The following is a 122,500-nucleotide window of genomic DNA, read 5'->3' on the forward strand; positions in this document are numbered from 1 at the left end:
TCCCACTTGGCTGTTGAATTAATACCAGGTGGGGTTGACTGCCTGTCATCCTTCTGAGGTTGGCAAAGAAAATGAGTGCCAGCATGCTGGTATACTGTGTTGGAGTGGTGACCCATCCAGGATTGTGTCCAATAGCCAAGGAGACTGCTGAGGCAGCACCAACTACTCTGCACAGAGGATGGTCCTGATGGATGGAACCTAAGGTGACACCATGATGTCACCATCACGGCAGAGAGCAACATGCTCGCACCACTGTGGTATCAGAAGAGCATAGAAAAAGTGGTGTCACCGGCATCATCAGGGTTGTCTGACGGTCACTGATACATCCTGTAGTTGTGTGAAGGGGAACGTGTCTGCACTCCCACATTCCAGACGAGACTTCACGAAGGTGGTCCATTTATTCTGGAGCACCCGGAGTCCACCGATATCATCCTGCGCACAAGTGATGCTGTTGTATAACAGTGTGCAAAGGCTACACTGCAGAATGACCGCACGCTTTTCAAACATGGATGTCCAATTGGCAGGCACAGTTTGGGAAAAGAAAAAGTTGGATGGCACACGGGAGGCGATTCGATCAATATTTAATTACTTGCTTACAACTTGAACATCTCATGCCCGTCTGGTTACACTCAACCGGAAGGAAAACCAGAACATACTTTGCAGACCCTGGGCACTCTGGGAACAATGGGCTTGCTGATGGAGGAAAACTCAGATGCCATTTCCGAGAAGAAGAGGATGACCTCACCACTTTCATGTTTGCTCGCATTTCCTCGAATCACCTCCACACCGGCAAAATACAGGGTCTGGAACCAAAATGAACAAATAATAAGGTGTCAAATAAAACAAATATATGATGCTTTATTGCGTCACAATGGCCATCAGTCAATATTAATTGTAAAAGTTTGTCAAAAGAAATACACAAATTCCTTAAATAATTAAAAAGAAGACACAAACCAGTCCACAAGAGTCCCATGAATTCCAAAAATCACTTTGAAAGAGTTCCAAAAAAATAAACAAATCACTTGACAAGAGTTAAAATATTGTGGTCGCAGTTCATGTGATCTCATAAAGCCTGGCGTTGGTTTTGTGGCTTGGGATCTTAAGGTCCTGAGTAGTTCTAGTCCCGTTGGCTGCTGAATTAACACCAGGTGGGGTTGATTCAACCTCTCATCCTTCTGAGGTTGGCAAAATGAGTACCAGTGTCCTGGTCGAGGGACGCAGCATCAGCAGCACAGGAGGAATTTTTAGACACCTGATGAAAGAAAGGTCAAACTGAACATCAGATTTTGAAGAAGAAGAAGAATCAGACAGAGAGGGGAAGTTGAAGTATTGAAGTACTGTTTTTTTTTTTGCAGATTAGTGAAGAGTGAAGGAAAAGCTTGAAGAAAAGGTCGTGAAGGTGTGCGATTGGTGAATACCTTCACGACCAGAGTGGGATTGGCAGGGAAGAGGGAAGAGAAGGAAGAAGAAGAGTCGGTACAGGAAGTCACGTGGGTATGAGATGAGGATTTGCTTTTTTTTGTATTTTTTTATATTTTAAGACATGAAACAGAGGGTGGAGTTGGTCGGGATAGGAGGGTGGAGGGAAAAGAGAAGGAAATAAAAACTGACGGTAATAAGAAGAAAATACAATCGACACGATGGTGCACACAGACGGGAGGACGGGTAGGCCTCAGGGAAACCTGATATGACGAGACCGAGGAATACTCACCAAATTAGCATAAGTTCTGAAACAAAACCGAACTAGGAACACACAGTAATCATGGAGGCAACAAAACAACAGTCAAAACGCGACAAACAACGACTGGAAACTTATCTTTGAGAAGGTCGGCAGAGACCCCGCTTAAAAAGCGGAACGGGAGATTGTCGAATTGAGACAAAATTTTCACCATCGGAGCGACTTCTCATGTAGAATGGTTTAATGATAATTATGATGTCATAGGTCACGTGGTGTGGCAGCCATATTGGATTTACCCTAAAACATACAAAAAAAAACTCCTTCTCCAGAACGGCTGGACAGATCGAGGGGAAACTTCACACAAATTTTCCCCGAAGCTTTGGCGACACCAGGGTGTTCTCAAATAATTGATAGGTCACATTGTCTGGCATCCATATTGGATTGAGCGACAATCTTTAAAAAAAGAACCGCTTCATTTCTGTTGAACCGCTTCATCGATCGACGTGAAACTTCAAAATTATGATCCAATAATGATGGGGAAAATATGTTTTAAATTTTAACCTGATCGGGCGCATGGTCTGGCAGGCAGAATTATTTAATTTTTTGATCTGGGTTCTTTCTTCTTTTGTTTTTTTGAATAAGGCTCAGTGGGCTGCACCTGGAATGGTTCGAGGGTCGAGGAGTAGCAGGTGAAACCAGAATCCTGGTTTCACCTGCATCACATCGTTTTGAGTACTGTCGGAAGAGGATGAACCCTACAAGTTATTTCACGTGGGATGAGCATCCGCCTCACCGTGGAGCCAACGTTTACTTTCCACGGTACGGATGGACAAGCGCTTTGATGATGTCCGCTCAATCACTGCGTTCATGCCAAAGAAGTCCTCGGTGGTTCCTGCATACAGCTCACCATCTGCAAGACACAGAGGTGAAACCAATGTGTGCAAAAGAAAAAGAAGAAAAGGCAATATGGCCGAACTATGTTTTATTCGTGCTGCGAGGACAAAAGGGGACATCACAAAGCATTTTCAACAAATCATATCAAACTACCCTCGTTGGAAGGTAAATGAAAATAACTTCATGGACTCTGTGCACTGCTAGAAAAGTCAGTACCTGGTGGAAGAACCTTTCACAGCAATGACTGCCATGGGTCTTTGTGGGCAGGTCTCTCCAAGCTTTACACAGTGAGATGGTGAAATCTTTGCCCATTGTTCACGTGAAAATTGCTCCAGTTTTGCCAAGTTTGATGGGGATCATCGATGGACTGCAATCCTCAAGTCTCACCACAAATGTTAAGTTGGGTTCAAGTTAGAACTTTGACCGGGCCACTCAAGAACATTTATTTTCTCCTTATTCAGCCACTCCGGTGTGGCTATATCTTTGTGAATCGGATCATTGTCCTGCTGAAATGTGGATCTCTTGAAACCCAGTTTCAGATTCATGGATGACTCGAGCAGGTTTTCATCAAGGATCCTCCTGTATTTTGCACCGTCCATTGTCCCTTCTATCACGACAGGCTTGTCCGTCCCTGCTGATGAAAAGTATCCCGATAATATGCTGCTGTCACCACCATGCTTGGCAGTAGGGATGGCGTGTTACGTTTGGCTTGTGCCAGATGTAATGCTTTGCATTTTGAACAAAAAGTTCAATTTTTGTCTCGTCTGATCACAACTTTTCTCCACATTCCTCGAGTATCATTAAGATGCTTTTTCGCAAACTCCATACAAGCTTTTCAATGCGTCTTTTTCAGTAATGGCTTCTTTCTTGCCACCTATCTGGAGGCCAGCTTTGTGAAGAGAACGGGATATTGTTGATTGATGAACACTGACCCCCATCTCAGACATCGAGCCTTGCAGTTCTTTCAAAGTCATTGTTGGACTCACGGTGACATCCCGAACCAGTTTCCTGCTTGCTCGGCTGCTGACTTTGGATGGGTGACCTGATGTGAGTGGAGTCTGGATGGTATGATACGTCTTCCACTTCTTAATGATGGATTTAATCGTACTCAAAGGGATAATGAGTGACTTGGAAATCTTCTTATAACCCTCTCCTGAACGGTGCTTCTCCACCACTTTATGTCTGACTCCTTTGGAAAGGAGCTCAGCTCTGCCATTCAGCCTGGCCCTGCGAATCTGGTCAATGGTATACAGTGTCCCATAAGAAACAAAATTCTTCTTCGCCCTCCGGTGAGTTCCAAAACATCTACTGGCAACATCAAGGACAATGGTCTTGAAGGCACTCCACAACTCTTCAGGATTCTCCAAAGCACCCAGACCCCGCCAAATCCCCACTCAGTCTGTTTGAATACTCCTCAGCTACCCTGTCATCATTGAGCTTTCCAACATCCATCCTAGGCTGGGATGGTACCATTCTCCCGGATTTAAGCTGCAACTTCACAGTTGCGACAACAAGCATGTGGTCATTATTGAGGAACTGAGCACTCTGGTAGACACTGCAGTTCTGGATCATCCTCCAGCGACCATCAACGAGGACGAATCTCCTTTGCCACACCACCTGCGTTGGAATACCGTTGGCGTGGCATCGAAGACATCGTCCTTTTTCTCAAGACTGTGTGGAGTGAGGTCCTTTTTCTCAAATCTGTGGAGTCACATGCTTTTTCTCAAGACTGTGTGGAGTCAGGTCCTTTTTCTCAAATCTGTGGAGTCACATGCTTTTTCTCAAGACTGTGTGGAGTCAGGTCCTTTTTCTCAAATCTGTGGAGTCAGGTCCTTTTTCTCAAGACTGTGTGGAGTCTGGTCCTTTTTCTCAAATCTGTGGAGTCACATGCTTTTTCTCAAGACTGTGTGGAGTGAGGTCCTTTTTCTCAAATCTGTGGAGTCACATGCTTTTTCTCAAGACTGCACGGAGTCAGGTCCTTTTTATCAAGACTGTGGAGTGAGGTCCTTTTTCTCAAGTCTGTGTGGAGTCAGGTCCTTTTTTCAAGACTGTGGAGTTGGGTCCTTTTTCTCAAGACTGTGCGGAGTCACATGCTTTTTCTCAAGACTATGTGGAGTGAGGTCCTTTTTCTCAAGTATGTGTGGAGTCAGGTCCTTTTTCTCAAGTAAGTGTGGAGTCAGGTCATTTTTCTCAAGACTGTGGAGTCAGGTCATTTTTCTCAGGACTGTGCAGAGTAGGGTCCTTTTTCTCAAATCTGTGAAGTTAGGTCCTTTTTCTCAAGACTGTGCGGAGTCAGGTCCTTTTTCTCAAAATTCTGTGGAGTCAGGTCCTTCTTCTCAAATCTGTGGAGTCAGGTCCTTTTTCTCAAGCCTGTGTGGAGTCAGGTCCTTTTTCTCAAAATTCTGTGGAGTCAGGTCCTTATTCTCAAATCTGTGGAGTCAGGTCCTTTTTCTCAAGCCTGTGTGGAGTCAGGTCCTTTTTCTCAAATCTGTGGAGTCAGGTCCTTTGTCTCAAGACTGTGTGGAGTCATGTCCTTTTTCTCAAGACTGTGTGGAGTCAAGTCCTTTTTCTCAAGACTGTACGAAGTCAGGTCCTTTTTATCAAGACTGTGGAGTGAGGTCCCTTTTCTCAAGACTGTGTGGAGTCAGGTCCTTTTTCTCAAAATTCTGTGGAGTCAGGTCCTTCTTCTCAAATCTGTGGAGTCAGGTCCTTTTTCTCAAGCCTGTGTGGAGTCAGGTCCTTTTTCTCAAAATTCTGTGGAGTCAGGTCCTTATTCTCAAATCTGTGGAGTCAGGTCCTTTTTCTCAAGCCTGTGTGGAGTCAGGTCCTTTTTCTCAAATCTGTGGAGTCAGGTCCTTTGTCTCAAGACTGTGTGGAGTCATGTCCTTTTTCTCAAGACTGTGTGGAGTCAAGTCCTTTTTCTCAAGACTGTACGAAGTCAGGTCCTTTTTATCAAGACTGTGGAGTGAGGTCCCTTTTCTCAAGACTGTGTGGAGTCAGGTCATTTTTCTCAAGATTGTGTGGTCAGGTCCTTTTTCTCAAGACTGTGGAGTGAGGTCCCTTTTCTCAAGACTGTGTGGAGTCAGGTCCTTTTTCTCAAATCTGTGGAGTCAGGTCATTTTTCTCAAGATTGTGTGGTCAGGTCCTTTTTCTAAAATCTGTGGAGTCAGGTCCTTTTTCTCAAGACTGTGCGGAGTCAGGTCCTTTTTCTCAAGTCTGTGCGGGGTCAGGTGTTCTCTGAACTCTCCAGTCTTTATTTGAAATGATTTGTAGAATATTGCAAAAATGGCCAAATAGAACTCTTTGAACTTCCTCGAGGAAAATAAAGAACCAAATGACTTTATTTTCTGTGTTTTAACATCCTTTACACAGGTGGCAGAAACCTGACTTGTGAACAGACTGAAATCTTTCAAACTAAGTGAAATTATGCGACACTTTTCCTCGGCTATTCGTTTTATTTTATTTTAATTTCAACATTTTAGTAAATATTTTTTTTTTGAGTTTTGTGATATATGTTATCCTGTGGTTATTGGAAGGATAATTAACCTGTAAAATCACTGGCATTTGCTGAAAGCTGACATTTTTGTTGTTGTGTAGGAGCAGTGCCACAACTACGTCCTCTGACTGCATATTAACGGCTCTCAACTCCACGCTTGTGGCACCTACGCCTTTGATCCAAAGTGTGCACACTTTGTAAGTGAAATGATTTCCTTATCTTACATTCACTTACATCTCACATTCACTTCTTACATCTTACAACTTCAGTGCCAACTCATCCCCCTCACCCCTCACTCTCACTCTCATAGCAACCATCCCACTCTTCTCCCTCCAAGCCTCCCTCTCACCTCTCTCAAAAATTCCCCCCTCAACTTTCTCCCACCTTTCATCCCCCTCACTCTTCCTTCTCAAAGTTGCCCCCCCCTCTCATCCACCAACCTGCCTCCCTCCACTGGCCTCTCACCTCCATCTCTTCGCTCCACCTCCTCAAATCCTCAACTGCCTTCTTCCTTGTCTCTTGTCCCCCCCCTCCCCCAGCGCGACAGAGCCTTTTCTCCTCCTCATTCGGCCCCCTCCCCTCGCTATTCTGCAATACCCCACACTCCTTCAGCAACCCTCCTTACCTGCCCCCTCGTCCCTTGTCCTACCCTCCCCTCCCCTCCACCTCCTGCACCCAAGGCCTCCTCCCCTTCCTCTTCATTAAAAGTGTGGACCTCAAATATCCGGGGCCTTCGCTCAAACCTTTCAGATCTTTCCATACAGGTTGCCACTGACAAACCAGACATTATCTGCCTAACAGAAACTTTCCTCTCCCAAGACGTGTCTGACTCCCAAGTATCTCTCCCTGGTTACTCCTTCTTACGGTATGACAGACCTGAGCCTCGTCCTGGTGGAGGTGTTGCTCTCTTCATCAAAGACTCTATTCCTCACTCTCCATGCACTGCTCTCACTCCCCCACACCCCCAGGAATACCTCTGGCTTCGGCTTCCCCTCCACTCCCACCTCATGTTTATATGTGTACTGTACCGTCCACCGAACAGTGATGACTCCATCTACACCTGACTATCCGAAAACATGGACCATCTTCTATCTTCTCATCCAAACTCTCTCTTCCTCTTATGTGGTGACTTCAATTGTCATCACGCCAGTTGGCTAGGTGTGGGTACCTCTCTCACCTGCCATGGCACCTCAGCAAAAGCTTTCTGCGACTCTTTGGGACTGACTCAATCGGTCAACTTCCCGACCCGGATCTCAACCAATGGTACTCCATCTCTTCTGGATCTGATTTTGACAAATTTCCCTGACAATATCTGCTGCTCTTCCTTCGCTCCAATTGGTTCTTCTGACCACGTCCTTGTTAAAGTGGACATCTCTCTGGCTGTTATCAGAGAACCACCTCACCGCCGTCGAGTCTGGCATTTCACTCAAGCCGACTGGCAGGGTCTCCGAGCAGCCATCAAACTTACAGACTGGTCTCCTATCACTACTTTCTCAAACATCAACTCATCCTGGGAATTCTTTCAATGAAACTTGCTCTCCCTCATGCACAGATTTATCCCCTCTCGTGTTCAGTTGTCTTACCCTTCCTCCCGCCCTTGGTTTACTGAAGCTTGTGGCGAGGCAGTTGTCCTGAAACAACTTGCCTTTGCCTCATGGAAAGCAAACCCAACTGAGGGCAATCTCAGTTCTTTCCACAAAGCTCGGAACAAGTGTGTATCTACCCTCAGGAGAGCCAGAAAACAACATCTTTCTCATCTCAAGTCTGAACTCTCAAACCTCTCTCCCTCCTCAAAATCCTGGTGGCGTTTAATCAAATCTGTTTCTGGTGTATGTTCCCCCTCCATCCCCTCCCTTACCTCAAATGGCCGCACTGCTGATTCCACACGTGATAAAGCTGAATGTCTAAACTCGGTATTTGCAGCTAAATCTTGTGTCCTAAACCCATCACTATCTCTACCCACTTTACCCAGTCGCACCCAACTGTCCCTGGACTCTGTATCCTTTTCTCCTGACAAGGTGGAGAGCTTGCTTTCAAACCTCGAGTCAGATTCTGCAACCGGTCCAGACGGCATCAGCCCACGTGTCCTCAAAGCCTGCTCTTCTGCTCTTGCTCACCCTCTCTCTGTTATATTCACCCTCTCATTTGCCCAAGGTCATCTGCCATCTGCTTGGAAATCTGCTAACATCACTGCCCTGCATAAAAAGGTGCAAAAACAGATCCCTGTAACTACAGACCAATCAGCCTTCTCCCAATCATCAGCAAGGTGATGGAATCCATCATCGCTTCAGATATGAAATCCTTCCTCTTCTCCAATGGCTTGATTTCCAATCATCAATTTGGTTTCAGACCAGGTCACTCTACCCTGGATATGCTGCTTCTGCTCTCCCATCAATGGATGGAGGTCCTCAATGCCAGACAGGAAATCCGAGCCGTATCCCTGGACATATCACGTGCTTTTGACACAGTCTGGCACCCTGCCCTACTCACCAAACTCTCTTCCCATGGTATTCAAGGCCATCTCCACTCATGGCTCGCAGACTTCCTCTCCTGTCGCAGTCAACGTGTGGCCCTAAATGGAGTTCTTTCATCCCCTCTTCCTGTGCAGGCTGGAGTTCCTCAAGGTAGCGTTCTGGGCCCTGTTCTTTTTCTGGTTTTCATCAATGATCTCTCGGACTCTCTGGAAAATCCTCTATTTCTCTTTGCCGACGACTCCACCCTCTGCCGTACCATCTGTCATCCCTCAGACCGGCAAGCAGCAGCTTCTTCGCTCACTGCAGATCTGGATAAAATCACAAACTGGTCCAACACGTGGAACATGTCTTTCAATCCAGACAAATCTCACACTCTCACTATGTCTCTTCGAAAGGACCGTTTGCAAAACCCCCCCATCCACTTTCTCAACAATCCTCTGGAAGAAGTCTTTTCCTTCAAGCTTCTAGGTCTCACTATCTGCCATGACCTTTCCTGGGAAAGTCACATTTCCAACCTCGCCTCAAAAGCCAGTCGCCGACTGGGAATCCTCCGTCGTGCTAAGTCCTTCCTCGGCCCTCTTGAGCTCCTGACCACTTACAAAGCTTTTGTCCGTAGCCTGATGGAGTACTGCTCTCCCCTCTGGGCTGGTGCTCCTGCCTCCCAGCTTTCTCGGCTTCACGCTGTCGAAACCAGGGCATTTAAGATCATCGGCATCTCCCGCAATGAAGCTGAGTCTTTGGGTCTCTCACTCAATCACCGCAGGTTGGTCGGTGGTCTTTCTGTCTTCTACCGACTCCTCTCCAGCCTTGCCCCCCTGCTCTCTCTGCGATTTGTCCCCACCACATTTCCACAGGGCGCTCAAGGTCCACCAACAACCCCCTTCTGGTAAAACTACCAAAACCACGAATCACTGCTCATCTTCACTCTTTCATTCCTCTTTTTTCCCGCCTTTGGAATAAACTTCCTCACTCTATTCTTTCCCATTCTTCCCTCCAGGCTTTCAAAACAGCTGTTCACCACCACCTCTTATCTTCCCCCATCCAAATCCTCGATCTTTTCTACCCCCGATAATCCACCCAAGCCCACTTCCTTCATTTCTCCTGCTTTCCTTCCTGAAAGTCCCTGAAATGTCCATCTTCTCCGCCATGTTCCCCGTCCCATCCCCATCCCTCTCCCTTCCACAGTTCACCTAATGTGTCTGTTCCCCACTGTTTTGTCCCTTCCACTCCCGCCCCTCTTGTCTCATGCCTCCTTGCTGTGAGTTGTGTGTTCGCTCTCATACGAGCCTCGACCAAGGTATACAAAAAAAAAAAAATTCACTGAGCATAGTGCATTTAATTTGGCATGAACAATGATGTTGAGATGACGCTAGTTTGTAAATCTGAGATGGCATATCGATGATGTAATTGGGTTGAGATAGAAGTGGTGAGAGATTATTTAAGCTGACCGTGCAGTTTATGTCGAGATGACGGTGGTGTGGAGATGATCTTGAAACCAGGACTTAGTGTTGAGTTGATAATATTTGAGGTTATGTTGATGTTGCTACTCAGTAGATATTATGATGAGAGGGAAATTGAGAAATTATGTTAATGTCAGAAGGTAGTCCAGATATGTTGTTCCAAAAATGACATGATGGATATAATGTCGAGGTGACTGCTTTGCTTTGGCACCATGTGCTTTCAGGACCTTGAAGGATTGAAGATGAATTCCATTGAATCTGGTCGTGCAAAGTGTCCCTGTGACCCTGAACAGAGACTTACTTCAGTCTTGGCAGGTACACCTTTTGATAAAGGACCTGACCCCCCATTCCCTGAAGGGACACGTCAGGCTGTTGTAATTGGTCTGTGTATTAAAGAGTGTGTGGATCTGGATGCAGATGTACTATAGTATAGATCGTGCATTAGCCTCACCGATTCCTGAATGGATGGATAGGTGTGTGTGTGTGTGTGTGTGTGTGTGTGTGTGTGTGTGTGTGTGTGTGTGTGTGTGTGTGTGTGTGTGTGTGTATGGCTGGTATCTACTTATGCAGGTTTCAGAAGATGGAATGTAGCCCTCCCAGAGGTGTAATCAGTGGTTTAACTTAAAAATTAAGCTCCCGCACTTATCAAAGGAGTTTCAAGATCAAACTCACTTGGTCAACCAACAAGGCAAACATGTAGACCAAAGAGGGTTAATTTCTCCTAAAATTACACTCAGGTTAATTTTCCCCAAAATTACACTCAGGTTAATTTTCCCCCAAATTACACTCAGGTTAATTTCTCCCAAAATTACACACAGGTTAATTTCTCCCAAAATTACACTCAGGTTAATTTCTCCGAAAATTACGCTCAGGTTAATTTTCCCCAAAATTACACTCAGGTTAATTTTCCCCCAAATTACACTAAGGTTAATTTCTCCCAAAATTACACTCAGGTTAATTTCTCCCAAAATTACACTCAGATTAATTTCTCCCAAAATTACACTCAGGTTAATTTTCCCCAAAATTACACTCAGATTAATTTCCCCCAAAATTACACTCAGGTTAATTTTCCCCAAAATTACACTCAGATTAATTTCTCCCAAAATTACACTCAGGTTAATTTTCCCCAAAATTACACTCAGGTTAATTTTTCCCAAAATTACACTCAGGTTAATTTCCCCCAAATTACACTCAGGTTAATTTCTCCCAAAATTACACTCAGGTTAATTTTTCCCAAAATTACACTCAGGTTAATTTCTCCGAAAATTACGCTCAGGTTAATTTTCCCCAAAATTACACTCAGATTAATTTCTCCCAAAATTACACTCAGGTTAATTTTCCCCAAAATTACACTCAGGTTAATTTTTCCCAAAATTACACTCAGGTTAATTTTTCCCAAAATTACACTCAGGTTAATTTCCCCCAAATTACACTCAGGTTAATTTCTCCCAAAATTACACACAGGTTAATTTCTCCCAAAATTACACTCAGGTTAATTTTCCCCAAAATTACACTCAGGTTAATTTTCCCCAAAATTACACTCAGGTTAATTTTTCCCAAAATTACACTCAGGTTAATTTCCCCCAAATTACACTCAGGTTAATTTCTCCCAAAATTACACACAGGTTAATTTCTCCCAAAATTACACTCAGATTAATTTCTCCCAAAATTACACTCAGGTTAATTTTCCCCAAAATTACACTCAGGTTAATTTTCCCCAAAATTACACTCAGGTTAATTTTTCCCAAAATTACACTCAGGTTAATTTTCCCCAAAATTACACTCAGGTTAATTTTTCCCAAAATTACACTCAGGTTAATTTCCCCCAAATTACACTCAGGTTAATTTCTCCCAAAATTACACACAGGTTAATTTCTCCCAAAATTACACTCAGGTTAATTTCTCCGAAAATTACGCTCAGGTTAATTTTCCCCAAAATTACACTCAGATTAATTTTCCCCAAAATTACACTCAGGTTAATTTCTCCTAAAATTACACTCAGGTTAATTTCTCCCAAAATTACACTCAGATTAATTTTCCCCAAAATTACACTCAGGTTAATTTCTCCCAAAATTACACTCAGGTTAATTTCTCCTAACATTACACTCAGGTTAATTTTCCCCAAAATTACTCAGGTTAATTTTCCCCCAAATTACACGCAGGTTAATTTCCCCCAAATTACACTCAGGTTAATTTTCCCCAAAATTACACTCAGGCTAATTTTCCCCCAAATTAAACGCAGGTTAATTTTCCCCAAATTACACTCAGATTAATTCCCCCCCCACCCCCCCAAATTACACTCAGGTTAATTTCTCCCAAAATTACACTCAGGTTAATTTCTTCCAAAATTACACTCAGGTTAATTTCTCCCAAAATTACACTCAGGTTAATTTCTCCCAAAATTACACTCAGGTTAATTTTCCCCAAAATTACACTCAGGTTAATTTTTCCCAAAATTACACTCAGGTTAATTTCCCCCAAATTACACTCAGGTTAATTTCTCCCAAAATTACACTCAGGTTAATTTTCCACAAAATTATACTCAGGTTAATTTTCCCCAAAATTGCACTCAGGTTAATATTCCCCAAAATTACACTCAGGTTAATTTCCCCCAAATTACACTCAGGTTAATTTCTCCCAAAATTACACTCAGGTTAATTTTCCACAAAATTACACTCAGGTTAATTTCCCCAAAATTGCACTCAGGTTAATTTCTCCCAAAATTACACTCAGGTTAATTTCCCCCAAATTACACTCAGGTTAATTTCTCCCAAAATTACACTCAGGTTAATTTTCCACAAAATTACACTCAGGTTAATTTCCCCCAAATTACACTCAGGTTAATTTCTCCCAAAATTACACTCAGGTTAATTTTCCACAAAATTACACTCAGGTTAATTTTCCCCAAAATTGCACTCAGGTTAATTTTCCCCAAAATTACACTCAGGTTAATTTCTCCCAAAATTACACTCAGGTTAATTTCCACAAAATTACACTCAGGTTAATTTCCACCAAAATTTACACTCAGGTTAATTTCCCCCCAAATTACACTCAGTTTAATTGCTCTCAAATTACAGTGGATGACCAAGTAAGTTGGGGTTAATTCTCCCAAAATTATCTTGCCCTCACCTCATGCTGCCTTCCCTCAAGAGAAGCCAGTGTGAGGGGAGGGCAAGGTGAGGCATTGTGAGGGGAGGGTCCATCCAGACAAAACCATCATTCAGATATGTTCGGAAACAAAGACAGACAGGGTGGGGGGGGGGAGAGGGGGTGCATGCAGGGAGAGGGAGAGTGGAGAGGGATGAGAAAGGAGGGGAGGACAGTGGAGGTGAGGAAAGGGGAGTAGAGGGGGCGATGCCGGCAGATGTGACCTCCAGATGTGACGACATCCGGCACACACAAACAATGATGAATCACGCTGCCTTCAGATATATTTGGTGCCCACATTTGAAGCTCGACCCTTCACTTGGAATTGTCAACAGTTTAAAACTGAACACTTTATAACATCGCTTGCAATACGGAGGTGACGATGACGTGCTCCACAAAGAGGTTGTGTTGCTGTTGAAAAGGATTCTCCGAGTCGACGAGAAGGATAAAAACAAACAATTTATACCAAAACCTGAGAACACGTCGTGTTCTACTGGATCAGGTATTGCGTGGCAGAGACAGGTGCGCTCTCCCGAGTGTCCTCCTCGTTTCTTCCGGACCAATCCACGGGGCTACCCACAGTCCCCAAGGCCTTGACCTGTCCGGGACAATCTCCACGCGCCCGGAGGGACAAAAAGACCTGGTTCATCAAAGCAGGCCCGCTCTCGTCCAAGGACGATGCCTGAGTCTGACCCGTGTCAAGTTGCTCGTTCCGCGGCGTTTCATCTACAATTATCATCTCTCTCGGCTTCAGGGACGTTTTGAGACCTTTCGACCGCTTTGTGGACGCTCCATTTACAGCCGGTTGAGATATGGGGGGGGGGAATATGGGGGGTGGGGGACAAATCACAAACAGAGCAGGGGGAGCGAGACTGGAGAGGAGACGGTAGAAGACAGAAAGACCACCGACCAGCCTGCGGTGAGCGATCACGCGCCGCCGAGTATTCGTTGTGCAGCTCGAGGTAAATCACCCAACATGATTGGTCCAGCGCGATCACGTGCCGCCGAGTATAAGTGCACCTCGAGGTAAATCACCCAACATGATTGGTCCAGCGCGATCACGCGCCGCCGAGTATTCGTTGTGCAGCTCGAGGTAAATCACCCAACATGATTGGTCCAGCGCGATCACGTGCTGCCGAGTAGAAGATGTGCACCTCGAGGTAAATCACCCAACATGATTGGTCCAGCGCGATCACGTGCCGCCGAGTAGAAGACGTGCACCTCGAGGTAAATAACCCAACATGATTGGTCCAGCGCGATCACGTGCCGCCGAATATGAGTTGTGCACCTCGAGGTAAATCACCCAACATGATTGGTCCAGCGCGATCACGTGCCGCCGAATATGAGTTGTGCACCTCGAGGTAAATCACCCAACATGATTGGTCCAGCGCGATCACGTGCCGCCGAGTATAAGTGCACCTCGAGGTAAATCACCCAACATGATTGGTCCAGCGCGATCACGTGCCGCCGAGTCGAAGACGTGCAGCTCGAGGTAAATCACCCAACATGATTGGTCCAGCGCGATCACGCGCCGCCGAGTATTCGTTGTGCAGCTCGAGGTAAATCACCCAACATGATTGGTCCAGCGCGATCACGTGCCGCCGAGTAGAAGATGTGCACCTCGAGGTAAATCACCCAACATGATTGGTCCAGCGCGATCACGTGCCGCCGAGTAGAAGACGTGCACCTCGAGGTAAATCACCCAACATGATTGGTCCAGCGCGATCACGTGCCGCCGAGTAGAAGATGTGCACCTCGAGGTAAATCACCCAACATGATTGGTCCAGCGCGATCACGTGCCGCCGAGTAGAAGATGTGCACCTCGAGGTAAATCACCCAACATGATTGGTCCAGCGCGATCACGTGCCGCCGAGTATAAGTGCACCTCGAGGTAAATCACCCAACATGATTGGTCCAGCGCGATCACGTGCCGCCGAATATGAGTTGTGCACCTCGAGGTAAATCACCCAACATGATTGGTCCAGCGCGATCACGTGCCGCCGAGTAGAAGACGTGCACCTCGAGGTAAATCACCCAACATGATTGGTCCAGCGCGATCACGTGCCGCCGAATATGAGTTGTGCACCTCGAGGTAAATCACCCAACATGATTGGTCCAGCGCGATCACGTGCCGCCGAATATGAGTTGTGCACCTCGAGGTAAATCACCCAACATGATTGGTCCAGCGCGATCACGTGCCGCCGAATATGAGTTGTGCACCTCGAGGTAAATCACCCAACATGATTGGTCCAGCGCGATCACGTGCCGCCGAGTAGAAGATGTGCACCTCGAGGTAAATCACCCAACATGATTGGTCCAGCGCGATCACGTGCCGCCGAGTAGAAGACGTGCACCTCGAGGTAAATCACCCAACATGATTGGTCCAGCGCGATCACGTGCCGCCGAGTAGAAGATGTGCACCTCGAGGTAAATCACCCAACATGATTGGTCCAGCGCGATCACGTGCCGCCGAATATGAGTTGTGCACCTCGAGGTAAATCACCCAACATGATTGGTCCAGCGCGATCACGTGCCGCCGAGTAGAAGATGTGCACCTCGAGGTAAATCACCCAACATGATTGGTCCAGCGCGATCACGTGCCGCCGAATATGAGTTGTGCACCTCGAGGTAAATCACCCAACATGATTGGTCCAGCGCGATCACGTGCCGCCGAGTAGAAGATGTGCACCTCGAGGTAAATCACCCAACATGATTGGTCCAGCGCGATCACGTGCCGCCGAGTAGAAGACGTGCACCTCGAGGTAAATCACCCAACATGATTGGTCCAGCGCGATCACGTGCCGCCGAGTATAAGTGCACCTCGAGGTAAATCACCCAACATGATTGGTCCAGCGCGATCACGTGCCGCCGAATATGAGTTGTGCACCTCGAGGTAAATCACCCAACATGATTGGTCCAGCGCGATCACGTGCCGCCGAGTAGAAGATGTGCACCTCGAGGTAAATCACCCAACATGATTGGTCCAGCGCGATCACGTGCCGCTGAGTAGAAGACGTGCACCTCGAGGTAAATCACCCAACATGATTGGTCCAGCGCGATCACGTGCCGCCGAATATGAGTTGTGCACCTCGAGGTAAATCACCCAACATGATTGGTCCAGCAAGATCACGTGCCGCCGAGTAGAAGACGTGCACCTCGAGGTAAATCACCCAACATGATTGGTCCAGCGCGATCACGTGCCGCCGAGTAGAAGATGTGCACCTCGAGGTAAATCACCCAACATGATTGGTCCAGCGCGATCACGTGCCGCCGAGTATAAGTGCACCTCGAGGTAAATCACCCAACATGATTGGTCCAGCGCGATCACGTGCCGCCGAATATGAGTTGTGCACCTCGAGGTAAATCACCCAACATGATTGGTCCAGCGCGATCACGTGCCGCCGTATATGAGTTGTGCACCTCGAGGTAAATCACCCAACATGATTGGTCCAGCGCGATCACGTGCCGCCGAATATGAGTTGTGCACCTCGAGGTAAATCACCCAACATGATTGGTCCAGCGCGATCACGTGCCGCCGAGTAGAAGATGTGCACCTCGAGGTAAATCACCCAACATGATTGGTCCAGCGCGATCACGTGCCGCCGAGTATAAGTGCACCTCGAGGTAAATCACCCAACATGATTGGTCCAGCGCGATCACGTGCCGCCGAGTAGAAGATGTGCACCTCGAGGTAAATCACCCAACATGATTGGTCCAGCGCGATCACGTGCCGCCGAGTAGAAGATGTGCACCTCGAGGTAAATCACCCAACATGATTGGTCCAGCGCGATCACGTGCCGCCGAGTATAAGTGCACCTCGAGGTAAATCACCCAACATGATTGGTCCAGCGCGATCACGTGCCGCCGAATATGAGTTGTGCACCTCGAGGTAAATCACCCAACATGATTGGTCCAGCGCGATCACGTACCGCCGAGTAGAAGATGTGCACCTCGAGGTAAATCACCCAACATGATTGGTCCAGCGCGATCACGTGCCGCTGAGTAGAAGATGTGCACCTCGAGGTAAATCACCCAACATGATTGGTCCAGCGCGATCACGTGCCGCCGAGTCGAAGATGTGCACCTCGAGGTAAATCACCCAACATGATTGGTCCAGCGCGATCACGTGCCGCCGAGTCGATGTGCACCTCGAGGTAAATCACCCAACATGATTGGTCCAGCGCGATCACGTGCCGCCGAGTAGAAGATGTGCACCTCGAGGTAAATCACCCAACATGATTGGTCCAGCGCGATCACGTGCCGCTGAGTAGAAGACGTGCACCTCGAGGTAAATCACCCAACATGATTGGTCCAGCGCGATCACGTGCCGCTGAGTAGAAGACGTGCACCTCGAGGTAAATCACCCAACATGATTGGTCCAGCGCGATCACGTGCCGCCGAATATGAGTTGTGCACCTCGAGGTAAATCACCCAACATGATTGGTCCAGCAAGATCACGTGCCGCTGAGTAGAAGACGTGCACCTCGAGGTAAATCACCCAACATGATTGGTCCAGCGAGATCACGTGCCGCCGGGTAGAAGATGTGCACCTCGAGGTAAATCACCCAACATGATTGGTCCAGCGCGATCACGTGCCGCCGAGTAGAAGACGTGCACCTCGAGGTAAATCACCCAACATGATTGGTCCAGCCCGATTACGTACCGCCGTCTATGAGTTGTGCACCTCGAGGTAAATCACCCAATATGATTGGTCCAGCGCGATCACGTGCCGCCGTATATGAGATGTGCACCTCGAGGTAAATCACCCAATATGATTGGTCCAGCGCGATCACGTGCCGCCGAGTAGAAGATGTGCACCTCGAGGGAAATCACCCAACATGATTGGTCCAGCGCGATCACGTGCCGCCGAATATGAGTTGTGCACCTCGAGGTAAATCACCCAACATGATTGGTCCAGCAAGATCACGTGCCGCTGAGTAGAAGACGTGCACCTCGAGGTAAATCACCCAACATGATTGGTCCAGCGAGATCACGTGCCGCCGAATATGAGTTGTGCACCTCGAGGTAAATCACGCAACATGATTGGTCCAGCGAGATCACGTGCCGCCGAGTAGATGTGCACCTCGAGGTAAATCACCCAACATGATTGGTCCAGCGCGATCACGTGCCGCCGAGTAGAAGACGTGCACCTCGAGGTAAATCACCCAACATGATTGGTCCAGCGCGATCACGTGCCGCCGAATATGAGTTGTGCACCTCGAGGTAAATCACCCAACATGATTGGTCCAGCGCGATCACGTGCCGCCGAATATGAGTTCTGCACCTCGAGGTAAATCACTCAACATGATTGGTCCAGCGCGATCACGTGCCGCCGAGTATAAGTGCACCTCGAGGTAAATCACCCAACATGATTGGTCCAGCGCGATCACGTGCCGCCGAGTAGAAGACGTGCACCTCGAGGTAAATCACCCAACATGATTGGTCCAGCGCGATCACGTGCCGCCGAATATGAGTTGTGCACCTCGAGGTAAATCACCCAACATGATTGGTCCAGCGCGATCACGTGCCGCCGAGTAGAAGACGTGCACCTCGAGGTAAATCGCCCAACATGATTGGTCCAGCGCGATCACGTGCCGCCGAATGTGAGTTGTGCACCTCGAGGTAAATCACCCAACATGATTGGTCCAGCGCGATCACTTGCCGCCGAGTAGATGTGCACCTCGAGGTAAATCGCCCAACATGATTGGTCCAGCGCGATCACGTGCCGCCGAATATGAGTTGTGCACCTCGAGGTAAATCACCCAACATGATTGGTCCAGCGAGATCACGTGCCGCCGAGTAGAAGATGTGCACCTCGAGGTAAATCGCACAAGATGATTGGTCCAGCGCGATCACGTGCCTCTGAATATGTGCACCTCGAGGTAAATCACCCAACATGATTGGTCCAGCAAGATCACGTGCCGCCGAATGTGAGTTGTGCACCTCGAGGTAAATCACCCAACATGATTGGTCCAGCGCGATCACGTGCCACCGAGTGGATGTGCACCTCGAGGTAAATCGCCCAACATGATTGGTCCAGCGAGATCACGTACCGCCGAGTAGAAGATGTGCACCTCGAGGTAAATCGCACAAGATGATTGGTCCAGCGCGATCACGTGCCTCTGAATATGTGCACCTCGAGGTCAATCACCCAACATGATTGGTCCAGCAAGATCACGTGTCGCCGAGTAGAAGACGTGCACCTCGAGGTAAATCACCCAACATGATTGGTCCAGCGCGATCACGTGCCGCCGTATATGAGTTGTGCACCTCGAGGTAAATCACCCAACATGATTGGTCCACCGCGATCACGTGCCGCCGAGTAGAAGACGTGCACCTCGAGGTAAATCACCCAACATGATTGGTCCAGCGCGATCACGTGCCGCCGAATATGAGTTGTGCACCTCGAAGTAAATCACCCAACATGATTGGTCCAGCGCGATCACGTGCCGCCGAGTAGAAGATGTGCACCTCGAGGTAAATCGCCCAACATGATTGGTCCAGCGCGATCACGTGCCGCCGAATATATATGAGTTGTGCACCTCGAGGTAAATCGCCCAACATGATTGGTCCAGCGCGATCACGTGCCGCCGAATATATATGAGTTGTGCACGTCGAGGTAAATCACCCAACATGATTGGTCCAGCGCGATCACGTGCCGCCGAGTAGAAGACGTGCACCTCGAGGTAAATCACCCAACATGATTGGTCCAGCCCAATCACGTGCCGCCGTATATGAGTTGTGCACCTCGAGGTAAATCACCCAACATGATTGGTCCAGCGCGATCACGTGCCGCCGTATATGAGTTGTGCACCTCGAGGTAAATCACCCAACATGATTGGTCCAGCGCGATCACGTGCCGCCGAGGAGAAGATGTGCACCTCGAGGTAAATCGCCCAACATGATTGGTCCAGCGCGATCACGTGCCTCTGAATATGTGCACCTCGAGGTAAATCACCCAACATGATTGGTCCAGCAAGATCACGTGCCGCCGAGTGGAAGACGTGCACCTCGAGGTAAATCACCCAACATGATTGCTCCAGCGCGATCACGTGCCGCCGAGTAGAAGATGTGCACCTCGAGGTAAATCACCCAACATGATTGGTCCAGCGCGATCACGTGCCTCTGAATATGTGCACCTCGAGGTAAATCACCCAACATGATTGGTCCAGCGCGATCACGTGCCGCCGAATATGAGTTGTGCACCTCGAGGTAAATCACCCAACATGATTGGTCCAGCGCGATCACGTGCCGCCGAATATGAGTTGTGCACCTCGAGGTAAATCACCCAACATGATTGGTTCAGCGCGATCACGTGCCGCCGAATATGAGTTGTGCACCTCGAGGTAAATCACCCAACATGATTGGTCCAGCGCGATCACGTGCCGCCGAGTAGAAGATGTGCACCTCGAGGTAAATCACCCAACATGATTGGTCCAGCGCGATCACGTGCCGCCGAATATGAGTTGTGCACCTCGAGGTAAATCACCCAACATGATTGGTCCAGCGCGATCACGTGCCGCTGAGTATTGGCGACGCAGCGTCGTGCGAACGTGAACAACAACAACACATTGAGAGGAGACTTCCTCAAGCTGAACACCATAGCCAGCAAAACCAATGGCGACATGATCAAGTCTGAGTTGTCGTTGAACAAAGAAACCAAGAGGTTGAAAACCCCGTAAATGGAGCAGAAACGCCAACAAATCAAACAGAGCGACCGGCGTGTACTTTTTACATTTGTTACTAGTTTACTCGTAAATTCGTTTTAGTAATTAAAAAAAACCTGGTGTTCCCTCAACGTTTCAGTCGTTGAAACAAACGGGTGTAAATTAATAAAACGTTAAATATTATTTTTCACTTCCTGTGTTACTCCATGACGTCACCAAATATCAAGCCGCGAAACCGTGATTTCACATGAGGAAGAAGAAGAACCGTGAATTTGAAGGAAAGGGGCTTGTGTTTGTGTTCGTGAAGATTTCCTTTGATCCACACTCAAATATGGTGAGTTCGGACCTCGGTTAAATTAATTTGACTTGTTTGAGGTCATCGACGACCCGCCAAGACCGACGTGTTCCTCCATTCCCAAGGCACGTCGGCCTTTGGTCTCGGATAGTCGTTGTTTTACCAATCCCTCGGTTCGTTATAAGGTCTGTGATTTATTTTAAACATTTTTTTCTCTCGAAGTGTTTACTTCTCACATCGAGCAAATTTTAAACGATTATACCAAGCATTATTTATTATCTTCATGCTGACCAATCATGTGCTCGAGATTAACGAACACACGTGATGTTTGTTAACCAATGAGCATTGAGATTTTCGTTGTTTTTGGCGGGAAACCAGACCTGGACTTAAAAAAAAAAATTTTTTTGGTGTTTCAGGATTCAGACCTTTTCGCGACATTTATTTATTTAGAAGTGAACTTTTTCTCAAACGGTCACCCGTTAATAACCACCTGTTGTATGCGAATGAGAACACCTGGGACAGGTTGATCTCGCACTTTTGGACTTTTCACGAAGTTTAAATGAGAATCACGAACTCGACACGAGCGACGGATACGAGTTCACGAGGTCTTTCGTCAATGACGTCATGATGGAGGTTGAATCAGTCCAGGCTACGTCGTCCTCTACGGGTTCAGGAGGCGAGCAGACTGAACCTGCAGACACGTGATGTAAGTGTAAGTTTCCCCCCCAACGTCGAGTTCTCACTCCAACCTGAAAACGCCCGAGAGGTTCGTGACTTGCTCGTCAAATCATCCAGGACCAATCGATAACAAGGCGTTGAAGGCAGAACTGACACGCCGAACCTGAACCGACGCCGGTCCTCTCCGACACGTTCAATGTGCGACGAGGACGAGCCGATTGGATTTCGGTGAAAATCCGAATCCGGATCGGACGACGAGAAATTTTTTCAGTGATTCTTCACCGTCGAGAGATGGGGTTGAAAAAGGATATTTCAAAAATGTATTCGGCCAGATATGTTCTCGTGGATCGGGCATGAACGGGGCGGAGGTATGCCCTCCACCGAGTGCCCTCATTTATAACACTAATGATCACGGGGAGGTAATACAATTATAATGCAATTAAAAAAAACACTTCCTCATTACCGAACATGTGTGCTCATGAAACCAAGGAATGATCGGATGATTCCTTAATTATCTCACTTAAAGGCCTTCAATCATCACAGGAAAGACAGACCAGGGAGGCGGACAAGACAATAAATACCCGAGCCGTGTCGGCGTGACAGCTGGAACCGATGCAGGGTGGCAGCCCAGGTGTGTACCTTCAGCAGCTCCTCTGGAGAAGGAGGAAGAGGAGGAGGAGAGAGGTGCGGCTGGTTGTGTTTGGGTGTTTGTGTGTGGGCGCTGGTGCTTAGAAACTGATATGTGGGTGGTGGTGGTGGAAGTTGTATCTAGATAGATAATTTTCTTGTGGTTTGCGAACATTGGTTAAACCACTAGGATCACCGTGGTGTCCGTGTGTCCCACAGCGCGAGTGCTTCTCCATCCACATCGGCCAGGCGGGTGTACAGATCGGCAATTCGTGTTGGGAGCTCTATTGTCTGGAGCATGGGATCCATCCTGATGGACAAATGCCAAGTGACAAGACCATCGGGGGTGGCGACGACTCTTTTGACACCTTCGTTTACGAGACCGGTGCTGGGAAGCACGTTCCTCGGGCCATCTTCGTCGATCTGGAACCCACCGTGATCGGTGAGCAAGCTGTCCATAAGTTTCTCCTTCCTTCTCCTCTTCTTTCCCATTTCTCTCCTCTTTCTGAACTTCCAGATTGTGAGGTCATTTACCTTCATCCTGACGTTGAGGTTGTGCCGTTCTCCGGATGAAGTGCGTGCCGGTACTTATCGACAACTTTTACACCCCGAGCAACTTATTTCGGGCAAGGAGGACACAGCCAACAACTACGCACGGGGCCACTGCACCGTCGGACCAAAGATCATGGACCTGCTTCAAGACTACATCCATAAGCAGGTGTACCCTCAAAATAAGGGCAAGTCCAACAGGAGGTTCCCCTGAGATGGTAGAATTTCATATTCATGCCGCAGCTCGAATTTCAATGAGATTTTGATGTCTCCATGTGAAATTTTATTCATCTTTGAAAGAAAAATGGCAAAGTCATAGGTTTAAGGTGTGACATCACTAAACTAATTAACATTTATGCAAATTAGGTGTTATGTATGGGACACTCTGAAATGGTGCCATAGTGAATTAAACCAAACTTTGGAACGATTTTTTTATATGGACGTGACTACTCTACTGCCGTGCGCTTTTAATTAACACAAGGAAAAAAATAATTGTTCACTTCATTAATTATGCAAATGAGACCTGTTCTAAATAAGCGATGTCCCATACAAGACAATTCCACATGGATTTTTTAAAGGTCACACTGAAAGCTCTGAAATTTTTTAAAAACCATTTTCTCGAAGTTCTAATCCATCATGTGTTGGTCATACATCCTGTATTTCAAGGTTAAAATATGTGGATGATTAGTTCACAAGTAATTTTTTAATGTTACGTATGGGACAATACCGTTACGTATGGGACATCGCTTACAAAGTCTGTGGGAAAGACCATTTCAACGTCGCCAAGATGTGACCACCACTTTGGCCGGTAGACATTTTGGGCATTCATGTTTTCCCATGAGACCTCTCCACCACATGTGACCCAGTTTAAGGCAGACAAAACAACAAGGAATCGTTCCATTTGTAAGGAGGGGGTTTTAACCTCCTTTTGAAGAAGATATGAGTTTTTGTTTTCCTCCACCACCGAAGGTGGAAGGACGTTATGTTTTCACCCCTTTCTGTCTGTCTGCCTGCCTGTCTGTTTGTCGCCTCCAGGTCACAATTTCAAAGTGATCTTCACGAACGTTCACCACATGGTAGAGTTTGTCATAAGGAAGAAGCCTATTGTGTTTGAGTTTAAAGGTCAACAACTTAGGTGAGATTTCCAAAATCCTAAATTTTCATCCGATTGAAATGAAATTTGAAGAGGAGTTGTATATTTGGTCATTGGATTCAACCACCAATTATTTTTAAGGTCAAATTTGTTTTATGGATCTTGCAAGTCTCGTGCTCCGCATGACGTCTTCTTGTTTATTTGTTTGTTTGTTTGTGTGCAGGATATCTCATAAAGTTGTCTATGGATTCGGTTGAAATTATGTGGACACGTTCGGTGTGTGACAAGGACGAACAAACTGATTAGATTTTGTAGTGAAGATTCGAAGATGGATCCGGCCACAATAATTTGTTAAGTGATTCTTCACCATTGAGAGAACGGGTCAAAAACTATATATAGCACGATAGCTATACGGTTTTTTGTTCTGAACTCAGTTAGACTTACACTTTCAGGAAAATATTGTGAGAAGGCAATGGAACAAACCTCATTTTTTGACATTTTTGAAACCGTTTCAACCACTTGCATGTGCTTTTGGAACCCCTGACATGCGCTTCACCATTGCGAGATTGGGCTGAACAGATATATCGCACGATATCTCAAAAAGTTGGGGACGGATTCAGATGAAACTTGGTGGACACGTTTGGTGTGTGACCTGGAAGAGTTGATTCGATTTTGGTGAAGATTCGAATTCGGATCCGGATCTGATAATTTTTTAAAGTGAATCTTCACCATTGAGAGATTTGGCTAAACCGATATATCGCACGATATCTCAAAATGTTTGGGACGGATTCAGATGAAACTTGGTGGACACGTTGGGTTTGTGACAAGGAAGAATTGATTCGATTTTGGTGAAGATACGAATCCGGATCTGATCATTTTTTAGGTGAATCTTCACCATTGAGATATCGGGTCAAAAACGATATATCGCACCATATCTCATAAAGTTGTGGACCGATTCAGATGAAACTTGGTGGACACGTTTGGTGTGTGACGAGGAAGAGTTGATTCCATTTTGGTGAAGATTCAAATTTGGATCCGGATCCGATAATTTTTTTTAGGTGAATCTTCATTGAGAGATTGGGCGAAACCGATATATCGCACGATATCTCAAAAAGTTGTTGACGGATTCAGACGAAACTTGGTGCACACGTTGGGCATGTGACAAGGAAGAATTGATTCGATTTTGGTGAAGATTCTAATTCGGATCCGGATCTGATAATTTTTTTAGGTGAATCTTCACCATTGAGATGTCAGGTCAAAAACGATATATAGCACGATATCTCAAAAAGTTTTGGACGGATTCAGATGAAACTTGGTGGACACGTTTGGTGTGTGATGAAGAAGAGTTGATTCGATTCTGGTGAAGATTCGAATTCGGATCCGGATCTGATAATTTTTTTTGAGGTGAATCTTCACTATTGAGAGATTGGGCGAAACCGATATATCGCACCATATCTCAAAAAGTTGTGGACGGATTCAGATGAAACGTGGTGCACACGTTGGGCATGTGATAAGGAAGAATTGATTCGATTTTGGTGAAGATTCGAATTCGGATCCGGATCTGATAATTTTTTTCGGTTAATCTTCACCATTGAGAGATTGGGCGAAAGTGAGACATAGCACGATATCTCTAAAAGTTGGCGACGGATTCAGACGAAACTTGGTGGACACGTTGGGTGTGTGACAAGGAGGAATTCATTCGATTTTGGTGAAGATTCGAATCCGGATCCGGATCTGATAATTTTTTTAGGTGAATCTTCACCATTGAGGGGAAGTGCATGTTAGTGGGTACCACCCCTATTTTAGGGCATACCCTGACTTGAGTGGCATTTTTGAAAGTCACAAAGACGACTACTGGTCTTGAAATTTGGTTCATTGCAAAGACAGCATTCCATAGGACCTTAAAATATATAGGTTCATGGGTCTGTGATGTATATCACTGGATCTACAGGATTTTTATTGAATATGCATGCCCAGTATTGGCCTTTTTTCTTGTTTCACCTAAAAATATGACATATATTAGACCATGCAAAAATACAACATATAAAACATTCTACATGAAATTTGTCATCTCATCAAAAGGTTGTCACCCACCGTCTGAGAAAATCAGCATTTGTGTCGGTCAGTGGTGGATTTGCATGATATATGCACATTCTGGCGTATTTTTTCATGTTTTATTGACCTTTTCGAGCCTGGGACTATGAAATACCCTCACAAAATGATTAGTTTATCAATAACTCATATTTACATGTCTTAAATTATTCAACTTATTTCCAATAATCAATGTAAAAAATTGAGATGATCCGAGTGGATACTTAATTACAGCGGCTTGACAGAACTTTCCAACCTCAAATGTCCGACTGCATGTCACGTTTTTTTAAATGCTTTTATTCTTCTGTGCATCAGATTATTTTCACTAAAATTTATTTCCAAATTGGGCACAGTGATACAGATATAATAGTATTTAAAAAATATTGAAAACATGCATGGCTTTGGTTTAGAGTAATTTTGCATTTTTGTCCGACTGCACGTCAAACTTTTTTGAATTTGATGAAAAAAATCAATTTTGTTTTTAAAAAATTTGAATATTTTCTAGGTATTTAAAAAATATTTAATTAATGTAGAGGGCAGATAAAACAGTTTTGCAGAATTTAGAGGGCTTTTTGTTACTCCCAGAATTGATTGAATTGAAAACTTACGTCCAAGAATTTGTTTGATAAATCTCTCTTTTCGTACTTTTCAGCATCTGACAGTCAATGAATAGAGCAGTAATAAAAAATAGGTATGTATTATTTATTAATAATCCCAGAATTTGGTATTTTGATTATTACATTAGTTGCGAGAATAAGTTACATACTATGACCTTCATTTATTTTTCCAAAAAAGAAAAATTAGGTAATTTCATTGAAAACTCGCAAAACCATCAGAATAGGGTCCCCTTCTTCAAAGTATCATATTTCGGTATGTATATATATATATATATATATATATATATATATATATATATATATATATATATATATATATATATTTATATATATATATGTCATGAAGCTATACGGTTTTTTGTTCTGAACTCAGTTAGACTTACACTTTCAGGAAAATATTGTGAGAAGGCAATGGAACAAACCTCATTTTTTGACATTTTTGAAACCGTTTCAACCACTTGCATGCGCTTTTGGAACCACTGACATACGCTTCACCATTGAGAGGTTGGGCTGAACAGATACATAACACGATATCTCAAAAAGTTGGGGACGGATTCAGACGAAACTTGGTGGACACGTTGGGTGTGTGACAAGGAAGAATTGATTCGATTTTGGCGAAGATTCGAATTCGCATCCGGATCTGATAATCTTTTTTAGGTGAATCTTCACCATTGAGAGATTGCACCAAACCGATATATAGCACGACATCTCAAAAAGTTGTGGACGGATTCAGATGAAACTTGGTGGACACGGGGTTGTGAGAAGGAAGAATTGATTCGATTTTGGTGAAGATACGAATCCGGATCTGATAATTTTTTTCGGTGAATCTTCACCATTGAGATATCGGGTCAAAAACGATATATAGCACGATATCTCAAAAAGTTGGAGACTGATTCAGACGAAACTTGGTGGACACGTTGGGTGTGTGAGAAGAAAGAATTGATTCGATTTTGGTGAAGATTCGAATTCGGATCCGGATCTGATTAAAAAAAAATTTCGGTGAATCTTCATCATTGAGAGATTGGGCAAAACCGATATATAGCACGACATCTCAAAAACTTGTGGACGGATTCAGATGAAACTTGGTGGACACGTTTGGTGTGTGACAAGGAAGAATTGATTCGATTTTGGTGAAGATTCGAATTCGGATCCGAATCTGATAATTTTTTTAGGTGAATCTTCACCATTGAGAGATTGTGCGAAACCGATATATCGCACAATATCTCAAAAAGTTCCGGACGGATTCAGACAAAACTTGGTGGACACGTTTGGTGTGTGACCTGGAAGAGTTGATTCGATTTTGGTGAAGATTCGAATTCGGATCCGGATCTGATAATTTTTTTCGGTGAATCTTCATTGAGAGATTGGGCGAAACCGATTTCTCACACGATATCTCAAAAAGTTGTTGACGGATTCAGACGAAACTTGGTGGACACGTTGGGTGTTTGACAAGGAAGAATTGATTCGATTTTGGTGAAGATTCGAATCCGGATCCGGATCTGATAATTTTTTAGGTGAATCTTCACCATTGAGGCTCAGCGCATTTAAGTGCTTCCCACACCTATTTTAGGGCATGTCCTGACTTGAGTGGCATTTTTGAAAGTCACAAAGACTATGACTGGTCATGAAATTTGGTTCATTGCGCAGACAGTGTTCCATAGGACCTTAAAATATATAGGTTCATGGGTCTATGATGTATATTACTGAATCTACAGGATTTTTATTGAATATACATGCCCAGTATTGGCCTTTTTCTTGTTTCACCTTAAAATATGACATATATTAGACCATGCAAAAATACAACATGTAAAACATTCTAAATGAAATTTCTCATCTCATCAAAAGGTTGTCACCCAACGTCTGAGAAAATCGGCATTTGTGTCGGTCAGTGGTGGATTCGCATGATATTGCACATTCTGGCATATTTTTATTTTTTCCTGTTTTATTGTCTTTTTCGAGCTTGGGACTATGAAATCCCCTAACAAAATGAGAAGTTTATCGATAACTCATATTTACATGTCTTAAATTATTCAAGTTATTCCCAATAATTATTGATTATAAGATTATAATCAGTGTAAAAAAAATTGAGATGATCCGAGTGGATACTTAATTACAGCGGCTTGACAGAACTTTCCAACCTCAATGTCCGACCACATGTCACGTTTTTTTTTTTTAAATGCTTTTATTCTTCTGTGCATCAGATTATTTTCACTAAAATTTAATTACAAATGGGACACAGTGATATAGATATGATAGTATAAAAAAATATTGAAAACATGCATGGCTTTCGTTTGGAATAATTTTGCATTTTTGTCCGACTGCACGTCAAACTTTTTTGAATTTGATTAAAAAATTAATTTTCTTTAAAAAAAATTTAAATATTTTTCCAGGTATTTACAAAATATTTTATTAATTTGGAATGCATTGAAAACAGTTTTGGAGAATTTAGAGAGATTTTTGTTGCTCCCAGAATTGATTGAATTGAAAATTTACGTCCAAGAATTTGTTCGATAAATCTCTCTTTTCGTGCTTTTAAGTATCTGACAGTCAATGAATAGAGCAGTAATAAAAAATAGGTATGTAGTATTTCTTTATAATTCCAGAATTTGGTATTTTGATTATTAGATTAGTTGCTAGAATAAGTTACATACTATGACCTTCATTTATTTTGCCAAAAAAGAAAAATTAGGTAATTTCATTGAAAACTCGCAAAACCATCAGAATCGGTAACCCTTCTTCAAAGTATCATATTTCGGTATATATATATATATATATATATATATATATATATGTCATTAAGCGATATGGTTTTTTGTTCTGAACTCAGTTCGACTTACACTTTCAGGACAATATCGTGAGAAGGCAATGGAACAAACCTCATTTTTTGACATTTTTGAAACCGTTTCAACCACTTACATGCGCTTTTGGAACCACTGACATGCTCTGAGCCTTGAGAGATTGGGCGAAACCGATATATCGCACGATATCTCAAAAAGTTGTTGATGGATTCAGATGAAACTTGGTGGACACGTTGGGTGTGTGACAAGGAAGAATTGATTCGATTTTGGTGAAGATTGAATTCGGATCCGGATCTGATAATTTTTTAAATGAATCTTCCCCATTGAGGCTCAGCGCATTTAAGTGATTCCCACCCCTCTTGTAGGGCACACCCTGACTTGAGTGGCATTTTTGAAAGTCACAAAGACTACTACTGGTCATGAAATTTTGTTCATTGCACAGACATTGTTCCATAGGACCTCAAAATATATAGGTTCATGGGTCGATGAAAAAAATTACTGAATCTACAGGATTTTTATTGAATATACATGCCCAGTATTGGCCTTTTTTCTTGTTTCACTTCATATATGACATATATTAGACCATGCAAAAAAAATACAACATAGAAAACATTCCATATGAAATTTCTCATCTCATCAAAAGGTTGTTACCCACCGTCTGAGAAAATCAGCATTTGTGTCGGTCAGTGGTGGATTCGCATGATATTGCACATTCTGGCATATTTTTATTTTTTTCTTGTTTTATTGCCTTTTTAGAGCCTGGGACTATGAAATCCCCTCACAAAATGACTCGTTTATCAATAACTCATATTTACATGTATTAACTTATTCAAGTTTTTCCAATAATCAATGTAAAAAAAATTGAGATTATCCGGGTGGATACTTAATTACAGCGGCTTGACCGAACTTTCCAACCCAAATGTCCGACTGCACGTCACGTTTAAAAAAAAAATGCTTTTATTCTTCTGTGCATCAGATTATTTTCACTAAAATTTATTTACAAATGGGGCACAGTGATACAGATATAAGAGTATTTAAAAATTATTGAAAACATGCATGGCTTTGGTTTAGAGTAATTTTGCATTTTTGTCCGACTGCACGTCAAACTTTTTTGAATTTGATTAAAAAATTAATTTTCTTTAAAAAATTTTTAAATATTTCTCCAGGTATTTACAAAATACTTTATTAATTTTGAAGGCAGTTAAAACAGTTTTGGAGAATTTAGAGAGCTTTTTGTTTCTCCCAGAATTGATTGAATTGAAAATTTACGTCCAAGAATTTGTTCGATAAATCTCTCTTTTCGTGCTTTTCAGCATCTGACAGTCAATGAATAGAGCAGTAATAAAAAATAGGTATGTATTATTTCTTCATAATCCCAGAAATTGGTATTTTGCTTATTACATTAGTTGCTAGAATAAGTTACATACTATGACCTTCATTTATTTTACCAAAAAAGAAAAATTTGGTAATTTAATTGAAAACTCGCAAAACCATCAGAACAGGTAACCCTTCTTCAAAGTATCATATTTCGGTATGTGTGTATATATATATATATATATATATATATATATATATATATATATATATATATATATATATATATATATATATATATATATATATATATATATATATATATATATATATACATGTATATATGTAATGAAGCTATCCGGTTTTTTGTTCTGAACTCAGTTAGACTTACACTTTCAGGACAATATCGTGAGAAGGCAATGGAACAAACCTCATTTTTTGACATTTTTGAAACCGTTTCAACCACTTGCATGCGCTTTTGGAACCACTGACATGCGCTTCACTTTGAGAGATTGGGCTGAACAGATATATCGCACGATATCTCAAAAAGTTGGTGACGGATTCAGACGAAACTTGGTGGACATGTTTGGTGTGTGACAAGAAAGAATTGATTCGATTTTGGTGAAGATTCGAATTCGGATCCGGATCTGATAATTTTTTAAAGTGAATCTTCACCATTGAGAGATTTGGCTAAACCGATATATCGCACGATATCTCAAAAAGTTTGGGACGGATTCAGATGAAACTTGGTGGACACGTTGGGTTTGTGACAAGGAAGAATTGATTCGATTTTGGTGAAGATACGAATCCGGATCTGATCATTTTTTAGGTGAATCTTCACCATTGAGATATCGGGTCAAAAACGATATATCGCACAATATCTCATAAAGTTGTGGACCGATTCAGATGAAACTTGGTGGACACGTTTGGTGTGTGACGAGGAAGAGTTGATTCCATTTTGGTGAAGATTCAAATTCGGATCCGGATCCGATAATTTATTTTAGGTGAATCTTCATTGAGAGATTGGGCGAAACCGATATATCGCACGATATCTCAAAAAGTTGTTGACGGATTCAGACGAAACTTGGTGCACACGTTGGGCATGTGACAAGGAAGAATTGATTCGATTTTGGTGAAGATTCGAATTCGGATCCGGATCTGATAATTTTTTTAGGTGAATCTTCATTGAGAGATTGGGCGAAACCGATATATCGCACGATATCTCAAAAAGTTGTAGACGGATTCAGACGAAATTTGGTGGACACGTTGGATTTCTGACAAGGAAGAATTGATTCGATTTTGGTGAAGATACGAATCCGGATCTGATAATTTTTTTAGGTGAATCTTCACCATTGAGATATCAGGTCAAAAACGATATATAGCACGCTATCTCAAAAAGTTGTGGACGGATTCAGATGAAACTTGGTGGACACGTTGGTTCTGTGATGAGGAAGAATTGGTTCGATTTTGGTGAAGATTCGAATTCGGATCCGGATCTGATAATTTTTTTCGGTTAATCTTCACCATTGAGAGATTGGCGAAAGTGAGACATAGCACGATATCTCTAAAAGTTTTGGACGGATTCAGACGAAACTTGGTGGACATGTTTGGTGTGTGACAAGAAAGAATTGATTCGATTTTGGTGAAGATTCGAATTCGGATCCGGATCTGATAAATTTTTTGAGGTGAATCTTCACCATTGAGAGATTGGGTGAAACCGATATATCGCACGATATCTCAAAAAGTTGGGGACGGATTCAGACGAAACTTGGTGGACACGTTGGGTGTGTGACAAGGAGGAATTGATTCGATTTTGGTGAAGATTCGAATCCGGATCCGGATCTGATAATTTTTTTAGATGAATCTTCACCATTGAGGCTCAGCGCATTTAAGTGCTTCCCACCCCTCTTTTAGGGCATACCTTGACTTGAGTGGCATTTTTGAAAGTCACAAAGACTACTACTGGTCATGAAATTTGGTTCATTGCACAGACATTGTTCCATAGGACCTTAAAATATATAGGTTCATGGGTCGATGAAAAAAATTACTGAATCTACAGGATTTTAATTGAATATACATGCCCAGTATTGGCCTTTTTTCTTGTTTCACCTTAAAATATGACATATTTTAGACCATGCAAAATTACAACATATCAAAAATTCTATATGAAATTTCTCATCTCATCAAAAGGTTGTCACCCACCGTCTGAGAAAATCAGCATTTGTGTCGATCAGTGGTGGATGCGCATGATATATGCACATTCTGGCATATTTTTATTTTTTTTCTAATGTTATTGCCCTTTTAGAGCCTGGGACTATGAAATCCCCTCACAAAATGACTAGTTTTTAAATAACTCATATTTACATGTCTTAAATTATTCAAGTTTTTACCAATAATCAATGTAAAAAAATTGAGATGATCCGGGTGGATAGTTAATTACAGCGGCTTGACCAAACTTTCCAACCCAAATGTCCGACTGCACGTCACGTTTTTTGTTTTTTTAATGCTTTTATTCTTCTGTGAATCAGATTATTTTCACTAAAATTTAATTACAAATGGGGCACAGTGATACAGATATAATGATCGTATTTAAAAAATTATTGAAAACATGCATGGCTTTCGTTTCGAGTAATTTTGCATTTTTGTCCGACTGCACGTCAAACTTTTTTGAATTTGATGAAAAAATTAATTTTCTTTAAAAAATTTTTAAATATTTTTCCAGGTATTTTCAAAATGTTTTATTAATTTTGAAGGCAGTTAAAACAGTTTTGGATAATTTAGAGAGCTTTTTGTTCCTCCCAGAATTGATTGAATTGAAAATTTACGTCCAAGAATTTGTTCGATAAATCTCTCTTTTCGTGCTTTTCAGCATCTGACAGTCAATGAATAGAGCAGTAATAAAAAAATAGGGATGTATTATTTCTTAATAATCCCAGAAATTGTTATTTTGATTATTACATTAGTTGCGAGAATAAGTTACATCCTATGAACTTCATTTATTTTACCAAAAAAGAAAAATTCGGTAATTTAATTGAAAACTCGCAAAACCATCAGAATAGGTAACCCTTCTTCAAAGTATCATATTTCGGTATGTATATATATATATATATATATATATATATATATATATATATATATATATATATATATATATATATATATATATATATATATATATATATATGTAATGAAGCTATACGGTTTTTTGTTCTGAACTCAGTTGGACTTACACTTTCAGGAAAATATCGTGAGAAGGCAATGGAACAATCCTCATTTTTTGACATTTTTGAAACCGTTTCACAAACCTGCATGCGCTTTTGGAACCACTGACATGCGCTTCGCCTTGAGAGATTGGGCTAAACCGATATATAGCACAATATCTCAAAAAGTTGTGGACGGATTCATATGAAACTTGGTGGACACGTTGGATGTGTGACAAGGAAGAATTGATTCAATTTTGGTGAAGATTCGAATCTGGATGCAGATCTGATAATTTTTTCAGTGATTCTACACCATTGAGAGATTGCGCTAAACCGATATATAGCACGATATCTCAAAAATTTGTGGACGGATTCAGACGAAACTTGGTGAACACGTTGGGTTTGTGACAAGGAAGAATTGATTCGATTTTGGTGAAGATACGAATCCGGATCTGATCATTTTTTTAGGTGAATCTTTACCATTGAGATATTAGGCTCAAAAACGATATATCGCACCATATCTCATAAAGTTGAGGACCGATTCAGATGAAACTTGGTGGACACATTTGGTGTGTGACGAGGAAGAGTTGATTCGATTTTGGTGAAGATTCAAATTCGGATCCGGATCTGATAATTTTATTAGGTGAATCTTCATTGTGAGATTGGGCGAAACCGATATATCGCACGATATCTCAAAAAGTTGTTGACGGATTCAGATGAAACTTGGTGGACACGTTGGGTTTGTGACGACGAAGAATTGATTCGATTTTGGTGAAGATACGAATCCGGATCTGATAATTTTTTTAGGTGAATCTTCATTGAGATATCTGGTCAGAAACCGATATATCGCATGACATCTCAAAAAGTTGTAGACGGATTCAGACGAAATTTGGTGTACACGTTGGATGTGTGATGACAAGGAAGAATTGATTCGATTTTGGTGAAGATATTCGGATCCGGATCTGATAATTTTTTTAGGTGAATCTTCACCATTGAGATATCAGGTCAAAAACCGATATATAGCACGCAATATCTCAAAAAGTTGTGGACGGATTCAGATGAAACTTGGTGGACACGTTGGTTCTGTGATGAGGAAGAATTGGTTCGATTTTGGTGAAGATTCGAATTCGGATCCGGATCTGATAATTTTTTTCGGTTAATCTTCACCATTGAGAGATTGGCGAAAGTGAGACATAGCACGATATCTCTAAAAGTTTTGGACGGATTCAGACGAAACTTGGTGGACATGTTTGGTGTGTGACAAGAAAGAATTGATTCGATTTTGGTGAAGATTCGAATTCGGATCCGGATCTGATAAATTTTTTGAGGTGAATCTTCACCATTGAGAGATTGGGTGAAACCGATATATCGCACGATATCTCAAAAAGTTGGGGACGGATTCAGACGAAACTTGTTGGACACGTTTGGTGTGTGACGAGGAAGAGTTGATTAGATTTTGGTGAAGATTCAAATCCGGATCCGGATCTGATAATTTTTTAAGATGAATCTTCCCCATTGAGGCTCAGTGCATTTAAGTGCTTCCCACCCCTCTTGTAGGGCACACCCTGACTTGAGTGGCATTTTTGAAAGTCACAAAGACTACTACTGGTCATGAAATTTGGTTCATTGCACAGACATTGTTCCATAGGACCTTAAAATATGTAGGTTCATGGGTCCATGAAAAAAATTACTGAATCTACAGGATTTTAATTGAATATACATGCCCAGTATTGGCCTTTTTTCTTGTTTCACCTTCATATATGACATATATTAGACCATGCAAAAATACAACATATAAAACATTCTATATGAAATTTCTCATCTCATCAAAAGGTTGTCACCCACCGTCTGAGAAAATCAGCATTTGTGTCGGTCAGTGGTGGATTCGCATGATATTGCACATTCTGGCATATTTTTATTTTTTTCTTGTTTTATTGCATTTTTAGAGCCTTGGACTATGAAATCCCCTCACAAAATGACTCGTTTATCAATAACTCATATTTACATGTATTAAATTATTCAAGTTTTTCCAATAATCAATGTAAAAAAAATTGAGATGATCCGGGTGGATACTTAATTACAGCGGCTTGACCGAACTTTCCAACCCAAATGTCCGACTGCACGTCACGTTTAAAAAAAAATGCTTTTATTCTTCTGTGCATCAGATTATTTTCACTAAAATTTATTTACAAATTGGGCACAGTGATACAGATATAATAGTATTTAAAAATTATTGAAAACATGCATGGCTTTCGTTTCGAGTAATTTTGCATTTTTGTCCGACTGCACGTCAAACTTTTTTGAATTTGATGAAAAAATTAATTTTCTTTAAAAAAATTTTAAATATTTTTCCAGGTATTTTAAAAATATTTTATTAATTTTGAAGGCAGTAAAAACAGTTTTGGAGAATTTAGAGAGCTTTTTGTTACTCCCAGAATTGATTGAATTGAAAATTTACGTCCAAGAATTTGTTTGATAAAACTCTCTTTTCGTGCTTTTCAGCATCTGACAGGCAATGAATAGAGCAGTAATAAAAAAAAAATAGGTATGTATTATTTCTTAATAATCCCAGAAATTGTTATTTTACTTATTACATTAGTTGCTAGAATAAGTTACATCCTATGACCTTCATTTATTTTACCAAAAAAGAAAAATTCGGTAATTTAATTGAAAACTCGCAAACCATCAGAACAGGTAACCCTTCTTCAAAGTATCATATTTCGGTATGTGTGTATATATATATATATATATATATATATATATATATATATATATATATATATATATATATATATATATATATATATATATATATATATATATATATATATATATATATATATACATGTATATATGTAATGAAGCTATCCGGTTTTTTGTTCTGAACTCAGTTAGACTTACACTTTCAGGAAAATATTGTGAGAAGGCAATGGAACAAACCTCATTTTTTGACATTTTTGAAACCGTTTCAACCACTTGCATGCGCTTTTGGAACCCCTGACATGCGCTTCACCATTGCGAGATTGGGCTGAACAGATATATCGCACGATATCTCAAAAAGTTGTGGACGGATTCAGATGAAACTTGGTGGACACGTTTGGTGTGTGACCTGGAAGAGTTGATTCGATTTTGGTGAAGATTCGAATTCGGATCCGGATCTGATAATTTTTTAAAGTGAATCTTCACCATTGAGAGATTTTGCTAAACCGATATATCGCACGATATCTCAAAAAGTTTGGGACGGATTCAGATGAAACTTGGTGGACACGTTGGGTTTGTGGCAAGGAAGAATTGATTCGATTTTGGTGAAGATACGAATCCGGATCTGATCATTTTTTAGGTGAATCTTCACCATTGAGATATCGGGTCAAAAACGATATATCGCACAATATCTCATAAAGTTGTGGACCGATTCAGATGAAACTTGGTGGACACGTTTGGTGTGTGACGAGGAAGAGTTGATTCCATTTTGGTGAAGATTCAAATTCGGATCCGGATCCGATAATTTATTTTAGGTGAATCTTCATTGAGAGATTGGGCGAAACCGATATATCGCACGATATCTCAAAAAGTTGTTGACGGATTCAGACGAAACTTGGTGCACACGTTGGGCATGTGACAAGGAAGAATTGATTCGATTTTGGTGAAGATTCTAATTCGGATCCGGATCTGATAATTTTTTTAGGTGAATCTTCACCATTGAGATATCAGGTCAAAAACGATAAATAGCACGATATCTCAAAAAGTTGTGGACGGATTCAGATGAAACTTGGTGGACACGTTTGGTGTGTGATGAGGAAGAGTTGATTCGATTCTGGTGAAGATTCGAATTCGGATCCGGATCTGATACTTTTTTTAGGTGAATCCACCATTGAGAGATTGTGCGAAACCGATATATCGCACAATATCTCAAAAGTTGTGGACGGATTCAGACGAAACTTGATGGACACGTTGGGTGTGTGACAAGGACGAATTGATTCGATTTTGGTGAAGATTCGAATCCGGATCCGGATCTGATAATTTTATGAGATGAATCTTCACCATTAAAGGATTGGGCGAAACCGATATATCGCACAATATTTTAAAAGTTGCGGACGGATTCAGACGAAACTTGGTGGACACGTTGGGTATGTGACGAGGAAGAATTGATTCGATTTTGGTGAAGATTCGAATTGAGATCCGGATCTGATAATTTTTTAAGGTTAATCTTCACCATTGAGGCTCAGCGCATTTAAGTGCTTCCCACCCCTATTTTAGGGCATACCCTGACTTGAGTAGCATTTTTGAAAGTCACAAAGACTACTACTGGTCATGAAATTTGGTTCATTGCACAGACATTGTTCCAAAGGACCTTAAAATATATCGGTTCATGGGTCTATGATGTATATTACTGAATCTACAGGATTTTTATTGAATATACATGCCCAGTATAGTCCTTTTTTCTTGTTTCACCTTAAAATATGACATATATTAGACCATGCAAAAATATAACATATAAAAAATTCTATATGAAATTTCTCATCTAATCAATAGATTGTCACCCACCGTCTGAGAAAATCAGCATTTGTGTCGGTCAGTGGTGGATTCGCATGATATTTGCACATTCTGGCATATTTTTATTTTTTCTTGTTTTGTTGTCCTTTTCGAGCCTGGGATTATGAAATACCCTCACAAAATGACTAGTTTATCAATAACTCATCTTTACGTGTCTTAAATTGTTCAACTTATTACCAATAATCAGTGTAAAAAAATTGAGATCATCCGGGTGGATACTTAATTACAGCGGCTTGACAGAACTTTCCAACCTCAATGTCCGACCACATGTCACGTTTTTTGTTTTTTTTAATGCTTTTATTCTTCTGTGAATCAGATTATTTTCACTAAAATTTAATTACAAATGGGGCACAGTCATATGGACATGATCGTATAAAAAAATTATTGAAAACATGCATGGCTTTCGTTTAGAATAATTTTGCATTTTTGTCCGACTGCACGTCACACTTTTTTGAATTTGATGAAAAAATTAATTTTCTTCAAAAAAAAATTTAAATATCTTTCCAGGTATTTAAAAAATATTTTACTGATTTAGAAGGCAGTTAAAACAGTTTTGGGGAATTTAGACAGCTTTTTGTTACTCCCAGAATTGATTGAATTGAAAATTTACGTCCAAAAATTTGTTCGATAAATCTCTCTTTTAGTGCTTTTCAGCATCTGACAGTCAATGAATAGAGCAGTAATAAAAAAATGGTATGTATTATTTCTTAATAATCCCAGAAATTGGTATTTTGTTTATTACATTAGTTCTGAGAATAAGTTACATACTTTGACCTTCATTTATTTTGCCAAAAAAGAAAAATTAGGTAATTTCATTGAAAACTCGCAAAACCATCAGAACAGGAAACCCTTCTTCAAAGTATCATATTTCGGTATATAAATGTACTTAAGCGATACGGTTTTTTGTTCTGAAATCAATTAGACTTACACTTTCAGGAAAATATCGTGAGAAGGCAATGGAACAAACCTCATTTTTTGACATTTTTAAACCGTTTCAACCACTTACATGCGCTTTTCGAACCACTGACATGCGCTTCACCTGATGAGAGATTGGGCTGAACAGATATATCGCACGATATCTCATAAAGTTGAAGATGGATTCAGACGAAACTTGGTGGACACATTGAGTGTGTGACAAGAAAGAATTGATTCGATTTTGGTGAAGATTCGAATTCGGATCTGGATCTGATAATTTTTTTAGGTGAACCTTCACCATTGAGAGATTGGGCTAAACCGATATATCGCACGATATCTCAAAAAGTTGTTTACGGATTCAGATGAAACTTGGTGGACACGTTGGGTGTGTGACAAGAAAGAGTTGATTCGATTTTGGTGAAGATTCGAATCCGGATCTGATAATTTTATGAGATGAATCTTCACCATTGAAGGATTGAGCGAAACCGATATATCGCACAATATCTCAAAAGTTGCGGACGGATTCAGACGAAACTTGGTGGACACGTTCGGTATGTGACGAGGAAGAATTGATTCGATTTTGGTGAAGATTCGAATTCAGATCCGGATCTGATAATTTTTTAAGGTTAATCTTCACCATTGAGGCTCAGCGCATTTAAGTGGTTACCACCCCTATTTTAGGGCATACCCTGACTTGAGTAGCATTTTTGAAAGTCACAAAGACTACTACTGGTCATGAAATTTGGTTCATTGCACAGACAGTGTTCCATAGGACCTTAAAATATATCGGTTCATGGGTCTATGATGTATATTACTGAATCTACAGGATTTTTATTGAATATACATGTCCAGTATTGGCCTTTTTTCTTGTTTCACCTTAAAATATAACATATAAAAAATTCTATATGAAATTTCTCATCAAATCAAAAGGTTGTCACCCACCGTCTGAGAAAATCAGCATTTGTGTCGGTCAGTGGTGGATTCGCATGATATATGCACATTCTGGCATATTTTTATTTTTTTCTTGTTTTATTACCCTTTTCGAGCCTGGGACTATGAAATCCCCTCACAAAATGACTAGTTTATCAATAACTCATCTTTACGTGTCTTAAATTATTCAACTTATTACCAATAATTATTGATTATAAGATTATAATCAGTGTAAAAAAATTGAGATCATCCGGGTGGATACTTAATTACACCGGCTTGACAGAACTTTCCAACCTCAATGTCCGACCACATGTCACGTTTTTTTTAAAAACAAATGCTTTTATTCTTCTGTGCATCAGATTATTTTCACTAAAATTTAATTACAAATGGGGCACAGTGATATAGATATAATAGTATAAAAAATTATTGAAAACATGCATGGCTTTCGTTTAGAATAATTTTGCATTTTTGTCCGACTGCACGTCAAACTTTTTTGAATTTGATTAAAAAATTAATTTTCTTTAAAAAAAATTTAAATATTTTTCCAGGTATTTAAAAAATATTTTATTAATATAGAAGGCAGTTGAAACAGTTTTGGCGAATTTACAGAGCTTTTTGTTACTCCCAGAATTGATTGAATTGAAAATTTACGTCCAAGAATTTGTTCGATAAATCTCTCTTTTCGTGCTTTTCAGCATCTGACAGTCAATGAATAGAGCAGTAATAAAAAAATAGGAATGTATTATTTCTTTATAATCCCAGAAATTGGTATTTTGATGATTATATTAGTTGCGAGAAAAAGTTACATACTTTGACCTTCATTTATGTGGCCAAAAAAGAAAAATTGGGTAATTTCATTGAAAACTCGCAAAACCATCAGAATAGGTACCCCTTCTTCAAATTATCATATTTTGGTATATAAATGTAATTAAGCGATACGGTTTTTTGTTCTGAACTCAATTTGACTTACACTTTCAGGAAAATGTAGTGAGAAGGCAATGGAACAAACTTCATTTTTTGACATTTTGGAAACAGTGTTTCAACTACTTTCATGTGCTTTTGGAACCACTGACATGCGCTGAGCCTTGAGAGATTGCGCGAAACCGATATATAGCACGATATCTCAAAAAGTTGTAGACGGATTCAGACGAAATTTGGTGGACACGTTGGGTGTGTGATAAGGAAGAATTTTTCCATTTTGGTGAAGATTCGAATCCGCATCCGGATCTGATAATGTTTTTTCGGTGAATCTTCACCATTGAGAGATTGCACTAAACCGATATATAGCACGATATCTCAAAAAGTTGTGGACGGATTCAGACGAAACTTGGGGAACACATTGGGTTTGTGACAAGGAAGAATTGATTCGATTTTGGTGAAGATACGAATCCGGATCTGATAATTTTTTTCGGTGAATCTTCACCATTGATATATCGGGTCAAAAACGATATATAGCACGATATCTCATCAGGTTGCGGACCGATGCAGATGAAACTTGGTGGACACGTTTGGTGTGTGACGAGGAAGAGTTGATTCCATTTTGGTGAAGATTCGAATCCGCATCCGGATCTGATAAAAAAAAATTCGGTGAATCTTCATCATTGAGAGATTGGGCAAAACCGATATATAGCACGACATCTCAAAAACTTGTGGACGGATTCAGATGAAACTTGGTGGACACGTTTGGTGTGTGACAAGGAAGAATTGATTCGATTTTGGTGAAGATTCGAATTCGGATCCGAATCTGATAATTTTTTTAGGTCAATCTTCACCATTGAGAGATTGTGCGAAACCGATATATCGCACAATATCTCAAAAAGTTCCGGACGGATTCAGACAAAACTTGGTGGACACGTTTGGTGTGTGACCTGGAAGAGTTGATTCGATTTTGGTGAAGATTCGAATTCGGATCCGGATCTGATAATTTTTTAAAGTGAATCTTCACCATTGAGAGATTTGGCTAAACCGATATATCGCACGATATCTCAAAAAGTTTTGGACGGATTCAGATGAAACTTGGTGGACACGTTGGGTTTGTGACAAGGAAGAATTGATTCGATTTTGGTGAAGATACGAATCCGGATCTGATCATTTTTTAGGTGAATCTTCACCATTGAGATATCGGGTCAAAAACGATATATCGCACCATATCTCATAAAGTTGTGGACCGAATCAGATGAAACTTGGTGGACACGTTTGGTGTGTGACGAGGTAGAGTTGATTCCATTTTGGTGAAGATTCAAATTCGGATCCGGATCTGATAATTTTTTTTAGGTGAATCTTCATTGAGAGATTGGGCGAAACCGATATATCGCACGATATCTCAAAAAGTTGTTGACGGATTCAGACTAAACTTGGTGCACACGTTGGGCATGTGACAAGGAAGAATTGATTCGATTTTGGTGAAGATTCGAATTCGGATCAGGATCTGATAATTTTTTTAGGTGAATCTTCACCATTGAGATATCAGGTCAAAAACGATATATAGCACGATATCTCAAAAAGTTGTGGACGGATTCAGATGAAACTTGGTGGACACGTTGGTTCTGTGATGAGGAAGAATTGATTCGATTTTGGTGAAGATTCGAATTCGGATCCGGATCTGATAATTTTTTTCGGTTAATCTTCACCATTGAGAGATTGGGCGAAAGTGAGACATAGCACGATATCTCTAAAAGTTGTGGACGGATTCAGACGAAACTTGGTGGACACGTTGGGTGTGTGACAAGGAGGAATTCATTCGATTTTGGTGAAGATTCGAATCCGGATCCGGATCTGATAATTTTTTTAGGTGAATCTTCACCATTGAGGCGAAGCGCATGTAAGTGGTTCCCACCCCTATTTTAGGGCATACCCTGACTTGAGTGGCATTTTTGAAAGTCACAAAGACCACTACTGGTCATGAAATTTGGTTCATTGCACAGACAGTGTTCCATAGGACCTTAAAATATATAGTTTCATGGGTCTGTGATGTATATTACTGAATCTACAGGATTTTTATTGAATATACATGCCCAGTATTGGCCTTTTTTCTTGTTTCACTTCATATATGACATATATTAGACCATGCAAAAATACAACATATGAAACATTCTACATGAAATTTCTCATCTTATCAAAAGGTTGTTACCCACCGTCTGACAAAATCAGCATTTGTGTCGGTCAGTGGTGGATTCGCATGATGTTGCACATTCTGGCATATTTTTATTTTTTTCTTGTTTTATTAACCTTTTCGATCCTGGGACTATGAAATCCCCTCACAAAATGACTAGTTTATCAAAACTCATATTTACATGTCTTAAATTATTCAATGTATTACCAATAATCAATGTAAAAAAAATTGAGATGATCCGAGTGGATACTTAATTACAGCGGCTTGACCGAACTTTCCAACCCAAATGTCCGACCACATGTCACATTTAAAAAAAATTTATTTTATTCTTCTGTGCATCAGATTATTTTCACTAAAATTTATTGACAAATTGGGCACCGTGATACAGATATAATAGTATTAAAAATATATTGAAAACATGCATGGCTTTGGTTTAGAGTAATTTTGCATTTTTGTCCGACTGCACGTCAAACTTTTTTGAATTTGATAAAAAAAAAATTTTTTTTTTCAATGTAAATATTGTTCCAGGTATTTAAAAATTTTTTTTAATGATTTAGAAGGCAGTTAAAACAGTTTTGGAGAATTTAGAGGGCTTTTTGTTACTCCCAGAATTAATTGAATTGAAAATTTACGTCCAAGAATTTGTTCGATAAATCTTCTCTCTTTTTGTACTTTTCAGCATCTGACAGTCACTGAATAGAGCAGTAATAAAAAAATAGGGATGTATTATTTCTTAATAATCCCAGAAATTGGTATTTTGATTATTACATTAGTTGCTAGAATAAGTTACATACTATGACCTTCATTTATTTTGCCAAAAAATAAAAATTAGGTAATTTTATTGAAAACTTGCAAAACCATCAGAATAGGTAACCCTTCTTCAAAGTATCATATTTTGGTATATTATATATATGTAATGAAGCTATACGGTTTTTTGTTCTGAACTCAGTTGGACTTACACTTTCAGGAAAATATCGTGAGAAGGCAATGGAACAAACCTCATTTTTTGACATTTTTGAAACCGTTTCAACAACTTACATGCGCTTTTGGAACCACTTACATGCGCTTCGCCTTGAGAGATTGGGCTAAACCGATATATCGCACGATATCTCAAAAAGTTGAAGACTGATTCAGACGAAACTTGGTGGACACGTTGGGTGTGTGACAAGAAAGAATTGATTCGATTTTGGTGAAGGTTCGAATTCGGATCCGGATCTGATAAATTTTTCCGGTGAATCTTCATCATTGAGAGATTGGGCTAAACCGATATATCGCACGATATCTCAAAAAGTTGTGGACGGATTCAGATGAAACTTGGTGGACACGTTTGGGGTGTGATGAGGAAGAGTTGATTCGATTTTGGTGAAGATTCAAATCCGGATCCGGATCTGATAATTTTTTAAGATGAATCTTCCCCATTGAGGCTCAGTGCATTTAAGTGCTTCCCACCCCTCTTGTAGGGCACACCCTGACTTGAGTGGCATTTTTGAAAGTCACAAAGACTACTACTGGTCATGAAATTTGGTTCATTGCACAGACATTGTTCCATAGGACCTTAAAATATGTAGGTTCATGGGTCTATGAAAAAAATTACTGAATCTACAGGATTTTAATTGAATATACATGCCCAGTATTGGCCTTTTTTCTTGTTTCACCTTCATATATGACATATATTAGACCATGCAAAAATACAACATATAAAACATTCTATATGAAATTTCTCATCTCTTCAAAAGGTTGTTACCCACCGTCTGAGAAAATCAGCATTTGTGTCGGTCAGTGGTGGATTCGCATGATATTGCACATTCTGGCATATTTTTATTTTTTTCTTGTTTTATTGCATTTTTAGAGCCTTGGACTATGAAATCCCCTCACAAAATGACTCGTTTATCAATAACTCATATTTACATGTATTAAATTATTCAAGTTTTTCCAATAATCAATGTAAAAAAAATTGAGATGATCCAGGTGGATACTTAATTACAGCGGCTTGACCGAACTTTCCAACCCAAATGTCCGACTGCACGTCACGTTTAAAAAAAAATGCTTTTATTCTTCTGTGCATCAGATTATTTTCACTAAAATTTATTTACAAATTGGGCACAGTGATACAGATATAATAGTATTTAAAAAATTATTGAAAACATGCATGGCTTTGGTTTAGAGTAATTTTGCATTTTTGTCCGACTGCACGTCAAACTTTTTTGAATTTGATGAAAAAATTAATTTTCTTTAAAAAAATTTTAAATATTTTTCCAGGTATTTTCAAAATATTTTATTAATTTTGAAGGCAGTTAAAACAGTTTTGGAGAATTTAGAGAGCTTTTTGTTACTCCCAGAATTGATTGAATTGAAAATTTACGTCCAAGAATTTGTTTGATAAATCTCTCTTTTCGTGCTTTTCATCATCTGACAGGCAATGAATAGAGCAGTAATAAAAAAAATAGGTATGTATTATTTCTTAATAATCCCAGAAATTGTTATTTTACTTATTACATTAGTTGCTAGAATAAGTTACATCCTATGACCTTCATTTATTTTACCAAAAAAGAAAAATTCGTTAATTTAATTGAAAACTCACAAAACATCAGAATAGGTAACCCTTCTTCAAAGTATCATATTTCGGTATGTACATATATATATATATATATATATATATATATATATATATATATATATATATATATATATATGTATATATATATATATATATATATATATTTATGTAATGAAGCTATACGGTTTTTTGTTCTGAACTCAGTTAGACTTACACTTTCAGGAAAATATTGTGAGAAGGCAATGGAACAAACCTCATTTTTTGACATTTTTGAAACCGTTTCAACCACTTGCATGCGCTTTTGGAACCCCTGACATGCGCTTCACCATTGAGAGATTGGGCTGAACAGATACATAGCACGATATCTCAAAAACTTGTGGACGGATGCAGATGAAACTTGCTGGACACGTTGGTTATGTGACAAGGAAGAATTGATTCGATTTTGGCGAAGATTCGAATTCGCATCCGGATCTGATAATCTTTTTTAAGTGAATCTTCACCACTGAGAGATTGCGCTAAACCGATATATAGCACGATATCTCAAAAAGTTGTAGACGGATTCAGACGAAATTTGGTGGACACGTTGGATTTCTGACAAGGAAGAATTGATTCGATTTTGGTGAAGATACGAATCCGGATCTGATAATTTTTTTCGGTGAATCTTCACCATTGAGATATCGGGTCAAAAACGATATATAGCACGATATCTCATAAAGTTGTGGACCGATTAAGATGAAACTTGGTGGACACGTTTGGTGTGTGACCAGGAAGAGTTGATTCGATTTTGGTGAAGATTCGAATTCGGATCCGGATCTGATAATTTTTTTAGGTGAATCTTCATTGAGAGATTGGGCGAAACCGATATATCGCACGATATCTCAAAAAGTTTTTGACGGATTCAGACGAAGCTTGGTGCACACGTTGGGCATGTGACAAGGAAGAAGTGATTCGATTTTGCTGAAGATTCGAATTCGGATCCGGATATGATAATTTTTTTCGGTGAATCTTCACGATTGAGATATCGGGTCAAAAACGAAAGAGAGCATGACATCTCAAAAAGTTGTGGACGGATTCAGATGAAACTTGGTGTACACGTTTGGTGTGTGATGAGGAAGAGTTGATTCTATTTTGGTGAAGATTCGAATTCGGATCCGGATCTGATAATTTTTTTCGGTGAATCTTCACCATTGAGACATTGGGCGAAACCGATATATCGCACAATATCTCAAAAAGTTGCGGACGGATTCAGACGAAACTTGTTGGACACGTTGGGTGTGCGACGAGGAGGAATTGATTCGATTTTGGTGTAGATTCAAATCGGGATCCGGATCTGATAATTTTTTTCGGTGAATCTTCATTGAGAGATTGGGCGAAACCGATTTCTCACACGATATCTCAAAAAGTTGTTGACGGATTCAGACGAAACTTGGTGGACACGTTGGCTGTGTGATAAGGAAGAATTGATTTCATTTTGGTGAAGATTCGAATCCGGATCCAGATCTGATAATTTTTTAGGTGAATCTTCACCATTGAGGCTCAGCGCATTTAAGTGCTTCCCACCCCTATTTTAGGGCATATCCTGACTTGAGTGGCATTTTTGAAAGTCACAAAGACTACTACTGGTCATGAAATTTGGTTCATTGCACAGACAGTGTTCCATAGGACCTTAAAATATATCGGTTTATGGGTCTATGTTGTATATTACTGAATCTACAGGATTTTTATTGAATATGCATGCCCAGTATTGGCCTTTTTCTTGTTTCACCTTAAAATATGACATATATTAGACCATGCAAATATACAACACATAAAACATTCTATATGAAATTTCTCATCTCATCAAAAGGTTGTTACCCACCGTCTGAACAAATCAGCATTTGTGTCGGTCAGTGGTGGATTCGCATGATATTGCACATTCAAGCATATTTTTATTTTTTCTTGTTTTTTTGCCTTTTTCGAACCTGGGACTATGAAATCCCCTCACAAAATGACTCGTTTATCAATAAATCATATTTACATGTCTAAAATTATTCAAGTTATTCCCAATAATCAGTGTAAAAAAATTGAGATTATCCGGGTGGATACTTTATTACACCGGCTTGACAGAACTTTCCAACCTCAATGTCCGACCACATGTCACGTTTTTTTTTTAAAAAAAACGTTCACACGATATTTTTTTATTCTTCTGTGCATCAAATTATTTTCACTAAAATTGAATTACAAATGGGGCACAGTGATATAGACATGATAGTATAAAAAAAATTATTGAAAACATGCATGGCTTTCGTTTGGAATAATTTTGCATTTTTGTCCGACTGCACGTTACACTTTTTTGAATTTGATGAAAAAATTAATTTTCTTTAAAAAATTTTTTTTAATATTTTTCCAGGTATTTAAAAAATATTTTATTAACTTACAAGGCAGTTAAAACAGTTTCGGAGAATTTAGAGAGCTTTTTGTTACTCCCAGAATTGATTGAATTGAAAATTTACGTCCAAGAATTTGTTCGATAAATCTCTCTTTTAGTGCTTTTCAGCATCTGACAGTCAATTAATTGAGCAGTAATAAAAAAATAGGAATGTATTATTTCTTTATAATCCCAGAAATTGGTATTTTGATTATTAGATTAGTTGCGAGAATAAGTTACATACTTTGACCTTCATTTATTTTGCCAAAAAAGAAAAATTGGGTAATTTCATTGAAAACTCGCAAAACCATCAGAATAGGTTCCCCTTCTTCAAAGTATCATATTTTGGTATTTAAATGTAATTAAGCGATACGGTTTTTTGTTCTGAACTCAATTTGACTTACACTTTCAGGAAAATGTCGTGAGATGGCAATGGAACAAACTTCATTTTTTGACATTTTTGAAACAGAGGTTCAACCACTTTCATGCGCTTTTGGAACCACTTTCATGCGCTTTGCCTTGAGAGATTGGGCGAAACCGATATATAGCACGATATCTCAAAAAGTTGAAGACGGATTCAGACGAAATTTGGTGGACACGTTAGGTGTGTGAGAAGGAAGAATTTATTCGATTTTGGTGAAGATTCGAATCCGTATCCGGATCTGATAATGTTTTTTCGGTGAAACTTCACCATTGAGAGATTGGGCTAAACATATATAATCACACGATATCTCAAAAAGTTGAAGACGGATTCAGACGAAACTTGGTGGACACGTTGGCTGTGTGATAAGGAAGAATTGATTTCATTTTGGTGAAGATTCGAATCCGGATCCAGATCTGATAATTTTTTAGGTGAATCTTCACCATTGAGGCTCAGCGCATTTAAGTGCTTCCCACCCCTATTTTGGGGCATATCCTGACTTGAGTGGCATTTTTGAAAGTCACAAAGACGACTACTGGTCTTGAAATTTGGTTCATTGCAAAGACAGCATTCCATAGGACCTTAAAATATATTGGTTCATGGGTCTGTGATGTATATCACTGGATCTACAGGATTTTTATTGAATATACATGCCCAGTATTGGCCTTTTTTCTTGTTTCACCTTAAAATATGACATATATTAGACCATGCAAAAATACAACATATAAAACATTCTACATGAAATTTGTCATCTCATCAAAAGGTTGTCACCCACCGTCTGAGAAAATCAGCATTTGTGTCGGTCAGTGGTGGATTTGCATGATATATGCACATTCTGGCGTATTTTTTCATGTTTTATTGACCTTTTCGAGCCTGGGACTATGAAATCCCCTAACAAAATGATTAGTTTATCAATAACTCATATTTACATGTCTTAAATTATTCAACTTATTTCCAATAATCAATGTAAAAAAAATTGAGATGATCCGAGTGGATACTTAATTACAGCGGCTTGACCGAACTTTCCAACCCAAATGTCCGACTGCACGTCACGTTTTAAAAAAAATGCTTTTATTCTTCTGTGCATCAGATTATTTTCACGAAAATTTATTCACAAATTGGGCACAGTGATACAGATATAATAGTATTAAAAATATATTGAAAACATGCATGGCTTTGGTTTAGAGTAATTTTGCATTTTTGTCCGACTGCACGTCACACTTTTTTGAATTTGATGAAAAAAATCAATTTTGTTTTTAAAAAATTTGAATATTTTCTAGGTATTTAAAAAATATTTAATTAATGTAGAGGGCAGATAAAACAGTTTTGCAGAATTTAGAGGGCTTTTTGTTACTCCCAGAATTGATTGAATTGAAAACTTACGTCCAAGAATTTGTTCGATAAATCTCTCTTTTCGTACTTTTCAGCATCTGACAGTCAATGAATAGAGCAGTAATAAAAAAATGGTATGTATTATTTATTAATAATCCCAGAAATTGGTATTTTGATTATTACATTAGTTGCGAGAATAAGTTACATACTATGACCTTCATTTATTTTTCCAAAAAAGAAAAATTAGGTAATTTCATTGAAAACTCGTAAAACCATCAGAATAGGTAACCCTTCTTCAAAGTATCATATTTCGGTATGTATATACATATGTAATGAAGCTATATGGTTTTTTGTTCTGAACTCAGTTAGACTTACACTTTCAGGAAAATATTGTGAGAAGGCAATGGAACAAACCTTATTTTTTGACATTTTTGAAACCGTTTCAACCACTTGCATGTGCTTTTGGAACCACTGACATGCGCTTCACCATTGAGAGGTTGGGCTGAACAGATACATAGCACGATATCTCAAAAAGTTTTGGACGGATTCAGATGAAACTTGGTGGACACGTTTGGTGTGTGATGAGGAAGAGTTGATTCGATTCTGGTGAAGATTCGAATTCGCATCCGGATCTGATAATTTTTTTTGAGGTGAATCTTCACTATTGAGAGATTGGGCGAAACCGATATATCGCACCATATCTCAAAAAGTTGTGGACGGATTCAGATGAAACGTGGTGCACACGTTGGGCATGTGATAAGGAAGAATTGATTCGATTTTGGTGAAGATTCGAATTCGGATCCGGATCTGATAATTTTTTTCGGTTAATCTTCACCATTGAGAGATTGGGCGAAAGTGAGACATAGCACGATATCTCTAAAAGTTGTGGACGGATTCAGACGAAACTTGGTGGACACGTTGGGTGTGTGACAAGGAGGAATTCATTCGATTTTGGTGAAGATTCGAATCCGGATCCGGATCTGATAATGTTTTTTGGTGAATCTTCACCATTGAGGCGAAGCGCATGTAAGTGCTTCCCACCCCTCTTTTAGGGCATACCCTGACTTGAGTGGCATTTTTGAAAGTCACAAAGACTATGACTGGTCATGAAATTTGGTTCATTGCGCAGACAGTGTTCCATTGGACCTTAAAATATATAGGTTCATGGGTCTATGATGTATATTACTGAATCTACAGGATTTTTATTGAATATACATGCCCAGTATTGGCCTTTTTTCTTGTTTCACCTTAAAATATGACATATATTAGACCATGCAAAAATACAACATGTAAAACATTCTATATGAAATTTCTCATCTCATCAAAAGGTTGTCACACAACGTCTGAGAAAATCAGCATTTGTGTCGGTCAGTGGTGGATTCGCATGATATTGCACATTCTGGCATATTTTTATTTTTTCCTGTTTTATTGTCTTTTTCGAGCTTGGGACTATGAAATCCCCTAACAAAATGACAAGTTTATCGATAACTCATATTTACATGTCTTAAATTATTCAAGTTATTCCCAATAATCAGTGTAAAAAAAATTGAGATGATCCGAGTGGATACTTAATTACAGCGGCTTGATAGAACTTTCCAACCTCAATGTCCGACCACATGTCACATTTTTTTTTTTTTTAAATGCTTTTATTCTTCTGTGCATCAGATTATTTTCACTAAAATTTAATAATAAATGGGACACAGTGATATAGATATGATAGTATAAAAAAAAATATTGAAAACATGCATGGCTTTCGTTTGGAATAATTTTGCATTTTTGTCCGACTGCACGTCAAACTTTTTTGAATTTGATTAAAAAATTAATTTTCTTTAGAAAAAATTTAAATATTTTTCCAGGTATTTACAAAATATTTTATTAATTTGGAATGCATTGAAAACAGTTTTGGAGAATTTAGAGAGATTTTTGTTACTCCCAGAATTGATTGAATTGAAAATTTACATCCAAGAATTTGTTCGATAAATCTCTCTTTTCGTGCTTTTAAGTATCTGACAGTCAATGAATAGAGCAGTAATAAAAAATAGGTATCTAGTATTTCTTTATAATTCCAGAATTTGGTATTTTGATTATTAGATTAGTTGCTAGAATAAGTTACATACTATGACCTTCATTTATTTTGCCAAAAAAGAAAAATTAGGTAATTTCATTGAAAACTCGCAAAACCATCAGAATCGGTAACCCTTCTTCAAAGTATCATATTTCGGTATATATATGTCATTAAGCAATATGGTTTTTTGTTCTGAACTCAGTTAGACTTACACTTTCAGGACAATATCGTGAGAAGGCAATGGAACAAACCTCATTTTTTGACATTTTTGAAACCGTTTCAACCACTTACATGCGCTTTTGGAACCACTGACATGCTCTGAGCCTTGAGAGATTGGGCGAAACCGATATATCGCACGATATCTCAAAAAGTTGTTGATGGATTCAGATGAAACTTGGTGGACACGTTGGGTGTGTGACAAGGAAGAATTGATTCGATTTTGGTGAAGATTGAATTCGGATCCGGATCTGATAATTTTTTAAATGAATCTTCCCCATTGAGGCTCAGCGAATTTAAGTGATTCCCACCCCTCTTGTAGGGCACACCCTGACTTGAGTGGCATTTTTGAAAGTCACAAAGACTACTACTGGTCATGAAATTTTGTTCATTGCACAGACATTGTTCCATAGGACCTCAAAATATATAGGTTCATGGGTCGATGAAAAAAATTACTGAATCTACAGGATTTTAATTGAATATACATGCCCAGTATTGGCCTTTTTTCTTGTTTCACCTTAATATATGACATATATTAGACCATGCAAAAATACAACATAGAAAACATTCTATATGAAATTTCTCATCTCATCAAAAGGTTGTTACCCACCGTCTGAGAAAATCAGCATTTGTGTCGGTCAGTGGTGGATTCGCATGATATTGCACATTCTGGCATATTTTTATTTTTTTCTTGTTTTATTGCCTTTTTAGGGCCTGGGACTATGAAATCCCCTCACAAAATGACTCGTTTATCAATAACTCATATTTACATGTATTAACTTATTCAAGTTTTTCCAATAATCAATGTAAAAAAAATTGAGATTATCCGGGTGGATACTTAATTACAGCGGCTTGACCGAACTTTCCAACCCAAATGTCCGACTGCACGTCACATTTAAAAAAAAAATGCTTTTATTCTTCTGTGCATCAGATTATTTTCACTAAAATTTATTTACAAATGGGGCACAGTGATACAGATATAAGAGTATTTAAAAATTATTGAAAACATGCATGGCTTTGGTTTAGAGTAATTTTGCATTTTTGTCCGACTGCACGTCAAACTTTTTTTGAATTTGATTAAAAAATTAATTTTCTTTAAAAATTTTTAAATATTTCTCCAGGTATTTACAAAATACTTTATTAATTTTGAAGGCAGTTAAAACAGTTTTGGAGAATTTAGAGAGCTTTTGTTTCTCCCAGAATTGATTGAATTGAAAATTTACGTCCAAGAATTTGTTCGATAAATCTCTCTTTTCGTGCTTTTAAGCATCTGACAGTCAATGAATAGAGCAGTAATAAAAAATAGGTATGTATTATTTCTTCATAATCCCAGAAATTGGTATTTTGCTTATTACATTAGTTGCTAGAATAAGTTACATACTATGACCTTCATTTATTTTACCAAAAAAGAAAAATTTGGTAATTTAATTGAAAACTCGCAAAACCATCAGAACAGGTAACCCTTCTTCAAAGTATCATATTTCGGTATGTGTGTATATATATATATATATATATATATATATATATATATATATATATATATATATATATATATATATATATATATATATATATATATATATATATATATACATGTATATATGTAATGAAGCTATCCGGTTTTTTGTTCTGAACTCAGTTAGACTTACACTTTCAGGAAAATATTGTGAGAAGGCAATGGAACAAACCTCATTTTTTGACATTTTTGAAACCGTTTCAACCACTTGCATGCGCTTTTGGAACCCCTGACATGCGCTTCACCATTGCGAGATTGGGCTGAACAGATATATCGCACGATATCTCAAAAAGTTGGGGACGGATTCAGATGAAACTTGGTGGACACGTTTGGTGTGTGACCTGGAAGAGTTGATTCGATTTTGGTGAAGATTCGAATTCGGATCCGGATCTGATAATTTTTTAAAGTGAATCTTCACCATTGAGAGATTTGGCTAAACCGATATATCGCACGATATCTCAAAAAGTTTGGGACGGATTCAGATGAAACTTGGTGGACACGTTGGGTTTGTGACAAGGAAGAATTGATTCGATTTTGGTGAAGATACGAATCCGGATCTGATCAATTTTTTAGGTGAATCTTCACCATTGAGATATCGGGTCAAAAACGATATATCGCACAATATCTCATAAAGTTGTGGACCGATTCAGATGAAACTTGGTGGACACGTTTGGTGTGTGACGAGGAAGAGTTGATTCCATTTTGGTGAAGATTCAAATTCGGATCCGGATCCGATAATTTATTTTAGGTGAATCTTCATTGAGAGATTGGGCGAAACCGATATATCGCACGATATCTCAAAAAGTTGTTGACGGATTCAGACGAAACTTGGTGCACACGTTGGGCATGTGACAAGGAAGAATTGATTCGATATTGGTGAAGATTCTAATTCGGATCCGGATCTGATAATTTTTTTCGGTGAATCTTCACCATTGAGATATCAGGCCAAAAACGATAAATAGCACGATATCTCAAAAAGTTGTGGACGGATTCAGATGAAACTTGGTGGACACGTTTGGTGTGTGATGAGGAAGAGTTGATTCGATTCTGGTGAAGATTCGAATTCGGATCCGGATCTGATACTTTTTTTAGGTGAATCCACCATTGAGAGATTGTGCGGAACCGATATATCGCACAATATCTCAAAAGTTGTGGACGGATTCAGACGAAACTTGGTGGACACGTTGGGTGTGTGACAAGGACGAATTGATTCGATTTTGGTGAAGATTCGAATCCGGATCCGGATCTGATAATTTTATGAGATGAATCTTCACCATTAAAGGATTGGGCGAAACCGATATATCGCACAATATTTCAAAAGTTGCGGACGGATTCAGACGAAACTTAGTGGACACGTTGGGTATGTGACGAGGAAGAATTGATTCGATTTTGGTGAAGATTCGAATTGAGATCCGGATCTGATATTTTTTTAAGGTTAATCTTCACCATTGAGGCTCAGCGCATTTAAGTGCTTCCCACCCCTATTTTAGGGCATACCCTGACTTGAGTAGCATTTTTGAAAGTCACAAAGACTACTACTGGTCATGAAATTTGGTTCATTGCACAGACATTGTTCCAAAGGACCTTAAAATATATCGGTTCATGGGTCTATGATGTATATTACTGAATCTACAGGATTTTTATTGAATATACATGCCCAGTATTGTCCTTTTTTCTTGTTTCACCTTAAAATATGACATATATTAGACCATGCAAAAATATAACATATAAAAAATTCTATATGAAATTTCTCATCTAATCAATAGATTGTCACCCACCGTCTGAGAAAATCAGCATTTGTGTCGGTCAGTGGTGGATTCGCATGATATTTGCACATTCTGGCATATTTTTATTTTTTCTTGTTTTGTTGTCCTTTTCGAGCCTGGGATTATGAAATACCCTCACAAAATGACTAGTTTATCAATAACTCATCTTTACGTGTCTTAAATTGTTCAACTTATTACCAATAATCAGTGTAAAAAAATTGAGATCATCCGGGTGGATACTTAATTACAGCGGCTTGACAGAACTTTCCAACCTCAATGTGCGACCACATGTCACGTTTTTTTTTTTTTTAAATGCTTTTATTCTTCTGTGAATCAGATTATTTTCACTAAAATTTAATTACAAATGGGGCACAGTCATATAGACATGATCGTATAAAAAAATTATTGAAAACATGCATGGCTTTCGTTTAGAATAATTTTGCATTTTTGTCCGACTGCACGTCACACTTTTTTGAATTTGATGAAAAAATTAATTTTCTTTAAAAAAAAATTTAAATATCTTTCCAGGTATTTAAAAAATATTTTACTAATTTAGAAGGCAGTTAAAACAGTTTTGGGGAATTTAGACAGCTTTTTGTTACTCCCAGAATTGATTGAATTGAAAATTTACGTCCAAAAATTTGTTCGATAAATCTCTCTTTTAGTGCTTTTAAGCATCTGACAGTCAATGAATAGAGCAGTAATAAAAAAATGGTATGTATTATTTCTTAATAATCCCAGAAATTGGTATTTTGTTTATTAGATTAGTTCTGAGAATAAGTTACATACTTTGACCTTCATTTATTTTGCCAAAAAAGAAAAATTAGGTAATTTCATTGAAAACTCGCAAAACCATCAGAACAGGAAACCCTTCTTCAAAGTATCATATTTCGGTATATAAATGTACTTAAGCGATACGGTTTTTTGTTCTGAAATCAATTAGACTTACACTTTCAGGAAAATATCGTGAGAAGGCAATGGAACAAACCTCATTTTTTGACATTTTTAAACCGTTTCAACCACTTACATGCGCTTTTCGAACCACTGACATGCGCTTCACCTGATGAGAGATTGGGCTGAACAGATATATCGCACGATATCTCATAAAGTTGAAGATGGATTCAGACGAAACTTGGTGGACACATTGAGTGTGTGACAAGAAAGAATTGATTCGATTTTGGTGAAGATTCGAATTCGGATCTGGATCTGATAATTTTTTTAGGTGAACCTTCACCATTGAGAGATTGGGCTAAACCGATATATCGCACGATATCTCAAAAAGTTGTGGACCGATTCAGATGAAACTTGGTGGACACGTTGGGTTTGTGACAATGAAGAATTGATTCGATTTTGGTGAAGATACGAATCCGGATCTGACAATTTTTTTAGGTGAATCTTCACCATTGAGAGATCGGGTCAAAAACTATATATAGCACGATATCTCAAAAAGTTGTGGACGGATTCAGATGAAACTTGGTGGACACGTTGGGTGTGTGACAAGAAAGAGTTGATTCGATTTTGGTGAAGATTCGAATCCGGATCTGATAATTTTATGAGATGAATCTTCACCATTGAAGGATTGAGCGAAACCGATATATCGCACAATATCTCAAAAGTTGCGGACGGATTCAGACGAAACTTGGTGGACACGTTCGGTATGTGACGAGGAAGAATTGATTCGATTTTGGTGAAGATTCGAATTCAGATCCGGATCTGATAATTTTTTAAGGTTAATCTTCACCATTGAGGCTCAGCGCATTTAAGTGGTTACCACCCCTATTTTAGGGCATACCCTGACTTGAGTAGCATTTTTGAAAGTCACAAAGACTACTACTGGTCATGAAATTTGGTTCATTGCACAGACAGTGTTCCATAGGACCTTAAAATATATCGGTTCATGGGTCTATGATGTATATTACTGAATCTACAGGATTTTTATTGAATATACATGTCCAGTATTGGCCTTTTTTCTTGTTTCACCTTAAAATATAACATATAAAAAATTCTATATGAAATTTCTCATCAAATCAAAAGGTTGTCACCCACCGTCTGAGAAAATCAGCATTTGTGTCGGTCAGTGGTGGATTCGCATGATATATGCACATTCTGGCATATTTTTATTTTTTTCTTGTTTTATTACCCTTTTCGAGCCTGGGACTATGAAATCCCCTCACAAAATGACTAGTTTATCAATAACTCATCTTTACGTGTCTTAAATTATTCAACTTATTACCAATAATTATTGATTATAAGATTATAATCAGTGTAAAAAAATTGAGATCATCCGGGTGGATACTTAATTACACCGGCTTGACAGAACTTTCCAACCTCAATGTCCGACCACATGTCACGTTTTTTAAAAACAAATGCTTTTATTCTTCTGTGCATCAGATTATTTTCACTAAAATTTAATTACAAATGGAGCACAGTGATATAGATATAATAGTATAAAAAATTATTGAAAACATGCATGGCTTTCGTTTAGAATAATTTTGCATTTTTGTCCGACTGCACGTCAAACTTTTTTGAATTTGATTAAAAAATTAATTTTCTTTAAAAAAAATTTAAATATTTTTCCAGGTATTTAAAAAATATTTTATTAATACAGAAGGCAGTTAAAACAGTTTTGGAGAATTTACAGAGCTTTTTGTTACTCCCAGAATTGATTGAATTGAAAATTTACGTCCAAGAATTTGTTCGATAAATCTCTCTTTTCGTGCTTTTCAGCATCTGACAGTCAATGAATAGAGCAGTCATAAAAAATAGGAATGTATTATTTCTTTATAATCCCAGAAATTGGTATTTTGATGATTATATTAGTTGCGAGAAAAAGTTACATACTTTGACCTTCATTTATGTTGCCAAAAAAGAAAAATTGGGTAATTTCATTGAAAACTCGCAAAACCATCAGAATAGGTACCCCTTCTTCAAATTATCATATTTTGGTATATAAATGTAATTAAGCGATACGGTTTTTTGTTCTGAACTCAATTTGACTTACACTTTCAGGAAAATGTAGTGAGAAGGCAATGGAACAAACTTCATTTTTTGACATTTTTGAAACAGTGTTTCAACTACTTTCATGTGCTTTTGGAACCACTGACATGCGCTGAGCCTTGAGAGATTGCGCGAAACCGATATATAGCACGATATCTCAAAAAGTTGTAGACGGATTCAGACGAAATTTGGTGGACACGTTGGGTGTGTGATAAGGAAGAATTTTTCCATTTTGGTGAAGATTCGAATCCGCATCCGGATCTGATAATGTTTTTTCGGTGAATCTTCACCATTGAGAGATTGCACTAAACCGATATATAGCACGATATCTCAAAAAGTTGTGGACGGATTCAGACGAAACTTGGGGAACACATTGGGTTTGTGACAAGGAAGAATTGATTCGATTTTGGTGAAGATACGAATCCGGATCTGATAATTTTTTTCGGTGAATCTTCACCATTGATATATCGGGTCAAAAACGATATATAGCACGATATCTCATCAGGTTGCGGACCGATGCAGATGAAACTTGGTGGAGACGTTTGGTGTGTGACGAGGAAGAGTTGATTCTATTTTGGTGAAGATACGAATCCGGATCTGATCATTTTTTAGGTGAATCTTCACCATTGAGATATCGGGTCAAAAACGATATATCGCACCATATCTCATAAAGTTGTGGACCGAATCAGATGAAACTTGGTGGACACGTTTGGTGTGTGACGAGGTAGAGTTGATTCCATTTTGGTGAAGATTCAAATTCGGATCCGGATCTGATAATTTTTTTTAGGTGAATCTTCATTGAGAGATTGGGCGAAACCGATATATCGCACGATATCTCAAAAAGTTGTTGACGGATTCAGACTAAACTTGGTGCACACGTTGGGCATGTGACAAGGAAGAATTGATTCGATTTTGGTGAAGATTCGAATTCGGATCCGGATCTGATAATTTTTTTAGGTGAATCTTCACCATTGAGATATCAGGTCAAAAACGATATATAGCACGATATCTCGAAAAGTTGTGGACGGATTCAGATGAAACTTGGTGGACACGTTTGGTGTGTGATGAGGAAGAATTGATTCGATTCTGGTGAAGATTCGAATTCGGATCCGGATCTGGTAATTTTTTTTAGGTGAATCTTCACTATTGAGAGATTGGGCGAAACCGATATATCGCATCATATCTCAAAAAGTTGTGGACGGATTCAGATGAAACATGGTGGACACGTTGGTTCTGTGATGAGGAAGAATTGATTCGATTTTGGTGAAGATTCGAATTCGGATCCGGATCTGATAATTTTTTTCGGTTAATCTTCACCATTGAGAGATTGGGCGAAAGTGAGACATAGCACGATATCTCTAAAAGTTGTGGACGGATTCAGACGAAACTTTGTGGACACGTTGGGTGTGTGACAAGGAGGAATTCATTCGATTTTTGGTGAAGATTCGAATCCGGATCTGATAATTTTTTTAGGTGAATCTTCACCATTGAGATATCGGGTCAAAAACGATATATAGCACGATATCTCAAAAAGTTGAAGACTGATTCAGACGAAACTTGGTGGACACGTTTGGTGTGTGACCTGGAAGGGTTGATTCGATGTTGGTGAAGATTCGAATTCGGATCCGGATCTGATATTTTTTTCGGTGAATCTTCACCATTGAGAGATTTGGCGAAACCGATATATCGCACGAAATCTCAAAAAGTTGGGGACGGATTCAGACGAAACTTGGTGGACACGTTGGGTGTGTGACAAGGAAGAATTGATTCGATTTTGGCGAAGAGTCGAATTCACATCCGCATCTCATAATCTTTTTTGAGGTGAATCTTCACCATTGAGAGATTGCACTAAACCGATATGTAGCACGATATCTCAAAAATTGTGGACGGATTCAGACGAAACTTGGTGGACACGTTGGGTTTGTGACAAGGAAGAATTGTTTCGATTTTGGTGAAGATACGAATCCGGATCTGATAATTTTTTTCGGTGAATCTTCACCATTGATATATCGGGTCAAAAACGATATATAGCATGATATCTCATAAGGTTGTGGACCGATTCAGATGAAACTTGGTGGACACGTTTGGTGTGTGACGAGGAAGAGTTGATTCGATTTTGGTGAAGATTCGAATTCGGATCCGGATCTGATAATTTTTTTAGGTGAATCTTCATTGAGAGATTGGGCGAAACCCATATATCGCACGATATCTCAAAACTTGTTGACGGATTCAGATGAAACTTGGTGGACACGTTGGGTGTGTGTTGATTCGATTTTTGGTGAAGATTCGAATCCGGATCCGGATCTGATAATTTTTTTAGGTGAATCTCTACCATTGAGGGATTGGGCTGAACCGATATATCGCACGATATCTCACAAAGTTTGGGATGGCTTCAGACGAAACTTGGTGGGCATGTTGGGTGTGTGACGAGGAAGAATTGATTGGATTTTGGTGAAGATTCGAATCCGGATCCGGATCTGATAATTTTTTTTAGGTGAATCTCGACCATTGAGAGATTGGGCCGAACCGATATATCGCACGATATCTCAAAAAGTTGTGGACGGATTCAGACGAAACTTGGTGGACACGTTGGGTTTGTGACAAGGAAGAATTGATTCGATTTTGGTGAAGATACGAATCCGGATCTGATAATGTTTTTTAGGTGAATCTTCATTGAGAGATTGGGCGAAACCCATATATCGCACGATATCTCAAAACTTGTTGACGGATTCAGATGAAACTTGGTGGACACGTTGGGTGTGTGTTGATTCGATTTTTGGTGAAGATTCGAATCCGGATCCGGATCTGATAATTTTTTTAGGTGAATCTCTACCATTGAGGGATTGGGCCGAAGCGATATATCGCACGATATCTCACAAAGTTTGGGATGGCTTCAGACGAAACTTGGTGGGCATGTTGGGTGTGTGACGAGGAAGAATTGATTTGATTTTGGTGAAGATTCGAATCCGGATCCGGATCTGATAATCTTTTTTCGGTGAATCTCTACCATTGAGAGATTGGGCCGAACCGATATATCGCACGATATCTCAAAAAGTTGTGGACGGATTCAGATGAAACTTGGTGGACACGTTGAGTGTGTGACAAGGAAGAATTGCTTTGACTTTGGTGAAGATTCGATTGCAGATCAGGATCTGATAATTTTTTTAGGTGAATCTTCACCATTGAGAGATTGGGGTAAACCGATACATGGCACGATATCTCAAAAAGTTGTTGACGGATTCAGACGAAACTTGGTGGACACGTTGGGTATGTGACAAGGAAGAATTGATTTGATTTTGGTGAAGATTCGAATCCGGATCCGGATCTGATAATCTTTTTTCGGTGAATCTTCACCATTGAGAGATTCGGGCCATTGACGATGTATCACACGATATCTCAAAAATGTATTGAGCCTGATATGTTCTCGTGGCTCAGGCATTGCGTGCCGGAGGTATGTGCGCTACCAAGCGCCCTTCTGGTTTATCATTATTTCAGGCACGTCGAAGTTTCTCGTTTTTCTATGAAACACTCTGGAATATGTATTTCCCTTTTACACAAAATTAATAGTGTCCTCCATTCCCTTGTGAAAGTGGAAGTCGTCCATATTATAACTACGCTGCCAGATTTGATATTTTCAAGTCGAGTTGATAAATGTTTACATCGACAAATAATTACTTCGCTTGAATGCACAAAAGCCCTGAGGTCCTGATACAAATAATACCAAAATTTCTATATGAGCATTAAAAAAAGAAATTAATTCCGAACAAATTACTCAATGCAAGTTATTTTTGTTGTATTGATTTTCATTCATTGCACACACACTGAAACAGATCTGTCCGACGTGTCCTGTCCGGTTTTAATCGTCTAGTATTGCACATTTTTGTGTTTGTCTGCAATTAAGTTGTGCATTTCATTGTCTTCAGAAATACTTGCAAACTACGGTTCATACGATGATAATTTTAAATCATTTTGCACTTTTAATACTTTATAATCGGATGATCACTTTGTTTCGTGTCGTACGCCATGAATTGCTGAGTTTCTCATCGTTCAATGTTGGATCCTTGTGCCATAATATTATGTTTATCGGGCAGACGGAGGAATTTCATCGGAAAGATAGGATTTTCGAGAGTTGCTTGGTCCGTGGACGTGTAGGAGACATCTCGATGTAAATTGAGTAAGGAAACTGTGAGCTTAAGTGTTACTCGTCACCATACGGGGTGGGGGGCTGGGGTGGTGCTGTGTTAATTAGGGAGGGATTAAAGATGATTTCCCCAGTATGTGATTGCCCACTGTGACCTTTTCCTATGCTTTTGCATCTCAAGACCGGCAACAAAAAGGGATCACGTCCTTAAAACAACAACAACCGAACTGCACGTCCAAGCAAGCAGAGGAGCCCACAGTTGTGGGACGACTTCATCGAGTGAGGGGGATCTCGCTGGCTGGCTCCGTCTGCACACGACAAAATACGGCGACACAATTCTCGTGTCGTGCTATGAATTTGCCACGTGACGGGGCAAGACACTAGTCGTTGACCGTCGTGCTGCATCGAAAGCCTCGTGTTGTGCCATTCCGGGAGAGCGAGCCTGGCATTCTGCAGTGGAGCGGCGTCAATCGCCCCGATAATGAGGAGGAACTTTCACGACAGCTTGTGGGCTCTCTTGATGTGGGGATCATCCGCACAAATTACCTCCCACAACGAGAGCGGCTTGGTGCCATTTTGGGCGCGGTTTCCCGCCACGCAGGACGGTGCGGCTCGACCCCAAAGCTCATCAAAGATCACTTCTGGACCCGAAGCGAAGTGCCAGAATAAATGAGGGATTTTTCTTTTTCTTTATCTTCCCCCCTCGTCCCCTTTTTGTGTCTGAGTGCAGAGGCGCCTCAAATAGGAATTTAGATTTAAGTTCCCTCATGTCTTGATTCATTTCTATCAGAACTGTTTGATTTTCTGTTTATTAAATCGTTATTTCTTTGAAAAAATCATGATTCTTGTGGCTCCACACGTAACGCACCGTGTTTTCTTTAATCACATGATCATCCCAAGGACTAATGACGTATAAATTATTGTGTGTGTTCTCCTTCCAGATTCCCAACATGATAATAGAAATCACTGAAATGAATCACGATCTTAATTGCTTTTCAGAGGGTTAAACTTTCTGGGTGTCCCGTACGTAACGTGTATGAATTCTTGGACTTGCTCATCACCTCTGAATATTTAATTTTTTATCTGTACTTTGAGGGACTTTGTGGCCTCCTATTGGTCCAGCAGTGATGTACGAGTTCAAAGGAGGTTTCACGAACCTTCCACACGCACGAACACCATCGCTGTACCAATCGGAAGTCCTGAAACACCTCTTGTAGGTCCTATCATTGTCACTGAATAACTCTTCTCAATGCCAATAGCTGTGGTCTCTTTGTTGAACCCCAGGCAGACCAGCGCACAGGGCTGCAGGGTTTCCTGATCTTCCACTCCTTAGGGGGCGGCACAGGTTCCGGCTTTACCTCCCTGCTGATGGAGCGCCTCTTCCTCGACTCCGACAAGAAATCCAAGCTGGAGTTCGCCGTGTCCCGTATCCAAGCTGCCTCAAGTGTCCACCGCAGTGGTCGAGTCCGACTCGACCTTCGGGCCAGCAGTCCGACTTCATAAGTTCGGGTCGGGGTTAATAAGTTTATGGTGAAATGTAATGAAGATCAAATCCAAGACGATTGAAAGATTTTCTTTTTCAACTTCATGACACTGTTGTCTGTGCTTGCCAGGTAGATACCGAACAGGTAATTTTGTCCAAATTAATCAGGAAACGACACTTATCCCATCTCATTTAGTTGTCTATTCATCACGAGGTACCAGGCTCGCCCTCTCTCGAAGAGGAATCGAACATTGCAGGTTCATCGGTTGCTCTCTCTCATTTGCACAAGGATCAAGGTGAACAAGGCAAACCTTGATGCACAGATCAGATGTAAGTTCTGCACATCTTCGTGGATTTGATTGAATACATTGAAAATATTTTATCCGTCATCGAGGTTTCATCAGTTAACTGCCGGATTATTTGTGTGTTTGAAAATGCCGTTGCCAATGTGTTGCCTTTCCTGCAATCACAGTGCTGTAGTTGCTTTTATTTCTGACGTGATATAATGACCGGCTCAGTGGCATTGTGGTTCGGAGGAACCGCTCGAATAAATTACTTTTACATCTCCAGGGTGAGAGTGACTGCTCTGAGTCTTGGAGGTCGGCGTCTTGTTCGTTACGCGTGGGTCACCATGATTTGAGGTCATCTATATGTTACGTTCGATTACATCATGATATCGTTTAACATATGTGGATGGCCTCGAATCATGGTGGTCATGTCTTCGAATTGGCCATGGTCCGGCACGGTCGGTCCGCTCTAACCCTCGGGTAAGCAAAGAGTGAGACACGAGCGGTCAAAGTTTGAGGGAGGTCAAAAACAAATCCCCGAGCACTCTCTGAGAGCAGAGTTTTGGTGGGTTTTTGCTGTCACGAGAGGTGTTTTGGGGGTTGTTACGAAGGTTGTTAGGGTTAGTACACATACTGTACTCCCTAACAGTACACATATAAACATGAGGTGGGAGTGAAGGGGAAGCCGTAGCCAGAGGTATTCCTGGGGGTGTGGGGGAGTGAGGGCAGTGCATGGAGAGTAAGGAATAGAGTCTTTGATGAAGAGAGCAGCTCCTCCACCAGGACGAGGTTCAGGACTGTCATACTGGAGGAGGGAGTAACCAGGGAGAGATACTTGGGAGTCAGACACGTCTTGGGGGAAGAACGTTTCTGTTAGGCAGATTATGTCTGGTTTGTCAGTGGCAACCTGTATGGAAATATCTGAAAGGTTTGAGCGAAGTCCTGGGATGTTTGAGGTCCACACTGTTAATGAAGAGGGAGGGGAGGAGGCTTTGAGTGCAGGGGGTGGGAGGATAGGACAAGGGAGGAGGGGGGGGAGGTAAGGAGAGTTGTTGAAGGAGTGTGGGGGATTGCAGAATAGCTCAGGGAGGGGTCTGGATGAGGAGGAGAAAAGGCTCTATGGTGCTGGGGGAGAGGGGGGCAAGAGAGGGGGAAGAAGGCCGTTGAAAATTTGAGGAGGTACAATGTGAAATTGAATGTTCAAAACACTTGCTCGAATGTGAAATCAAAACAATGTTTCGGTTATTTGAACATTCTCTTGCATCCCCATTCTTTGGCAATGACATTGTAACAGTGAACCCAGACTCAAACCCGAACCAAGGTTCTCGTCCTCTGGTTATTTTCACGCCACATGACCCGGTCTTCGTTGAGCAGATCTCCTGAGCCACGAAACGACAGCCATGCCAGTCAGACGAGTCTGCAGCCCCAAAGAGGGTCTCATTACGTTCTCTTGGGGCTCCGGGATTCGAGCGCAACAGGCAGTGTCTAATTGTGAGCTGAGCAGTCTGCTCGTTCTGCAGATGCTATAATTGAGTGAGCGCCAGTCGCTGTGCCAATCATCCATCTTACATGACACCGCGATCATAAGGAGCTATGAACAAAAGAACTGGGAGACCAGTGAATTTGAACAGGATTAACTGTCATAACAATTACACAGCAAACAATAAAATCCCTTTAGCCCCTAACGGTTACTCACCCTCGAACAAAGAGGATGCTCATAACGAGCTATCCTCCAAGACCCTCAGACATTCCACAATAGTGAGACAAGGGGAACAAGACAGGACAGAAGAGGCAGTCCGTCTACCTGCAGCAAGTCTCTGATGGTGAAGAAGAGTTTGAGAGTTGTCACACGTCACTCCTGGGAATGACGTCACACTTGGGCAGAAAGTCCGGTAGAGTTGGGAGTTACATCTTGGCAGTCGGTTGCTCGTACGAACCTTTAATAGACGATGACAGAACTTGATCGAGACTCCTTATTTGCACAGCAGGTAACTCCGTAGGGGCTGAAATGTCTGTAGCACCCGGTGATCGATTGCAGCAATCAACGGCTGGTAATGGGAGCTAAATAAAAGGGGACGAGGTTGATGGAGTGAAAGGAACGAACAAGCAGTTTGTCCAAACAGAAGGTATTTCGAGCTGATTGAAAAGCTGCTCCGAAAACTTGGAGTCAACGAGTCTAAAGAACATGAAGGATATCTAAGGATATCTGAAGGATATCCCTGACAATATCTGCTGCTCTTCCTTCGCTCCAATTGGTTCTTCTGACCACGTCCTTGTTAAAGTGGACATCTCTCTGGCTGTTATCAGAGAACCACCTCACCGCCGTCGAGTCTGGCATTTCACTCAAGCCGACTGGCAGGGTCTCCGAGCAGCCATCAAACTTACAGACTGGTCTCCCATCACTACTTTCTCAAACATCAACTCATCCTGGGAATTCTTTCAAAGAAACTTGCTCTCCCTCATGCACAGATTTATCCCCTCTCGTGTTCAGTTGTCTTACCCTTCCTCCCGCCCTTGGTTTACTGAAGCTTGTGGCGAGGCAGTTGTCCTGAAACAACTTGCCTTTGCCTCATGGAAAGCAAACCCAACTGAGGGCAATCTCAGTTCTTTCCACAAAGCTCGGAACAAGTGTGTATCTACCCTCAGGAGAGCCAGAAAACAACATCTTTCTCATCTCAAGTCTGAACTCTCAAACCTCTCTCCCTCCTCAAAATCCTGGTGGCGTTTAATCAAATCTGTTTCTGGTGTATGTTCCCCCTCCATCCCCTCCCTTACCTCAAATGGCCGCACTGCTGATTCCACACGTGATAAAGCTGAATGTCTAAACTCGGTGTTTGCAGCTAAATCTTGTGTCCTAAACCCATCACTATCTCTACCCACTTTACCCAGTCGCACCCAACTGTCCCTGGACTCTGTATCCTTTTCTCCTGACAAGGTGGAGAGCTTGCTTTCCAAACCTCGAGTCAGATTCTGCAACCGGTCCAGACGGCATCAGCCCACGTGTCCTCAAAGCCTGCTCTTCTGCTCTTGCTCACCCTCTCTCTGTTCTATTCACCCTCTCATTTGCCCAAGGTCATCTGCCATCTGCTTGGAAATCTGCTAACATCACTGCCCTGCATAAAAAAGGTGCAAAAACAGATCCCTGTAACTACAGACCAATCAGCCTTCTCCCAATCATCAGCAAGGTGATGGAATCCATCATCGCCTCAGATATGAAATCCTTCCTCTTCTCCAATGGCTTGATTTCCAATCATCAATTTGGTTTCAGACAAGGTCACTCTACCCTGGATATGCTGCTTCTGCTCTCCCATCAATGGATGGAGGTCCTCAATGCCAGACAGGAAATCCGAGCCGTATCCCTGGACATATCACGTGCTTTTGACACAGTCTGGCACCCTGCCCTACTCACCAAACTCTCTTCCCATGGTATTCAAGGCCATCTCCACTCATGGCTCGCAGACTTCCTCTCCTGTCGCAGTCAACGTGTGGCCCTAAATGGAGTTCTTTCATCCCCTCTTCCTGTGCAGGCTGGAGTTCCTCAAGGTAGCGTTCTGGGCCCTGTTCTTTTTCTGGTTTTCATCAATGATCTCTCGGACTCTCTGGAAAATCCTCTATTTCTCTTTGCCGATGACTCCACCCTCTGCCGTACCATCTGTCATCCCTCAGACCGGCAAGCAGCAGCTTCTTCGCTCACTGCAGATCTGGATAAAATCACAAACTGGTCCAACACGTGGAACATGTCTTTCAATCCAGACAAATCTCACACTCTCACTATGTCTCTTCGAAAGGACCGTTTACAAAACCCCCCCATCCACTTTCTCAACAATCCGCTGGAAGAAGTCTTTTCTTTCAAGCTTCTGGGTCTCACTATCTGCCATGACCTTTCCTGGGAAAGTCACATTTCCAACCTTGCCTCAAAAGCCAGTCGCCGACTGGGAATCCTCCGTCGTGCAAAGTCCTTCCTCGGCCCTCTTGAGCTCCTGACCACTTACAAAGCTTTTGTCCGTAGCCTGATGGAGTACTGCTCTCCCTCTGGGCTGGTGCTCCTGCCTCCCACCTTTCTCGACTTCACGCTGTCGAAACCAGGGCATTTAAGATCATCGGCATCTCCCGCAATGAAGCTGAGTCTTTGGGTCTCTCACTCAATCACCGCAGGTTGGTCGGTGGTCTTTCTGTCTTCTACCGACTCCTCTCCAGCCTTGCCCCCCCTGCTCTCTCTGAGATTTGTCCCAACCACATTTCCACAGGGCGCTCAAGGTCCGCCAACAACCCCCTTCTGGTAAAACAACCAAAATCACGAATCACTGCTCATCTTCACTCTTTCATTCCTCTTTTTTCCCGCCTTTGGAATAAACTTCCTCACTCTATTCTTTCCCATTCTTCCCTCCAGGCATTCAAAACAGCTGTTCACCATCATCTCTTATCTTCCCCCATCCAAATCCTCGATCTTTTCTACCCCCGATAATCCACCCAAGTCCACTTCCTTCAATTCTCCTGCTTTCCTTCCTGAAAGTCCCTGTAATGTCCATCTTCTCTTCGCTATGTTCCCCATCCCATCCCCATCCCTCTCCCTTCCACAGTTCACCTAATGTGTCTGTTCCCCAATGTTTTGTCCCTTCCACTCCCGCCCCTCTTGTCTCATGCCTCCTTGCTGTGAGTTGTGTGTTAGCTCTCATACGAGCCTCGACCAAGGTATACAAAAAAGAAAAAAAAAAAAAAAAAGGATAAATATAGACTGATGTGGGCGTGGCCTCGCCAGTGTTTGTGACGTCACAGAGAGGGAAACTCGCCTTCTGAGGACGCTTCAAGATGGAGAGGAATCACGTACATTTCGTAGTATTCTTCTTTTTCATACTTTCATTTTATCTCGGTTACCAGCAGTACCTTGAACAGGTGAGTTTTAAACGAAGAGGAATGCTTACGTGTACCTTTAAACGGGTTACCAATACCTGGACGGGTTCGTCCATGCGGGTTCGATTCCCCCACACAGCATGATGAAATAAATTGATTTCACTGTTTTGTGTGTTTGTGTTATTCACTTCCCACATTCACTACCAATTTGTCCAAATCACTTTGACTGTTCCAACATGTTTTGCTCGTCGTGTCTCATTCAGAAGCTGCGAGAATACTTCATCTGGATCGTGGAAACGTTCGTAAACGCCGTCCCTATTAAGGTATGACGTCATAATGCTCCACGTTCCACATGCATTCTTACTCTGTGTATAATCTCCGTCGTTTCTCTCTTTCTTTGGGGAGCAGCTTCCCAGTTCGGGGCAATTCACCTCCATTTTGTTTGTTCCCTGGAGCCTTGATCTTTGGGAAGGCTCTTGCTTACTTGCACCGTGACGGCTTTATCTGAACTCTAATTCGATATATGATTTCATATTTTTTTGTCGTCGCTAATATGTTGAAAGTTTCGGATGCAAAAAAACGGGAGGAAAATTCGCGTTTTCAGATGAAACGTTCAAATTAAGTGAAATTAAGGCCTGAAATGTCAACTGTAACGTCCATTCAGACTCCCTCACGGCGACAGAACAGGATTGAACAAAATGGGGTGCGTAAAAACAGCACGTGGAGACCGCCCAGAGATGTCCGCGGGGGGGGGGGGTGCACATTGGAGGGGAAGGGAAGGCAGCACAAGGGGAAGGGAAGGGCGATACAGAAGGGCCAAACAGCAAGATTTTATTTTTAACCGCCGGGTTCGATATAAAACCAGGTGTCAGGATTTAAAACCAACGTTATCTACCTGGCAAAAGCCTGCCTGCCTGCATGCTCGCACATGCAACTACCCTTGAACTCCTCTGTTGGCTCACTCCGAATCTGATTCATACATGCTACAGTCCCCTCAACAGAGGAGGTTAGGGAGTAGGGGGACGGGTGGGATTGAGAGTGAGAGGGAGGCAAGATGGGGAGGGGTCGGAGAAAGAGGGGAGAGGGAGGGGACCCTCCCAACAGCCCCGAGACAGCCCCTCCCAACAACATATATATATATATATATATATATATATATATATATATATATATATATATATATATATATATATGTGCATGTATAGATGTCTGAGTGGTACTTGACCCTTGACAGTCACAGAAATTTGAGGAAATTCAATTTTACTGATGTGAGTTGTTTTGTTTGTGTCTGTGTTTGTCATTCAGCCGCCAACATTATATGAACATCTTGTGAAAAGATTCTTCAACCTTGTTCCCTTCATGAAGGTACGATGGCATGAACGACTCCAGGAATATTACATAAAAAAATACATGTCCATAAAAGATATATATATATATATATATATATATATATATATATATATATATATATATATATATATATATATATATATATATATATATATATATTATATACAGGATAACCTGAAACGGTCCTAACGGTTCAGTTGTCGTGTGTGTGATAAAACACAGAACCACCCATTGCCGAATACACAGTTTCAGCTGTGAAACCGCTAACCGCAGCATCAATCAGCCGACATGTCTTCCAAGGGATTTTATTTTCCAATAAATAAACAAATCCTTTGGGATTTGGGAAAGTTGTCACACGTCACTCCTGGGGATGACGTCACACTTGGGCAGAAAGTCCGGTAGAGTTGGGAGTTACATCTTGGCAGTCGGCTGATCGTACGAACGTTTAATAGACGATGACAGAACTTGATCGAGACTCCTTATTTGCACAGCAGGTAACTCCGTAGGGGCTGACATGTCTGTAGCACCCAGTGATCGATTGCAGCGATCAACGGCTGGTTATGGGAGCTAAATAAAAGGGGACGAGGTTGATGGAGTGAAAGGAACGAACAAGCAGTTTGTCCAAACAGAAGGTATTTCGAGCTGATTGAAAAGCTGCTCCGAAAACTTGGAGTCAACGAGTCTAAAGAACATGAAGGATAAATATAGACTGATGTGGGCGTGGCCTCGCCAGTGTTTGTGACGTCACAGAGAGGGAAACTCGCCTTCTGAGGACGCTTCAAGATGGAGAGGAAGCACGTATTTTTCGTAGTACTCTTCTTCTCTTTCATACTTTCATTTTATCTCGGTTACCAGCCGTACCTTGAACAGGTGAGTTTTAAACGAAGAGGAATGCTTACGTGTACGTTTTAAAGTTTAAACGGGTTACCAATACCTGGAAGGGTTCATCCATGCGGGTTCTATTCCCCCACACAGCATGAAGAAATAAATTGATTTCACTGTTTTGTGTGTTTGTGTGATTCACTTCCCACATTCACTTACAATTTGTCCAAATCACTTTGACTGTTCCAACATGTTTTGCTCGCCGTGTCTCATTCAGAAGCTGCGAGAATGCTTCATCTGGATCGTGGAAACGTTCGTAAACCCTGTCCCTATTAAGGTATGACGTCATAATGCTCCACGTTCCACATACATTCTTACTCTGTGTATAATCTCCATCATTTGTCTCTTTGTTTGGGGAGCAGCTTCCCAGTTTGGGGGAATTCACCTCCATTTTGTTTGTTCCCTGGAGCCTTGATCTTTGGGAAGGCTCTTGCTTACTTTACGGATTTATCCGAACTCTAATTCGACATATTTCATATAATTTTGTCCTCGCTAATATGTTGAAAGTTTCGGATGCAAAAAAACGGGAAGAAAATTCGCGTTTTCAGACGAAAAGTTCATTTTAAGTGAAATTAAGGCCTGAAATGTCAACTATAATGTCCATTCAGACTCCCTCACGGCGATAGAACAGGATTGAACAAAATGGGGTACGTAAAAAACAGCGCGTGGAGACTGCCCAGAGATGTCCATGGGGGGGGGGTGCACATGGGAGGGGAAGGGAAGGCAGCACAAGGGGAAGGGAAGGGCGATACGGAAGGGCCAAACAGCAAGATTTTGTTTTTAACCGCCGGGTTCGATATAAAACCAGGTGTCAGGATTTAAAACTAACGTTATCTACCTGGCAAAAGCCTGCCTGCCTGCATGCTCGCACATGCAATGACCCTTGAACTCCTCTGTCGGCTCACTCCGAATCTGATTCATACATGCTACAGTCCCCTCAACAGAGGAGGTTAGGGAGTTGGGGGACGGGTGGGATTGAGAGTGAGAGGGAGGCAAGATGGGGAGGGGTCGGAGAAAGAGGGAGAGGGGAGAGGGAGGGGACCCTCCCAACAGTCCCGAGGCAGCCCCTCCCAACAACATATATCTGTATGTATATTTATTGTTACATTTGAGGGGGGGGGTATGCATTCAAAGGGTAATTAGGATGTTTAATTAGGTATGCCATGCTGTTCGAGTTTACCAGGATCTCGATGTAATAAGTAGTAATTCAGTGGTGATAAGTTGTCTAGTAAATGTTCATTTCTTCAAGGGGGGAGATGATAATTGTCACGTCATTAGATAGGGACACGGGATAGGGTAAGTGTGTCTGCGTAAACCCCTTTTGCTATTCTCTGAGGACTGGCCGTGACGTCACAGGACAGTTCAGCGGATGGCTCCGACCCGTGATCACGATTGGCAGAAGGCGACGGCAGTGGGCCAATAAACGGCTCGATTGGAGGTGACGAGGGCAGAAGGATAAAAAGGTTATGTTCGGGGTCGAAAAGAAAGAAGAAGAAGATTACAACCAGAACGCTCGTGTTTTTTTTGTGTGGAACCTGTGCCGGCAGAGAGCGTCCTGGTTGCTGTGCTGAGTGGATCGTGCTCTTGATCGTTCCTGGGAGCCTTGCCAAGCCTCGTGCCTCGCTTTGATTGGCTCTAGGGTTCTGCTGACTCGGAATACGGGGTCGGGCGGCGGGTGGACATGCCTCCCTCTCCTGCTCGCGGCTTGGCGCGGGAGCTGGTTCCCTGGCGGCTGTGGGCGAACTTGGGCCAGGACCAGGAGGTCGACAGCACCGCGGTTTCTCCTGCCCCCCCCCCCTGGCGAGAGCAAGGCCGGCTCGTCCGGCGCCGATCCAGGGACAGTTGCGTCCACACCACGGTCCAGCCTGACCACCAGAGATAGCTACGTTTTGTGTGTGTGTGTGTGTGTGTGTGTGTGTGTGTGTGTGTGTGTGTGTGTGTGTGTGTGTGTGTGTGTGTGTGTGTGTGTGTGTGTGCGCTTGGCGCCTTAGAGGGATTGAGAACTGTATATTCATTGGAATTGTCTGTGTTTTTCCCCACGCCCGATCCCACACCATCCCGTCGAATCGCCCCGGATCCCTCTTCTTGCCGAGTCTTGTTATTTCTGGTGAAAATAAAAAAGGAATAAACATCATCAACTCAGTGAAAAGCGACTCGTGCCACCTTCCTCGTCCCGTTTGCGGTAGAGCGATTAGAACCGCCAGGTTTGGGTTATAAATAAATAAATCGCCTCCATCGTTTCGGCTCATTCTACGTTGGCGGGACTGTTCAAGTCCCGTGAACGTCACAATATATATATATATATATATATATATATATATATATATATATATATATATATGTATGTACATGTATAGATGTCTGAGTGGTACGTGACCCTTGGCAGTCACAGAAATTTCAGGAAATTCAATTTTACTGATGTCAGATGTTTTGTTTGTGTCTGTGTTTGTCATTCAGCCGCCAACATTATATGAACGTCTTGTGAAAAGATTCTTCAACCTTGTTCCCTTCATGAAGGTACGATGGCATGATTGACTCCAGAAATATTATATAAAAAAATACATGTCCATAAAAGATATATATATATATATATATATATATATATATATATATATATATATATATATTGTTGCGGATTTCGCGCCCGCCGGCGTGCGAACGGCCACGTAACTCGAATCGCGGCACGTCGCCCACCGGACGGACAATCCAGTCGTGACCCTCTCGGACTAACGCCGGGAACCAGTCACAGGTGGACCTTTCGGTCTCACCGCGATCGAGCCAATCAGCCCCCGCGTGGGATAGGGTTGCTCGCCAAATTCGAACTACCTAAGTACCCACGCGGAGGGTAGACCGGGCGATCGCACCTCGCCGCAGGTCGACTTCGGACACGGGCCACTTAGCGACCCGTTCCGTACTATCAGAATAACCGAGCGGTGTTATCGTCGACCTCGACGGTTCGATTAATTATCGGGCGTATTCAGCCCACTACCAACCCTTTACGTGAAGCAAGATGGGGATTCAATGGAGGAAAAGACGAAGCGAAGCGGGAGAACAGTTCAACAATAAAGCACATTTATTCGCGGCACACGGGGAAGCTTACACAAATACAATTCCACCAAATGCACACAAAAAAAAAGAAAACACAATTCCATTTACACAAAAAGCAAACATAAAAGTGAAAACACAGTGCAGAGCTAATACCGACTACCGAGCACACGGCAACACTTATACAATTCTACTTCACAGACGGCGCCGACAACACATACCCAAAACCAAGGAAAAGAAATCCCCCAAGAATGGGGCAGGCCTGAGGCCGAGACCGGGTCGGGCCTACCCGTCTGGTGATGAGACGCGGAGCGGCGATGGCCCCGCAACCCGCGGGCCTCGTGGACAGTGCCTGGCAGGGGGTGGGAACGGGCCCCCTTGGTCGCACTATCTCAGCGCGGGGGGGAAACAGGAGGGGGGTTGCTGATGCTCGGGGTATAGAGGATCTTTATTATCCCTGGTGTGCGTCTCCACCTCGGCCAGGTCGCGCTGCCGGCCTCCCTCGGGCGTGCAGCTCCTGGCACCGACGCGAGCACCCTCGTCCGACTCTCTTCAGCTTCTCCAGCCACTGCAGGCCGGGCTCCAGACTTCTTTCGTTCTCGTTTGCGACTCTCTTTCGTCCTGCTGACTCTTTCTTCGTTCTCGTCCTGCTGACTCCTTCTCGTTCTCCTTCTTCGTTCTTCTTTGCGACTCTCTTCTGACTGACGAACACCGTCCTTTTATCCCCCCGTAACTTCGCCTTTGACCCCCTCCCTTTGACCTTTCACCTCGCTCCCCATTGGCCCGAGAAAAAGTGGGCGTGAAGGCTTTTTGATCCACAAATTTGCATATATCGATCGCCCTGGGGCGGGAGCCAATTCGCCCCTCGCTCACCGATTGGACGGCAAAAAGTGGGCGTGTGTCGTTTTTGATCCGTTTTTGAAGCACAAAATCCGTGATTTTGTACACGCTGTTCAACGTGCGCCCTACACGAGTCCAGCATCGGTGCCCATGAGTGGCGCGAGATGACGGTGATGCGATGGTGGCGAGTTGTGACGGTAAAGGTCGTGGCGGTTGTGGTGAAGCGGTGGTTGTGGTCGGTGGTTGATGTTGTGGTTGTGATCATGGCGGTTGGTCCAAAATAAAGATAGTAAAAGAAAAACGGCTATCCTGAAGAGTCGCAGCACGTATAAATGACATGTATTCCCACTAGACAACGGGTTTGGGCCTAACTACACATGCACTTACCGAGATACCTCACCTAAGGGACCTGAATGGTGGTTTGCGAATCTGGTAACCACAACAATATATATATATATATATATATATATATATATATATATATATATATATATATATATATATATATATATACATACATATATATATATATATATATATATATATATATATATATATATATTATATACAGGATAACCTGAAACGGTCCTAACGGTTCAGTTGTCGTGTGTGTGATAAAACACAGAACCACCCATTGCCGAATACACAGTTTCAGCTGTGAAACCGCTAACCGCAGCATCAATCAGCCGACATGTCTTCCAAGGGATTTTATTGGAAAATAAAATCCCTTTGGGATTTGGGAAAGTTGTCACACGTCACTCCTGGGGATGACGTCACACTTGGGTAGAAAGTCCGGTAGAGTTGGGAGTTACATCTTGGCAGTCGGTTGCTCGTACAGACCCTTAATAGACGATGACAGAATTTGATCGAGACTCCTTATTTGCACATTGAAGTAGAAGAGACTCCTATTTGATCCCTTTGGGAAAGGGATCAATCCAAGGACATGTTTCTCGCTCTCATGCTGCCATGTGTTTGTGTCCGTCATACAGAAGCCAACTTTTCGGGATCGCCTTGCGGAAAGATTCTACAACCTTGTTCCTTTCATGAAGGTATGATGGCGTGCACCGCTCCAGGCTTTATATTAATAAATGGAGGGCTACCCCTTGGGGAAAAAGGGATCAATCCACGGCCACGTTTCTGGCTCTCATGCTGCCATGTGTCTGTGTCCGTCATACAGAAGCCAACTTTTCGGGATCGCCTTGCGGAAAGATTCTTCAACCTTGTTCCTTTCATGAAGGTATGATGGCGTGCACCGCTCCAGGCTTAAAATAAATAAATGGAGGGCTACCCCTTGGGGAAAAGGGGATCAATCCACGGCCACGTTTCTGGCTCTCATGCTGCCGTGTGTGTGTGTGTGTGTGTGCATGTGCAATGAGTACAACTTTCACTCATGGATCTGTCTGTGAGTGCAAACTTCATCCTGTGTTGACATTATTGTTCTTTCTACTTCAATGCAGCCGCGGAAAACACACTGGACAAAGAATCTGTATCAAAGTAAGTCGATTTTTAATGTTCCTTTTCATTCCGTTATTAGATTTTCTGCTTAAGTCACGAGACTGCAGAGAGTTCGTCGCACTCACGATGTACACACCACAAGTTTATGAGATGTTTTATTCACTTTTATGCACATGACGCCCCCTAAAATTTGACTGCTGACCCCTCCACCTCCCCACCCCCCCCCGGTTTATCTCACTTTCTTGGTGTCACAATTTAGGAAAATATGTCTCCCTTTCATTACTGCTTGTTTCCAGGTGAGCGATTGCCCACAAACATGTTCAATCTCATCAGATTCTCACCTACCCCACCCCCTCTCGGCATTGTAAAGATCATATTGGACTTGAGGACCTCATCCTGTGTTCTGTATCCCTCACAGTTTTGGATGTGTAGGCAAAGCAAAGTTAAATCTGATGCTGAATTATCTCGGATTAGCATTTAGACAACCAAAAACAAACGGGATTTTGTAATATTGGTTGTCATGGCCCAAGGAGGTGAAATGCACACGTAAGTTATTGACGCCTTTGTGGGTTTTTTGCTTCGAACTTAATTTAAATGTGAATGTAAACATTTCAAAACTCCAACTTCAATTTTTCTACCCGAGTGACAGTAGCATTAATAAGAAGTCCTTGTTTGTAAACTTTTCATTCACTTTTTCAGCCCTCGTGGACTTAGTACCGTCGGACCTCGCCGTACGCAGATTCGCCGTTCACGGGCCCCGCAAATCAATGCGACTTTCTTCGACATCCTGTGTCGTGCTTCGCGTATTCGCGGTTTTTTTAAACGTATTCGCAGCTGGCTCATGTTGTTGATGTGTAGCCCCGGACAGTTCTCTTAAACAGGCCCGCGGCACGAAAACAGCCGATCGATCTCCTTGGAGCGACCCAGAGATCCTCCACATCCAGGATGGTGTTCCCCCGCCTTCATGAAGTCAGGGCCACGACAGAGCTAGAGAGAGAGAGAGAAGAGAGAATGGGTCGGTCCATAGGGACCGATCGGCACTCTGACCATGACCGCTCTGCCCGAACAAATCCGGGCAGCAAGGAAGAATGGGGAGGATTTGACCCCCGACTGACGTTGCTCTGGCTCCTGTTGCTGAGGATGATAGGTTCCCTAGCAACATGAGTTCACAATGGATTTGTACATTGTCTACCAATGTCTTTGTACATCTTTGTACCCTTCCACATGAAAGTCGGATGATGTCGAAACTGTATTTGATGTCTTTGTCTTGCCATGTGATTTCTGTTTGAACTCCTCCATGATCTTCAGATCAACATAATAAGAAATAAGCCTTTTAACACTCTCTTTGCTCTTGTTTGCAGGAATAATCAAGTTCACCAACTGGGGCCCCACTCGAGATAGGAGTTTGAACGTGATGGTCGTGTGTAACATCCTAACTGCATTGCTTGTGTGCATCAGTGTCGTCATGCAGGTATACTTTTGTTGTCTTACCTGGTGAAAAATATTCACGATCCATGAAAAAAATGTTTCTTTGAGTTGAGCAGGTGTCCTCGCTTGTTGAGGGACATTGGACACAGATCACCTCGTACGCACTCCACCACTCGAATTGGGAGTGTGGGTGTTTTAAAAAAAAAAATCGTACACGAGGTGGAAGTTAGACATAGAATGGATCAGGATGCAACAGAACAAAGGAACAGTAGAGAGAGAGACAGAGAGAGAGACAGAGAGAGAGAGACAGAGAGAGAGAGAGAGAGAGAGAGAGAGAGAGAGAGAGAGAGAAGACACCGACAGCAGGGTGTGGGACAAAATAGAGGAAGACTTGGGGAGGAACGAGTGTAGGATAGGATGCAAGGGTTGGACAAGATGGAAGGAGAAAGAAACTCAGGAGGGAAAACTGGAAATTTGGAAGGAGGAGGGATTGGGGTGGGGTGGAGGGCATGGGTGCGGGGATGTTAACGAGGGTAGAAAAGATCATGGTTTTCGACGGGGTATGACTTGAAATGATGGTAAGCAGCTGTCTTGAAGACCTGGAGGGAAGAATGAGATTGAAGAGAATGTGGAAGTTGATCCCACAGATGGGAAAAACAAACAAGAGCGAGAATTGCTTTCGATGCACGTCCCCGAACAATGTGATATTTTCTCAGCACAAGGAGGTCATAACTCTGTGAAAAATGGATGAAACTCCCTGAAACTCGATCTAGTTCTGTAACTTATCATAAACAAGCCATGTCCCAAGTTTATATTCAATATGTTAAAGGGTATGGGAAAAATGTCTGAAAAACCACATGTGGGACGGTCGGACGGACAGATGGAGAGAAAAACCTATCGTCCCCTCCGTGAATCCGGAAAGGTACTAATAAGTGGAGGAGAGCAATGGTTCTGGATTTTGGTCGTTTCATCAGAAGCGTTGTATGTGGATAGGAGTTCAGGTGTGCCAAGGAAGGACGATGTACGACGGAGGATGCCCAGTCGGAGGCTGGCTTTGAAGGCCAATTTTGAAATGTGGTCTGCCCAAGAAAGATCATGGCCCCAGGAGTCTGAATAACCGAACTTCTGTCCGAGCCGTCCTGAATGAAAACTTTCCAGGTTGCTGGATTGGTCGAGATGGACCAACCGCCCGGCCCCCACGATTGCCAGACACAACCAGACTTGATTTTTTTATGTGGGGGTTTGTCAAAGATGTCTACAGTACCAAGGTAGCAAACCTGCAAGATCTTCGTTCTCGGATCACAGCTGCATGTGCACTGATGGACGCAAACATGCTGAGCCGAACATGGCAAGAACTCGTGTACCGTCTTGATGTCGTGCGCGTGACAAACGGAGCTCACATTGAAGTGTATTGATGGTGCGCACAAAACTTGATGAGTTTCTGTATCATACAAACCAAAGGGTGTTGTGTATATCATTTGTGGTTCCAAATACACCAACGAAGTTGTCCAGATCTTTTTGGACCACACTGTACGTACATCTGGACCTGAACCGGATTCGAATCGACTTGTTCTTGTCAACCATCTAACTTGTCCACCAAGTTTCATTCGAATCCGTTGAGAACTTCTTGAGATATCCTGTACACAGAAAGACAGAGAGGGGTGAAAACAAAAACCTCCATCCACCCATGGTGGTGGAGTTAATAAATGATAGTCCACAGAGGAAGGTCAAACACTCATTGGATCCATCGCTTCCCTGTTGAGGAGTACACCATGGGGTTGTGCTCCTTCTCCATCAAGCTTCAGGAAATGTCACTTTTGAAATAAAAAGGATCATAAAAAAACAAAATCGAGGCATCTTGTTGGCAAGATAGGCCTTAAGTTATCAGCGAATGGAATGGCATTTGAAGAATTGCCTTTGAAAGATCGCCGACTCCAAAAAGCCAGTCGCTGACTGGGAATCCTCCATCATGCGAAGTCCTTCCTCAGCCTACCTGAGCTCCTGACCACATACAAAGCTTTCATCCACAGCCTGATGGAGTACTGCTCTCCCCTCTGGGCTGGTGCTCCTGCGTCTCACCTTTCTCGGCTTCACGCTGTGGAAACCAAGACATTTAAGATCATCGGTATCTCAGGTGATGAGGCTGAGTATTGGGGTCTCTCACGCACTCACCGCAGGCAGGTCGGCGGTCTGTCTGTCTTCTACCGTCTCTAATACGAGCCTCGACAGTGCATACAAAAAAAATAATAAAAGTGGTGGGGATGGGAGGGATGGGGGGTTCTTGCCAGCCAGCAGCCCCTTAAGGGGCTGTCACTCCTTGACGTTTTAGCCAGCGTATGGCAAGGTATCAAAATGTATGTAAAACGCTGGCGTACGCTGAACTATTGATGTTTTGTTTTAATTTTTGGTCGTATTCATAACGTGTTGGACGTATGCATAATAACGTATTAGTAACGTTCACAGAACGTTTCAATCACATCGAGATAACTTATACCAACGAATGCTGAGCGTGTTGTCGGCGTTCAGAACCTATGCACAACGATCGTCCGACTTATGCATAGCGCGGCAGCGTATGGCCGACGATCACGTGGCGTAGGCTATTCATAGGCTGCGGCTCGACGATTCAAATCATAAGCACACTCGACATCGAAGTGTCAAGCCGCTGTCACACCTTGACGTTTTTCATACGTTAAGAGCACGCTGAAGCACGCTGGTATACGTCGTAGTACGCTGGCATACGTCGTCATACGCCGAGTACATCGATAAATTTTCAGCATGTTGAAAATTTCTCTACGTACTCGGCGTATGACACACGTTCCGCATATGCTGGCCATAAGTTGTTGGCACGTTACGCGATCGTTGACACACGTTACTCATAAGTCGAAACACGTCAAGGTAATGGTTAGCATCAGTGTTCCAGACTCCCTGTTTTTTTGTTTTTTTTTCCTTCGGTATGACGGTGATGTTAACACTTCGATTTCTAGTGCGGTTATGATTTAAATCGTTGAGCGGCAGCCTGTCAATTATATTATAGTATAACCGCACTAGAAATCGAAGTGTCAGCATCACCGTTGTAGCGAAGGGAAATAAATAAATAAATAAATAAAAAGCAGGGAGTCTGGAACACTGACGCTAACCATTACCTTGACATGTTTCGACTTATGAGTAACTTACAAGTAACGTGTGTCAACGATCGCGTAACGTGCCTCCAACTTATGGCCAGCGTAGCGGAACGTGTGAGTCATACGCCGGCATACGTCGTAAAATTTCAAGCATGCAAAAATTTGAGGACAACCACAAAGTACAACGATTAAAGCCAACGTACTACGACGGTGGCAGTGTTTTTCAGCGTGCTCTTAACGTATACAAAACTTACCCATAACGTATTCGACGTTTGCCAGCGTTTTAGAAAAAAATTTTCATCAGTCGGCATACGCTGGCTAAATCGTCAAGGTGTGACAGATCCTTTACCCTGGGGATTTCCTCCCTGGAGTGAACACCCAAACCCACAACTGGATGGACTAAGTGAATGGATTGAAGTGTGTTAAATATATATAAATAATGGAGTGTGAAGTTACAAACATGACGAGTCAAGTTGATTCCTCCTTATACCCTTTGTTCAGAACTTGCATGGGTTTGAACAGGAAGTCACGTGACACAATATCCACCTGTAAGGTGTGTTGTTTGCTGCTCTTTGTGTTACAGATCTCACGTTACAACCAGAATGAGAAATATTATCGGATGGCAATAAACAACTACTGTAAGTTAAATTTCCTGTAAATGACATCGGACACATTGCACCGAAGTAAATTTAAATGAATGATTTTGTGTCTCCGTCTGAAAATACTTTTGTAAACTCATTCACAGATTGCTCTCGCTGCAAAAAGCGAAGAAGAAGCACCGGAAGCTGGGACAATCGGAGGTCGGAAGTGAATGGTTTGGGGTCGATGGAGTCGCATCATCACACATGGCGATCACAAGCCAGCTCTGCAGAATCAGGAGGCCGTGCTGCGGAGGAGTGATGTTTCACCCCCCAGTGATCCAGGGTGGTTCCACATCACACGGGATGAGATCAGAGGCCAGGAGAGAATGTGTATTTTTCATCACATGGAAGGAAGAATGAATACTTACAGCTTTGTACAGTCCTCAATTTGATGTTGAATTAGTTAACGACAAACAAACAGGACGTGCTCGTCACAATGAAGCCAGGATTCCATGGAAACATCCTGTCTGTTATGATTGAATCGTCATCAGTTGTAGGAGCAATAGACAAACCAACGAGGAACATTTCTACCTGTAGAGTCTCAGCTTGGACAGAATGGGATCACCACAGTGAACTCGGGTTCCAACGGAAACTCGTCACCTCGTATGATTAAATCATCAGTTGGAGGAGCGACGGACAACCAACGAGGAACATCTATGTCTGTCGAGACTCAATCACAGTCTCTGAGGAGCAGGGACATTCAGATCCTGAGAACCTTCCGTTCTCACAACTATCGGTAAACGTGAGCCAAAAAAGGCAACAACTCTTCGTCATTTGAGAATCCCCCGGCAGAGTCGATTCCAAAGAACCGAAAGAGCTCAAAAGAATCGGACAAGGATAAAAAGAAATCAAAAGGGTTCCTGAATTTTTTTCAAACCAACTCACAAACCTTCTCCCAAAAGGGTGAAGCGAGTCAATTGAGAGACATCCTAAAAGACAATTGAGAGACAGTGAGAGACAAAAGCAAGGCCCCAAATCTCTCCGCTCTTCTCTCCAAGACCAAGACGGCCAACGAGCCAGTGGAAGCTGGACTTCCTGTGCACGAACTACGGATTTTGTCCTTTTTCTGATCCTCTTGCTTTTCTCTTTTCCAGATATTTTCTCCAAGAGCCCCGTGCCTGCACCATGGTGGCGCTTGGAGAAATATCTGCTCCATGTGACTCCATTTCTCCCCTCCCAAATTTTGACAATCCTGCCCAACATTCCCAGATGGTTCCAATAACTTAATCTACGAGGCTTTACTTTCCTTTCTGATCCTCTTGCTTTTTTCTTTTCCAGATATTTTCTCCAAGAGCCCCGTGCCTGCACCATGGTGGCGCTTCGAGAAATATATGCTCCATGTGACTCCATCTCTAACCTCCCAAATTTCTGAAAATCCTGCCCAACATTCCCAGATGGTTCCAATAACTTAATCCACGAGACTTTACTTTCCTTTCTGGTCCTCTTTCTTTTCTCTTTTCCGGATATTTTCTCCAAGAGCCCCATGCCTGCACCATGGTGGCACTTCGAGAAATATCTGCTCCATGTGACTCCATCTCTCCCCTCCCAAATTTCTGAAAATCCTGCCCAACATTCCCAGATGGTTCCAATAACTTAATCTACGAGGCTTTACTTTCCTTTCTGATCCTCTTGCTTTTCTCTTTTCCAGATATTTTCTCCAAGAGCCCCGTGCCTGCACCATGGTGGCGCTTCGAGAAATATATGCTCCATGTGACTCCATCTCTAACCTCCCAAATTTCTGAAAATCCTGCCCAACATTCCCAGATGGTTCCAATAACTTAATCCACGAGACTTTACTTTCCTTTCTGGTCCTCTCACTTTTCTCTTTTCCGGATATTTTCTCCAAGAGCCCCGTGCCTGCACCATGGCGGCGCTTCGAGAAATATCTCCTCCATATGACTCCATCTCTCCCTCCCAAGTTTCTGAAAATCCTGCCCAACATTCCCAGATGGTTCCAATAACTTAATCCACGAGACTTTACTTTCCTTTCCGATCCTCTTTCTTTTCTCTTTTCCAGATATTTTCTCCAAGAGCCCCGTGCCTGCATCATGGTGGTGCTTCGAGAAATATCTGCTCCATGTGACTCCATCTCTCCCCTCCCAAATTTTGACAACCCTGCCCAACATTCCCAGATGGTTCCAATAACTTAATCCACGAGACTTTACTTTCCTTTCTGGTCCTCTTTCTTTTCTCTTTTCTGCATCATGGCAGCGTTTTCAAAATTATCTCCCCTCCGCCCCTCCCTTCTTCCCAGCTTTACTCTTCTGAGTCAGTTTCTTGTGTTCCTCTCTCTTGATCTTCTAAATATTTTGGGTTCAGTGTTTCAGATGTTTCTGTTCTCTTCCACCTGAGATTTTTTTAGTCATCGTGTTGAAGTTCAGTCAGCCGTCCTCACTCTCTTGATCAGGATGTCACGGCTCAAGCCGATGAAGCCTTTGTCGCTCCTGTGTGAAGCGGGGCCATCGCCGTGAAATACAAAACACACAGGAAATGGCGCTCTGTGCTGAGGCGCGGCGGTGATGGTCACGGTTAACCCTCGGCCAGACAAAGATCCCCGGAGGGTTAAACGGCACGGTGAGGTCTGCACGGTAATTGCATCCTACACCCGAGTATTGTGTGGGTCACCTGATGGGGGTGGTCATCCTATAGGTTGGGGTCTAACCTTGGTGACCGTCTTTTTGAAGGTCACCTTGGAATGCTGACAAGCTCACGCATTATGAAGATGAAGGTCACCCTGGAAAGATCCCAGGGGTCGGTGTGGCTCACGCATGAGGGAGATGGTGAATTCGAGAGTGTTCTCTGTCTCTTCTGTCTTGTTTACAGACAGCCAGCTTTACTGTCCTGGCGAAGTAGAGGATGTACTTAAAGTTAAAGGGATTTGTCAATTGTCCATTTTGAAAGTTTATAAGTTCTCTCTTGTTCCTCTTGAGGTTTTCGCATTTAATTTAACTCGGTGAACTTCATTTTGCCATAATTTTCGTGCGAGAGTGGACGTTCAAGTGTGACGACATCATCCCGTTGCACAATGCGGTCATTGAGTGGGTGTTGTTGGAACAATTGTTCCCTAATCCTCGGGAATGAACTTTTTAAAATAAAACATGAAACTTTGAGGCTCTCGAGGATGTTCTGTGGAATCGACGTTTTGTCTCCAACACAGATTGTCATGAGAAAGCGGGATGCCCCGGCCATAATGCGAACACCACGTGGCCCCATACGTGTCGCTGACGTCACAGAAGCTTTGAGCACGTGGGGTGGCTGTGAGGTAACGGTTTCACACCTGCAGCTGGTAACTTTGTGCAGGAAAGATCATGACGGGCACAATGAATCCAGATTGTCCCTCTTATTGTTTACAAATGAAAATATGACAAGTTATGAATACAAAATGAATGTAAATTATGTTGTAAAATGTATTTACATCATTGTTTCATGGAGTCCGCTCAAATAGCTTGATGAGGCTTATTGTCTCACGTACTTCACGTTCATCGTGAAAAATTGGCATAAAAATCGTCCCACATGGCGTCACCCCACAAGTGGTCATCCCACAAGGGGTCATCCCACAAGGGGTCACCCCCACAAGGGGTCATCCCACAAGGGGTCACTCCACAAGGGGTCATCCCACAAGGGGTCACCCCACAAGGGGCCACCCCACAAGGGGTCATCCCACAAGTGGTCATCCCACAAGGGGTCTCCCCCATAAGGGGTCATCCCACAAGTCGTCATCCCACAAGGGGTCACTCCACAAGGGGTCATCCCACAAGGGGTTACCCCACAAGGGGCCACCCCACAAGGGGTTACCCCACAAGGGGCCACCCCACAAGGGGTCATCCCACAAGTGGTCATCCCACAAGGAGTCACTCCACAAGGGGTCACCCCCACAAGGCGTCATCCCACAAGGGGTCACCCCACAAGGGGCCACCCCACAAGGGGCCACCCCACAAGGGATCATCCCACAAGGGGTCATCCCACAAGGGTCACCTGAGCGAACAAGCTCCTTCGTGGTCCCTCATGAAATGGCGATAATAACACACAGGCCTGGATTGTAATAACCCAGCCCGTGACACGGATTCACAACACTTCACTTACCGAGTCTCATGGTTTAGTTAATCATCCTAATCGTTGATTTACTAGTAAACCTAACGTGGTTTGCTTCATTGTTCATGACCAGCCAAGGCAAGTGGAACTCACCGGTGTGGAGTGGAGGGATGTGGAAGCGAGGGGTTGGAGGGGAGGGGTGTGGAAACGAGGAGTTGGTGGGGAGGGGTGTGGAAACGAGGGGTTGGAGGGGAGGGGTGTGGAAACGAGGAGTTGGAGGGGAGGGGTGTGGAAATGAGGAGTTGGAGGGGAGGGTGTGGAAACGAGGAGTTGGAGGGGAGGGGTGTGGAAACGAGGAGTTGGAGGGGAGGGGTGTGGAAACGAGGAGTTGGAGGGGAGGGGTGTGGAAATGAGGAGTTGGAGGGGAGGGGTTTGGAAACGAGGAGTTGGAGGAGGGGTGTGGAAACGAAGGGTTGGAGGGGAGGGGTGTGGAAACGAGGAGTTGGAGGGGAGGGGTGTGGAAACGAGGAGTTGGAGGGGAGGGGTGTGGAAACGAGGAGTTGGAGGGGAGGAGTGTGGAAACGAGGGGTTGGAGGAGAGAGGTGTGGAAATGAGGGCTTGGAGGGGATGGGTGTGGAAACGAGGGGTTGGAGGGGAGGGGTGTGAAAACAAGAGGGTGGAGGGGAGGGGTGTGAAAACAAGAGGGTGGAGGGGAGGGGTGTGAAAACAAGAGGGTGGAGGGGAGGGGTATGAAAACAAGAGGTTGGAGGGGAGGGGTATGAAAACAAGAGGGTGGAGAGGAGGGGTGTGTCTGGGAGAGAGGGTTGTGGAGACGACGAAGTTGAGGGGAGGGATGTGCATGGGAGAGAGGTGTGTGGAGACGACGAGGTGGAAGTGAGGGATGTGCATGGGAGAGAGGGATGTGCATGGGAGAGAGGGGTGTGGAAACGACGAGGTTGAGGGGAGGGATGTGCATGGGACTGGTCTGCTTGTGCTGCAGCGGCCTGTTCCGGCCTTGCCATGCCTTGTCTGCCTGCCTCTGCCTTAACCCCATGCCTGCTTGCCCTTGTGTCTTGCATATGCCCCTGTGTTCCACCCATTACCATGTCCGCCAGGATCATCCGTCTTGCAAAGACTGCCCTGCAGGCAGCTACACCACGGGGACTGCATTGATGAAGCCCGTGCACCGTTCGCGTGTTTTGCATCCATCCATCCAGTTCACTTCAGGGAGGAGCCTGGGACTGCATTGGGCAGCCGGCTACCTCCCTGAACTTGTGTTTCTGCATCCATCCATCCAGTTCAATTCAAAGGGGGAGCCTGGGACTGCATTGGGCAGCCGGCTTCCTTCTTGTCCCTGCATAGGGAGCCAGAGACTGCATTTGGGCAGCCTGGCTACCTTCATCAAATGGCCTGTGGGATGGCATATGGCATGCCGGGTTGGGGTGAGTTGCCTCCAGCAGCTGTAGACATGAAGAAGGTTCTGTGACAGACAACGGGGCCTTTTGAACAGGCCCCGAAGACATCCGACCTTCAGGTGCGGGGGCGCTCACCCTCACAAACTGTGAATAACATGTGCCATGCCCTTTCTCCCACAGTCTGTCAGTCCTGGGCCATGGTTAGTGTAAAATTTATAAGGTGAAGGATAAGTAAAATTGTACATGAGTTTTGCTCCCCCTGTACACAAGGTGGAAGGCGCGTCGTCGGCTAGGCCAGGCCGCAGTGAAGGCCGGACGATCAAGGAGAATCGTACAAGCTGCTCATCAAGCCGCCTAAGCGACTAGCGCGTTCGCGACGCACCGGGCCGAACGGAGACACCAGGGGTCGCCGATAAAAAGGACCCATCGAGTCACCACAAGGGTGGCCAGGTAGCCGGTCCAGTCTCTCAGGGCCTGCTCCGGTCATCCCGGCCCTGAGTACATTAAAGGCTCACGAGCCCGATTCTTTCTTTCTTTGGTTTTGCATGAAAGTCTGTGGCGCCTTGTCCTTAAGTGGAATTGTAAGTGGTAAGTAAGTTGAAGTTGCCAATTAACCCTACCCCACGTGATCTCCCCATTGGCGTATTTTGGTCCTAAAACTACCAGGACCCGGGCTTACCCGGGCCGGCGATCTGTAAATTCCATGCGATCGAGCCGAGACCGCGGCCCCTCTGCTTCATCGAGGGTCGTGCTCGTGGCGACGAGCCGGCGGGAAACCACAACAATATATTCCCCATCACGAGATCATAAATATGAAGTTTCACATTTACAGATTGAGCGGTTCCAGAGAAAACATTATTTAATATTTTACTTCAATCCAGTATGGGTGCCAAACCTGTGACCTATCAATTATTCCTGAACAAACTTGTACACCCATCTCTTCGGGAACATTTTTGTGAAGTTTCTCCTTGATCTGTTCAGCCTTTCTGGAGAAGATTTTTCGAGGTTTTAGGGTGGATCCAATATGGCTGCCAAACCATGTGACCTATGACATTTGCGTGAACCTTTTATACCTCATGGATAGGCGGTCACACGTGTAAAGTTGCGCCTCGATCTATTCAGCCACTTCAGAGAAGATTTTTGTAGGTTTAAAAAAAACAATATGGCTGCCAAATCACGTGACTGATTACGTCATCAATATTTTTTTGTCCTGTGGACCATTCTATCCCTCTGAGATTCAAAAATTTTCATACTGATCAGATGTGGCGTTCAAAATATGCAGTTATGACGTCATAAAGGCACCTATGCCTTAAAAAACAATCACACTTCCCCATTTGGAGTATTTTTTATGTGCCAAGTTTCATTTTTTTCTTTGCTGTGGTTTCAGAGAAACAGAGGTCCAAAGTTTTTCTGTTTTACCAACATCGCTGCTACACCACGTGACCTATGTCAAAATTATTTAAACGTTCTAACTGAGTCGTCGCACCAATGGTGAAAATTTTGTCTCAATCCGACAAGCGGTTGCTGAGAAAAACACAAGTTCTGTGCGGACAAACAAACAAACAAAAAAAACAAGAAGACGTAGTGCGGACGGAGCACGACACTTGCAAAATTCATAAAATAAATTTGACCTCAAAAATAATTGGTGGTTGAATTCAATGACCAAATATGCAACAACTCTTCAAATTTCAAGTCAATCAGATGAAAATTAAGGACTTTAGAAATCTCACTAAAGTTGTTGACATTTGTCCGATGTTGACCTTTTGACCTCAAAAAACAAGAGGCTTCTTCCTTATGACAAACTCTACCATGTGGTGGAGTTTCGTGAAGATCGGTTTAAAATTGTGACCTGTCGGCAACAAACAAACAGACAGACAAACAAACAAAATCGACTAACCAATATACAGTACTTGAAAAATCTTCGATTTTGCAAGTAACAAACAAACGGACCCAACTGCAATACCCTCTCCTTTGGTGAGGGTAATAATTAGAGGTCTTTTGGGGGGTCTTAAAGGGTCGAAGGTGTCTCAGCAGTCAAGAGAGTCAAAAGGTACATTCCGATAGTGCATGATATTAATAACTATACGTACGTAATTAATAGACACAAAAAGGATGCCTCACAAACACACACCTCATCCATTTACAGTAGATGATGTGGTTGTCACCCAGAGGGGTTGCTGAGACGCAGGCTGTAGGTGTGGCTGTGGCTGTAGGTGTGGCTGTAGCTGTAGCTGTGGATGTTTGTTCAGGTCCTGCTGTCACCTCCATCTGCCTTTGTGACTGTGGTTATGGCAGAGTGTATGGTGTGACCGGATAAAGCTCCAGCTGATCGTATCGAGCGCCTGGCCCTGGTTTCCCACACTTGGAGCCTGCACTCTGTGATTCATGGCCAAATGTCCAAGGGAGCAATTGTGTTCCCTTGGCTTTGTTCACGTCCTGTTGGCTCATGTTGAGGGCGGCATCTGGGGTACATCGGGTTGAATAATTAGGTGTTGTTTTGTGCTGAGTTTTAATTATTTTCTCGAATTATTTTCTCCGCTGACATTATGGAAATAAATTGGTGAACACACACAAAATAATTTGAGATCAAGATGTCATGTTGTGGTTGAATGGACGGGTTTAATACTTGATGGGTACTTGTGAGCTCTGTGATGACCGATGAACCCCATTACCCATGGGTTTATGACCCATTAAAGTACCATTAATGTTTCTAGTTTACAGTTTCATTGAATTATCTTGAGATTGAAGCCAGTCTCTCGATTCTAGTTCAAACCATGAAAATCAACAGGACATTCGTGCGATCCGTGATGAGTGGCGGTTAAGTAAATAGTTGAGAAAAACCTCGAAGACGTCTTTAACTTCTGCATTATTTCTCAGCTCGTGATGAGACGGTTCGATTTGGAGGCAAACATTATTTCCCCTTTCTGTGAAATATATCCAGGAGGCTGATTATTCCACTCGCACGCACTGCCCGCGGCCAAGATTTTTGAAAGACTGGAAACGCAAGTCGATATTAATAATCTTGTGACAAAATGTGCACTGCACTGTTTTGTGGAAGTGGCTTTCTTTCCCAATTCGATTTAGTCTTTAACATCCAGTGTAAGATTCCAAAATCGGAAAACTTTTTTTTTTTACAAAATGCCAAAAAATGAACCCTTTCGGGCGATAAGAGATTTGCGTTTATTTCTAGTGGGAGTCGTTGAGTCCATCGATGGAAGCATCATGTACGGTGTAATGTTATCGGTCGTTTGATAGGTTGTGGTTCTTTGATGCCCTGAGTGTGTTTCAGGACTATGAACAAACGTACAGGTGAGCTCCCAATCAAATGGATCTTTGTCAGTTGGGGTCTGTGACTTCTGAGTGAAGTTACAGTTACCGCTTCAACAACGTAACGTTTTTGAAACTTGTATTTCAAATAAACAGATACAAAGAAGTCAAATGAGGAAGTTCACCATCACATGCAATGTCCAACTCAGATTCCTGTGTGAAGTTGTTTCCGCCAAGTGTCCCTGTCCTGCAGGCTCAACTCGCGCATGCTCACCTCGTCCTCCGGGGTTGTTGAACGATCGACTCACGTCACGTTCTCGTCTATTCTGGAACCTTCGTCCCAGAACGTTCTGGCATGTTCACGAATCTCAGCAGGCAGTTTACAATACAATACTCTTCCATCCGCAGTCAAAATTCGCTCATTACATGAAGCAGTTTATAATTCAAATCACCGACGCGTGCGTGGCTCCAACAACTTATAACATGTAACAGTCAATTTTAATTGTTCATTCATCGGCATTTACTAATGCTTATCCACAAATACCACAACTAACACTGGCCAAAACATCGAGCTTTTAACTGACAAGGTGATTGGCAGGTGACCAGCATTAAATGTTTCTGCGGGATCCAGATAATACGGTACTTTCGAAATGACGTATGAATGCCGGAGGAAGCGTTTTGCACGTGCGCTGCGTGTGTTTACACGCTTTCGGCTCTTCTCGCTGGGCACTTTCAACCTGCTGTTGCTGGCGTGAAACTGGTCCATGGGAAAAAAATTGAAACTTGGCACAAGGCAAGTACTCCCCCATGGGAAATATGTGTGATTTACTTTTGTTACGGTATCATAGGTGGTGGCTTCGTTATGATGTCATTATTGAATACTCGAACGCTTTATCCGATCAGTATGAAAATTGTATGTGAGAAACAATTTGACATAATCGGTCACATGGTTCGGCAGCCATATTTATTTTTTTTAACATGACAACCTTCAAAAGTCTTCTTCGAAATGGCTGAACAGATTGAGGCAAACTTTCCAACTATTATCTGGATCCCGAAACTTGCCGACACATGATGCATAAAAAGTTCTCCATCTATGATGTCTTAGGTCACATGGTTTGGCAGCTATGATTTTTTTTTTTTTTAAAGAATGAACCTTTGATGAATGAACCTTCACAGATAGAGGGGAAACTTCACCCACATGTTCCGCAAGCCTCGGGGGATACCAGTGTGTTCACGAGTAATTAATAATGTGATCTCGTAGTTATGGGGGGAATATATGTTTTAAATTTCAACCTGATCAGACAGACACATGGTCTGGCAGCCAGAATTATTTAATCTTTTGAATCTGGGTTCAGGGATTTAAATCAAACTTGGTACAAGTCTGTATAATGATGTAATAATGTGGGTGGAGGCATATCTGGTGACGTCGAAGAGTGCCCTTCTCACTTTAATATGCACCGCAACATGTTATCTCTCTGGATGACTTGATCAGGAAGTTCTCCAACAGTTTCGTTGTGCAGGTATGTTTGCAAGTACTTACTGCTTCCTTTAAAAAAAAAAATTTTAATCGTATCATTTAATTACTTAAAAGTAGGCGGTGGGTTGGAATTGCAAAGTGCAAATTGCGGAGACAATCGTGATGACCGGGCAAGTCTTGCCCCTGCAAATTGTTCATTATTATAGACACTCTTTTGATGTGGTACATTCTGAGCATTTAATGCAACCACCTTTGCCACGTTTCTTTGAAATCGTTAAACTAATACAAAAAAAAGGGGACACTTTTAATTTTGAGCTTTTTCTTGGTGCCAAAGTTTATTATTTCACTGAAAAACGACATGTAAATGTTCATTTCATACTCTTATTGTGGCTTATACTTTTCATCCGAAGTCTTCAAGATCTACAAACATGCCAACCACCACCTTCCCCAAAGTGCACAGTGTTTGGGTCCAGAGATAATGTTGGCACAGGGGCCTCCTCGTCCTTACTCCCCATTTATTAGTACCCCGCCAGTTTCACCGGAGGGGACTATCGGTTTGCTCTCCGTTTGTCCGTATTTTTATTTTTTTTATGTTTTTTTTTTCCCCCCATACCCTTTAACACATTCAACTGATACTTGGCACATGGCTTTATGATGATAAGTTTCAGAACAAGTTTGAGTTTCAGGGCGTTTTGTCAAATTTTCAGTGGTGCCCTTTTTGGACTTCGATAGGGCAAACGTGTATTGCAAAGCGATTCTTGCTCTTGTTTATCTTTCTTTCCCTGTTCCTCGTACTCTGCAGCTGCTGCTAACACAATAAATGTGTTTGGGGAAGTTGTGGTCTCAAGAGGCTCGAGTAAAATTGAAAACGATGACCCAGAGAGCGTTTGCTCGAGTACTACGATAAGCATTGCATGATGTAATTACGGTAAAAGTTTGCTGTTATCAGCCCAGGTCACATCGTTCCATAACAAGACAATTTATCAACATTTAGGGAAAAGACTCTTGGCCAAAGGGAAGGAACACTGACAGCCAATTCGACTTATAGCATACATGAATATAATTATTTTCTTCCACATTATTATTATTATTATTGTTATTATTATTTTCGACTTATAGCATACATTAATATAATTACTCCTTGAAGGTTGCCATTTCTGTGATGCTGTTTGCCCTCCTGTTAGTTTGTCCAAATTGTGTCAACCTCGGGGAATGGCGTGCTGACACAGCGGTATCCCGAAGACCATCACGGCAGACTTGATAAAAGGATAATGATGTGCCCTGGTATTGTTTTATGGGTGAAACCAACAAACGACAGGAGACAAAAGGATAAAGTCATCAAAGAATAACTAACGAGAGTTATAATTAATTGCTTTCTGATACACGTATCCCACGATTAATATGATATTTCCTTCATTCCAAAAAAGGTAAAACTCTGAAAAAATTGACGAAAAGCCCTGAAACTCGAACTTTTTCTGTAACTTCACAATAAAGCCATGTACCAAGTTTCAGTTGAATATAATGTTGAAGGGTCTGGGGAAAAAAAGAAGTCTGAAAACCCACAGGTGGGAAGGATGAACAGATGGAGAGCAAACCTTTAAACCCTTCCGGTGAAACCGGTCGGGGACTAATAATTGATCTCTCACGTGTACCACAAATACAGGATGTACTACAAAATGAGCTACAAGAATAACTAACTTTCCCAAGTGTCCCAAATGAGATAATTAAGAATGTAGATTACAGCTTTTAACCCAGCAGACCAAATGGCTGAAATGCCAGGCAATCTATCGATCATACTCAAAAATAATATTGTTTTGTCCGCAGCCTGATGGAGTACTGCTCTCCTCTGTGGGCTGGTGCTCCCGCCTCTCACCTTTCCCAGCTTCACGCTGCGGAAACCAAAGATTTTAGGATGATTGGGATCTCCCACGATGAGGCTGAGCCTTTGGGTCTCTCACTCTCTTACCGCAGGCAGGTCGGTGGTCTTTCTGTCTTCGACCGTCTCATCTCTGGCCTGCCCCCCCCGAATCTGTCTGTGATATGTGTCGCCCCCCCCCATATCTCTGCAGGGCACTCAAGGTCTGCTGGCAAACCCTTTCAGGTAAAACCACCAAAATCACTGCTTTCCTTCCTGCTTTCATTCCTCTTTTTTCCTGCCTTTTGTACTCACACACTCTCTTCAATCCTACTCTTCCCTCCAGGTCTTCAAAACATCTGTTCATCACCACCTTTTATCTTCCCCTATCAAAAACCACGATCTTTTCTTCCCCCGTTAATCCAGCCCAAGCCCACCTCTTTCAAATTCCCTGCCTTCCTTCCTGAAAGTTCCCTGTCGCGTGAGGACCTGAAAGTCCCTGTGATGTCCATCTTGTCAATCCCCCCCCCACTGTTTTGTCCTTCCCTCTCTTGCCCCTCTTGTCTCCTGCTCTCCTTGTTGTACTTTCTGTGTGTTCGCTCTCATCCGAGCTTTGACGGTACACCAAAAAAAAAAAAAGTGCAAAGTACAACCCAATTTAGCGGCTACAGCCATAAGCCAACCCACAAATAATGAAGATGGGAACTCCAAATTCAAAGGAAGATTTGATTGAAAGACAGAAGATGTTCCACCACAATCATCTCTGAGAGCTGGTGCTGGCCGGAGCGCCATTCGCCGTCTCGTAATGGCGCATGAATTGAAGAACATGACACCGAGAAGGGCAACAACGATGTCGCTGGCAAGACAACATGAGAAGTGCAACTTCCACCAGGCAGGCGCAACAAGCGGCCAACAAAGTTCAGCAGTGAAGAATCCCTCCGAGGTTGATGATTACATGAAGACGAGTTGCTCTCCTCCAAGGACCTGCACGCAGCACATTCGAGTTGAGCCATCATGGCAAAGGGCTCAGCAGGTCGATGAACCATCACAGATTCGCACAAAGAAAACTCGCCAACCTCCTCTTCGCTGATAATGTCGAAACCAAGCGGAATGCACTCGATGGAAATGAAGCGTAACAGCCAAAGGTACGCCCTAAAGCAGGGGTCCCCAACGTGCGGCCCGCGGGCCACATGCGGCCCCTTAGACGGATTTATGCGGCCCGCGGGCCGCATCACAACTAACATCACAATGCGGCCCGCGATACTGCCAATTTGTCAGGGTCAATGATCAAAGCATTCTGTAATTTTTATGATGATTTTGATTCATATTAGAGACGTGTGTTTTTAACACGATTATTCATTTATCATATTCGTTGGCAAGAAAAATATATTCAGCACTAATTTTTGTTTAAATTTCGACATATTAATTATATATATTTTTTTTTTCGGAATTTGGTGTCCTTTTTTTGGGTGCGGCCCTCCGCCCCTCACCACTTTGGTTTTGTGGCCCTCCGCCCAAAAAGGTTGGAGACCCCTGCCCCAGAGGATCCTGGCCTCTCTCCTCTATCGTCTCCCTTCGTCCCTTTCTCCCTTCTCCTCCCGTTCCAAGTTGTTCTTCACCGTTGTTGTTGTGGTCGTTGCCTTTTTGGTGGCATCTTGCGTAGCGAACGCTGCTCATAGAGAGCTTGGCATTGTTGTTCTTCTTCTTCTTGTTCTTCTTTTTGTGAAGACAAAACCTTAACCTCTCGGACTTGTCTCTTTTATATACAAGATCCAGATCTCCTTCAATACTAAACACCTGTACACATCCTCACATCGACGGTGCCTTTTGAGAGCGTCTATCATGAACTGTTAAATATATTTGGACATTTGCTTTAAAGTTTCGAAAAGTTCATGTTACTATTTAAAGATTATTCCATTTATCGTATTGTAATTTGGTAAATACATTATTTATTTCGTAAATACACTATATATCGTAAATACGTGAAGACATTATGACGGGTCTCGCGATTGGCTTAATCAAGGCACGTGACGAAATATCGGAAGTTGTTGGGTTTTTTTTGTTTGTTGTATTTTTTTAGCCGACAAAACCTTCAGGACGCTGCTGCTCTGGACACATTTGTCCTTGTTAACATTTGAACTTTTGTCATGAAATTTTCAACAAACCTTTATTATGAGAATATGGAGAAAATAATTAAAAATTGGACCAAAATGTGAAATGGCAAAGTCATAGTGACTATAAGAATACCCCTTATTTGCTCGATCTCAGCACGTCAAGCGCAAGATGGCCTGCTTTTTTTATCACTTCCTGAGTTATTTATTTATTTATTTATTATTGAGCTTCAGTGTGTCTGTCCAGGCCATAACATTTTTTTTACCAATTGAGGTTTTGTCATAAAATCTTCAAGAATGTTTTGATCTGAGATTATGGAGAACACAAATTGGTTTAAAAATATTGTACATTTTATTGTCATTTGCGTCACGTTTAGTTTGAGCACAAAGCGGACGCGGACGCAGACGCCGATGCGAACGGGCTTTGCATTTTGAGATTCTTTTCTAGTTAACCTCCGCCATCGAAGATCGGAGGTTACTGTTTTCACCCCTTTCTGTTTGTTTGTTTGTTTGTTTGTGAACAGTATTACGGAAAAACTCCTTGACGGATTTCGACGAAACTTGGTGGGGGGGTTAGGTGTGGTCCAAGGATCATGCCATTAGATTTTGGACTTGGTCCCCCCCCCCCCCCAAAAAAAAAATTTAGAGAAAAATTTTTTTTTTTGCATTTCTACATGAAATGTAGAAGGTCCCAGAACACTGTCTTGAGGAACTCCAGCCTGGACAGGAAGGGGGGATGCGAAACAGACAGGGACATTAAAAGCCATCCATCGACTGTGACCCGGGAGGAATTCTGCGAGCCATGAGTGGAGATTGCTTTGGATACCATAGGGAGAGAGTTTGAGCAGGGCAGGATGCCAGACCGTGTCAAAAGCTCGTGATATGTTGACGGAGATGGCTCTGATCTCATGTCTGGCATTGAGGACCTCCATCCATTGTTGGGAGAGCAGAAGCAGCACATCCAGGGTGGAGTGACCTGGTCTGAAACCAAATTGATGATCGGAAATCAGCCTTCGGAGAAGAGGAAGGATTTAATGTCTGAAGCGATGATGGATTCCATAACCTTGCTGATGATCGGGAGAAGGCTGATTGGTCTGGAGTTGCAGGGATCTGTTTTTGCAACTTTTTTATGCAGAGTGGTAATGTTTGCTGATTTCCAAGCAGATGGCAGATGACCTTGAGCAAATGAGAGGGTGAACAGAACAGAGAGAGGGTGAACAAGAGCAGAGGAGCAGGTTTTTAGGACACGTGGGCTGATGCCGTCTGGACGGGTTGCAGACTCTGAGTCGAGGTTTGACAGCGAACTGTCCCCTTTGTCAGGAAAACAAAAGTCAGAGTCCATGAACAGCTGGGTGCGACTGGGTAAGGTGTGTACAGAGAGGATGGGTTTGGGACACATGATTTCTAAGCAAGCACAGAGTTTAGGCATTCAGCCTTTTCCCATGCGGTGTCGTTTGTGCAGCCATTTGAGGTAAGGTAAGGGAAGTTTTTACAATTGTTGTTTCACAAAAAAGTTTTGCTTGAAAAGGATCATAGAATTGGAGGACATTTTTTTTTTTAATTATAAAAGTGTTTTATGAGATTAATAATAACTTCCATGCTTATGAGAGATTTAAACACGAGGTTATGATGAACCTTTGTATTGCTCTGACGTTTCAGGCATCAGCCCTTCATTAGAGTCAGGGAGGGTCACTTGCTCGGGCTAGCTTCTGAAATGTCAGCTTTACATTGACTTATTAAATTGTTGTAAAATTTATTTTGAACATTATAAACATCATGCTGATCCCAGAGTACTGTGTATTTGATTATTTTGTTTCAGCCATCAGGATAACCTCCAAAAGGGGGTTTTACCCTTGACAAAGGTTTTGTCTTTTCACAGATAATTTTTAGGAAACATATAAAAGTTGAAATTCTTCAAAATTGAATCTTTGGTGTTCTTTTAAGCATTGTTAAATAATCCTTTGTTCTTTGTACGCAGCCCAGACATGCGGTGAAACTTTTGTCCTTCCTCAACCATGAACCTGTGTACCATGGTCCTGACACCTTCCTCTCATCACTGCTTGGGGTACATCACTGCTTCATCATCAGTCATGGTTTTGTCTGCTGATTTGGATGAAGTGACTAGCCCTGGGAAGGTCTGTAGAAGTTACTAGTTGATGTTTTTTTTTACTGAATCATTGTGTGCAGCAAGGATTGCATGCTCACACATACAGCCACTCTGTGTTTGTTGTGTTGCAGTGAGTTTGGATACACGCTCAACTGGATTTACTTTGGCTGAAAATACAATGGTACCCAAATTATGTGGTATACTGATGAAATATCCATCATGAATGTTTTGCACTTGGCCATCTCCAATCTTCAAGAGCAGCTGTGCAAATTGACCTGCATCGTGTTCACCATCAAGGAATGACCGCGTGTTTGTTGTGTCAGACGAAGAGTTGTTGCATGCTTCCAAAGATGTGAAGATTTGAGGCAAGCATCAATCGCATTGGCTTTTGTGTCACCATGCACATGAGGAAGAGTTTGGCAGAAATTTCCTGACAACAACAATAAAATCCATCTCGTGAAGCTTCTGCTCATGAGGATGTCCTTCAGTATTTGGTCTCGAGCTTCCACTGCCAGTTTGGTGTGACATTGTAGCTTCAACCCAGAAGATGACTTGACACTCATCTGGAGACAGGAGTGTCTAACAATGTCCAAATTGGACAAAATGGCCGATTTATTTATTTATTATTATTATTATTATTATTATTATTATTATTATTATTATTATTATTATTTAGCAGTCGGAACTGTTGCAAAGGTGAATTCCGCGGGTTAAAATTTTGAAGTTTGGCTCGGGTTAAGAGATTTTGGAGCTTATCGCATGTGCAGAAATGAAACGAAGCCGTGAATACCGGCGTCTCCAGGCGTTTATATGCATCGTAAGGTAATCAGCGATTTGTCGGTAAGATGATCAGGCACTCGATGACGTGAGTGAAGAAAGCGAAAAAAACTTCATGAGCACTTTATTGTTAAGAAACTGTCGTGGCCTGTTCCAAGTCAAGGCATTGTTAAGTAGGCCGAACAAAATGGCGAATTTAGACCCGCTGGGAGCAGACACAGGGCTGTGACTCAGGGGCTGACCAAGGATGACTCCTTGATAAAGGATAATTAAATAAGGCTGTTAATTATCTTTAATAGGGGGTGTTTAAATTTACCCAAACACCCAATTTTCATTCATGCACAACCTTGGAGTTCCATTGGTATGCATACAAAGTTTGGGGCTGCTAGGTTTCATGGGTTTTGGAGTTATGAAGGACACACACTGAAGGACTTATGGACTGACTGATTGACTGACACACACTGACAATATTAATATATATATATATATATACATATATATTTATATTGCAAAGGGGGGGGGCATAAAGCAACCTTGTAGGCTCTCATGGTTGCTTTATGCAGCTTTCTTCAGCCAGAAGAGCATCGGAGGAGTGTGTGTGTGTGTGTGTGTGTGTGTGTGTGTGTGTGTGTGTGTGTGTGTGTGTGTGTGTGTGTGTGTGTGTGTGTGTGTATATATATATATATATACATATATATATATATATATATATATATATAAAAATATATAACTGATGAAAGGATAATTATTAGTAAAGCATTATTTGTGTTGTGTTCCTCATGCAGGCAATCGCCTTGCCTCCCATTGCACGCTGGCCATACCAAACAGGTTTCACCTTCCCACATGTGCTTTCACATCGACTCACTGAACAACATAAATGCAGAGAAAGAGAAACCTTACCTTTACTGGTGAGCAAAGCATGCATGACCCATCACAAAAAAATATCAACCTGGAAATCAGCTTCTTTTGTTGATTTGACTTTTTAAAAATTGAGTGTTTGAGTTTGAGCACTTGCTATGATTTCATCGTACGTACTTGTATACTTATTTCAAAAGCAGTGACACAAAACAATCTCATAACGAAGATACCGTTTCTGATTAAAATGTGTCGCAGATGATAAATACTGCAAAAAATAATGCTGAGAAGGTATTTCGATGAAATCACTGCAGTTGTTGATAAAGTTGCAGCCAAAATCTCGAACCCGATTCATGCAAATTATGACAATCAAAGCACAAAACATGGAAGAACTGAAGTGGCGGGTTTTGAATAAAGCTCCAAAAACATCCCACATGTCTGTCTGTCTTTTTAAAATGTTGGCTATGCGACAGACGATTAGAGAATGTGTTGTGTTGTAACTGAAACCCTCAAAAAAAAAATTATCTTTCTTGTTTCCTCCGTCATCGAAAGTGGACTGAGGTTATGTTTTCACCCCTGTCTGTCTGTCTGTTTGATTATGAGCAGGATATCTCAAAAAGTTGGAGATGGATTTGGGAAAAAAAATTTGGTGGAGCACGTTGGGTGTTTGACAAGAACTGATGGATTAGATTTTGGTGAGGATCCGGACCCGGATGTGAGAATCTTTTTCGTGATTCTTCGCCATTGAGAGATGGGGCAAAATCGATAAATGTTTCAAAAAGTTGTGAACCAGTTATGACAAAACTTGATGGATGAATTTGGTGGGGGGTAACAATAACAAGCCGATTCGATTTTAGTTCAGTTCCATATCCAGATGTGGCAAACAGTGGGATACAAAACAAACTGTTCAGCCTGGCGGAGGGAGGTATGCGCTCGACTGAGTGCCGTTCTAATTTTTCTCTGAGATTGAAGCTTATGGAAGAGCAAAGTGATGGAGGTTATGAACTGACAGTTCCCCTCTCTCTCTCCCTGCCCTCTCTCGCCCCCAGTCTCACCCCCCTCTCCCGTCCCCTCTCTCGCCCCGTCCTCTCTCCCCCTCTCTTGAATTGTGATGCCCCCCTCTCTCCCTCCCCTCTCTCGCCCCTCTCTCTCTCTGTAAATGTATTCACAAATGTCTACCAAGCACAACAATTAATTCAAACCTTGGGAAAAAACAGCTTTCAAACCCTTGGGAAAATTCAAACATTGGGATTAATTAATAATTTGAAAAATTAATTCAAACCTTGGGAAAAAAAACAGCTTTCAAACCTTGGGAAACACTTGGGAAACAGCTGAAACGGATGAAGAACGATATCAAACCTTGAAAAGGCACATACTCAGGTCCCCAGCGTCGATTGTGACGTCATACCAAACGAAGAAAAAGAAGAATTGTGACGTCAATCGTGCAAAAAAAAACCAAAAATAAAGAAATAAATATTAATTGTGACGTCATTCGTGATGTCATAGCACCGTGTATTGTCATTGTTTGACAGATAAATGCCCGTAACTTGGGAACCGCTCGTCAGATTAATATCAAACCTTGAAAAGGCACATCCTCGGGTCCCCAGCAATATTCCTGGGAGGTTTCAATTCGATCGGACCAGTGGTTGTCGAGAAACGGCGGTCGCATACACACACACACACACACACACACACACACACACACACACTAAAGTGTAAACATGAACTGCAATTATATTTTGTTTCTCAAACTTTGGGATATGTTTAATCCCATAACTGTGTTTGTTGTTCCTCTTGTCGGAAGTTCTTCACATCACCTGTCAGGGTTTATTCTTTGTTCATCCTTATGATCAGGTGTACAGGTGTGAACCATGGAATTATTTGTTTTTCCCAATCGTTTCAACTTGAATCTGTTTACTTTCCGAGTTCAATGTAAATTATTTATGGACAAATATATATTATTAATTATATCTAAAGTCCAACTCCCGTTTTCCGTTTGTAAGATGAGAATTCAGTTTCTTACCTTCACTTAAACAGGTGTAAAAAAAAACAAAAACATTTAAATGATGAAAATGTACAATTTCACAAAATTCGGCCTATCTACCTTTTGTCCAATGTTGACCTCAAAAAAACGTACGGGCACGTACTGGTATTTCAAACCCAGACATATTAACACTCTTTCCCGGCACCAAAAACCTACAGAATGCCAGAATGACATCAAATGTCAATTCTTATGGACATTTTAGATAAATTTATATTGTATGTCGGTTAAAAGTCAGTCTGTCTCTCCCAGACTGGGAAGATGTATTATCTTGAAGTGACTGGAGTTTAGTGAATACATCTGGACACCTTCTTAAATTCACATTCCAACTTGTTGGTGTCTTTAACAAAAAAAAATCCTTTGGATAGCTTTAAAATGATAGGCAATTCTTCTTACTGAATTCAACTTACCGGCAAAGGTGAACCTGTTGACAAATTTTAATAGTCAGGTGATCTTTACATACAAAGGAAAAATGATGATGATGTTAATTCCAAATGGATACATGTTTAAACACAAAGAATCATATTATCACATTTAAGTACATTTTCTATTTCAGATTTAATACATTTATTTTAATATCAAACTTCAACATTTTTATTGTTTTATTACTCTCAAATACATTATAGAGAAAATGCATCCGCAGCAGGTGAATCACTTCATTCAGAATTATATTTTGTACTTATATTAATAAAATCACCAAATTAGTTGTCATGGTTATTACACAGAGTGTGCGCAATCAATCCGATAAGTGGTATTTGTTTTATTTTTATAGATTTTAGTTTTTAGTTTTATAGATTCTCAACTTTTAGTTGAGATAATCTTCATTGTATTTTCAGAAATGTTGAAAAAAAAAAAACCACCAACCGCACAACAATCCAACAACGATTGGTGTGTGCTTGATGTTTTTTTCTCATTTTTTTCATGAAAATCCAAATTAAGATTACCATGTCCTCAGATACCTATTCCTCTTCACCACGTGATTCCATTACTGACATTATAATGGTATTGTTCAGGAAGTGAGCAAAACTGTACAGCCAAACGACTTCTATTTTTTAATTTTAAATCAATCTATCAACACAATTTTAACAATAACTGTCTTGCCCACATCCGCTTCACACGGCCAACTAACGATACCCCTACTATCCCCGTGGACCATCGCATGTATGTGTGTGTACATTTCAAAAGTTTTTTTTAGTTTGCTGGTGCCAATGGTGCTGGCAGTCCATTGGGATTGACTGGTTTCCCAAATCAATGGGGACCAGTGGGAGCAATTTGCAACCACAATATAATTTGAAGAGGGATATAATTGGTCAATGGAAGAAAAAGTTTCGATTAAAAGAGAAGTTAACGTAGATAGGTTATTGCATTGATAACGGGACTGCTGTGCCTTGTTTGCTTGTTGGTCTTTTAGCTCCTTGTTATACTGTAGTAAGCATTGTAATTTGAGATTTTCAAAGTTTAAAACCTGCATGCTGTAACCATAGATTGATATCAATTGAAAGAAACAAAATTATTCTGTTGTCGTCTTAACGAGAAGAAGAAAAATCCCATTAACACCCCTTAACGAGTGACGCGAGACCGCCGGAGATGAACTCCCAGGATGCTGAGTGGAGGCATCCTGCGCACGCGCGGCGACTCCGCAGTGCGGTGTGGTTTTTATTTAATTTCATTTAATTTTAATTGATATTTAATTTTAATAATAATTAAGATTATTTAAATAATTTTTTATTTTAATTTAATTTAATTTAACATGCGGTTTAACGGAGAGATTTGTCATGTCGGGGAACGAGTCGGGGGCACCTCAAATACACATCAAATGCTTTCAAAATCAACAACAGGTTTAATGCACCAGTTCGACCGGTTCCTTCTGGGAATTCAGTGCGGATTAAAAATTTGATGGAGATTGGCCCTGCCATGTTTTTTTTTTTTCTGTACCCCTTCAAACTCAACCCATAAACCTCCACCAACCCGAGCTCTACCTCTGCCAACCCGAACTAAGTTTACCTTCACCAACCATAGATCCTCGCCGCCATGACTTGTGGTGCACGGCTAGCTTGTGGTGGAGTTGCATGGAAAGTCGCAAGAACTGGTAGAACAGGAGAAGTACAATTCGAGAGGCAGGAGCACCAGGGATCGTAGGAAAGTATGGACTAGGCATCCAAAATTAGCTCGGGGACCCAAATGCTGGAGTTCTTTGTGGACAATGATCGCGTAATTGCAAACACGTCGCTCAAACCACCCGGGTGGAGACTGTACACGTGGACTTCACCTGTCGGGCAATACGGTAATCATAAATTTCCACATTCTAATCAACAGAAGATGGATGCAGTCTGCCAATACTCTGCCAGGTGCAGACTGTCATGGCAACAGAATTCAGCCAATCACAGCCGTCATCTAATCAGGTTGAGATAATGTCACGAGGAATTGATATCTGCAAAGTGAAAGCCGAATGCTCAAAGGGTTTTTGAAATATCGCATCGCGTACGCAAAAGTACGTGGACAGATGATCGCTCGGCCAGTCGAAGATCATTTTAATGTCCCCCGTCTCCGACCTTGTCGAAGGGCAGGGGACAAAAAAAAGGTAAAAAAAAAAACTTCGGACCTGCATGGAATTACAGACGTATTCGCTTGACTTGAGTTGTGGGAAAAGTGTTGGAGACGATGTTGAAAAATTTAAATAAATACAAACGAATTAAAGGCAGACAGCATGGATTCACCAAAGGGAGTTCACATTCAACAATTTGTAGTTTGATGAAGTAGTTTCTGATTTGATGGATGAGGGAAAGGCAGTGGATGTAGTTTGTCTGGACTATAAGGTGTAGACGGAGGCCCCTGGAGTACCGGTGGAAAGTGGACGCAGCGACGCGCCGCTCTGGCGCATGCTCCCACACCTGACCTCACCTGACAACCACCAAGTTTTGTTATAACCCGTCCACCACTTTTTGAAATATCCGGCTCACAGACAAACTGACAGGGGTGAGAACACAACCTCTGTCCATCCACCTTCGGTGGCGGAGGTCAGACAAGGTCATCTGGACATGAAACCAGTCATTTGAAAATGATCTTCTGTTTTTTCAGGAAAAGCAAACAACAGGTTCCTGGACAAATGTTTCTCGACCCAAAGTCAGAAATGAAGCCAAAATCACCAAATCTATAAAACGTTCGGTTCACTGCCGTCGATAAAAACAAGCCGATGACATTTTCCAACACGTTAAAGGGTTAATATTTCCCTCAACAGTTTAAAGTTTTCCGAGGGCCAACAATAAGAACTTTCATCTCATTTTCATCATCTGGAGACATGCGTCCATCCAACACGACGTCCTTTGGCCTTTGAGACAAGTAAGCGTCAAGTTGCTTGTCGAGTTGCTCGTTTCTTGGCCACTTGCCTGTGCCACAAAAAGTGCCACCACATGCCACCTCGGCCTGCATCCCACAAGGAAGGAGCAGAGGATGCAAGACAAAAAAAAGAGGAAGCAGAAGACAGAGACCACCGACCTGTATGCGATGGCGAAGTGACAGCCCCACAGACTCGGCTTCATCGCAGGAGACTACGATGACATTGAAAGCCTTGGTTTCCACGGCGTCAGGCTATGAGCAAGATATGAGGTGGAGGAGCCGGCCCAGAAGGGAGAGCAGTCCTCCATGAAGCTGCGGATGAAGGCCTTGCAGGTGTATAGGAGTTCAGGTGTGCCAAAGAAGGACTTTGCACGATGGAAGATTCTCAGGGCAGGCTTTGGAGGGCAACTCTGAAATGTGGTTTGCCCAAAAAATAATCATGGCTGATGGTGAGACCCAGGAATTTGAATGAATGAACTTTCTCAAGTGGATTGTTGAGATAGTACTTGATAGTTCGGTTTGCCAGACGGTCCTTTAGGAGAGAGAAAGTGAGAATGTGAGATTTATCAGGATTGAAAGATATATTCCAAGTGTTCCAGAGAGCCAGAGAGAGAGAGAGATCATTGATGAAGATCAGGACTAGGAAGATCAGTTTGCAATCCATGTGTGGAGTTGGCCTTGGATGTCATAGGCAGACAGTTTGGAGAGCAAGGCAGGATCACAGACTGTATCAAAAGCACGAGATATGTCGAGAGAGACGGCCATGATATAAAAAAGCAGTGGGTCTATGATGGTTGCGTGTTCAGTTAATAATGGTATTTTTGTTTTCAATGACCACGGGAAGCAAGACTATGTATGCGCTCTACGAGTGACGTTCTTGTTGCGAGATAGCTACCCACTGTTATGACTCTTCACTCGGCCGAGTAATGACAGAGTCGAATGAGGGTTTTCGAATGATACGATTTATTTCAGAAGATGGCACTACGCATGCGGAATGCAGCCCAAAGGCCCTTCAGTCAGGTGCCCCCGGACCACATTGAGATTCTTACTTCAAAACAGTTGTATATATAATCACACAAAAGCAAAACTGGGTGTGGACTACAAGTGTGTGCTAAGGGATAAAGAAATAAAGAAATAAATGCGGCAGTGGGCTTCTTTCCCCCCTCCCTAGGGGCCCTCAGGGAAGTTGGATCAGTCAATCCTCAGATTCGCAACCCAACAGTTCATCTTGCAAACTAATAACTTTCTAAGACTCCTACACCCCTACACTGGCACCTGCTGATAGCAAAGGCGAAACTCTGGTGATGACTAAGAACAGGAATGTGTGGGATATCAGCATACACAGTTTTCCCAAGGACATGCTGTTGTGCAGCTGCAGAGCCATAAAGAGTTATCAAAGACATAGTGAAAACAGCATGATACATTTAAAGCAACATTTTAAAGCAAGGTTTGAATAATACACAATTACAAGCAAGGTTAGAATCCCGACAGCTGATTAACACACAGCTAATGGTCCAAAATATGACCACCTAGCATATCATCATAACAGTTTCCCTCCTTGGTCATATTTTGACCATACCCAGCCACACCTGATACTCACCAACCGAGTGGACCCCTATTTGGTTCCTGTAGCAGCTACCCCTAGGCCCCCGTGCCTGCCAAACGGGATTTGCAAATGCCGTGGATAGCCATCAACATTCCCCAAATGAGAAGTCCCCAACTGCCGGTGGTTCAGGTTAGCTTCTGTTGCCTTTTATCTTGCCCACTGCCACAAGTCTCCCATTAAGTTGTCATATACAAATTTGATGTTAAGTCCACACAATATTAAAGGCACTACAAGTCTATACAATATTAACAGCAACATTATTATTTAGGCAATTATACTCAACACTAATTACAACAATAATATTTACAATATGCAAATGTAATAATGGGTGAGCAGCACTGTGAGCGCTCAAGGCATGGTGTAAGCTCCTTTCTCAACTTGCGCTAGAAGACAAAAGAGTCTCATGAGATGCATATTTACATATAAGGGTCATACAAGTATTTTCCATACATGCCTTCACTATCTGGTATTGTCCATTTTCCACGATTATGCATATGCTAGTCAAAACACTGCCACATCTATCATAAACCTCCATCAGCATTTTACTTGTAGATTTCCTTTCTTTCTTGTTACAACTTCCTGTATCTTCGTGTGTAGTGAGATGTATGAGTCCATGTTTGGCTTACCTTTTCACTTGAAAGTTCGTTGAGTAATCAGTAATACCTGGAAGAGTCTTCCCCAGGGCGCCCTCCGCCAGAACACCTTGTTGGCTCCTCAGCTGGTGGGGGTCGGGTCTGGTTGTGGCCCCATACAGAGGTCATCGGGGTCTTCCTCCATGAGTTCGCTGTTAATTATTATGATGGCCTGGGTGAGGGGTGAGGCTTCACAGCATTTCTTTAGACAAATGGAAATGAGACGTTTGATCAGAAATACTCCAAAAATGATTCCCATGATGATTAGGATTGCTGCCCCGACCAGGCACAGTAACCAGTCTCCCCAGTCATGAAATATAGATCTCCACCCTGCGTAACCCTCCTTGCGTTCCACTCGATCGCTCGTGAGAGCTTCAAGCCTTATAGGTGAAATGTGTTCTTCTCTGGGAGGTTACTGTATTTTCACAAGATTTCACAACTATACTCCAAAAGGGTTCTTTAGGGGCCCATGGAACTTGGGTAATTAGAGATGCGTGTTGACCCCATATGAATCCTATTTGTGCAAAGTGCCCCCGCTGGGTTTTGTCTTGCGTTTTGTTCTGCCAAGCCACTTCTGTCTTTTCTGCATTTTCTGACGTCCCCCCCTCCCAACAGGTTTTATCATAGCATAAGACCATCGAATCGATTTTATTTCCTCGTTTCGTTCTATCAAATCATAAGTTTCCTCGGCTTGGACGCAAGACAGTTCTATGAGCTGCTGTGGCTGGATGGTTGTCAGCCCTCTGGAAATGAGTGGTGCGGTCTTGCCAGGTTCCTTTGAAAATATCTTTACCTTATCTAGTTCTTGGTTGTATGTTTTCCCCAACCTTGCGTATTCACCTGCTTCCATTCTTTCTCCAGCCGCTCCCCTCCTATGTCGCTGTGGGGTTGGTACTGGTTCATTTCCGTGTCCCCCTTTGCCACGGAGGTGTATACGGTTTCTTTGGCTTGAGTGTGTTGTGTTGCCTAGTGATAGGTCCCCCCCACAAAGGAGTAGTGTCAGTACCAGGAGTTGCATGTTGTGTCGTCAAAGGTTCTGTCACTGTCTCCATTACTACAAGGTTTACAGCATGCCACTGCACTGAACACTGCAGTCAACTGCAACATAATGACAAGTATTTGTGTAAAAGATTATTTTTAAATGATACCTCCGTACGAGGCTCCCACCATGACTAGAGCTTGCAGGACTGGAAGTTGCTCTGGGTGCGTGGTGAGTGGACGTGAAGGCCAGAGACCTTACTGTACACTACTGTGGATTTTGATCAGGCAAGCATACCTTCCATCCATCTCCTTGTCTGACGGCCAGTAAAGTGTTCTGGTGTTCGTTGCTCCATCTTGTGGTTCAGGGGCGCATCTCAATCTGTTCACCATTCTTCCTAACTCCCCTGCACTATGTCCGTTACTAACTGCCATTGAGATGTGCGGTGTTAGTCCTTCTCTGTGTTTCATTAGTTCGCGCTCTCTGGCGGCTTGTTTCACCTCCACTGCCGCTCCTTCCTTCCCGATCCATCGGTTGGTTGTCATCAGAGAGCGTTTGACGGTGTAATCTCTATGTGCTTTGGCCACGTATTCATAATCCTGCCCTGTTTCATCGTAGTAGACAGTGAGTGCAGTGCAAAGCCAATTCCATTCTTTCCAGATCGATGTCGTTGCTAAGCAACCATTCCTCTACATCCCTTTAATTCCGCTTATACTTCCCAAATCCAATGAATTTATCCTGACAGATAGAGGCTCATATAAAGACAACAGACATGCTTTTCTGTCCGCTTCCAAACAAACATCTCGACCCTGACAGGCAGAGAATCGAAACGCTCCCTCGTCAAGGCCCACGATGGCTGCGTGTTCAAACAGCACGAGCTCCGCCCGTAATTTTCCCCAAAAACACCGCCATCCTCATCAGTGCGTAGCCTACCAAACGTCCTTGTTCTTGGATGTCTGACATGTAAACAAGGACAAATGTGTCCAAGAGCCACGTCCTAAAGGTTTTGTCTTCACCAGAATAATAATAAGAACAACGCGGAACTCTTAGAGCCGGCGTTTACTACGCGAGACGCGGCTAAAAGATAAACCCACTTTAAATAAAATCCGTTCCTTGTTCAAAGCATTTAAATCCTCCTTTCCATCTGTTGTAGTAATCAACAATAAACCTTTTCGATCGGCTTTATTCTCACAAAACCCATACGCATATCTACAACAACATAAATATACATAGGGTAAGAATAACACAATACAATAACTTGTACACATAATACTGAAGGCAAACTCCATACTCTAATCCCAATTACATTCCTCAGAGTACACCATTCCTAATACAGTATACTACATACCATTACTGTTCCAGCACGACCCTCCACGGAACACGCGGCATACGAGTCATCACCAGCCACCGACCCCCATACACAGTGCTGCCACATCCGCCCAATCTCCGTTGCCGCTAATCACAGTACGGCACTTCATTATCACAACACCATCCATTCTAAATCCCTCGGTCCTGCGCCTCTTCCGCGTCTCTTTTTTTTTTTTTTTCTCTTTTCCTCTTCCGGTCACGAAGCCCAATCAACAACAACAACAACAACAACAACAACAACAACAACAACAACAACCGGAACAAACATATATATATATATATATATATATATATATATATATATATATTACAGCCTTGTTTCAAAGCATTGTCGCTTCCATGTTCCGATAGCGCGTGCACTCGCCTCGAAACAAAATCGAGCGATCCTTTGAAACGTCAATGTCCTTATTAATTAATTTTACCACAAAGCTATCTCTTTAAAATCTAGTTTGTCCACCATATTCAAGATCAGCCGCCTCGAGAAATTCTTGTGCATTGCTCCGACAAGCAGGCACATTCACAGCAGGGTGTTAATTGCACTTTCAAGTTTGACAAAGCGCGCTGGGCCCATGCGTGATTACGTCATCACGCACTCACATGAGCAATGCGTCTTATCAGCGCGTTGGTTTTTACGATCAAACTCACGGAACAAATATTTGACGACATCTCAAATACGTTCGTTTTAAATCGGAATTTTTACAGAATCCTAAGAAGGGCGTCCCCATCTTGTAAAATGTGCTAATCCATTTCGTAAACCCTCACGATAAGCTGTCCTTTGACGGGACGATTTCGTGCTTTCGGCGCGCCTGTTAAATCCTATGGCACGTCACGTGACTCGCAAAACCCCATAAAATAAGTTTTTTCCAGATTTACGAAAATCAAGTATAAAACATGCTTAATGACCCCAACAATGAAACCAGAATTGAAACTGACGTTAAAACGAACCCGTAACGTCGATCAGCCTTACGAAACATGCAAAGTGGAAACAGAACTGAATTTGAATTTAAAATCAAAATGATGCTCCGTGGAGACCATCCATTTATCACGTACAGTGTTCAAAGCCAAAACAGCATACAGAGTTTATCGGACCATGAGAAAACCCGAACGTTGGTCCATTTGACATCCCATTTGACAAACTGTCTGCTGAAGTGGTTTTAATTATTCAATTCCCCATCGAGCACACACACACACACACACACACACACACACACACACACACACAGACACACACACACACACACACACACACAATCTCTCTCTCTCTCTCTCTCTCTCTCTCTCTCTCTCTCTCTCTCTCTCTCTCTCTCTCTCTCTCTCTCTCTCTCTCTCTCTCTCTCTCTCTCAATGACATTTGCCCATCACTGAATTAACAACACGTGCAGAATCGGTCATCATCGTCCTTCCTCCGGATTTGGTGTGCGCAATTCACCTCGTCCAAAGTCTTCACATTAACGATGACGACCCATCATTATCTCCATACAAACATACAAGTTGTTCCACACATACAAGTTCCAGGTTGGAACACTCAACTTACGTCTAACACAAAACTCAACCTTCCCCACCACATTGTATTCACAAATACATCCAAATAGGTAACTTCTACAAACAGCCCTTCTCCTGGCTCATTAACCTTGTGTTCTTTTCCCGTTGGTTCAAGATTCCCTCTGAATCGAATCGCTTACGTCCTGTCTCTCTTTGTGACTCCGTTAGCCACGCTGCAAACGCTCTCCAGTGTTTTCCACTTTCACCGATAACTTTAAGTGTTGTTCCTTTGGGTAACTCTATGTTCTTTGCAGAGTTATTCCCCATCTTTGTTCTTATCTTACCAACCGCCTAATAGCTGTAAATCGTTTCTCCTTTTACGTCGGGACCGAAATCCCTTTCAATCAGCCGCCTAATAGCTGTAAATCGTTTCTCCTTTTACACCGGGACCGAGATCCCTTTCGACCCGCCGCCTAATAGCCTCAAACCCAATGAAGGCCTCTAACCTTCCCTCTCTTGGTACAGGATTCCAACCTGTTTCCTCCTTATTTCACACGGATACCTTTATCCTCGACCCTTACCGGTTCTAACATACGGCCTGCCAGCCCTCTTTGTGCCCTTCAAACAAACCGCATTCGAATCACCTCATATGTTTTACCGTTACAGTTCTTGATCCGAGCAGATCCTGGAGCTGCGTCCAGCGGGGCACTGCCCACCAAGTGTACAGTTTTCACCTAACTAGGGCTCCCTGTCTTAGGTGCCCTATACGTGCAATTTCCACGTACCTTTAGCTGAACCCTTGCGATCGCTGTACACCAAGTGGAGTCCCGCCGTCCACACCGCCAGCATCAGTCGCATCGCATCCTCGTCGCCAATTGTTATGACTCTTCACCCGGCCGAGTAATGACAGAGTCGAATGAGGGTTTTCGAATGATACGATTTATTTCAGAAGATGGCACTACGCATGCGGAATGCAGCCCAAAGACCCTTCAGTCAGGTGCCCCCGGACCACATTGAGATTCTTACTTCAAAACAGTTGTATATATAATCACACAAAAGCAAAACTGGGTGTGGACTACAAGTGTGTGCTAAGGGATAAAGAAATAAAGAAATAAATGCGGCAGTGGGCTTCTTTCCCCCCTCCCTAGGGGCCCTCAGGGAAGTTGGATCAGTCAATCCTCAGATTCGCAACCCAACAGTTCATCTTGCAAACTAATAACTTTCTAAGACTCCTACACCCCTACACTGGCACCTGCTGATAGCAAAGGCGAAACTCTGGTGATGACTAAGAACAGGAATGTGTGGGATATCAGCATACACAGTTTTCCCAAGGACATGCTGTTGTGCAGCTGCAGAGCCATAAAGAGTTATCAAAGACATAGTGAAAACAGCATGATACATTTAAAGCAACATTTTAAAGCAAGGTTTGAATAATACACAATTACAAGCAAGGTTAGAATCCCGACAGCTGATTAACACACAGCTAATGGTCCAAAATATGACCACCTAGCATATCATCATAACAAAACTGTCCTCACATCCATTAAAATACCGAGTACGAGAACACGGAACGGATCAGATCACAACAGAACAAAAGGAACGGGAGAGAGAGGGGGGAAACACCAAGAGGAGAGAGAGGGGGAAACACCAACAGGAGAGAAAGGGGGAAACACCAACAGCAGAGAGAGGGGGAAACACCAACAGCAGAGAGAGGGAGAAACACCAACAGAAGCGAGAGGGGGAAACAACAACAGGAGAGAGAAGGGGAAACACCAACAGCAGAGAGAAGGGGAAACACCAACAGCAGACAGAGGGGGAAACACCAACAGAGAGAGAGAGGGAGAAACACCAACAGCAGAGAGAAGGGGAAACACCAACAGCAGACAGAGGGGGAAACACCAACAGCAGAGAGAAGGGGAAACACCAACAGCAGAGAGAGGGAGAAACACCAACAGCAGAGAGAGGGAGAAACACCAACAGCAGAGAGAGGGAGAAACACCAACAGCAGAGAGAGGGGGAAACACCAACAGCAGAGAGAGGGAGAAACACCAACAGCAGAGCCGAAGGCCAAGACAGAGGGTGGCAGAAAAAAATGGGTGTGCAGAGGAATTGGGTGGACAAGATGGATGCAGAAGGAAACTCTCAGGAGGGAAATTTGGAAGGGTTTGGTTGGGTTAATGAGGGCAGAAAAGATCATGGTTTTGGATGGAGGATGATTTGAGATGGTGGGGAACAGCTGTCTTCAACAACTGGAGGGAAGAAGGGGATTGAAGAGAATGTGGAAATTGGTTACACAGGCAGGGAAAAAAGAGGAACAAATGAGGAGGTGAGCAGCGATCCTGGATTGAGGCAGTTCCACCAGAAGGTCAGGCCGGATTACATCTGTGACTTGCTGCAGGTTCCATGTAAACCTGTAATAACCTGTTTCATCGTCGGGTTGTCAATGACTAAACCGTCTCTCCCACCAAGTTTTCTGGTGTGAATTCCCTGAAGATATGTGCTGCTCCAAGCGTGAGCGGTCGATGATGTCATCATCAAAATAAAAGATCATGTCCCCACCAGGTTTCCTGGTGATGAGGGTGTATGATATGGACACTCAGCAGAATTATAAACAAACCTGTCAAAGGGCGGAGGAGTTCCTTGTGAGCCGACGACCATCCATATCTCGTGCCCAACTGTCTGCGGACGTCCTCCTGCAGTTGCGTTACTTTTTTGGGAGGTTTGTGGCAGAATTTTCACTCCGGTCACTGTAAAACCCTTCATTCCGCAAAACCCACAAATGCAAAGAAATCGAGGGTGCCTCCGATTATGCTGCCCTTCGCGGGGCAACTCGCCAGATGATGGGATTGGGGCAAAGCCTTTGGGACCCCCACTCCTTGATGATAGAAGGAAAAGCACAGGTGTGTGTGTGTGTGTGTGTGTGTGTGTGTGTGTGTGTGTGTGTGTGTGTGTATGTGTGTGTGTGTGTGTGTGTGTGTGTGTGTGTGTGTGTTTGGTTACCTCTCTTTCTCTCTTTCCTTGTCTTTCTCACTCTCATTTTACTCTCTCTCTCTTTCTCTTCATTCTGTATTTTTTGCCTTTTTCTTTCTCTCTCTCGTCTCCTCTCTTCCCTTCGTTCAAATGTTTTGATCCAATTGGAGTACAATGTGTTTTCTGTGTTAAATATTTCATTCTAAAAGGGATTTATTGATCCTCTTTGTGAATTGCCATTGCAGAGAAACAAATGAAAAAGGATTCTTGTTCCAAGTGTTCGCCGTTGGTCGACAATGAAGTTTCCTTCAATCATCACGTGACAAGTATTCTTTGTCAGTGCACTGATAAACTTATTGGTGTGTCCAACAACAACAAGAAGAACAGTTTTCTCAACATCCTGAAAGAGAACGACGATGGAAGTCAGAAACCACACAAGTGTTCTGTGTGTTTGAAAGAATTTAATCGTTCATCAAATTTAAATCGACATCAAAAAATACATACAGGTGTGAAACCCTTCGAGTGTTCAACGTGCAGTAAGGCATTTACTCAATCATCAGATTTACACAAACATCAACAAATACATTCAGGTGTGAAGTCCTACACATGTTCTGTGTGTGCGAAGGCCTTTAGTCAATCATCAGGTTTATATCAACATCAAAAATTACATACAGGTGTGAAACCCTACAAGTGTTCTGTGTGTGTGAAGGCCTTTACTCAATCATCAAGTTTAAACAAACATCAAAAATTACATACAGGTGTGAAACCCTACAAGTGTTCTGTGTGTGTGAAGGCCTTTAGTCGATTATCAGGTTTATATCAACATCAAAAATTACATACAGGTGTGAAACCCTACAAGTGTTCTGTGTGTGTGAAGGCCTTTACTCAATCATCAAGTTTAAACAAACATCAAAAAATACATTCAGGTGTGAAACCCTACAAGTGTTCAACGTGCAGTAAGGCCTTCACTCAATCATCAGGTTTATATCATCATCAAAAAATACATTCAGGTGTGAAGTCCTACAAGTGTTCTGTGTGTGTGAAGGCCTTTAGTCGATTATCAAGTTTATATCAACATCAAAAAATACATTCAGGTGTGAAACCCTACAAGTGTTCTGTGTGTGTGAAGGCCTTTACTCAATCATCAACTTTATATCAACATCAAAAAATACATTCAGGTGTGAAACCCTACAAGTGTTTGTGTGTGAAGGCCTTTAGTCGATTATCAAGTTTATATCAACATCAAAAAATACATACAGGTGTGAAACCCTACAAGTGTTCTGTGTGTGTGAAGGCCTTTAGTCGATTATCAAATTTAAATGAACATCAAAAAATACATTCAGGTGTGAAACCCTACAAGTGTTCTGTGTGTGTGAAGGCCTTTAGTCGATTATCAAATTTAAATGAACATCAAAAAATACATACAGGTGTGAAACCCTACCTGTGTTCTGTGTGTGTGAAGGCCTTTAGTCGATTATCAAATTTAAATGAACATCAAAAAATACATACAGGTGTGAAACCCTACCTGTGTTCTGTGTGTGTGAAGGCCTTTAGTCGATTATCAAATTTAAATGAACATCAAAAAATACATACAGGTGTGAAACCCTACCTGTGTTCTGTGTGTGTGAAGGCCTTTAGTCGATTATCAAATTTAAATGAACATCAAAAAATACATTCAGGTGTGAAATCCCACAAGTGTTAAACGTGTCGTAAGGCCTTTACTCAATCATCAAGTTTGTCTCAACATCAAAAAATACATTCAGGTGTGAAGTCCCACAAGTGTTCAACGTGTAGTAAGGCCTTTACTCAATCATCAAGTTTGTATCAACATCAAAATATACATTCATGCGTGAAGTCCTGAAAGTGCTCAACGTGCGGTCAGGCCTTCACTCAGTTCTCAAGTTCATAGAAACATCAAAGAATCCCGATAAAAGTTAAACCGTTCAAGTGTTCTGTGTTCTGAATATCACGAGGCACCGGAAGCGGATATTGAACTCGTGTACAAATTGAAAAGGACAACATTCCTGAAGGAGTTGTGAGTAACAGTGACTTTGGCCTAAATAATGACGATATGATGTTCAATGATCAAAATCTCACACGAAACCCAGAATTATGAAAACATGATGCCAATAGTAGAGAAATCTAACACTTGGACTCGACACATGTTCCAAAAGCAGGTTGTTATGTAAAACAAGTTAATTTTGTTTTCATTCATCTTTGTTTTGTTTTTATTAAACTGTTTTTGAATTCATCGATGATTCTTGTGATTAATAAATGATTCTTGCATGGAAGTACGAGTCGTCGAAGTTCGAAGTGGTTCCTCTGCCCCAAGCTGTGTTCCATTGGTGGGTATCTTTCTATTTCTCCACCAAGCAACCAACCAACACTGGTCATTGCTCTGTCACAAAGTGTGGAAATCTCAAAACCGAGCCTGAACTTGTGGAATCGAACTTGTATCAGTCGGTTAAGGAACAATGCAATAATGTCGATCGCAAAAGGAGAGAAGGAGAGAACTCAAGTGTCTGGATGGAATACTTTACTCGTGAGAGACGTGAGAATTCTACCGGGATAAAAACTATGATAAAGAAGCTTAGAAGTCTTATCGAGACGATTTCTGAGAGTAAGAGGAATAAAAATCAGGTAGGGGAGAAAAAGAGCAGGGGGGTGGGGGCGAGGAAGTGAAAGCAGATGTGCTGTGGTGCATTAATTACGATTCAACTCTCATCAAAATCCTTCTGCATGGAATAACAGTGAAGATAGAAACAAAATAACATCTGAAATCCATTTTCCTCCAGTCATACCATAAATCCCGCTCAGAGACAAACACTGGCCAGACACGTTTGGACACAAACACCACCGGACGCATCAGGAATCAAACACTTTTGGAGATGAACTCCTGTCCGGAGACAAACACTGCCTGAACACTCCTGGAGCCAATCTGTATCGAGACAAACACCACCCGAACACGTCCAGAGACAAACACCGCCCAGACACAATCATCGCCACGACGCATCCTCTGACAAACACCGACCCGACACATCTGGAAATAAACAGCGCTCCGATGCGTCTGGACATAAACTCCCGTTCAGACATAAACACTGCTCAACACGTTCGGAGACAAATTGTCCGGAGGCACGCCATTCGGAGAGAAACTCCTTCCCTTCCCCTTGGGAGACAAACACTGCCTGGACACATTCGGAGACAAACACTGCCCGGAGGCAAGCCGTTTGGAGAGAAACTCCTTCCCTTCCCGTAAACAAGATTTCAGGTCTACTGGATGAACATTGACAATTTTATGCAAACTTGACCTTTTCTGATCTTTGACCTCAAAACTAGAAGAAAAAAAATAAACAGAAAAAGAAGGCAAAGAATAGACAGAAAAAAACCGATCAATAAAAACCCAGTCAGAAACCAGAAAAAAAAACATTTTAAAATCCTGAAAAATACAAAAAAAAGAATCAGAAGAAACAAAAACCAGAAACTAACAGAATAAAAGACCAGAAAAAAATCCTGAAAAAAAACAGGGTCTTCATTCACTATTTTTGGGGGATGCTGAACCATGCCTTGACTTTGATCAGGCCACAACGATTTCTCAACCACAAAATTTTCTTTCAATTTCTTCACTCATATTATCGAATGGGTGATCATCACAGCTACGGATCGCTGAGTACATGACAATGCTTTTAAACACCCGGAGACACCAGCGTTCGTGACTCTATTTAATTTCCGCCTGTGTCATCACCTCAAAAATTTCAAATTTAGCCGAATTGCAAAATCTAAGATCCAGAATTGAACTTAAAGGCAGTTCCGACTGCAAGAAAAGTTTCCGTTTGTCAAATTTGAACAAGTTTGATATTCCGGGCGTCTCCGGGAGGTGTGTGTTTAACACGACGGGTCGGTGATAGCGAATCGCTTGTCAACTCGCCACCTCCTTGGGAAAGGCACTGTGAGATCGTCCAAGGGTTGGTGCACAAACATCGACGTACGCCCTGCCTGGGAAACACCAGGATGGCAGTTTATCGCCGAGTCAAGATTAAAACTCACGATGGACAGTCTTTTACACTGAGAGCTCCATCACAGAGGAAGAATCAGTAAACCAATAGGAGGTAGATTTAATCAGATTGCACACCAAGATCTTGAGTCTTGTTAACATTGTCACATTGGTGTATCATGGTTCTTGTACACTCACTCACCCAATCACAGGAGCTGTTTTTTTTTTATGGGAGAGTCATCCGGTGCATCTGTGATGATATTGTTTCAGATTTCAGAATCCGGTCTGATGAATGCATCCACACATCCAGGTCCTCAGACAGTTATTTCCTCAAATGCATGTTCAGATTAGCCCCATCCTCATGTCTAATGGGATTTTAAATGTGATGCTTTGAGAAAGGAAAAGGATAGATCCCCTCTCTTATGGGAATTTTTATTTATTTATGACAGACACGTTTACACACATTTATTTTGCGAGCTCTGATGTCCGCCGTTATTTTTCCTCAGCAACGTTTATGCACGTATTTCCTTCGCAAGCGCCAACGACTGCCTTTTTTGAGAGCGCACGTGTCGTCATGGTAACCGTGTGCAAGTGGGGTGAGCTTGGGGGCGACTCTGCGCCCACCGAGACGGGCCACAGATATAAAACGAATTGGAGGTCCTTTCTGACGCGAGAGAAGTAAGAGGAGGGAGAAGAGAACGAGAAAGAAAGGAGGAGAGAAGTGAGAATGATGCAGGCAAGCGAGCCGAGAAAGATGTGAGTTGAAGAACGCATGGGAAGAAGCAAGCCAGAGAGGAAGCGTGCAAGCGAGCATGTGGTGTGGGTGTGGTGCGCGTGTGGGTGAGAGCATCGCCGACAATGAGTAAGGCACGGGTCGGTCACCAACATGTGAGGCGCGGGTCATTCTCCGACAGACCATGTGGGTCACTGAACATCACCAGTTTCGTGAAGTGTGAGGAGCTGTCCGTGTCGCAGCACCAGGGTCTAAACCTGCGACAGACGATCTCGGTTCCCTCTCAGACGTCGACTGGTATTCAACGCTGTAAGTGAGAAGGTGCACGGCAAGGCTGGGTGCTGGCGACGGACGTGACACGCACACACACCTTTCAGGACGTCTCACTTCACGGACAACTACTCTCTGGTGAGCGAGACGACTATTCTCCCCCCCCCCCCCTTGAATGATCTGCTGGGTACCCTTGTCTCTGTTTAGCTGTAATAAGTGAACCCCGTGAAGCATCTGCTCCCTTTCTCTTTCCTGGCATTTCGATTGATTTTTCCTGAGTAATTATTCATTTCAGTTGCTTTGAAACTATTCATTTATTTACCTTTGAAAATAAAAAAGTTCTTTTTAATTATTTTATTATTAATAAATAATTTGTTGATTTCCAACCTTTCCGTGTTTGTTCTTTCCTTCCATTGGTCTTGCAATGTCCGAACCGAGATAGACTGGAAGGCAATTACCACAGATTTGACCAAAAATAGTCGGCACGTACCAGCGGTTATAATGCTCGGCCGCCCCAATTAAAATCTAATCGAGATAACATTGGTGCTTTGCCGAGGGCGTGCTCCCCGCTCAGGTAACCACGTGACCTCCAGTTAAACGGCATAATTAAACAAATAATCCATTTACCTCCATTTACTTCTACTAAGAAAGGGATTTGTAATCTGTTCACAAAGCTGGTAATAACTCGTGTTCTCTTCACAGAAGACACCACCTTCCATACTCTCTTCAATCTCATTCCTCCCTCCAGGTCTTCAAGACATCTGTTCACCAACATCTCCAGTCATCCCCCATCCAAAACCATGATCTTTTCTCCCCCCATAAAACCACCTAACTCCCCTCTCCCAAAATCTTGTTTCTCTCTCCATGTTGTCCACCCTGTGCACTCTCCCCAACCCCTCATCGTGAACTGCATCCCTTGTTTGTCCGTCTCCGTCGACCTTCTCCCTCCGTCCTGCTGTTGGTTCCCTTTGTTATGTTTGTCCTCATCTGTTTTGGCCCCGATCCCTTCCACGAGCCTCGACCGTGTTCCGGCGTCTTCAAAAGATAAAATTTCCTTCGATACCGAATTTATTTGTGTTCCCGCCATTTTCTGCGAACAGTTCCTTGACACGGATTAATATTATTGTAGTTCAGATTGGCTTCTGAGTTTTAATGTTAATGACGTCATTATTCAGAATTTTAATGTTTGGTAGTTTTCACCGAAACACGATCAAGTGATGGGTTTTCCTGTTTCGTCGGTCACGTGACAGGGCGGCGCGAATCTGCCGATGAGAAACCGTGAATCTATCGTGATCACGTGATTTGTTTTTCCGGAATACTTCAGGTTCTCCCCTCGTGTTCTTCACAGTCTCCTGTGGTGAGGACGATGCGCGATGATCCGAGATCTCTCGGGCGAAGATCACAAAGCGAACACCCCGGGATCCACGAACGGCTTCGATGGAGGAAACACGGTCGATCCCGGAGTCCGTCCCTCACACAGCGGGTCCGTGGTCGGTTCACCCGAGGATGAGGAGTCCGGACCCGGTACGTGACGTTCTCTCCGTGACGACATCTTGTGGTTCCTGGATGTTTCCTTTTCACGGATTGTTTGTGTTTCAGATGGTGTTGTGGAGGTGAAGATCGAGTCCGAGTTCGTCGATGATTCGTTCCCTCCACACGAAGGTTCGAACCACAAACTCATTCCCTCCACCACCGAAGGTGAAGGATCACGATATGTCAACGAGTTGTGGACGGATTCGGATGAACCTCGGTGGACACGTTGGTTGGGTTCGTGTAGTAAATCCCTGCCGTTGTTAGTTGAATCACCTTGTTGTCCTTTGTGAATGAATGTGATTGTTAAACTGTTAAACGTTAAACTGTCCTCACATCCATTAAAATACCGAGAACGAGAACACGGAACGGATCAGAACACAACAGAACAAAAGGAACGGGAGAGAGAGAGGGAGAAACACCAACAGGAGAGAGAGGGGGAAACACCAACAGCAAAGAGAGAGAGAGGGGGAAACACCAACAGGAGAGAGAGGGAGAAACACCAACAGGAGAGAGAGGGAGAAACACCAACAGCAAAGAGAGAGAGAGGGGGAAACACCAACAGGAGAGAGAGGGAGAAACACCAACAGCAAAGAGAGAGAGAGGGGGAAACACCAACAGGAGAGAGAGGGAGAAACACCAACAGCAAAGAGAGAGAGGGGGAAACACCAACAGTAGAGAGAGGGAAACACCAACAGTAGAGAGAGAGGGAAACACCAACAGGAGAGAGAGGGGGAAACACCAACAGGAGAGAGAGAAACACCAACAGGAGAGAGAGAAACACCAACAGGAGAGAGAGGGAGAAACACCAACAGCAAAGAGAGAGAGAGGGGGAAACACCAACAGGAGAGAGAGGGAGAAACACCAACAGCAAAGAGAGAGAGAGGAAACACCAACAGGAGAGAGAGGGAGAAACACCAACAGGAGAGAGAGGGAGAAACACCAACAGCAAAGAGAGAGAGAGGGGGAAACACCAACAGGAGAGAGAGGGAGAAACACCAACAGCAAAGAGAGAGAGAGGGGGAAACACCAACAGGAGAGAGAGGGGGAAACACCAACAGAAGAGAGAGAGAGGGGGAAACACCAACAGGAGAGAGAGGGAGAAACACCAACAGCAAAGAGAGAGAGAGGGGGAAACACCAACAGGAGAGAGAGGGAGAAACACCAACAGGAGAGAGAGAGAGAAACACCAACAGCAAAGAGAGAGAGGGGGAAACACCAACAGGAGAGAGAGGGAGAAACACCAACAGCAAAGAGAGAGAGAGGGGGAAACAC

General features: G+C 42.3%; 4 protein-coding genes and 1 long non-coding RNA gene across 26 annotated transcripts in view; 4 read left to right on the top strand and 1 right to left on the bottom strand.

Annotated features, from left to right (window-relative positions):
• LOC147008394 (semaphorin-4D-like) overlaps positions 1–6,423 on the bottom strand; it is a 13,188-nt gene extending 6,765 nt beyond the window's left edge. The window contains 6 exon segments of the mRNA XM_085865087.1: positions 251–276; positions 279–311; positions 313–432; positions 657–794; positions 796–803; positions 2,472–6,423. Of these exon segments, the coding sequence (XP_085721213.1) occupies positions 251–276; positions 279–311; positions 313–432; positions 657–794; positions 796–803; positions 2,472–2,691 (545 nt within the window). The 5' untranslated portion in view covers positions 2,692–6,423.
• Positions 6,424–21,015: 14,592 nt separating this feature from the next.
• LOC147008395 (tubulin alpha-1C chain-like) lies at positions 21,016–99,946 on the top strand. Of its 17 annotated transcripts, XM_085864994.1 has the most exons (16): positions 21,045–21,150; positions 21,666–21,817; positions 22,333–22,473; positions 22,636–22,858; positions 64,292–64,433; positions 64,712–64,820; positions 69,892–69,951; positions 70,934–70,993; positions 72,078–72,137; positions 74,318–74,377; positions 76,735–76,794; positions 76,923–76,982; positions 77,203–77,239; positions 78,562–78,671; positions 82,334–82,388; positions 82,496–82,785. In XM_085864994.1, exons 6-16 carry the CDS (start codon positions 64,806–64,808, stop codon positions 82,648–82,650), a joined length of 732 nt encoding a protein of 243 aa, XP_085721120.1. In that variant the 5' UTR covers positions 21,045–21,150; positions 21,666–21,817; positions 22,333–22,473; positions 22,636–22,858; positions 64,292–64,433; positions 64,712–64,805; the 3' UTR covers positions 82,651–82,785. The 17 variants fall into 17 exon arrangements, 15 of the variants coding, with proteins under 15 accessions (XP_085721130.1, XP_085721117.1, XP_085721129.1 ...); XM_085865004.1 differs by lacking the exons at positions 21,666–21,817; positions 82,334–82,388; positions 82,496–82,785 and adding exons at positions 98,527–98,683; positions 98,787–99,946 and having other exon boundaries at positions 21,016–21,150; positions 22,316–22,473; XM_085864991.1 differs by lacking the exon at positions 21,666–21,817 and having other exon boundaries at positions 21,016–21,150; positions 22,316–22,473.
• Positions 60,235–63,843, top strand: LOC147008396 (uncharacterized). Its single transcript, XR_015053452.1, has 2 exons — positions 60,235–63,040; positions 63,189–63,843. It is a non-coding gene; the product is annotated as an uncharacterized LOC147008396 (long non-coding RNA).
• Positions 99,947–114,463: 14,517 nt separating the features above from the next.
• LOC147008397 (uncharacterized) lies at positions 114,464–116,952 on the top strand. The gene is made up of 2 exons (XM_085864907.1): positions 114,464–114,631; positions 114,947–116,952. Exons 1-2 carry the CDS (start codon positions 114,511–114,513, stop codon positions 116,401–116,403), a joined length of 1,578 nt encoding a protein of 525 aa, XP_085721033.1. The 5' UTR covers positions 114,464–114,510; the 3' UTR covers positions 116,404–116,952.
• Positions 116,953–118,811: 1,859 nt separating this feature from the next.
• The window catches only part of LOC147008398 (uncharacterized), a 22,631-nt gene continuing 18,942 nt past the window's right edge, over positions 118,812–122,500 (top strand). For 2 of the 6 annotated variants that reach the window (XM_085864924.1, XM_085864923.1), the window contains exons 1-2: positions 120,991–121,219; positions 121,295–121,462. The gene's annotated coding sequence lies outside the window, so the exon portion shown is untranslated. Of the gene's footprint in view, positions 119,834–120,990; positions 121,220–121,294; positions 121,463–122,500 lie in introns of those variants that run through there. The other 4 variants (XM_085864921.1, XM_085864926.1, XM_085864922.1 and 1 more) reach the window with 3 other exon arrangements.

Source organism: Eptatretus burgeri, chromosome 19, assembly GCF_056783735.1.
Source record: "Eptatretus burgeri isolate ZD-2024b chromosome 19, Ebu_testis_v1, whole genome shotgun sequence".
Lineage (NCBI taxonomy): Eukaryota > Metazoa > Chordata > Myxini > Myxiniformes > Myxinidae > Eptatretus > Eptatretus burgeri.

What these genes read in the sequence shown, in the direction of transcription:
- LOC147008395 (XM_085864991.1), top strand. An exon ending in ACCTTGTTCCCTTCATGAAG is followed by an intron (nt 74,378 to 76,734) that starts GTACGATGGCAT and finishes TCCGTCATACAG; the next exon opens with AAGCCAACTTTTCGGGATCG. An exon ending in GCATCAGTGTCGTCATGCAG is followed by an intron (nt 78,672 to 82,333) that starts GTATACTTTTGT and finishes TTTGTGTTACAG; the next exon opens with ATCTCACGTTACAACCAGAA.
- LOC147008397 (XM_085864907.1), top strand. Translation starts at nt 114,511, where the DNA reads ATGCAAAGAAATCGAGGGTGCCTCCGATTATGCTGCCCTTCGCGGGGC. An exon ending in TGATAGAAGGAAAAGCACAG is followed by an intron (nt 114,632 to 114,946) that starts GTGTGTGTGTGT and finishes TTGCCATTGCAG; the next exon opens with AGAAACAAATGAAAAAGGAT.